Raw genomic sequence first — 144,179 nt, 5'->3', positions numbered from 1 at the left:
TAAAAAAAGTTAGTTGTAATCCTAAACTAATTCTAATGTTAATTAATATCAGAAAACGCAACCAATGTCACCGGCAACGGTGCCAAAAACTCATTCACAACCTCAAGTGCAGGGCCGCACTGTAGTAATAATCTCGATGAGACTGAGGTCAAATCCACATGGACTTACTAAATGTGTGCTTTCTAAAATAAACTATCAAAGATAATAGAAAACTAAAGTGCTAAGTATCCACTTGTAGCCATCTTAATGCTACTTTACTTGATTTAATAAAAACACAGCTAGAATCGAAGTCCTATCCTATTCAGTCAAATGATAGAGTGGTTAAAACATCATAAACATCTCAAAACAGATTCTGAACATTCATTGCATTGGTTCCCTCATAAAGCATTAATGTAATGATCACAAGGAATTCAAAGCATCTACCATGTTAGGAGTCAATGGTATATCAAGGAATTTTATAGATCACATAATTGCAAAATAGATAAAAACATATCAAAAGCTTCCTAAGCATCTATTGTGCCCAGAGTTGACAATAAATCAAAGTAAACTGAAAATATTTCTTCATTCAAACTAAAACCATGAATTATTCAACATATAAACCAATAAACTTGAATCAAAGTAAGATAAACATTAAAATAAATTACAAGCTTCACCTCTTAAATCTAGCTGAGAGATTAGCCAAACAAAGACATGATTGAACTAAAAATCTTAAAGAAAAACATGAAAAACTAACTAGAAGAGGAATATTAGAGAAGAAGGAAGAACTCCTTTAATCACCACCACTCCTTGCTCTACTCTTCCTACTCTAATTTGTGCTTAGAAGAACTCAGAAAACTCTTTTATATAGGCTTTGTTCGGACCGACTTCAAAACCGTCTTCAATTTACACAATTTATGCAGCTTCAATTAAAGCTTCTATGCGCTTCGATGGGATCAAAGTTCGATCATCAAGTTTGATTCAAATATGAAAACTGCTAACAAACATTTGCATAAGTCCATTGATGAGATCGCTTGACCTTCGATGGCATCGAACTGGCTTCGATGTCATCGAACATGTTTTCAATGGGATTAAAAACACCCAAAACTATCCAACGAGTTAATCCCAAAATTCATGATCTTTCTGATGTCATCAAACTGGTTTCGATGGCATCGAACTGGTCTTCGATGCGATTGAATAGGTCATCAATGGCATCGAGAATTGTACCTATATGTCCAACAACCAAACTTGATTTTTCTGATGGATCGAGCTTCCTTCGATGGCATTGAACACCTACTTCAATGACATCGAACTATTAAGTTCAGCAGTTCCAGATTTCTTTACTTTGCAACCTCAAATTTCTTCCTTTTTTCACTTGGTTTTCTTGGATCTTGGACTCTTAAATTCTTCAATCTTGACGCCTAAAGATCCAATCCTCACTTTGGTTATTCTTGAGCATCAAATCCATATTGTTAGCATCCTTTTCACCTTAAGCTCTCAAAATCACCTTACAAGAGAAAACATGTTTAAATATATTAATTAAACATTATCATGTTCATAAAACCAATGTATAACTAGGGGGAAATATGCAATATTTCACACTCAACAGTTCCACATGCTTGAAGGACATTGCCCCAAAGAGGGGGAGTGACATGTCACCGGCGGAAACCCGGCTGCCGTTGGTCCCCACTTGGACTCCCCGCTTTGATTGACATCATCCTCCATGCATGCGGAGGGTCTGCTGTGAACGTTTTTGCTTTGAGGTTTCACCTATTTCTTCAATTGGGCTTGGTTTCGAGCTTCAGGCTTGGTTTTGAACTTAAAGTAAGTTGACTGGGTTGTAAGTTTGGGTAGGCTGGCCGAGTGAGTCGACTTGGCGAGTTGACTGGGTGAGTTAGCTTGTCGAGCTGACTTAAGGCTCTAGGTATTTAGGTTCCTTGGGTTTAGGGTTTGGCTGACTGAGTTGATTGGGCTGAGTTTAGGGTTTATGACTGGGGTTCGTAGGGTTTAAAGTTAGGCTGACCGGGATGGATGGGATGAGTTTAGGGTTTATGACTAGGGTTCTTAAGGTTTAGGCTTCTAGGGTTAAGGTTTAGGATTAGGGTTTGGTTGTCCATCATTCAGTTCGAACTCAATCATCTTATCAGCCTAGGGTGGGGTGTCTGCAGATGCCCCTCTTTGGTAGAGGTTGTGTGCAACTGAATGCCAAAGCAAGTGGACACCCCGCCTTTGCCAATTAATCGTGAATTACGATCTGCATTCGTTGCCTACCTTTGTGTATGTGTCAGTTGGTTACCTGGAAATAGATAACTTGCACATATCGCGAGGGTTTGAGGAAAATGTTGTAATTGTCCCTGTGCAGGCCGCCAATCGCAACCCTTTCACTCCTGATTGGTACTAAAATCGAAAAGTTATAGTAGAGCCCATGTGCTTTCTGCAGTCTTACGAGAATATTGACCCAGTACTGGATTGTCTATTGCTTCCCAGATCACCCAGAAGTGCTTGTTTTGGTTGATCGTTAAAGTGGTTAGCTACCCTATGCTTTCTGCTACCTTATGGTGAACTCAATATGCTGACTTGGACTTGATCAAATTTCGCAAGCATCCACACCTAGGTATGTGTGGGTGACCTTTTATATGTAACCTTCTGGTTTTGACATTTAGGTTTGAAATGGCCAAGCTATATGTCCTAGAGGGGGGGTGAATATGACTATGCCAAATTTAAAAATAAATACAGTGGAATATGAAATAAAGAATAGATAACAATCACAGAATAGGAATGGAAAGCAACTTAAAATAGAGAAATAGAAACACAAATTGTTCTAAGGACAACCTTACGCCAAAAACCAAAGTTTATGGTAGGACAACCTTATTTATAGAACAAATAGAGAAACTGAAGCTCAACGTAATAATAAAGAAATAGCAAAAATATAATGCTAAAATGTAAATCTAAATTATTACAACATTCCCTATTGTGCTTGAAATGTAAAATTTACAACATTCACATCCACACATACATTCCACAATTCTGAATGATAAAAGATAGGAAATATAAATCACACATCCACAACACAAAGAATTATAGTGGTTCGCCTGTGTGTTCACCAACTATTAAACAACAGCCACACAGAATGCTACTCCACTCCTAATATCCTCACACAAGGGATATTAGCGTTCACGATTAAATAGGTTTTCACAGGTTCACCCAAAACCTTCACAATTGTGTCTTTTTCAAAGGGCTTACACAATTCAAAAACCCTCACTTCTGAGTTTTCTGGCTCTCCTTAGATAACCAACAACTTTGAGATTTTTCTGGCTTAACCTCAAACAAAACCAAACAATGTAAATTACACAAATTGTAAAATACCTGATTTTCTCCTTCATTGTAGCAGCCCAAAAAAACCAAGTCGGAGTAGAGATTTGAATGTCAAAGTTCAATGTCCAATACTCACTTTATAATGGTTCTAGGTTCTAATAGATTTTAAATAAAAACAGAAGGGTTAGCTCTAATTGATTTTGATTCCAGAAAAAGGAAAACAACAATTCCTCGTTTTCAGATTAGATTGGAATGCAAGAAACAAAATCAATTAAGAAAGCTAAAGAAAGAGAATATTAAATATGCACACTTAGCTTATATGGAGCACCGACTTATCTCTCGGAAGACCGAATTAATTTAGCTTAAAGTTCATATTTTATTCTGAGATTCGTGCTCTATTTATAGGTGAACAAATCACACATTCGACTGGTCTAAGGACCTCTACGACTGATCGTAGAACCAACAGATATGAAAAATTCGGGCGCGATAAGATTTGACAGTTTTACGACTGGTCTTATGTGGTTTACGACTGGTCGTGGTTCTCACGACTAGTCGTAGGTTCTCACGACTGGTCGAAGCAGATCGATTTTCAGCACTGTACATTGAGTCGTAGGTCTACGACTGGTCGAAGAGCAGTCGACACTATTCCTACGACTGGTCGAACAGTCCCCAAGACTAGTCGAAGCCTAACAGAAAATTTTCAATTTTTGTAACAAACTTACGACTGATCCAGGAATTTCTTAGACAGGTTGAAGCAGTGCTAGGACTAGTCGAACAAAGTCCAAGACTAGTCTTAGAACAGACCAAGCTCACTTATAGAAAACATATGAATTATTTATCCAAAATGACCTACTCTAAAGGTCAACCTAAGGTCAGTCATACCTCAGGAGTGAAGTAAGGACATTGAACATAGGAGACATGTGACCTTTGAAGTCTTGATGGAGCTCAAACTTGGCACCACAAATTTGACAACACAAAGGGATATAAACTATGGCACTTACAAGGTTACAATTTGTCCTTTTATTTATTTGGATGATACCTTCTAACCAGTCTTAGCCTATCATCTTTTCAGAGAATTAGCATTTGATACAATGGAGGTGACACTGGATTAAGTCCAATCGTATTTTGATGTCCATTTAGATCTAATAATCTCTGGGGAAACTGTAAGTATTAGATCTTATTTGATTTTGCACTGACTCCCACCCAGAGATATGGAAGATCTTTTAGTGCCTCGGAAGTCTGATGCTTTTATTTTGAAAATGTTTTGTGATTTTGAAAGTCGCCCCCCTCTGTGGGGTTTTTTATTGCAAGGTAATTTTGAAATGTGTCCAGCTACTAGTCATATCCATTGGGGATGCCTATGGGATTTCAAGTATGCTGGTGTTTATTGAAAACATGTGAAGGGTTAGTGCATATGCTGGTTGTGTTGGGGATTATGGATTTTTTTAGATTTTATACTTTATTGCTTGGATTTTGGTTGTCACAATCGAGACTGAGATCTATTGGGGACGATTCATTTGATGCTAGTTTGATTAGTGATCGTGATTAAGAATTTAATGATTGATTAGTTCTATCGTCTCACAAGGTAATCAGACTGGATTGTTGTTGGGCTAATCTAGATTGTTTGTTGTGATCAGCCCTGACTTTTATGAATGATACAGATCTATCCGTGGATGGCAGTTAAGATTTCGATTTGCAATCAATCTAGTCCGTTGTCCTATGGTCTGTGGTCAAGATTCCAGTCTATGATTGATCAAATTCGTCATCCCACAATTTTGTGGTCGAATCCATCATCCCACAGTTTTGTGGTCAAGATTCTTATCTATGATTAATCATATCTATCATCCCACAGTTTTGTGGTTAAGATTTTGATCTATGATTAATCAGATCTGCCGTCCCACAGGTTTCTGACTCTTTGGGAAAATGTTTTTGGGATTTTGAAAGGGATCCAGTCCATCGGATCGTGAGTTATCGATTGCGATCGATGCTGGTGTTTTTCGAGATTTTAAAAATGATTTAGTCCATTGGATTGCAAATCAACGATCACGATCGATGCTGGTTTTTATTGAAAGATATAGTCCATTAGATCGCGAGTTGGCAATCGTGATCGATGCTAGTGTTTTTGAGATTTTGAAAAGGATACAATTCATCAAATCATAAATCGACGGTCGCGATCGATGCTAGTTTTTATTGAAAGATCCAATCCATCGAATCATGATCGATGTTAGTTTTTTGAGAATTTTGAAAAGGATCCAATCCATCGGATCATGAATCGGTGGTCGCAATCGATGTTGGTTTTTTTAGATTTTGATAAGGATCCAATCCATCGGATCGCGAATTGACGGTTGCGATCAATTCTGGTTTTTATTGAATTTTGAAAAGGATCCAGTTCATCGGATCGTGAATCGATGGTCATGATTGATGCTGATGTTTATTGAAATTTTTTAAAATACATGGAAATTTTTCTCTCCTCCACATCATCCTTCCAATTTAAATAGAATAAGATTTATAATATGGTTGGTTTTATTCTCATGAATGGGTACCTTCATTACTGTGATTTGAAAAGAAAAAAAAAGTGCAATTATAAATTATCCATTCATTCATTTCACTAACACCCAGAATTCTCGGACACGAGTATGTACACGAGCCGTGAAAACTGCGGGTATTACAGTTGGTTTCAGAGCATGAGAATGAGATTAACCAAGCCTGAGGGAATGGACCATCATAAGCTGTACACGACTAGGATATGATCATGAATTAGATACGTATGTGAATTCCCAAAGAAACTAGGAAGTTAAGGAACTAGAAACCCATATTCATGTTCCTCATTCAAACTGTTGAGTTATGTGGATGGAACTTTAGCTTATAATGGAGTTACAAGCAAGAAAAACAAGTTCCCTAAATTGAAATTAGAGTTTTTCCATTTTTTCCATAATTTTTGTCATTTTGGTGAAAACTTGACACGTTAGGAAACTTCCGCAATTTTCAGTAGGTGAACTTGTTAGAAAGTTTTAAAACTTTTCTGATAACTTATTTAGGTCTCTAGAAACCTCCTTCTAAAATTTCATATCGATTAGATCTGTACAAAATTCTAGAAAAATCTAACAGTGGCAAAATTTTGGAAAAATTATTCTTGGACAGGAAGCCTTTTTGCATCTTATAGGGATGAAACACTTACCTAACTATCAAATATTACTTAGATATTTTTATGGAGTCTCAAAATAAGTCTGCAAGCTAAGTTTTAAATTTCAAATCATATAGATGAATGGTTTAAGAATTAAAATTCTAAGAGTGAAAGGATGTCAAGATTAAAATAAATTAATTAAAAAAACAAAAACAAAAAACAAAAACAAAAAACAAAAACAAAATGAGAATTTACAGCTTTTCACATAAATGATAACACTAAAGCTTGGGTTCAACAAGGGATGGACCATTTGGGCATATCCTTTATGAAACCTAGGTTAATTTTATAGTAGAATAAAAAAGTACATGATATTCCTCAAGGATCTACAACAATTGAGACCACGGACTTACAGAACCACATTCAAGCAAGGCATAAGCGATTTAATCCAAATATATACCAAATTCTAGGCATTTACCAATGAACTCAATGCCCTGATCAAGTAGAAGTTTGAGACTTTCTCAGAATGATGATAATACCAAAGAACTCACTACCCTTGACAAGTAAGAGTTCAATATATCAGGATTAACCCTACTATAACTGTTTTTTCGTGTTGCTCTGAACATTAAGGACATAAAAAAATTACTTTAGATAGTGGGGGAACTAATGTGTAAAATGTTAGAAAATTCAATATATAAATAAAATAAAATAAATATATGCATAAGATCCATAGCAGTAGCATTATAATTCTCCCTTATATGCTAATCATCACCTGAACAAATTCCACTATTTTAAATTGTAGACTAAACCGAAAATCTCGTAGAACTTACCCAAGGAAAAATTATGAGAAATTGAAAACTTAAGCCTCTGAGATCCTTCCTAGGTTTGGAAAGACGTTTTCGCCAAAAAGTAGCATGTGGAATAGCTGAAAATATAACTATCCAATTTATCCATGAGTTTTCATTGGTAGGGCTAAAAATCTAAGATAGATTAGTGTTAATGATTTAAACTGACAAAATAAAATTTTTAACAATTTTAAAATTTTTTTAAAGGTTACAAATATACACCTGGACAACTCCTTAAATTTTAAGAGAAATCCAATGTTGGACGGATATCGAAATAGATTTTCAAAGTAGGAAGTAGTCACTAATATAAACACGGAATTATAGCAACTTATGACAACTATTAATGATTTTTTGTGGGCTTCCAATCTTATTGGATTATTGAAACAACCCTTAGTCACATTGAAGCCCAAGTTTATATTCATATGGAGATCCTAAGTTTATTTATTGGATAGATTCATTGAAGAAAGAATACACCATTGAGATACATTTGACTGTGATATTGGTAATCGAGATACGCATATAAATCTTGGGGTCGAGATTTTCGTTTAAGGCGGGTAGATTGTAGCGTCCCGATTTCATGTAGCCAATTATACACACTTATACACACCTAGACGTATATATCTACCCCATAAGGAATACAGTGAAAAATTAAACATAATGAATCGATATACATAGTAAACGTAATTAAAATTTAGGGATGAAATTTTGTTTAAGGGGTTAGATTGTAACACCCCGAACTTATAAATACTCAAGTATTAAAAGTTCTCAAGTGTTACCATGAAATTTAATTTAGTATATACATATGTATGTCACTAATTTATCATATCCTAACCTTACATCAATTCTCTAATTTGAATATGTAACGCCCTGAATTTCGAGGGTCGAGCAAAGCTCTACTCCCAAGATCCAGAACATTACTTATGTAATATGGGTGATGATGTTCAAATTTCATCCATATTAATGAGTTAAGAATGAGTAGAATTATACAAAAACAATATATCATACTCCGGATAAAATTGAATTAAGCAAGCGAAAGTCTGAAACGTATATATTTAAACATGTGGGTGTTTCACAAACCTCCAGAGTATGAGTATGTAGCCGGGTGTAATATATACATGAATTGTTTCAAAATATACAAAATGTAGAAATGTAAGGTATATCCAACTAAGCCAAATATCCCTGTAGTCCCTGCGCATTGGTACAAGGTCTACATAAACCCGCCCGAGAGCTAAAAGTAGGAGAACTCTTCCTCCTCATCCATAAAGTCCTGCTCCGTCGCATAGACTTCATCAGCACCTGCATCTAAACTAGAGTCTGGTTGGTGTTTTAAAACACCGTCCCAGAGTGGGAGTAAGTGACCAACTTAGTGGTACTATAAGGCAAAAGTTAACATGTTATCAAGTCAATCAAGCAGTAATGATAAAGCAACATAACAATCACTTCCTAACTACTCTTATTAATGAGGAATGGTGTGCAAATAATGATGTATGCCCTCGCATCGAAGCTCCCTCACAAGTGACTTCGACAACCTATTTCAGATATGATATCACTGCTTCCGATGTAACTTCATCGCCTTTAAAGCACATCCTAACTAATGCAGTGCGATGCATGGTCATGTTAGCCAAGTAATTAATTAAGCTTATTCATACAGCAGATTTGGAAAGCTAGGATACCTCCCTTTATATCATTGACCCGAACCGAAGGATCTATCTAGGGTTGTCACTCCTATTTAAGCACATATGATAGGCAAGTTGTAGGGTTATCACTCCTAATGAAAAGTAGTCGATAGAAAAATTCAAGAGTTTATACTCATGGTCACTACGAGAGACTCGTCACCTTAGCGTAGGCCGACAGCACGAACACGGTGTCTCATACCACCATGCCCGGCTCACGAGTCTTGGTTGCTCACTGGTCACTACGAGGAGGCATGTCACCCCAGCGTAGGTCGATAGCTCGAACACGGTGTCCCATACCACTATGCCCGGCTCATGAGTCTTAGCAAATCGTGGTACCATGGTTAAAGTGGGCCTTTCTATTTGTGAGGGGTACCTTGGATTCAAGCAGTAGTGTCCATACATGGTAAACACATATTAGGCCAATCGATTTGTTAGGCAAGTTCGATTGGTATGGGCACACGTTGACTTAATCGACATGGAGCGCATAAGGACTCCTCGTGGCCTAACCACTGTCGACAATCGTCGTGCGACCCGGATTCATCGAGTATACCCAATGTGGCGAGACTAATTTGGCCACCCGAACAGGGACCGTTACCGATTGCCTGGGCCACGTTGTAGCCTCAATTTTACTCAGATGCAATAAATAAATGCATGTGATAATCATTTCAGCATTTAACAAATAATCCAAGTAAATTCCTCATTTGAGCATTTCATCAAATACATTGATAATTTTACCAAACACTTGCATTTTATCCATAAATTGCATAGAGGCAAATATGATTACATTAAAGACACTATACATATGAATAAGTTAATTAAGAATCTTATCTTAATACTCGTAATAAATACAAATCATCAACAATTTCTCGTTTAGGCAATACATCAAACACTTATACTATAATTCGCCAAATATATAGACTAGGTTAGTTATAACATGTATTATAGCAATTCCTTATACAGAGAGATCAACATGCATATGACAATGATTAATCCTAGATCAGTAATTATGGCAAGCACAAATCATATTCAAATGCTCATTCAAACATTTCAACAAACACATGGAATGCATCTTTTACTCATCACAGTTCATATGTACATTTCATACAAAAATTGGCATATCTAAGACAATACGACAACAATCAAGTCAAACATAAATCATTAGTTGACATGAAAGCATTGATAACCAAAACCTAAGCATTTATAGTCCGCACCTTTCGTTAGGATGCTCGACTCGGACTTAGTTCAAATTCTACGTTTCCGAAAATGGAATGTCGGGCACCTAAATGACGAAAGAAGTTAGCTAATTTGACGAACAATCAACCTGGATCTCTAAAACGACATTAGGGTTAGGTTTTTTTTACCCAAAATCATAACCAAAAGAAACTTGGTAGCACTACGGGGAGGCGATTTAGTGCGTGGAATCATGGGAGAGGATTACTGTAGCAATCTCCTAAAAATCCTTCTTCTCTCTTTCTTCTTTTCTCTCCTCTCTCCCTTAGGATTTGATGAAATTCGTATATGAGAGAGGCGGGGTGAAATAAGGGCTATTTATAAGCCCAAAAGTGATGCAAATGGCCCCAGGGCCACCATATACATGGTTTATACCATTTGGGCGACTGCTTTAACAAACAGGGCTAATAGGGAGGCCCACTACCCACCTACATCATAGGGTATGCTCCCTGATAATGGATCTATGCCATGACATGATTTCGGTGTGATCGGATAGGCCGATCGTCCGTGGAGGACCTGTGTCAGATCAACGGTCATACTTACTCGAATGGGGCCATAGTTATACGGATATGTGCATGGAAATTTTCTTTTCTCATGGGCGAAGTTTGGTAAAAAACTGACAGTCTGAAATCCTCAATTTCGCGTGAGAGTGAATGGCCCAATTCACTTAAGTTTCATTTCATTTTCTAAAGATATTCGCATTTCTCACGCACTTCACTCAATGTTCAAATTGGACGTTTCTGGACACTATCTGGGCTTAATTCCTACGATGGTTGTCAAGCCCAGCAAGACGGACATAGTCGTATAGTTTCACAGTCATCGGACCCTCGACGTGCGGTCTAGGTCTGATACGGGGTTTCAATGTACTCCCGAGAGCGACAAGCTCTTGGGATTTCTCCTAGGTCTTTAAGTGACGTTGAGCCCGCGGTATTAATGGTTTTAGGCCTTCTTATTTATGAAAGTGGTGGCCCGAGCTTAATCCACTGATTATTTAGTTTAGTACTTAACTAATTTTTGCATAAATTATTCGATAGGATGCGGTCCTTGGGCAGTCCTGCTTGAGGTGGTACTCAGATCTTTATACGGATTTTTTTGAGACGTTACAGAATATGACCAATTGTAACATACCAGATGTTACCATTTTATCCTAGCCAGTTTCATCATGTTGTTTGATATATGTATCTCTCTTTAATTAATGAGAATTTTAATTTATTTGGTGAATAACTCTTTATCTGTAATGATTTAGATATGAGTTATTTTTTAAAAACTGCTTAAAAGGTGCATATAACCATGTATAATCATTAGATTTCACAAAACTCTGGAATAAGCAATAATTATGAAAATGTCATTAACCAAGACCCTTAAATTCTAGATCATATGTTTCTCATGATCCGTTTAATGTAAAATTTTATACCATGCATATGTATCATAAATTAACCATACACATTGAATTTAAACCCTTGGATCATTGTAAAAGTGACCCAATTGACAAATCATCCCCTTAACCGTTGATTTTGGTGTCCATCGAGTGAGGAAAGCTCCTGGGTAGTTATAGTGGGGTATTTTCCTTCATATGAACAAATTGAATTTCCCATCATATGGACCGAGTATAAAATGTGAGAACCCCACCTTGATAGCCTTTTCCTTAGGTGTGATGTTAGCCGTTTTAGGCTTATTAATTCTTTGTAAATATAGACCTTCCAAATTACCTACTTTCCACCGTCAATTACAACTAACCACACTTTGGCCTCATATAGTTACGAGATCATACAAAATTTAGACCCCGATCTATGATCCTACATTATTGAATGATGACCGCTTTGAAGCTCATTCCTTCCTCTTGGTGCGATAGGTGAAATTTTGGATTTAAGACTTTTCCACCATAGATCGACCACTAAATTTTGTCCAATCAATTACCTATTTTGACTACACAGTTCCTATAAAATTGGGCCCTGATCATTAAGCGTGGACCGTTGATTGAGATTAAGTTTGTTTTGGCACTTACTAGAGAATTTTCAAGATAAGCCAATCTAAGTCTCGAATCACCAAGAGAATTATATACTCTAGATCTATTCGATGACCCTGACATTGGGAATGGATTAGATTGAAATAAAGATCGCTAGAAAAGATAAATTTGAGAAACTCAATTTAAGTGGGATGCGATACACCCCCTCTCACGCCCACTCCAGAAGGGGACGTGCGCCCCTTCTTCACTCACAAACCTACGCACGCCCACCTTCCCAAACATCTAATGAAGAGAGAGAAAGAGAGAAAGGAAGATATCAAAGCCTAGATGCTCATCCCTTCTTTGCCTTCTCCATACGTGTGGTATCTCCCTCTTTATAGAGCGACATCGTGGTTTATGTAGATGTTTTTTCTACATTGAGATCTACTTAGGGTTTACATCTAAGGATAAATTGAGGGATTCCTTTAAGTATACACTAATTTAAGTTGAATTTACAAATAATTCTCTTATTTTCGTGTTAAAGTTGTGTATAGTTTGATTTTTAATGTGATTTTCATGTTAATAAGTAGCTAGATAATTATGAATTCTTTATTCATGTTGTAATTATGTTTGATATATGATTTTAATTATGGTGGATATATTTTGTGGGTCGGATCACAAAACACTGGCTTAAATTTTGAAACTACATGCATTCGGGTCCCAAACGATGCATAGTTTGCACATCCAATGGACCAAATAGTTATTTTAGAAAATTATATGATGTTACTGACATTAATCTGACCTAAAATTTATATTTTAAACCTTAAGAAAGTGGAACTCACTTTTGGACTAATTTGGACTTATCAAGTGACCTGTCTGACCCGAAATCACACTGTTGTGCCTATGGATTCACTTTGAAGTGTATGGAATATTCTCTACCCTATTGGGGTTTATTTTATTGTAATTCCATATTTATTAGTACATGAAAATACCACTGGACTTTTTATCTTTTCATGAGAAGTGATGGATACAAATTTTGCCCTTCGCCGATTTTGAGAGTGACACGTGTTTTCACTCTTTATTGAGTTGAATTTTTCTTATTTTGTTGAGTTAGCCTATTTTATACTCTTCTATTTTATGGAGTTAGCTTATTTCTACTCTACTTCCCTTTATTGGGTTGACCTTGTGCTACTTTTCTTATGTTATGGCTTGGGCATGTGTCTTGGATGTCCAAAACTCTCATGGTTTGATTTAGCTATCTATTGATGTAAGTGATGTGTTGAGAGACTTAAAACTAGTGACTTGTATGTTTTATCGTGGACATAATGCACTCTAGGTAGTAACCCAATTGGTCTATGCGTAAATCATTGGATTTAGGTAGTGGTGCACACATCGATATAATTAATCCGCAATGCGTTTTACATTACCTTTATAGATGGGATGTTGCAATTAGTCGCTCTATGAATAAATTATGTTACATAATTCATCCAATTCACGTGTTGTACCTTCTCGAGGTGTATACATAAATTCACGGTAGTATTGAACACACCGACGAATCTTCATAATTATGAGATGTGGAACGAGCCGAATTTTTATGAATTATATTACACAATGTGGTGGTCACTATGTAGATGAGCCACACACACTATGTTAGGCATGCATCTATGTAGATTGATTGCGCATATCAATACCACTCGTAATGGTAGAACATGAGGTGTATCGGAACCCTTACGTTATAATTATGATGAATCACTTAAATTATTGTTAATATTAAAGGATAACCATCACTATGAGTAGGGAGTTGACCCTCTCCAACCATACAGATGATGCAGGTGATGTACAGGTTGAAGATATGGGTGATGCATGATCTTCCTATGAAAGACTACAAGTAACATTGGATTATGTTGTCGATGCTTTCATTTTAGTTTAGCTTTATTTATTTTTTATATTACAAATTTAAATATTTATAATAAGCTCCCACCTGAGTGAGCATTAAATGATTAGTTGAACTTTTATATTTAAATGAAATAAGATTTATAATATGGTTGGTTTTATTCTTATGAATAAGTACCTTCATTAATGTGATCTAAAAAGGTAAAAAATAAGGTACAATGATAAATTATTCATTCATTCATTTCACTAACACCCGAAATTCTCAAGCACAAGTATGTACTCAGGTCGCGAAAACTTAGGGTGTTACATCATGAGACTGCCTTCGTTGATGTCTTTTAGGCTTTCTTCAAGCCTTCTTATTCTTACTGTAAAACCGGCCCTACACTGGTTATCTTTTTGCATACCAATCATGAGATTTCTTCAATGGTACAGTGTGGAACCGGCCGAAAAGGAATAATGTCCCTCGGCAATTTATCAACCAGACGGATCACTTCCGTGATATCTTGCACAATGCTATCTGGATTCTTTTTTACAGATATTCCAGTCGGTTGGTCGTGCTTATTCCCTCCAGTGATGATGGCCCTACCTCTTCGCCATAGTAATAAGCTTCATTTACATTCGAAGTGGATAATAAGGGTTTATTATCAGTAAAAATTAATTCAAATTTATCATGGTTCCAAAAAATTATGAACTAGCGTAAAGATGATGGGATACATGTAAATAAATGGATCCAGTCCCTACCAAGTAGAGCATTATAGTTGGATAAGATATCGACCACAAAAAATGGGACTAACAATGTTTTATTCATACTAATCAAGTCAACTGGTAGAACCCCATCAATATTTGTAATGTGACTGGTGAAATTACTAATAGTGACCTCTGATGGGATCAAGTCGGTCATTGTCTTCCCCAATTTTGACAACATTCATAGTGGTGGAAGATTGACAACAACCCCATTGTCGATAAAATTCTGGTCACTAAGCAACCTTCAAGGGGAGCATATATATATATATATATCTTGAGATGTTGCATCATGTCGTGAGTGGGTCTTTCTATGACTACTCTTTTTTACGTAGCTCCTGATTCCACCGTGGCAGTGTTCACATGTGATATTTCATCCACTCCAGGTCTCCCTTTAATCGTCTCCTCTAATGGGAAAGAAGCATGTTGTATCACTACGGGAGGGCTAAACTCCTCTACATCGCTCGCCATCTCGACCGGGTTGGTTTAGCTTAAAAACTAGAAGGCAAAGTAAATACCATATTACAATGGAACATAACAGGTGGCAATTTCCCAAACTCAAACATTGCCCCCTAGTGTTTCTAAGCCATCTTGCGTATTGGGATATTTTTTTTTACTATGCTCAATGTTCTCATTGGTTACAACGTCAAATGATGCGGTCGTAGGTGAGAGCACTTATAATGCTTCAACGATCGCTACTAAGTCATTCACTAGCCACTCATCCCCCGGAAAGCATTCATCACTAAGATAATCGAATAGATTATCACATTCGTCTTTGTCCTTCAAACTACCCGATTCACATGGTTGGGCGAGAATGATAGCATCCTAGTCACACAACACAGGCAGTAGAACCACTTCAATTGTATTAACGACCAATTGTTCTTCGGACAAAGGGATTCTCCAGAATAGTCACAATTGCACTGCTTTCAGTCGGGGTATGTCCTCGGCCCTGCTAACTCTCTCTTCATGGCCATTCCACGCTTCTGCTAACGTCATTTATGAGTTTGAGTCATTACCTCTTATATTATTGGGAATTTAAGATGGATGACCCATTTCCAAACTCCCTTCTGGGTTAATGGAGGTTTAACCATCCTTTGATTTGACACCCTGAGAGCAACAATCAAGGGGTGAAGACACCCTCTGCAACTGATGCCGACTGCTTCCTTCAACCCTTTTTGAAGCGATGTATCAGCCTTATGACCTTGGTTGAGGAGGATCTCCCCATCTTGGAACAGTCCGTCTAGCACATTAGCCGCACAGTTGTGAGCCTCGACCATCTTGTTGAATCGTGTTTGGCTAGGTAGCGATCGAGTGGGGAGGTCAACGTCACCCTTACCATGACTGTTGCGGTGTACTTTCGTGGTTAGTTTGGCCAAGATCAACCCTTAATCATGGTCGATTAGCCTTTCTTAGATTTTTCGTAACCATATTGGCCTCGAGATTAAGTTGGAATGGATCTATATCGATCAACATCACCTTTTCACCCTTCTCAGGGAACTTCAACAACCCACGGTCAATATTATCCTGAACCATGTTCCTGAATACAACACATTTGTTAGTTGAATGGGAATTACTTCCGTGCCATTTATAATATTTAATTTTCTATAATTCGTGGACCGAAGGTATCTTATGATTTATGAGAATCTTGATAAACTTTCTAGCCAACATAATTTTGAATATCTCATCAGTCCATGTAATATCAAAAGTGTATACTTTTTGGGCCTTTTATGCGGTTGACACGGTCGATTCTTCCTTGACCAACTCTAATCATATGAGTGGCTTTTTAGCCACTACTTTTATAATTGCAACCTCGCAATTTGGGTCATGGTAATATATCCCAATTGATGAGTTCTTTTGCCTAGCACCCTCTTGTAAAAGTTCTTCATACATGAAGAGCTTCTTAGCAAAGTTGTACAAGACCATGAACTCTGTCCCAGTGAATTTCTTACGAAGTTTATATTTGAGCCTGTCTTGCACAACATACACAAATTCGGCTTTAGTCATAACAACCTTACACCAGCTTTTTGCCTTTTTAAACCGAGCAATATAACTCTCCCTGGTTTCTCTTGGTAGTTGTCGAAAATGGGCGAGATCGGCCGACATTATTTCCCTATTTTTAGAGAAAAATTGAGCATGTAATTTTTTTTAAATTTTTTGCCAAGTATAAATCGAATTTGGCAATAAGTTGGAATACCACATAAGAGTTGTTGTCATTAACAAATGGCCCAATAATTGCAGCTTGTGATAGTCATCATTTGCTAACTCCCCACACTGCATGGTGAATTGGCCAACGTGCTCGATGGTCGATTGGTCAGGATCACATGAAAATAGGGTAAAGTCTTGTTAATAATTCCATGGCAACAGATGTTACTGATCGATCCACTTAGGATAAGGCTTATGGTAAACCAAAATAGTATTTCTTGATTATAAGAGGTGCATTATAGGGGCTAGTTTTGTGAGTTTCATAGCCTAAGCCTTTCTTATCCCTAGAGTTTCTTCCCCTACTTAAGAGTTTTTCCAGTTTCTCATCACTTTGGGAAAACCTATGACTAAGTTCAGTTAAATGTTTGGATTTTTCAACATCTAGTTTCAGTTTTTCATTTTATGATTCTAGATGAATGATCTATTTGTTCAGGCATTTTATTTCAAAACCATGAGAAGCAGTTGTTCTTTCAAGTTTGTCATTGTCAACAAAGTATTGCTGTAAATCATCAACCAAACATGTATTTACAGCAAATGCTTCATCCAAATCTCTTTGCAACTGTTTGTTTTCATTATTGGCAATGCCGAGTTTTTTTTAGGACATTTATACTGTGAGTGTAAAGTTGGTCATATGCATCATGTATGCTTTCTCTTTCTTGTTTATTTTCTTCTTCACCTGAGGAGGGAGCCTTTTCAGTTTGATGCTCATCTATCTCCTCATTGTCTCCTAGATTTAGGATGACTGTAGTGGTGGAGGCCATGAGAATTTTCAATGACCTTTTAGTCTCCATCACTTTTAGACTCACTAGTTTCTGAATTGGAGTCTTCGGTGTCGTCCCATGTGGCTTCCATAGCCTTTCACTTTGATTTTTTTATGGGACATTCAGTAGATAGATGGCCATACTTCTAGCATTTGTAACATCGAGGCTCTTTAGACCTTCTAGATGGTTTGCCTATTTGGCATTTATGGTCTAGGAATCTCCCCTTTGTGTTAGAAGTTCTTCCACGGTTCTTGTTAAAGAATTTTTTGAACCGCTTGGCCAAAAGGGCCACCTCCTCATCTTCATCATCTTTATCATCCTCATCACTCTCTTTTTCAGATTCAACTTTGCTTTTAGAGGTCTTAAGGACATTATGTTTGGATTTTGATGGGGTTTTGAAATGCAATTTGAAGGTTTGTGGGGAACCTATTAATTCTTCTACTTTTAGTTCATTAGTGTTCCTACACTCTTCGATAGTGGCGACTTTTGGATTAAAGCACTCTGGTAGAAATCTCAAGATTTTTCTACAGATTTTAGGTACGGGAACCCTCTCTCCAAGTCCCCATATGGAGTTACATATGTCATTTAGCTTAGTGTAAAACTCCATGAAGGTCTCGTGTTCTTCCATCTTTATATTTTTGAATTTGACTGTTAAGAGGTGTAGCTTTGAGTATTTTATGGTGCTTATTCCTTCATGGGTGGTTTCCAATAAATCTCATGCTTGTTTAAATGTTTCACACACACACACACACACACATATATATATATATATACTCGATCAAATTCTTCTTGTGAAATAGCATAGTAAATCGCATTCATTGCCTTAGCATCACACATTTTCCTTTGTTTCTCATAATCAATCCAAAATTCTCTTAATTTTGGTCGAGAGGTGGTAGTGCCATTTTCATGCACAATTTGTTCCATTGGTGGTGTATAACCATTCTCAACAATGTTTCAAACATCCTTGCCCAAAGATTCCAAGAATATAGTTATCCTAGCTTTCCAATACGCATAGTTTGAACCATAAAAAATGGGTGGTCTAAAGACCGATGTTCCCCCTCCTTTGAAAATTTTCCAACTTTAGTTAGGATCTTCCTCTAAGTTGTTAAACCCTTCGAGAGGAACCCACTCTGATACCAATTGAAATTGCAGTTGTGACCTCTAATTGAAGTACGGAATTATGTCCAAGTGTCCTAGAGGGGGGTGAATAAGATTTTTCAAAAATATTTACTCATTAAAAGCAAACAATACCTAACTTAAAGCAATTTACCAATCGAGCTAAGTAAGGCAAAGTAACTCTAAGGCTTCTAAGCCAATAAAGGATCCAATCACCTAGGCTACAAATGATTTGTATATAGAACAACTAGCCTATTGACATAGTGTATATGAGTGTGTGTGGGATGTGTTTCATATCAATCTTAAACAATCATCTAATCATGCATCATTACTAAACATTCAAGGCATATTGGCATAATTTAATGAATGAACAAATGGCAATCCAAAACACGATCATATATAGTGGTTCAGTTATATGCCTATTCCACTCCTGGCGGAGGCACTCTCTCCTAGAGTGTACCGGATTTCACTATGGTATGGTTTTAAACCAGGTTAACCATAAACCTTTACAACTATACAAGGTTAAACTAAGGAGCCTACGCAAGGAAACCTTATATGCCTACACAAAGTAACATGTTCTATACAAGGACACTTTTAGGAGCCTACACAAGGCAACCTATGCTTACACAAGGGAATGCATATATAAGGTAATAGGTCCTACATAAGGACACTACATGTATTCTCCCATTGGAGGCCTATGAAAGGACTTAGCGAGTTTGTCAACTCAAACTCTGAATCCCAATCCTACACAAGGAAATGGCTTCAGACTCAATCATTCTTGATACTTACTTGAAAGTGAGTGAGCCCCGTTTTTAGCACATGTTGATGATGATTTTCCTTGTAGTGAAGAATCTTCAGCTCCCTTGATCTGCAACAATTATAGATGCTCCAATGCAATTATCTAGTGTTGGGTAAAGGTATTTTGGTGAATCTTATCTATTGAATGTTGGTCTTTAAGTGTGGATGAGATTCCCAAATATTATGCATTCATAGGATTCTATCTCAATGATTTACTAATAAATGAGTTGATGGAAGATCCTTGAAAGGTGGAGTTCATTCTTTAATACAATCTATTTGATTTTCAATGATTACATTTAAGATAGGGTTGAAGGATGAACTCCCATGAGAAAAGGAATTTAAGATGGTAAGTGGTATTCCTATAGCAATCACTCTCTTACATCTCACTATTTTTCTCACAAAGAACTAAGAAAACAAGCTCACAAATAAATAGGCAAAAATCCCAATGATAAAAAAATGAGCAAATTTTTGTCAGGATTCGATGCAATCGAAGGGTTTCGATGTCATCGAAGTTTCCTTTGATGTCATCGAATCTCCTTCGATGTTATCGAAATCCCTGCACTAAGATTTTTATATAAGTGCTGAACTAATCTGCTCGATGCCATCGAGTGACGTTAGATGCAATCGAAGGTGACCTTCGATGTCATTGAATTTTTTCTTTGAAAATGCTTAGAGCTTGCTAGACAATTTTGTTTGCTTTTTTGATGTCATCAAATTTTGAATTTTGATGTCATCGAAGAATTCAAGATTTTTCTTTAAAAAAACTCTCTGATAAGACTAGTCTATTTTCGATGTCATCGAACATACATTTGATATCAGCGAATTTTGAAATTTGATGTCATCGAACATAGTTCAATTCATTGATATTTTTACTGACTTTCTTTTTGAGCTTGCTAGACCTTTGAATGCTTATTTTTGACGTCATTGAGATAGGTTCGATGTCATCGAGAATTTCTCCAGAATATATGTTTGGTTGCTGGACAAAATGGGGCACTTTTTCGATGTCATCGAACAGTGTTTGATGTCATCAAAAGTTGCAGAAAACATGTACCTATTTAGATTTGCTTGCAACTTGATTTTTTTATTCTTCTAACCTTACCAAGATGTTTTCCTAGTTGATTTTGGGAAAGATTAGACCACTTTTAAGGGTATTATTACCAGGAGTGTTTTGTTCATGGGCTGTGAGGGTTAGTTTACCTTTGGAATGCCTTGAACATCTTCACCATGTTGAGTCTTCAAACTTATAGTCTTCCATGTGGGGCTCACTAAACTCTTTGACTCAACCATCATGTTAATTGAGAAATAAGGGCACTTTCATTTTTAACAATTGGGTCACATGAGAAATGTGAGCATGCCTGACTTGAATCTACGGCTCAATTTAAACTAAACAACTATGACCCCAAGCGCCGAGATAGATAGACACAATATATGACCGAGATCGAATGAGATCAAACGCCTATTCAGCCACTTGCTCAATTTGTAAATAAGATCAGGCGATATTCAGAGGGTAGGGTTCGTCCTCTGATGATGGGTTGCACATTTGCCTTCCATACGAAAGGATTTTTCAGTAAAAAGAAAAGAGAAACGAGAAAGGAATTCTTACAGTCGATTACAAAGAATGGCTACGAAGCACTTTCCTGGATGGAGAACTGAATCCAATGTATGAGCGTAAACCTAAATTATAGTTAAGATTACTAGCTACTTGATTAACTCTACGAATTAGACTATAAAATGTAAATAATAAGCAAAAAGTAAAGGATTACACTAAGAAATGTAATTGATTTGCAGAAATCAGAGTGATTACACTAAGAGATGTAAAACGATGGGTAATCGAAAAGATAATTGAAAGATAATATGGGGTTTGATTGGGTTGGTATGAGATAAATTTTTCCTACTAAATTCCTCTATTATTTATAGACTTATCCTAACCATCTAGATCCTTCCCACATTCTGACGGTTGTTATAACCATTTCACACTACATGGCCTTCTTTCCTTCTACTTCTTTCATCTATCCTGTAACTGCTTCTGCACGATCGTTCTTTAATCGTCCGCTTAAGCAATATTTTGGCGTCACTTGATGTGCTCCAATTGTACTATCGTAGGATCCACTTCGTATATCCCCACGCATCTCCAAATACACCACACAAATCCATCTAGATTGCACATAACTTACTCAAATTAGTTTCGCAGGAATTGGCGACAATGAGAATGAACACTAAGGAAATGAGATGGATGGCTAACAACGATTTAGACTCATCTTAGAAGGTTTCTAACGGATCAAATCATTATTGGTTTCAATCGTGGAGATTGTAACATTATCTTCTAGCTTCGACAAGTGTTTTCTCCCGATTCGTGCGATTGCCCTCTAATGGTTGGGATTGACATGCATGGACGGATATGATTCGGGGAGGGTTCTCCCCTATATTTGCATAAGAATTTAACTCCAACAATAAGAGGAAAAGTGGGCGGTTATGGTTTTGGCAATTCTCATTTATGTGCAGAAGAGACCTTCAGAGTTTCCTATTTTGGCAAGCCTTCGATCAATATGAGAATTGGATAGTCGGGATTAACAGTTTGATGGTTATAATCTCACTAGTAAATGATCCAAATCAACCAGATCTTGGGTTGAGGTTATTTTCGAAAGAAACTATTTCAAATATTATTTTGGCGTGTTGTTCTCATTATGGAACTCAGGTTTCAAACACATATGACGGCACATGTGAAATCGGATGGTTGGGATTCATTGCTTGATATTCGATAATAGGTAGTTGTCCATCCATGGCCAATTCCAATTGTTGCAACTCAATCCTACTTGCTTGACATAGTAGTTGTTGGAGTTCCATATTCCATTATTCAATGGTCTAATCAACTTAAAAATTGCAATTCAATTATCTTATGATGCTTCTAGGGACGTTTAAGTATTTAACTATAGATAATCTCCCAAACCAATGGTTGAATTATGTTTTCAAAGCAAGAGGGTGCATGGTGAATGGTGTGCGCAAGACTACTACACAAATTTCCTCCCTTGATGTCTTGGACTTTAGAAATACTCTAGACATGACCCAATGAGAGTTGTGAATCAATGGATTTGTCAAGAATTATTTGAAAGTCATAACGAGGGTTGTTACGTATGTTTTGGGTGGATTATCTAGCGGATATGATGTGAAAATAGATGGATGGATCTTATGACTCATGAGTTAAGTCTTGTAATTGAAGATGTGCGATCTAATCGAATTGATTTCGTGTTGTCTAAATTTTTATTGCGATGAGACTCTTTGAAATACAATTTATGTAGATGTGTGGCATGCATATGTACAAGGGCATTGATGTGCATGCATATGTATAAATTTTAAGAAATAACCCTACACGTGTGAAATTGCACTCATGCTCATACTTGTGCATGGAAATTTTTAACAGATTACACTACCTCAGCCGAGCTCATACATTGCACGACCAATTTGGCCAACAAGAAAATTGTCATGGCCAACCAACGGTTAACTCACAATAGACCTATGACCAACTTACAGCTAACTCGTGAGCAACCCATGCCTAATTGGTAGGGCTGTTCACAAGTCGAGCTAGCTTGAATAACTCGCTCGACTCGGCTCGAGTCAGCTCGGATTGACTCGGCTTGAATGGTTGACTCTGGCCGAGTCAAGCTTATATTTTGTAGCTCGAGTTGAGTTCGAGCCGAGTTCGACCAGGGGGCGTTTGAACTCGACTCGGCTCGATTAGTAATAATATTAAATATTATATATTATATATATTACAAATAATATATATATATATATATATATTATATTTATATATATATATATATATATTATATTATATAAGTTATAAGTTTTAACTTAATAAAAAGTGAAAAAACCCTATATACTCTACCCAACCGCACGCAATGTACCCCATTTCCCTTTCCCTTTCTTCTCTTTCTCTACCCGCTGCCAGCCGCACACCCACCTGGACCACCACCACCAGTCTTCTCCACTCTCTAGCAAGACCAGCATGCAGCACGCTGCCTGCACGCACCCCCTTTCCCTTTCTTCTCTTTCTCTACCCGCCGCACTCCCGCTCAGCGCCCGACCAGCAGCAATCCACCGGACTACCACCACCGGCACACGACCAACACGTTGCTTGCCTGCTGTGGCCTGCCCGTTGCCTACTCGATCGATCTCGCCGAGCAAAGAAGACCATTGATTTTCATTAATCTTGACTCAGTTTGCAATCGCCCCCTTTTTTTATCCATTGATTTTCGTCAATCCCGACTCGGTTAGCACGTAGCACAAATATCAATCCTCAATTCGACTATCCATATTCAAGATGTAGCCAATGGATGTACTTTTGGGCCCAATTGATGGAAAGATCTCAGCACAAATAAATGCCCAATCTAACCCAGGACATCTTACTGGCCCCACTTATTCTAAGATCACAAATAAATGCCCAATCTGAGTGTCCATTGTTGATTTTTTTTTACTTAATCAAATCCACGGTCATGATTTCATAACTAGGATTGTGAAACTTATACAATATTTTTCTTAAATATGAATTGAGGTACCATCAACAATGTTTTTCTCAGATCTAAATGAGGTAATGATATCATTAATATTTTACAAACTTAATTTTATGGAAAGATCAGTAATGATATCATTGATATTCTACTGACTAATTTTATGGAAAGATCACTAGCACAAACAACTAACATAATTGTCTTCTTTAAGAAGTGGCTACTGGATAGTCTATTAGCTTCTTTGATGAAAAGATCAAAAGCCCAAATGGTTAACATATGAAAAAGCTCGAGCTCGACTCAAGGTAAACTTGACTCAACTCGAACCACTAGCTTGACTCGAACTCGACTCGACAACTTTGGCAAACAAGCCAAGCTTCAATGTTGAGCTTGAGGCCTAGCTCGAGCTTGAGCTCGAACTCGAGTACATCATGGACGAGCCGAGCCGAGCCTGGCCCACCTCGACTCAACTCGGCTCGGCTCGATGCCCACCCCTACTGATTGGTCAAAATCTCCCTGATTGACCTTTAGGTCAAAATGGCCAATTGTATGACCAATATGGCCGACTAAACAGCTAATTTGACCAGAATGGCCAGATTAATAGTTGGATTATCTAATTTTACAACTAAAATGGCCTCCTTAATGTTGGATGGATGATGACAAAGAATGGCGGATGTCCAGATCATCAGAAAATGTAGCAAACTGAACCGCATGAGAATCCGTGCAAGGTCTCGATGTCGTACATGCCTAACTGAAGTTACCGTCCCAGAATGCAACTGCCCCTTTCCAGTTCCTGAATGCGCGGTGTATCATTCCACTATATCCTTCCACCTCCAACCTCGCGTCGTCCCAACACATGTATATTCCAGGCCTACGTCCCACCAAGACGACGTAAAACTTCTCCTTTCCCATCTGCAATGACATGCATGTAATTGGCACGTGATTCGTATCTTGGAATAAAAATTCGCAATCGAAGTTTACATGCAGTACTGTCCTATCGAGTAGTATTGTGTGTTACAAAGAGACTAGGAAATGAAAAAGCAATACAGTTGTCAGTACGTACCCTTCCAAGCTAGTGGATTGTATGGTCTTATCTGTCTTAAGAAAATAAACTTACCAATTTAGTTCATGTGAAAGCATATAAATGATGTTAACTATAGAAAAGTTGTCGCACCAGCACAAGTCATGTTTATATATACTACGGATATACCACCATGTTTGTTAGTCTAGAAAAATAAATCTTAAAAATAAAAAATCCAAACACCAGATCAAGTAAATCAAAGTTATTACATGCCAACACCTAACAAGCAAGAGAAGATAACCAAAGATATTAAATCCTCAGATGGATCCGACACCTTGATCCCCAAAGTGGTCATGGAGAGTTTTTTTCAACAATCAATGCGGCGCTCAGGTTGCAGACTCACAAAGAACGACGTCAGCTCCTTGTCTTTACTGAAGAGCTGACCAACCTCAAAAAACTCTGAGTTGGTCAAGCCCTGGACCTCTTCTAGTACATCAAGTACTTTGGAAGTGCGATTCACCAACTTCCCGAGGCCAAATTTCAGCATTGAATCGACGACGATCTGCAGAGACGCCCCTAGTACTTCACAGGGACGAGGATAGCGTGATCAATTCCTTCCTACACTCCCACTTTGAGTGGCATTAGAATCAGCTGTGTGAGTGGGAGTGCTACATGAGCCGTGTTGTCCCATCGAAGGACTGTCTGGCGAGAATGGGATGGTCCCTGTGGACTCTGTGCCAAAATCATTTGATAAGTCAATTGTATCGTCAATATCATCATCCACCTCTCTCCATGCATCATTGAGTTCTCGTTGAAGATGAGATGATGATACTGATGCAACTATACTTCTACTACCGCGGACATACCGTCCCGTTGCCTGGTCCGAACCGACGATCATTGCAAGATCATCCATTCTCTTAATCCATTTCCCACGCAGTCTTTCCGCACGCGGGTGAGACTGTAGCCATACAATCAGTAGTTGTAAGTACAGTATGTGAGTTAATAACACATCGGATGGCGGAAGCTATATATTTCAAAAATCATACCTTAAGATATTCCTCCCAGATTTCATCAGGGGCCGTCACCACTATCCGCTCACTGTCCCATCCAAAACCGCTAGCCGCCAATATATCCTTCACTACAATGTACTCCTTCTTGTAATACCTTAGTCGATTCGACACATTCTGCCACTTGAGGACTATATTGGTATGCTTTGTTACAGCTTTTGTGGTAATTTGGTACGCCTCATGTTTGAAACCATTATCACCCTTGCGTCCTAATGCCACTTGTTATAGAAATATGTCGATCATAACCTGATCCATGTCGGGGGTCTATTTTATTTTTGGGGCTCTGGACGCAGGCTCGGCCAAGGATTTCACCATCTTCGTGTGTGGGGAAGATCGTGTAGGCACCACTGGTGTCTTAACCGGTGAATGTGTTGGTGTCAATGGATCATCAAACACCTGGTCTGTCATATCACCTGAATATCAAGTACATATAATGATTTGCAACTATCAACCATAATCATAAGAATGACAACTATTTAGAAATCACGATTAGCAAAATCATCATTTGGTATCTCCATATAATGAATCTATGTAATCAGAAGTTGGAAGATCCCAATTCTATTATAAAGTACGCAACGTATTGTGAAAGTAAATAACAGCAAGTCACGGAATTAGTAACATATAATATACAATTTTATACTCCTATTATTTTACTGCGCATCTGCCCACATTCTGGTTGCGATATCATCGCGCATGCGGATCTAAGCATCCTTTTCACGCTGAGATGCTCGCAATAATCATTGTCGCTCATCGTTTGTTGATACATCATGAGGCATTAGGTTACTCTCCCCAGCAGCAACAGATATTCCAGCGTATTCCATCTCTTTGTCAATTTTTGGACTGGTACGTATGAAATTGTGTAATACACAGCATGCTATCACAATTTTGACCTGTGTGTGGAATTCACACTGCATGGTGGTCTTCAAGATGGAGAATCTGCTTTTCATAACACCAAAACAACGCTCAATTGCATTACACAATTATGTGTGTTGGTAATTAAACAGTTCCTTCATGTTGGCAGGTGTTCTCCCGGTTTGATACTCTTGTAAGTGGTATCGAACGCCCCAGTATGGAGCCAGAAAACTGGGTGAATGTGCATATCTGACATCGACAACATAATATTTTCCTACATATTTGAATCAAAGTCTCATTGAGTGAACAATCAAATAATTCGAGTAGATGAAATAGATTGGCAATCTCTGATTCGATAACTAATACCATGTGAGACAAGTAAGGGATCATCCGATCGAGTCAATGCGTTGTGTAGGACCCGCGCATCTGACGCAGAATCCTCCCAACCGACCAATATGTATATGAAATTCATATCAAATGAACACGCCGCTAATGCGTTTTGGGAGAGGACCCCTTCTAATTGTAGAAGCTCACATGGTCACCAGCAAGCACATGAGCTGGAATATGTGTACCATCAATTGCCCTAACACAATCCTATATGCATTAGATTAGGCTGTGAATGAAAGGAAGTTCAAAAATAGGTATATAGAAATCTGACCCATCATAAATAATACCTAAAAGTAAGCAGTCCAATTTACATTTGTCGATATCTCAGGCGGAGTTGCTGGTGCAGCCTGTTTAACGAAAAAGGGGTACAGAGCTACAATTGCATCTAGTACACAGTGAAAATGGCGACTCACTATTTCACCTGATCGAATGAATCTATGACCAATGACTTGATTCCAAATATTGTGCCCCAATGTGTGGAGAAAAGTAACTAACCGTTCTTCAAGACTCACACGTCAAGTATCACGAAGCATTGTCTTCTCGCGTAACTGGGTACATAGTTCAAAGAATGTTTCTCGATTCATCCTAAGTTGCATGATACAATTTCGGTCACTGGCCCTAATGATAGAATTGATGAAACTGGCTCACTCATCATCTCCAAGACGAGCCAGCTGTTTGAACATGTATTCACAACAATATTCCCCGATAGCTGCCACACATCATCGCCCGAGTAACTATGACACTATCTGTATCTTCGTCGGATTCTTCACTCTTCATCACCAACTGATAACCAACACTATCAGGTTCGTATACTACAATTAACAGTTGTTTACAGTATTTCTCCTATGATATGGTCAGTAAATCTAGTCTACAACCGGTGAAAATCATCATCAACTTAAACAGTCAATCGTTCCTTCAATTTGTCTCTGGTTATAAGTCGAGTTTTCTTGGATGGAAGGCTTTCCTGAACATCTGCAGTCCTTTCATCTCATTTTTGACAATAGATATACATTGTGGATAAAACAGATGCATTAAGGTGGGTGCCATAACACACGTTGGACAATGTGTGTAGGCCCTACTATCCACGTGTGGTCCACCTAGGCTATGGATCTGCCTTACTTTTTAGGTCCATGCTCTAAAATGAGCGGTCAGATTGAAGGATGGCATGAATATATATATACAACATATATTTTAAGGTGGCTCCATGGTGGCCTACGCGCTAAATGGTGTGGATAAGACACAACATGGCAAGACCCACTATAGGTCAGCTGAATAAACACATGCACCACTGTGGGGTCTATAGCCAGCCAGCGATTGGGTCAGATAACAAATAAAGAACAAAACTTTCCTTAGGGAGTTTCAGTAGTAGGTACTCAGTCACCCCTATTTTCTCAAGTGGTTGGCAGAAACATCATCTACTGGGCGACAATACATCGGATGTCCTGACAGCAACACATCAGATGATTGGCAGAAACATTGATATGGCAGATCCACGCTAACATGCATATGGTTGAATGATATCAACCAATTGTGGATCTTCTAGTATTCATCGGTAATCCTAGATTGTTAATCAAGTACATTTCATAGAGATATTGTCAATTAAAATGGAAGAAAGAGAAAAAATATTTGTTTTCCCATATGAAGAGAAAAGTAGAAACTTACCTCTTACACGTATCTGTAATGAACAACGACAGATGTGCTCAACACTGTTTCTTGTATAATGGAACAAAACATAATATTAACTATCAAATCATTTCATAGTTTGCAACTTCACCTTTTTTTTTCTCTGTTTGTATATCTACTATAAATTTGAATTTCCATTCAACAAAGGTATTCCGCATTAAGGAGGATACAACAACTATGAGAAGATTTCAGTACATTCAATGAATATCCTTTTCAATAAGGAGGAATACCTTTATTTGTTATGAATTCAGCACAATTCAGGAGTATGCCTCAGCCTTTGGGCTCCCTGTATGCAAAATTTTTTGCAGGGTAAGTTCCCTGTATGCAAAATACCCAAATTTATGCTACCCAAATTTTTGCAGGGTAAGTTCCTTGTATGTAAAATACCCGTTTAGGAAAACTAACACAAGGCCCTACACAATGGTGAGATAACAGATCGACACTAGAATTCTATAAAAAGATAATCACTGTCTACAAATCTTCCATCCACCAATCGGTAAACAAATCTTCCATTGGCTTAGGAATCATTTCCGATATCTCAAAGTGCAAAATAATTTCTAACCAGACACCCCAAGAATAAGGGCAATGTAAGAGCAAATGGGAAACTGTCCCTTTGAACTGCAGATGTACATTGAATGTGAACCATTGGCTGAGCCCCACATGTACATTGAATGTGAACCATTGGCTATCATTTATTGAAATTCTATTTTCACGTGAAGCACTGCATTCTTTGTGCCAATTCAGCAGGTGTTTGGAAAAGTAATGCTTGTATATGTTAGATGCCGGCCTAAAAGCTTTGCAATATAAATCTAGTGTATACACAGTAATATGTCCTGCATATGTTAGATGCTAGGTACAGCTTCCACTGTATCAGATCATATAGTTAGCTAGCTCAACATCTTCACAGACCTCCATTGTTGCTTTAGTCTTATACAGTAGGAATCTAATATGGCAAGAGCATATGTATACATGATCATGAACAGAGAATATCCAACAAAGGTCTGCAGAGACGCCTGTGCCCTATAATGAGGGAAGAACGAATAAGCAGTACATGTTAACAAGTGAACAAAAAAATTCATAAGCATCCATGCTCATAATGCTTTTTATTTCCAAACCAAATTTAATACAGAAAAACATGACACCTTTTAAAATGATTAGTTAAAAAAACTGTACCCACACATAAATCAGTTTTTAGCTGGAAATTTTAGAAAGAAATAGCCACATATCACAACCCTGAGATAAGTGTCCCAAAAACTAAGCAATTCTTCATTTAGTAAAATCTATGCACACAATAGGACTATGGAGGACTTTTAGCACATAAATAGAGAAATGTTGGTAAATTTAATCCAAAAGTTTCAATACGAATAGAGGTGTATACATAATCCAAAAGCCAAGAATGTGTCTTCATGCTGACAAGTCTAAATAAGAATCAAAAGAGGTATTATAGGGTCGTGATGCATAAGAACAAAAAGAGGTTGTCATGATATGAAGGAAAGTTGATGGATGAGTGACTCGTACATATGTGCAGATTAGACAATTATGAACCTATAATCATTCGCCTAAAACTAAATGGATAGAATAGCAACAGCCTGAATGACAGCCACATATCAGATGATCCAATTTCCCTTTATGAACTGCAGAAGCATACAGTTCTTACATTTTCTACCAAGAGGCATTTCTCCAGACCGACAGTCCTCCCAAAAAATAAATCCGTCTTAGACCCACTTTGCATTTAATATGGTTGTTGAAGCTTGATTATTCTAAGGATATGGCTTTCCAAATGGTAGAACCCTGTCTTTTGTCATATGCAACCCATTATTTGGATTGTATTTAGCTGCTAGTTCCATTTCAATACTGGAATTTCTCTACTCCATCCTGTTAGTATTGCGTGCATTGGAAAGCCAATGTTTCATCTTAGGCCTTAGTTATTTTAAAGGATTGCATATCTTTTGCCTAAGTTAATCATGTGTTTAGAAGTAATTATCAAAATATTTGGATATTTACGTGTTGAAGGAGATGGATATTTTGTGTTTTTTTTGTTTTTGTTTTTGAGTTGTTGAATTAAAAGTTGGATATACTTATATATGTATATCCAACGTTTAATTTATAAAGCTGTAAGACCGGAAAAGTCATAACTGCCCATTGCAGGCCCATTACTATTATTTGGTAAACCCAAACAGGCCTTTATTAAGGTCTTCCCAACCAACCAGTTAATCAGATCACATACATGTTTTCTCTGTGTGTGTGGATAATGTGATTGATACCTGAACTCTTGGCACTGGATCCTTTCCTATAACAAATAAAAACATAATAGAAGCAAACAGAAAAATAAGAAGATAACGAAGAAAAACACGACAAATAAAAATAAGACCCTACATGGCATTACAGAAGCAAACAGAATCGAAACTCGTATCACAGATAAAAACATAACCAATAAAAACAGAAATGAAAAGCAAACTGGCGGTCGATTGGTTTCCTTACTCATTTCTTTCTTTTTCATATCATTTCACAGTTGGTGAGAACAAAACTGAAGCCGACATTGAATTTGACATCGCCTACCAGTATATTATGGTTTTGATTTCATTCGATGCATAGAATACATATTGATTTTGAATATTTAGTTTAATGAAAAGGAAAAGACAAAACATAGTGATGGTTCCCAATATTATGAAAGAGAAAGTAGCCCTCGAATTGCAGTGGTGTTCCTTCCAAACCTAACTTCAAAGCAAAGCTATGGAAATCTGCAATGTTGACCCTCAAATGAATGCTAAGGGAACAACGATTTGGTCTCTTCCACTAATAGACTAATTGCAACTCAATTTTGTCGTGCATCCAAATACACCCTCAACATTGAAAAGTACTTGACAATATTTCTTTCTTAGAAACAGAGCTACTTCTGGGACATTTCAGATAGCAAAACTCACTTTTTAAGTCTTCGAACTAATGCAGCAGTAGAGGGGAAAGTAGGGAAATTAAATCAGCTTGTTTTTTTTTTTCATAACAAATAAAAATAAGAACCTATAACAAATAAAAATATAAAAAATAAAAATAAGAACATATAACAAATAAAGACATAAGAAATAAAAATAAAAACCTACATGGCATTACAAAAGCAAACAGAATCGAAACTCGTATCACAGATAAAAACATAACAAATAAAAACATAACAGAAGCAAACAAAATCGAACCTACTGGATCTTTTCCTATAACAAATAAAAACATAACAAATAAAAATAAGAACCTACATGGCATTACAGAAGCAAACAGAATCGAAACTCGTATCACAAACAATTATGACATAGATCGAAAAACGCATTAAAACAGAAAATAGTAACTATAAAACCCAAAATCATATGTAGTATGGAAAAAGTAGAACTAAGTAAGTAGGAAAGAAGCCCAACCAATGGTTAGGTCTCAATGGGGCAAAAGACCCAACTGGTGGGAAGATCATAAAACCATTCAAATTTCAGTGTATGGCCAAGCAATGGTGGGGCCCAACATATGAGCAATCTCAGATCAAATACATCTCTGCCATGTGTGGGCAGATACTGCTTGATAAGTAAACACTTTAGCATCTGATACTTTCCCCTAAAAACAGTGTAGAAAAACAAGAACCAACAACGTGACATTACAGAATAAAACAGAGCCGAAACTACAAAGAAAATCATGGCATAGATTTAAACAAACACCTCACATAAAACAGCAAACAATAAGGAGCTGTTTGTTTGCAAGGATTTTGGGGGAAATTGATCAAAATCTATTTCACTCCCTTTTAAGGAAGTTTGGTAGCTATGATTTTAGAGGATTTTGACTCAATAGAAAGGGCCATTTGGGAATCATCCAAAGTTGTTGCCATTTGGGATCTCATGCTGATCGTGAGTGGAAGAAGACCTACCTCAGGACGAGCAGACTCTCAGCTCGCGATGGCAGCCGATCGATGAAGACAGCCATCACAACCCTCAGGTAGTTGTTATAAACCCCATTTCGCGCCAAAACGGAAACCTACCACAACATCTCTCCCGCCAAATTCGAAGCATGGAAAATCCCATCCCGCAGTCCGTACGCTAGACTGCGAACGGGCTAGGGATGGGATCGAGCATGGGATAGGGATGAGGCGAGATTTCAAGTATGTGGGATTCGCAATCCACCGGATCCTCTCCCGAATCCAGAGACCACTCTCATCCGTCGTCAATATCGCGCTGCCCAAACAGAACTGCAGGAGGACGGGGTGGGATTTCAAAACCCTATCCCACCTACTCCACTCTACTCCCACCTAATCCGCGTGTCCAAACACACCCTTAGTGGACAAAATCGATGGATGAGGTGGATTTCTCACTCATCAAAGTGAATCCCACCTAGGGCGTGTTTGGGCAGTGGGATTAGAAGGGATTAGGCGGGATGGGATTCATCTGGTCCTGTTCCACTCCATGTTTAGGAAGAATGGAAAAGCTTGGAATTAGATTAGATGGAATTGCATTAGGTCTTGTGTTAATTTCACTCAATGTTAGCAAGTTGTGTAGGTCTCACAAGGATGTGTGGGCTATATCCACACCGTCCACCCATTTTTCAAGATTATTTTAGAGCATCGGCCAAAAAATCAGATAAATCTAAAGCTCAAGTGGACCCCACCATAGAAGCAACGGGGATTGAATACTTACCGTTGAAAATTTCTTTGGGGCCACATAAGTTTTGGATCTACCTCATTTTTAGGCCCATGCCATAAATTGAGGTTACAAAACAAATGAACGGCTTAGATATAACACACGTGTGTTATTCTCGATAATTTCAAATGATGGTGGGTATATCCATTCAATGTACCACCATATTACCAACAAAGCATGACATTAATCCTATCCCATGGCAAGGGGACAATCTCTCTCATGGGTAGTAATTATGTTTTTTGAATCCCATCCCACCTAATCCCACCGCCCAAACACGCCCCTAGATTCTGTCCGAATTTGTCGTCTTATGCTTTTGGATCTACCTCATTTTTCAGTCACATCTTAAAAGGTGATTACTTTTTGACCCGCATCTTTAAAGCATGCTGGCTGGGTACCTCGTCTCATTATCCTCAACCAGGAGCGGACAGTTGCTATGATGGGCCACCATGACATATGTATTTTATCTGTACTGTCAATCTATTTTGCCATTTTATTTTAGGCCACGAGCCAAAAACATATCAGTAAGACCCAAGGCTCAAGTGGACCACACCACGTGAAGGAGCAATGATAATAACACCCACAATTGAAACCTTCTTATGGCCCACTTGATGGTTAATTGCCATCCGACCTGTTAATAAGTTCACGTAGATATGGAGGAATGGAAAACACAGATATCATCTTGGCCCGAAAAAGTTTTTAGGGCAGTTGTTCCGAGCCTTACGCTAAAATGACAGAGCAAAATGGATGGACTGTGTGGATAAAACCCGTACATCACGGTGGTCCTGTCTGTTCCAATCCGAACCAAGATGAGCAGGTGAAACCGTCCATCTTTACTGGGACGGGCGACGGTAGTACCCAATCAGCGTCCATCGGTGCTGTATTTTCGACGACGCAGTCCGAGTCACGATGAGCGGGTGAAACCTGGCGACAAAGTAGATGTGACACAGCAGTGGCCCCACATAGGTTTGGGTTGCCATCGTGTAACGCGTGTGCGAGATCTTGCCCTTTCACTAAGTGGGCCCCCGCGTGAACACGCACAAACGGATTCCTGTACGTCTTGATGCGTCATCACAAGGGCGCGAGATCCGGACCATTCATCAATCGCACGCACCCATGAACGTGCCGGACCCGAAAAACCAAGCCGGCCCACACATCAGTCGGGCCACATACGTTATAAGAAAAATAATTTTAAAAAAAGGACGGTTTCCCGAAAAAGAATAATCCCATCCATTTGAACTCAGCCGTCGAAAGGGAAGCAAGGACATTCTCGTCATTTCGAAAAACCAGCCACCGTTAACTGGCCGTTTGTTTTGAAGCGAATCGATAGCTTTAAGACAAACGGCAAGAAAACGACGTTTCTGCTTTAGGGCTACGGTTGCGGCATCTTTCGCCCACATACTATCAGGCCACGTGGCAATGGCGTGATCTCGCGTATCACTCGGGATGCGATATAAACTCTCTAGCTTCGGGCTTTAGATTTTGTCCACGTCATACTATCTGTGTCCCATGGTTTCTCCACGTTGGACAGGCTTCAGCCTACGTGGCTGTCTTAAATCGCTGCAGACCTCCATTTGCTCCACGTCACCTCCTTTGGACAAATCTAATATCTCTCCCATGTCTGGATATCTCTCTCCCCTCAGGCTTTCCGACCAGTCAAGCTCTTCCTCTACCGAAAAAAAAAAAAAAAAACCAGGAAAACATCTCTTCCTTCTCCTTCTGCTTTCTCGATCTGCAAGTCAATCTCCCGAATCTCTCTTGTTTTAGATCCGATCCGACCGTTGATCTTTTTCCCCCTTGGGTTGATCTGCTGTCTGCTTTCGTCCGCCATCTGTCGGAGGTACTCATGTCGAATCTCATCTATTTTTATGGGGATTTTCATCAGTAGATTATGATTCTATTTTCTGTGATTTTTTGATGGAGTTAGGAAAGAGTAATTTCCATCTGTGAATTTTTTAATCATTTCTTCATCGAAGATCGGCTTTTCGTCTTCTTGACGGTCGTAGATCGATTGTTTTTTGTTTGTTTGTTTGTAAAGTCTTAGTGTTTTGATCTAGACTTTATTTATTTTACTTATTTTCTTTTTGAGATTTTTTTTTTTGTGGTCTCGTCTTGCAGGGTGAGATCGATTTCAAGGTTTTTAGTTCTCTTCTGTCCATTGGGGTCTGATCGGAGATGATCGGTATTTATTTTAGAAGACAAGACCTGTTTTCGATTTGAGCTCTGATCCAAAGTGTTTTTAGGGTGTGAGCATAATCCGGAATAGGTTAAAGGGTTTTTAGACCAAGTTGGGGTCCCTTGAAGACAACGGAATATGTGCGTGTTCTCTTGCCGACGGACGGAGGGTTTGTTACCGGTTCAATCAAGCGCCTTCCTCATCGTCGGTCTTTTTGAATCTGGCTGATGAGGAGTGTTCAATTGAGCACGGAAGGCACTGGGAACAAAGGGTCGTCGGAGCTGAACTTCCACCCCTCGCGAGATGGGCACAAGGAAGTTAGGAACGGTGTCGTGGGAGAGGGTCACGGCTTCTCAGAAGAAGATGAGTCGAGGGTTAACGGGGTGGCCGAAGACGTGAAAAATAACCGCGGAGTGATTGTGCGGGTCATCCAGGCTGATCTGCAGCAGCAGCATCCACAGCAGCAGCAGCCTCTGGGACCCATAGTTCGATGGGAGAGGTTTCTTCCCCTCCGGTCGCTCAAGGTTTTGCTAGTGGAGAATGATGATTCGACTCGACAAGTGGTCAGCGCCCTGCTTCGTAACTGCAGTTATGAAGGTGAGTGTATTCTTCTTTGTAACAAGAAATCATACTTATTTTAAGCATGACTACATAAACAGTCATATATATAATTTTTTATTAAATGTTGCACTCTCGTGTCCAGAGAGGTCTTGATCCTTTTATGGCACTAATGTTTTGTTACTTATTTATGCATATGTAATATATCTTGTCCGGCATGTGGTGAGATTTATTAACTTTTACACCTCTTGGATTTCCCTTCTATATGCATCTATGGACTCTTAGGGATCGTTTGGCAACACCGGTTTGGGTGTATTTGAGTGCATTCGGAATCCAAAAGTTGTTTGGTAGCGTGGATTCGGGGGTAAATGGTATCGGAGGAAATTGAAATACATAGTTTTGGTGTGAAATCTAACCCTTTTGCTTTGATTATAGTGTAATTAGAGTGAAATGCCTTTTTTGGCTCCTTTTTAAAGGCAAGAGAGTCGCGTGTAACAAAGGTATTACTAGGCTACTAATCCATTGTACACGTGGCACGCCGATGATACCTCAAAAAAATCTATGACTACATCACTAAAATCACATCAATAGAATGATCCAAACAATCCAAACATTGGCCATGTAAATCGATAGTTAAAAAACATCGGTGTGTTGCTTGTTTGTGATTCTTATGCTTGTGGCCCACTTGAGGCTTGGAATATCATCATTTTTGGCTAGAGTATATATTTCAATGGCCTTATTACACTCATTCTGTCAAATATCACATATGTACACTAATTTGGGACATTAAAGTTGATTTAGTAATTAAATTCAAATTTCTCTAAATATGCTATAGAGTTTCAAAGGATTCCTATTTTTGGATTCCAGTGCATTCCGGTTATAAGCTGCCAAACAAAATTGAGGATTTGGAATCAGGTGTAATTGTGATTTGGATTCCAATGCATTCCAAATACAAGTTCCCAAACGAGCCCTTAGGAATTTTCAAATCCTTCCTTGCTTTGTTTTTCATGCTTTATGTGATGATGTTTTGTTCTAAGTGTATTTGTAGTAGTTATCTGGTTTTTATTTATCATTGTAGTAGGTTCACTCAATGGTTGTCTGTAGAGAATAGAAAATGGAAAAGCGAGATGTGTAATTAACTAATTATTTCACACTAGTTTAGGAGGTCCCTTTTAACACCTGTACTTGATTTTACCAAGTACATCATATCATATGAAGTGAAATAATAACCACTCAAAAAAATAATAATTTTTGAAGTGAAATAATTGAAATAATTCAAGATAGAAAGAAATCAAATATTTAGTCTCTTTTAAGCTCCATTTAGTGAGTCCTTTATGAGTGACATGGATGGATGCCTGCCTCATTTTTACTGCTTTTTAACCTTCAACCTTTATTGCTAAAAAAATTAATAAAAAAAACCCCTTGGGAATTACTCTTATTTTTGTTGGTTCTTCAACAGACCTAGTGAATTTGGATGACTAAGTGTTTCTCATAATTGTAAGATGATTGTGTTTTAGTTCCTGACCTCCTTAAGGTAGAATGATATGAAAAAGATGAAATACCTTTTGTTGCATCGATGGTTCAAATCTTTATGAGACAAATGTATAACCTGATTCTTGGACAATGCTATACACTTGAAATATGTAAAATATATCGTTCGATAGAGACATGTATCTGACTCTATGGCTATATTGCAAGGATGTGATATGACTTGCAATGGGACACATGTTTCTTGCTACATTTAGGTCACTTAAAATGCAACCCGAATTTAAAAAAAAAAAAATCGTCTTTGAGCATTTTTCTAGTCGGTTTCTCAAATTTTTAGTGTAGACCTACCCTTTCTTGATACTCACTTATCATAATCACTGATCAAATGCCACTTTAAGGCCTCAGTGGATCTAAGAGGAATCAAGTTTTTAAGGGAACATTTTTAGGTATCTATTTCAGGAGAACTGAATGTTTGAGTGAAGTTTTACGAGTGGATTTTGACTGTACTAGCACCGTGGTATGGTCAAAATCTCAAAAAGGAATGGATGTTTCAAATATTCTGAGAATAGCCTGCTGACAGGTTTTGAAAACATTTTTGGTCCAAATTGCCCATGTCCTTGGATCAACAGCTGTATGGATTTTGAGTGAAGAAGAAACGTAGCATCCAATCTTAGGGAAGTGACGTGGATGGGATTGGTTATTAGGCCTACTGGAACCTAGATCCAATCCGTTCATTTTCTTTATAGTCCTCTATTTATATGAGAAGATGTTAACTTCTTGCTGACATGATCTTTGTGTGGCCCACAAAACTTGATAACTTATAATGGTGTCCGCTTGATACGAGCTATTTTCTTGTGATGTTGTCAATGTGACTGATGAATGTTGATCATGCTTCTAACCATGGCCTTCCATGAAACTCCAAGGTTAATAGATGAAGTAGATTCCACACATGCGATGGACCCCATAGATGGTGTACGAATGCCCTTAAAAAGGGTCAAACGTTACCTTTTTACACTTTCTATAAAGGTCCTTTATTGGAAAAGTGAAGATCGTGGGACTCACTTCCACTTTCCCTTTGTCGTTTCTTTCCAGCATTTCTCTCATTCGACATGCATTTGGCATTCTCCAGTGTTGATCCGGAAACTCCTCTTCTAGGAAGTCCTTCGTTTCTTATCGCCAATTATCTCCTTTGGCGTCTATCTAGCATTCTTCGACGTTCATCTCAAAACTCCTCTTCGTTGAAGCTTCGCCCACCACTCCCACCGCCACGATCATGCTGTTCTTCGGTGTCTCTACTGTCGTAGCTAGTTATTTATGAATGTAAATAAAGCCTTAAATCTTGGCATTGTTGATGTTGTCTTTTTTAAGGAACTAGGCTGTGATGTGTTTTGGCATTGTGTCAAGGAGGGTTGAAGTGGAGAAGTGGTAACAGTGTAGAATGTCATTTAATAAGGGTCATTGTTATCAACCAATAAGAGTCGAACTTGACAGTCAAAATGTGAAGGGTCGAGATTGGGTGGCGTGAAGGGTTGAGGTTGACAACTGGGAAAGTTGACAACCACGATGATGGGGAGATCACGCGCACACGCGCACTCACGCCGCCCCCCCTACGCACGTACGTATGCAGAAGGAGGACCCCACCATCGATCTGGCTCGATGACGACGTCCAGAGAGGGCCTCTTAGCTCGAAGACAAGTTTTGGTTCAGAAAAGTGGCCCGATAGTCAAGAAAAGCCCACCATGGGATCTCATGATCGTGACCCACTCATCGGATTGGTTTTATATTTTAGGTTTTGCTTATTGTTATTATTTAGAACATCGTGAACGCTTTAGATTTCCTCGTTTGATTTTTATTTTAGTTTACTTAATCGCCAAGTAATAGGTGTCGCACATGGTGCGAGTTTTTGGGTATAGAGTTCTCTCTATAAATAGGCATCCCTTGTAGTTCTTTTCATTCATTGAAGTTAATAAAAAATTCCTGCTTTATTTTTCTGCTCTCTTCGTGAGTTGTGGAAGAATTCAAAAGTGGGTGCGAAGCCCTCCCTTTTCGAAGGGCTAACTACCGTGGTGCGAAGCCACATCGATCCCAATTCACCCCCATCTTCCATCATCTTTTTTTTCCATCTTCCCCCACCATCCGTACTTTAAATTTGTCCTTTTGTTGCATCAGATTTCTTCATTGAAGCAGGTTTCCAGATTTCGGCCCGCAGGCGAGCTGAAACTTTGGCGAAGCACCACACACAAACCGTACATCGGATCGAGCTGAAATTTGGAGGTTTTGGAGTCCATCCCTGGCTGACCAGGGCCAAGGTGGCCTTTTTTCTGAATAGTGGGCCCCACACACGTGCGGCCAGGATCACACGCACGTCCGTTTGGGCCATTGATTTGCCCCTTTTTATCACCTTCGGGTTCCTTGAATTGAAATTAGGGAATCCCTTGGATTAGGGACTGATTTTTATGCATGAGTAGTTGATTTTATTTCCCTTTGACATTGTTTGGTTTATAATTTTATTGGTCCAGTCCTAGCTTGTGTCGGCTTGGACCCGCATAGATTCCCCTTTAATTGAATGTTTGGATTTTCATGTGGGATGTGGAATTTGTGTGATTGTTTCTGAATTGGTGTGATCTAAGCCTGCAATCTTGCATATCATATTTAATTTTCCATGTCTTGCATCACACGACCCTTAACATTTGACAACCATGACCTTTCACGTTGTTTTAACGACCTCGACCCTTAGTCGATGACAACCACAACCCTTAACATTTGACAACCATGACCCTTTACGTTGTTTTAACAACCTCGACCCCTAGTGGAAGACAACCACAACCCTTCACGTTGTTTTGTCAACCTTGACCTTTAACAGATGACAACCTAGACTCTTCACATTTGACAACCTTGACCCTTCACCTTTGAAAATCTGTACCTGTCCATTTTTATTGCGGGTTAACTCATATTAGAAGATTATGGCTCGTCGGCCCATCCTATACTATTATTATGGAGAAAGTATACGATAAATGGACTTTCTCGTTCGTGGGTGGGGACTTGAGAGGTGTTGTTGTGAGGGATGATATTACGTATCAGGAGCTCTACGATAAAATGCATCAAATTACGAAGACAACACATGATGAATTTGATTTGAGTATGAAGGTTGTGTATGGTGAGGCAGTACGTGGATTACTCCCTCCACATACAATCAAAGACAATGAAGATCTCAAGGCATATATGCTTTTCTGCGAACAGAGTCTACCTACGCAGATGTCACTGTATATAGAGAAAGTGAGGCATACACCTCGTGCAATAAAAGAGCACACACTCTACATTACATTCGAACATATGGTCCCCTGATATGCAGCCTTTAAGCAATGATCGACAACTCGACGATTGCGATATACTTGACCCTTGAAGGAATGATACATGTCATGATCAACGACTCGACAATTATGATATACCTAGCCCTTTAAGGAATGAAACATGTCGTGATTGATGACTTGACAATTGCGATATACCTGGCCCTTAAAGGAATGAAACATGTTGTGATCGACGACTCGACAATTGTGATATACCTGGCCCTTCAAGGAATGATACATGTCATGATCGACGACTCGACGATTGCGATATACCGTCGTTTCAAATTCTTGGTAGTGAGTACAATACATATATTTCTGATCCTTCGACCAATGATCAACGTTAAGATAGAAGAGTTGACAACTACATCTCATAACAAGCACACAGATGATGCGCATGGGCATGTATCATGAAGCTATACTAAGCATACTCGTACGATGATGTTGTATTTTCCTCATATCAAGGTTGGGCCTAGGTGGCCTACCTATATTCCTAAGGATCCGAAACGAGCTTCCTTCTCCATACTATCATATAGCCCGCTAAATTCCCTAAGGGGCCCAAATAAGTCCTAGATGGACTCCAAGATTAAAATAATCCTACTAGCAACCAATGGGGGCCCAACATTTTGGGTTAGCCCAATATGAATAGATGGATCATGCAAATATCAATGGGGCCCAATGATTTGGGTAAACCCATTTAGAGAAGGATGAGAATGGGCCTGACATTGGGCCTAAGGGAAGGTCACAATGTGGACATTTAACCATCATTGCCCATACAATGTGGACATTTAACCAACATTTCTCCCAAGGAGTGGCCCACATAGAGCCAAACATATAATGGGGCCCATGGCCTCACACAAGGGCCTCATATACAACATAATGGGTCTCACACAAGGGCCTGATATACATCTCGATGGGCCTCGCACAAGGGCCTAATGAAACAGCTCATAGCCCTCATAATAGCTGGAAAATAAATGGGCTTCACTCATATTATCTCATACATCAATATTGGGCCTCTTGGGTCAGCCCATAGCCCACATACATCAAGGTGGGCTACACGGGACAGTCCAAAGCCCTGAAAAATGTTGAGGTAGGCTATGTCTAGCACATCCAACATGGTGGGTCTCTTTGGGCAGCCCATAGGCTCCAAAAATATAGTTGGGCCTTGTGTACAATATACTCAGCATAGTGGTTCACAATTCAGCCCATGTAGTCCACCATAATGGACGAATAACACCTCACTTTAGGAATTCTAAGGTTGGATATTCAGCCCATATGGCCCCTTAAACATCCAAAAAAATCTGGGCAATCTGGCCCTTATACAATCAGATGAAAGGTGGGCCTAACAAGGCATCAAAGGGGCCCAAATTCTGTTCAACATGGTGGTGTATATCATACAAGGAGGTGGGCCTGCTGCTGGACTTTTGGGCCAGCAGCAGTCTAGTCAATCTGGATGTTCAAGGGCTGGACGGTTGAGGATAAAACATGCATATAATGGGTCCCACGTCCAGGGAGCCAGATGGCGTAGACAACACATCAAGGTGGGCCTCACGTCTAAGGGACAGACGGCATGGATACAACCCTTACATTATGGTAGGACCCCACCGTCCTGGGGTCTGGATAGTGATCCAGATGGGCCGCTGGCCCTGCTGGCTGGACGGGCGGTATGGAAGGCACATACATTAGGTGGGGTCCACACGTGCGTGGCCCACCATCCAATCAAGCTGATATTTATGTTTTCCCTGCCCAAAATCGACCGTCCAGGTAGGACAGCCCTGCTGGACGGTCAGCATGGTTGGGCCCACAGATGGATGGCCAGGATATAAGATACATAGATCAGGGGGGACCTGGTGCTGATGATCATCAAGGTGGGGTCCACATGCATCACCCAACACATAAATCCCAAGTAAGCTCATGGTAAAAGCCCTCTACAAACATCAAATGGTCTTGGAGAAAAATCTGGATAGCAACATGTTGCTGTCCAATTCCAGGCCAAAAGCTTGCTGGAAAAAAAAATAATAATAACACCATGCACATCAAGATTGGACCATCTAGATGGGCCCCACACACTCAGACCAAGGTCTACATGCATCAGACCTTTGCATGCAAGACAGGGCAGCAAGGTGGGCCGGCCTGCGTCCAGAAAATGGGACAGCAGGGGCCTCCTACCCTGTTGGACGGTTTGGATGTGCTGAGCACATCAGATGGGTCATGATCATCAAGAAAAATAGGAGATGTAGAGAGAGAGAGAGAGAGAGAGAGAGAGGAGGGACTCCGCCACTATGAGTCCCTCACATGATCTACACCATAAAATCACATATGGGTCCCATGCATGCATGGGCAAAAAAAAAAAATCTGAGGTGGGGATACCATCCCCACCGTGCAAATCGGGGGGTCTAGATGACCCTTAAAAGGTATGGATTGAAGTAAAAACTATCATGGTGGGGTCCATGGAGAATCGTCCCACCATGGCTCATGCATGCAACAAGATGGGCCAAAGGCCACATCTAGAGGATCATGGAGGATCTCCACCATGGATTGGTGGGTCCTTTAAATCCCCCATGCAAAGAAAAGAAAGGGATCAAGAGAGTAAGATCTAACTCTAGAGAGCACCCATCTTCAAATCTCAAGCTCCTTCTTCCACCAATGGGATCCTAGTGGGCCAAGGAAGATGTTTTAATGGTTGAGATTGTCTTTGGATGGTTGGATGAGGGGGTATAGGAGCATGCAAGGGGTTGGTTTTTAGGATAGCTTGGGACGTCCAAGCACTTGCAACAATGGAGGAAATGGGAGCATGAAATAGGGAAAGAGAGAGAGAGAGATAGTGGGGTAGGGGAGCTAGCCTCTCTCTCCTAGCTAGGTAGGATAGGGTGTAAGAGAAGCATGGGGCTAGCACTCATAGGGGTGTAAGAGGCATGGGGTCTATGGGGGTAGGATGATGTCATCCTAGCTAGGCTAGCTAGGGTGACATCACCCACATGATTGCCTAGGGAAATGGGCGTGGACACCATGGGTCCCACAATGTATGATCAATGGTCAGGATAATGCGAGGGCCGAATCTTACTATCTAGACATCGGATTGACGCACAAGACGCGGTGTTGGAACCGCGGCGACGAAGCGGTCGCAATGACACAGGTCATGCGTAGAGTCGACTTGGGTTTATAGGATGTGACTTAGGGTCACGCGCAAATGCTATCTACGGGTCGCGGGTTATTGAAATTTGACGGGGTGGATTGCGGGATCCTAAGAAATGGAATGAAATGGTCACTAGGACACAGGCCTGATAGCTCTCCCCTCCGAATAAAAATTGTCCTCGAAATTTACTATCATGCAAAACAAAACAAGAAGAAGAAGAGAAAACACGACATCATGATCATATATATCAAAATATAACACAAATACAAGGCACGATCAGTCTACAAAGAGATGAGGATAGCGCTCTCTAATATCAGCCTCGCGCTCCCAAGACGCCTCCTTAACAGAATGATGACCCCATTGAACCTTCACCAAAGGAATGACCTTGGTCCGGGGGACCTGCTCCTTTCGATCAAGGATACGAACTAGTTGTTCAATGTAGGAAGCATCCTCACGAACCTCAAGAGGCTGCCAATCAATCACGGGAATGGTGCCTGACCCACACTTCCGCAGCATCGAAGCAAGGCTGTCCCGCCTGAACGGTCGGTTTTGGGCAGGGAAAACATAAATATCGGCTTGATTGGATAGTGGGCCACGCACGTGTGGACCCCACCTGATGTATGTGCCTTCCATACCGCCCATCCAGCTAGCAGCCCATTTGGATCAACGTCCAGACCCCTGGACGGTGGGGCCCTAATATAATGTAAGCGTTGTATCCACGCCGTTCCTCCCTTGGATGTGAGGCCCACCTTGATGTGTTGTCTACGTCGTCCGGCCCCCTGGACGTGAGACTCATTTGATGCATGTTTTATCCTCAGTCGTCCAGCCCTTGAACGTCCAGATTGACTGGACTGCTACTGGCCCAAAAGTCCAGCAGCAGGCCCACCTCCTTGTATGATATATCACCACCATGTTGAAAAGAATTTGGGCCCCTTTGATGCCTTGTTAGGCCCACCTTTTATCAGATTTTTTTGGATGATTAAGGGGCCAAATTGCCCAAAATTTTTTGGATGATTAAGGGGCCAGATGGGCTGAATATCCAGCCTTAGAATTTCTATAGTGAGGTGCTATCCGTCCATATGGTGGACTACATGGGCTGAATTGTGAACCACTATGTTGAGTATATTGTACACTTGGCCCAGCTATATTTTTGGAGCCTATGGGCTGCCCAAAGAGACCCACCATGTTGGATGTGCTAGACATAACCTACCTCGGCATTTTTCGGGGCTTTGGGCTGCCCCATGTGTCCCACCTTGATGTATGTGGGCTATGGGCTGACCCAAGAGGCCCAATATTGATGTATGAGATAATATGAGTGAAGCCCATTTATTTTCTAACCATTATGAGGGCTATGGGCTGTTTCATTAGGCCCTTGTGCGAGGCCCATCGTGATGTTTATTAGGCCCTTGTGTGAGGCCATGAGCCCCACTATATGTTTGGCTCTATGTGGGCCACTCCTTGGGAGAAATGTTGGTTAAATGTCCACATTGTATGAGCAATGATGGTTAAATGTCCACATTGTGACCTTCCCTTAGGCCCATTGTTAGGCCCATTCTCATTCTTCTCTAAATGGGTTTACCCAAATCATTGGGCCCCATTGATATTCCATGATCCATCTATTCATATTGGGGTAACCCAAAATGTTGGGCCCCCTTTGGTTACTAGTAGGATTATTTTAATCTTGGAGTCCATTTAAGACTTATTTAGGCCCCCTAGGGGATCTAGCATGTTATATGATGGTATGGAGAAGGAAGCCCATTCCGGATCCTTAGGAATATAGGTAGGTCACCTAGGCCCAACCTTGATATGAGGAGAGTACAACATCATCGTACGAGTATGCTTAGTATAACTTCATGATACATGCCCATGCGCATCATCCATGTGCTTATTATGAGATGTGGTGATATTTTGGGTTATTGTTTGTGGGTTATGCTTATCACGAAACAAATTTATATTGAAAATCCTCCTTTTAGGACCCAAGATCGGAACATGGTATATGGGTGCTGGGAGCCGAGAATGGGGTATTACGGAGGCTGTCGGCACCGGATTCGGCGATCGGGAATTCTGTGAGCCCGGTTTCCGAGTTCGGAGCGTGACACTCTCCCTCTTCTTGTCAATCAAAATTGTCATCTTCAAACAAGATACACCGTGGGTTAAGTTTACAATAATTGGGAACTCACTCGTCTCTCTACTGGTGGTCCTCACCTTTGTTGTCACTCCCTCATACATATCCTTGATCATGTCAATATGTCCTTTTAAAACTCCTTTCTTTCTCAATGCCCACTAGATTAACTCTCTAGGGACCCTATCATATGCTTTCTCTAATGCAAGAAAGACCATGTGGGGATCCTTCTCCTCTCCTTATATTTCTCTATCAATTGTCTAACTTGGAAAATAACTTAAGAGTTAAACCTCCCAGGCATGAAATCAAGCTGGTTTTTTTATACATTCTTCTCATGCCTAGTCTTTGCTTAATCACTCTTCCGAAGTTTCACAATCTGGCTCATAAGTTTAACCCAAGATAGCTAGTGCAACTTTATATGTCTCTTTTGTTCTTATAAATAGGTACCATGGTACGTTTCCTCCATACATCTAGCATTTTCTTCGATCTTACAATCTTGTTAAGCAACTTTGTCAACCAAAATAACTATCTCCCACACACTTCCAAACCTTTATTGGTATACCCAATGTTTTAAATATCAATATCGGTTGATATATCCCGCGATATATCTTGTATCCCACCTGTGCGATATGAAACACGTAGGTAGTGCCGATATATCCCACATGTTCGATCTAGTGAGCATTTTCAATTTCCGATCCTTTTTTTTTTTTGTTGAAATTATGTTAAATCAATGTCAAATGGTTACAAATCCAATGGTTCTTCGTGTTTTGCATAAAAATCATGTAGTTGGAGCTTTGATTTTGATATCCATTGGTTCATCATGTTCTCCATGTTTTTTTTTTTCAAAATTTTCCTTCAACCAATTGTCCCTTGAGACTAATTTTGAAGTATTTAGGAGTATTTGATGAAAAAGCATCACATACACTCTATTTTCAACAAATTGAGTGTAGGTGGTCGGATATAGGGAAAATTCAAAATTTCCCCAAGTTCTCTTAGATTGCTTGCAATGCTGCACTCCAAACATGAAATCAAGCATGTATGAGGGTTAATCTATTAATTTGTTAAGTCCTTGTCAAATTTCGGAAAATAAGAATAAAAATCATTTTTAATTAAAAATTAATAAAAATTATTAAAATATTTTTTTTTTTTTGAGATTTCCCTTCAACCAGTTGTCAATTGAGACTAATTTCAAAGCATTTAGGAGTGTTTGATGAAATGATCAATGCGTACCCTCTACATGTTATGCATTCTATTTGAATATAGTTGCATTAGTTCAATTAGATAACGCATAACTTAGGACCCTATACAAGGGAAAGCTACCCCGTGCACTTGTTTTTTGAGATGCTATGATTTAAAAGAGTGTATTAATTTCCTCTTTAACAATCCCTGAAGTTTCATTAAAAAATTCAACTATTTTCCCAACGTTTCCCCATGTTTTCCAAAAAAGTGTGATAAATTACTCGATCAAAACGATATGTCCCATGCGATAACCGTTACATATCTGTATCCCAAGGATGCAATACGTAATACGATACTGATATTTCAAACACTGGTTGGGAGAGAGGCATACGAAGAGTGACATGAGGGGGGAGAGAGAGAGAGAGAGAGAGAGAGAGAGAGAGAGAGAGAGAGAGAGAGTCGTGGGGACATGTTCGAGTCTTCTTCAAGGTGAGTGGTTTCTCATAAGAATTTTCGATTCTTTTCTAGCACAATTCCTTTTATTTTTGTTCTAAAAAATTAAGGGTAATCTCCACCCTCTTTTCTATTTCTCTAATCGTAAGAAAACCATAAATCTAGGCCCTTTTACATGTAACCTTTCCCTTTTATTATAGACAATTTCCTTTCCTTTATCTTCAAATTATTTTCCTCTTTCCTCTAACATGCATTGCAAGAAATCCTTATGAGGGCATCCAAGCACCATACTAAATGAGGGCTGAGCCAGTCTCCTTATGGCTAGATAACCATTACATGGGGTCCACTTGGCCCAATTCACATTCCTAACCACATAAAAGACCCCACGTGCATATTCGTACATCTTTGAAGACCCCACACTAGGAAGATGCACATGGGCTGCATATAGGAGCTTGATGGACACATTAGACCATTGGTTCGGGTGGATACAATAATCTAACAATTGGATTATCATCATTAGACATCTTCATTGTGGACCCTCATGGACCACGAAATAGTTTGGTTGTTTAGATTGTTTACATGCTTCGTTATTTTTGGCATAGCTTATATTTGTGTTAAGACTAGGGAGTTAAGAACAACTTTTAATTTATTAAGTGCCTTTATGTTGAGGATCTTATTTAAGAGCGCCTTTTTGTAAAAGGTCTTTTCAGAGACTAAAAGAAAGGGGTGTGTGAAGCCCTAATGTCATTATTTTGAAGAAAAAAAAAAGTTTTGTTCTCTCTTCTTCATGTAATTTGACGAATACTCCATGTGATTTGAAGCTTGGGTGTGGCGTGATTCCATTCCCCATTCAACGGAAGTGTAAGGCTCTCATTTATCATCTTTCTTCTCTCTTCATTTCTATCCAAAAAGATGTATTTTCCCAAAAACTTCCTATCCAAAACCATCTAAATCATCTTTTTCTTCAACTTTTCACTAATCAACTTCAACCCAACCAAAATCAACCATTGATGACTCCAAAACCCTAGCCAACGACCCACATGTATGACCGTATGGTCACATGTGCAAGTCTCTATGCTGACCGTACGAACCCCTCAATCCCTTGATTTCCCCTTGCTTCCCCCATCAAAACCCTTTGATTCCCCACCCCTAACTCACCTATAAACCCTAACCTTAGATGAGTTCCCTAATTTTTCCCAAATTCCCAAACCCTAAATCTCTAATTTTCTTAATTGACCCAAAATCCATAACTTCTCTTCATCCAAAACCTTAATACCCCTCTCTACCTCTACCTAAATCTATCAATCCCCTTAGCCAATTCACCCAATTTGGCTCTAATTTCATCTTTTCCCCAAATTCTAAAAAACCCTAATTCTAAAATCTCTAATTCCCATGAACCCTAATTTTCCAAATTTCAGATTTTCCCTTCTTAACCTTAATCATAGAACCTACAAGTTAGTCCCTTAAGTGTGGAGGGTGCTTATGCTAAATTGGAAGTTCTATCCTTCCATCGGGCCTAGTTTTAATTGATTTATGTGATTTCTTAGCACGCGGGCATGTGATTTAGGTTAAATTAGATTTTATTTCCTATTGTTTACTCTTAATTACGTGCTGGGTTAGCATCTTTTGTTAATTGAATTACTTTATAGACGTTTTCATAATCTCCACGTTGCATGCTAGCATTAAATCATGTATCTTGCATCAAATCCCCCAAAGGTTTTATCCCCATCTTTCTTGGGTTTCTGCCCCTTTTTTTTAATTCTTGATAATCAAGATTTACTTTCTTGTTCTTTTCTTTACTTTCTGGAAAATCAAGATCCTTCAAAAGATCTTTGGGGTTTTTACCCAATTCTTCTGCAATTTCCATACTAGTAACATTACTAATGAAGAATTTTGGGTTCTAGTGTAATTTTTCAGAATTATGGCATGATCCTACACTATCCATGGAATTCCAGCACCATTGTGTAAAATTCCAAGGACCTCTTTGTAATTCTGCAAAGGGTTTTTTGTTTAGATTTTTCAATTATAGGATTTACTACATAGTTTTCTGCACTTTCCAAAAATTTCTAGGTTTCAGATGTAAGTTTTTAGATTTTTAGATTTAACTCTTTACATTATCTTTCTTGCATACATATGTTCCTTATGGAATTTGTTGATGATGGAAAAGTATTTGTGAACCTCACTTATGTTATTTAACTTTGTGGAAATTTGATTTTAAAAGAAAACCTTGCATTGTTTCGATTTCAAAAAAGTCATGCACTATTGCATCATGGAATATATGAGATTGGATTTCAAGCACTAGAAAATAGGTGGGACGATAAAGTCTCATGGGTTGAAAGTCCCTAAAGCGTAAATAGGTGGGGCAATTGAGACCCTAGGGTTGAAAGTCCCAGAAGCCCAATTAGTACCATTTGGAACCTTCATTGTCTAGGTTGGGTGGGTGAGCACATCGAGATTGCAAAACGTTCCCATTAATAGGTGCCAGATGGAGTAGAGGTTTGGCCATGAAATACAATTAGGTTACCCATTGTCTAGGCAAGGCGGGTGAGCATGTCAGGATTGCAAAAGATTCCCATCAATAGGTGCTGGATGGGGTTTGGGGAGAGTGTTGGCCAACTAGTGTAAAACAGCCCAAGTGTTCAAAGGATTTACCATACTAATTATTGTGGATTACTTCATACATATCTTACGTCTATTTATTCATGATTTTATCTCATATGAATTTGCATTGAAATTTTCGATTATTCAGCCTTTGTTTTTCAAGTATTGAATTGGAATTTACAACATTTTGATAAAGATGTTTTATTCGAACTAAATGTGTTGTCAAATTTATGTTGAGATTTACTCACTGGGCTGTTTAGCTCATCCTTTATTATTAATACTGAATTTCAGGAGCAGGGCATAATTAGGAAGCATGAGGAGCGGAGTCCTAGCCATTTTATTTCTATTTATTTAGATTTAGTTTCCGTTTTATGCTTCCGATTCAATTGTAAAAGAACTTGCAGTAGAAAGAGTGATTAAGATTTGGATTGTGGTGATGATGGTTTGGATATTTTATTTTTATTTTGGACAATGGTTATTTGATTTATCTTAGAAAGTGTATATTTTATGGGATGGTATTATGTAATGGTTTCTAGGATTACGGTTTGTGAATGTTTAATCTATTAGTCATGCCTTGGGCGACGGGATCGGGGTTGAGCATACCTGAGTGCCGGATTCGGGGCATGACACAAGGTGCCTCTAGGTTGATTGTGTTAGTTATATATGCGGATGTCAATGTATTCATAGGTAGGGACAGACTGACAGTAGAGGGATCAAGGACCTTAAGTAGTGTTTGCACATTCTGATTAAAGATTTGGGTCATCTTTTATATTACCTTGGGATAGAATTTGCAAGATGTAAATAAATCATTAATCTATCTCAAAGGAAATATGTCAGAGATTTGTTCATAGAAGCATGTCCCTTTAGTGCCACGTCTGCTGATCCAATCATGGATCTAAAGAATAAATTGGTTAGTGATCAAGGTGATGTCGTCGAAGACCCACGAAAGTATAGATTTGGTTAGTGATCAAGGTGATGTTGTCGAAGACCCACGAAAGTATAGATTTGAGAAGCTTATTGAGTTGACCCTCATGAGTCCAGATATATCATATATTGTAATTTGTAACTTTAGTTAGCTTGGCCATCATGTTGTAAGTTTGGTTAGCCAATTCACGAGTTCTTCCAAAGTCTGCATATGGATGTAGTGATCTAACTTTTGCGATAACTAAAAGAAGAACCAAGTGAAGGAATTCCATATAGGCAACATGGTCATCTTCAAGGGGTACACAAATGTGAATTGGGCGAGATCTCCTTCTCACAAGCATTCTAAACTAGACACTACACATTCCTGAGAGAAAATTTGTTACATGGAAGAGTAAGAAACAGTGTTGCAGCTCGATCTAATGCAAAAGTAGAGTATACAACTATGGCTCACACTACCTATGAGTTAGTGTGGTCGAAAAAGAAGTCATAGGAAATGGGTTTGATCTAGTTGTTCTATGATAATTAAGCAACCTCCTATATATAGTGAAGAATTGAGTTTTTCATGAAAGAATTAAGCATATTGAGGTCGATTGTCACTTCACACGTGAGAAATTTTCTAGGAGTGAAATTTCTATGTCGTATGTCAACTCTCTAAACCCACTTGGTGATTTGTTTACTAAAGCTCTTGGCCGCAGTCAATCAGAGCGCATGTATTCCAAGATGAGCATTGACAACATCTATGCGCTAGTTCAAGGGGTAGTGTTGAAGGTGATGAATGTGGGCTACACATATACTATAGCTTGAGTGGGAGTGTCGATAGTGATGAATGTGGGTAGTGTGACCATGCAACCCACCTACATGGATGTAATGTGGGTTGTACCACTGTATGGCATCTTCTTTGTTATGTTGCTCCTTTTTTTTAGTCTTATTTGGTACACTTAATGTGTATAAAGTTATTGTAATTAGTGGGGGCACTTTTTGTCATATTTGTAAAGTATATAAGAAAATGGGTTTTGGCACTAGCTACCAACCTGACGCAACCCTCTATCCGAGCAGAAATCAAAGAGTGAAAAAATCCCACAGGCACTGTGTAATATACTATTACATAGATTCATTATAGTCAAGTCCTATATAATGTCTATTACATAGGTCAATTACAATCAACAAGATGGTTACAACACCTGGTTGCTGTGAGAAGTGGGTTAGGTTGATTAGTGGGGGGCACTTTTTGTCATATTTGTAAAGTATATAAGAAAATGTGGTTTGGCACCGGCTGCCAACCTAACGCAACCCTCCTTTATCAAAGCCAAGGACCGGAAATCAAAGAGTGCAAAACTCCCATAGGCACTATCTAATATACTATTACATTGGTTCATTACGGTCAAGTCCTATATAATAGTCTATTACATAGGTCAATTACAATCAACAAGATGGTTACAACACCCGGTTGCTGTGAGAAGTAGGTAAAGGTCCCCTTGCCATTTTGGACGTGCACAAGTAAAGAAGCTAATTTAGAAGAATAGGATTCATCTTGCCACATGGAATATAAGAACATCAACAGGCAAGAGTATGGAGTTGGTAGATACGATAAAACAAAGAAAAGTTAACATAGCTTGCATTTGGGGGACCGAGTAGAAAGAGGCTAAAACTAGAGAAATTGATGTATATAAATTTGGGTATATAAGAAAGGATAGTAATAGAAATAGGGTACAGACAGTGGTACATAAAGATTTAAAGGATAAAGTTATAGGTGTTGGAAGAGTATATGATTGGATGTTATTAATAAAATGTGTTAGGAGAGAAGATCATCAGTGTTATTAGTGCATGTGTGCCGCAGGTAAGGCTAGAGGATAGAATCAAGAGACATTTCTAGAAGGACATGGATGGATTAATGCAAGGAATTCCCAAAGGGAAGAAAGGGGAGAGCATATTTGTAGGCTTAAATGGCCATATGGGAAAAGAAAATAGAGGATAGAGAGTGTAAATGGAAGATATGATTTGGGAGAAGAAATAAGATGGGGGATGCTATCCTTGATTTCACTATGGCATACAATCTAGCTCAAGCAAACATATAGTTTAAAAAGAGAGAAACATTTATTAAATTTAAAAAATGGATCATATAAAAGCCAAATAGATTTCTTTCTACTTGTGAAAATAAAATAATCAATATGTAAAGATTGCATTGTTATATGAGGAGAGTCTAACTACGCAACATGGGTTAATGTTTATGGATGTTTATATTAAGAGATGGAAGAAAGTGAATGAAATTAATAGGTGTCTGAAAACTAAGTGGTGGAATTTAAAAGATGAGAAAATAATGATAATCAGAAGTAAATTGATGGAAGAAGGAAAGTGGAATGTCAAGGAAGAAGTGAATTTATGTGGAATGAGATGGTTTCGTGCATTAGGAAAGTGGCAAAAGATGTTTTAAGAGTATCTTAAAAGGAAAAGCCAATCATATAAGGAACTTGGTGATAGAATGATGATGAACAAAAAGCTATTCATGGGAACCGTTCATGTTGCAAAGCTTAGCAAGGGATTATAAACGATGAAATTTTTTTGAACAACATAAAATGCCAAAAAGATTGATAAGAAATCAGTGAGGCTAAACTTAAGGCTCACGATATTCTTTACGATAGATTGGTAGCAAGAGAAGGTGAGAAGAACGTCTTCTGACTTGCAAAAATGAGAGAAAGGAAGGATAAGGACCTAGATCATGTTAGACATTAGGAGTGATAACTGGAGGGTACTAGTAAAGGACAACAAGATCAATAAAAGGTGAAGAGGTCATTTTCAAAACTTATTAAATGACAACCACTCTAAAGAGGATAAAGATAAAAGGAACCATAACATCAAATGACGTCGAAGACCATATATACTTTCATAGGATAAGATATCTAAAGTAAAAGAAGCTTTCAGAAAGACGAACACAAGAAAAGCCCTCAACCTAGATCGTATACCCAGTGTTTGAAATATCGGTATCGTATTACGCATCGCATCCTTGGGATACAAATATGTATCAGTTATCGCATGGGATATATCATCTATATCGGGTAATTTATTGCACTTTTTTGGGAAACATTGGAAAAATGGTTTAATTTTTTAATGAAACTTCAGGGATTGTTAAAAAAAAATACCTTGATACACTCTTTTAAATCATAACATCTCAAAAAAGAAGTGCACATGGGAGGTTTCCCTTGTATAGGGTCCCAAGCTATGCGTTAGTTGATTGAACTAATGCAACGATATTCAAATTGAATGCATAACATTTAGAGTATGCGTTGATCATTTCATCAAACACTCCTAAATACTTCAAAATTAGTCTCAGTTGATAGCTGGTTGAAGGGAAATGTTTTAAAAAATTAATATTTTAATGATTTTTATTCTTATTTTCTGAAAATTGACTAGGACTTAACAAATCAGTAGATCAACCCTCATACATGCTTGATTTCATGTTTGGAGTGCAACATTGCAAGCAATTTGAGAGAAATTGCGGAAATTTCGAATTTTCCCCAAATCCGACCACCTACAATCAAATTTCTAAATTAGAGTGTATATGATGATTATATTTCATCAAATACTCTTAAATACTTCGAAATTAGTCTCCATTAATAGTTGGTTGAAGGAAAATTTTGAAAAAAAAAACATGATGAACCAATGGATATCAAAATCAAAGCTCTCCATGATTTTTCATGCAAAACATGAAGAACCAATGGATTTATAACCATTTGACACTGATTTAACATAATTTCAACAACAACAAAAAAATGGATGCTCATGAGATCAAACATGTGGGATATATTGTCACTGCTTGTGCGTTTCGTATCGCAAAGGTGGGATACAAGATATATCATGGGATGTATTGGCCAATATCGTCGATATTTAAAACATTGCTCCCAACCACATTCTTTTAAATAGGTGAGGGGGCTGCCACCACCCAAACCTCACATGTGTGGTGTGTGCATGTGGGTCTAGCCCCCACATATGTGCACACATGTGAAGTACTCAACTCCATCCACGTTCTTACTACCTCTCTCTCCATAAGTGACATTATCACAATAGAGACATCTCTCTCTCCCTGATTGCCTAGGATATGTACAATGTGGAAATATATGTAATTTGTGTATGCATGTGTATGTTAATATGTACCCCAGCAAAGCACTGTAACTTTTCCTTCAAACTAATATATATATATATATATATATATATATATATATATATATATATATATATATATATATATATATCGACACGTTCAATTCGGGACCTAATCGTGACTTGTGGTAGTGGGGCCCGCTGTTGACGTTGTTCGTACGCATGGATGACGTCAACAACATACGACCAATAGTTCTTTTATAGAAGTTTGGGATCTAGTAGATCGGGATTTTAGAGGAATAATGATGATTTTTTTCGTATTTTTTGGAGGTGTTTTTCGTGGCGTTTCATAAAAAATGAAGAAAAAGTCGAAAAGATCCAGATTTTGGTCCTTCTGCTATGATGCGTTTTTGAAGGAGTTTTGAGTAGATGTTCTCTAAGGGGTAGGTGCGATTGATCAAGAGCAATCACCAGGAAGTTTCGTTGAGGTTTGGGGGTACCACGACGTCTTTTGCGAGAGATGGGTGTCGTAGGCTCTTATTTTGTGGGTTTTATTGCCGTATTTTATTTCTTCTTCATGATCTAATGTTGTGGGGCTATAAAATGTCATGTAAAATCGTGTTGATGGTGATTGCGATGTTGATGCTCTCGTCACGGTGCTTAGAAGGTTTGGCGCACACAAGGTGTTCGATGTTATGCTTCACCTAACTCTACATGGGAGTTTCTTTACAAGTGGTGGAATTTTTTTTTCCTTCTCAGTTCATCTTCTCTTATTTTATTGGGCCTGTTTTTGGTGTGAGTGTCCCTCTACTCCGTTGTTTGTTGTGAGTCTAGTTACACGTGATGCACCCTCACCTTGTGTTTGTTCTCTCGAGTATTGTACGTGATGCACACTCATATTTGTGAGAGAATGCTATTGACTCGATTGTTGTCAAGTTTTGTTATGGTCGTGTATTTGAAGAGAAGATTCTACGGATGAAGGAAGTGTAACCTTTAATCTATGTTCTATCATGTTGTGCTGGAGGGGGAGCTATGATCCATGCTCATTAGCTTCATTATCTTTGTATGTATTCCAAGCTGGGAATGATCAATATACATGCTCCAACTTGAGGGAGAGTGGAAATATATTTAATTTCTGTGCGTGTGTGTATGTTTTTATGTACTCCAACAGAGCACTGTAACTTTTCCTTCATACTAATATGTGTGTGTGTTAGTCTTTTGACCAAGTACAACACAACAAGTTGTTGCCCTAGCCGCTCCTCTCCCCCTTTTCTCTTCGTCTCTCCTTTCTTCTCTAGATTTCTTTTATTTTTATTTTTCTACTTATAGCACACATCATCTCTACTTCCTATGGTTATACTCATGTGAATTGCATGGATGAGTGGGTGGCTGGACAGAAGGATGAATGGCTGGATTTGGACAAGTGGATGTATGGATGGATGGTTGGAAAGATGGACAATTTGGATTAATGGGTGGTTGGTGTTGGATGACTGATCTAAATGGGTGGACAACTGGATTTTGATGATGCAAGGGACAATCACCACACCAAGTATCCTCCCAAAACCTGATCTTGGTCCCATCACCTAAAGAAAAGGAGTTTCCTTTCTAGAACTCCAATCTTATAGTTGCAATTGACTTCCATATGTTAGAACTTAGAAGCCATGTAAAGAGAGGGCTCCTTTACCTCCCATCCCGCTACTAGAGATTGTACTTGCTAGCGATGATCCCACAGTAGAAATACCCTTCCTCCGTTCCGAACCGCCATTACCATTTACCAAGACGAGCTGGATTCATACTACGCAATTCCCATAATCCTGCGCCACCCTAGATCATAGGCCTACACACCTCCTTCCATTTCAAGAGGTGAAACTTGTTACCATCTTTTGGCCCCTTGCCAGGAAGCCCCTCCTAAACTTGTCCAACTTATGCCGAATCGGTTGTGGACATTTAAACAAGGACATGAATAGCTACATGTTAGAAAAAGCTACTTTGATTAGGGTCAAGCAGCGGCCCAAGAGGAGGCAATGACTCTTTCACTTAGATTGCTTCCTTTCAATTCTCTCTATCACTTTGTCCTTGGAGGCTTGGCGAGCTTCCCTGTACACAATGGGAGCCCCAAGTATGTAGAGGGACGAGCCAACCTTGTGGCCAAAAGTTGAAGCCAAACTCTCACCTCCTATGTAGGTAGGTGAATGCACAACATCTCACTTTACCCAACATTGATCTTCAAGCCCAAAACCGCCTCTAAATGCATAAATACTTTGTGGAGGTGTCCTCCTTTGAAGAATCATCATCGCCAAATATAATTGTATTGTCAACAAACTGAAGATGCAAGATCTAATCCCCCAAATTAGCTACCCTGAAACCGTTAATGGGATCAGTCTCTTGACCTTTGGCTAGGAAGAGAATGAGTAGTGAGGGGCTTAAACCATACGATGTTAGGAAAAAAGAATTATAACCAGAATGGGTTCATATTATTCAAATACCATACAATGCAAGTAATCAAACATAACAAATACATTCACAAACTAAAGTGAATGAAAAACATTTTTATGCCTTAAACCCACATGGAGTTACAAGGTGGCTTAAAGTCATCATCTATGTCCCCACTGAGCCCACCATAGTACTACTGCTTCACGTGGTAACAATACTATCCCAAAGTAATGGACTGATTATACTGTACTAATGGAGGTACTCCTTAAGGTATCTGTGGTACTTATCCACCCCGAACTAGATGTGCACGCCCAGCTGTGGGTACTACTTAATGGTAACCAACTCTGGTTGAATAGGGTCTAAGGAATTACACTAACTTGAACTCCGACTCCTAGGTAGTACTACTACTCTCTATAGTCATATGAGTGGCCTGGATATCCACCTCGATACTCATAGCCACAAGTGCCCTCTCGTAGCTGCCCATGTTGATAGCTGGATGAGCGTGACAGAGTGTTGTAATTGTATGTACCGCAAAAGTTGGTCATCCCATATTCCCATAGTCATTGTTACCACCATGTTCGTAAGGTGGACAGAAATGGAGCTTCCCTGCTCTGAACTGAACTCCGACTCCTAGGTAGTACTACTACTCTCTATAGTCATATGAATGGCCTGGATATCCACCTCGATACTCATAGCCACAAGTGCTCTCTCGTAGCTGCCCATGTTGATAGCTGGATGAGCGTGACAGAGTGTTGTAATCGTATGTACTGCAAAAGTTGGTCATCCCATTTTCCCATAGTCGTTGTTACCACCATGTTCGTAAGGTGGACAGAAATGGAGCTTCCCTGCTCTGAACTGTCCATAGACGACATGCTCTATGCAAGGGACTCTTGGCCATGTGGGAGCTTCTTCTTACCCTTGCAATGCTGACTTGACTCTTTTGCTTTGTGTGAAGATGATGGGTAAGATCCATGGTCTCGATCCTATGTGGCATGGTCAAAGTTTGTCTCCTTGGTGAATTGGCTAATCAATCACTGACTTTGACTCGTTGTGTTCGCATCTCCACCATCTCCACCCCATTGTTGTCCTTGCCACCCTTGTCACTGTCATCACTTTCGTCACCTTCATCATCACCCTCGTTTCCTCTGTGAGATGGGAATAAGGTTCCTCATCATCGTCATCACTCAACATCACCTAACTTTGTGGAGTACACTGTGAATTTACCTCATGGCCTTCACACACCACCGCATTAAGGCCTCTATTAGCATTATCCAAGTCAGCTAACTTCACCCACTTGTAAACTGTGTCCTAAGTACAACCATCATCACCAAGATGGACCTCTTCTCCTATAGCCATCAGGTCCAACGGGTCATGCTCTACAGGCTACTCACATTAGCAACTAACATTCTTTTTACTTCATATTATAGTGATAAAATATGAGCTTCTGCAGCTTCTCATAACCGAGTATATTCCTATCGTTGCTTGTGCATGTCGAAGATGAAAGTCTGAGCTAGCTCATGGACCGCTAATGACTGCAGCATGGGAGCCTTGAGTCCGTACGGGGGCACCACTTTCCTACCAATTTATCGAATTTATGTTAGTTGAATGCAACAATATTTAACACGGGGGCAATACTTCCAACTTCTAAATTCGAACTAATTCATATTCATATACTCACTTGACATCATCTTAACCCTCGATGCTTTTGCAGATGCAGACGAGAATAGGCCTCAACATCTCTAAAATCCAGTAGCTGCCAATTACCATTTACAAGTATTAATTATCCATCCAATATTTGAACGATTATCCTATAATAAACTAAAAGACTAAATGTTTCATTACCTCATTCCTAAACTTTGCTTTCCCCTTTTACTTGGGGAATAGTTTCTCATAAACCTGATGGGCAACCATCTCCAAGTCACCATCCTCCTAGAATTGATGTGCATTTTGTACTTTGGGTGAAGGAAATATGCTGAAACTCAGAGATTTTTTTATATAATCTACGACTATTAGAAACAACCAATGTCAAATGTAACAAAAGTATGACCCTCGTGAAGTGGGTGGTCAAGGGTCTTGTACCATCTATCATCTATGGCTGGGCACCCATTTCTGTGAATGAAGGGATGCAACCTTTATAACTTCTTTCATCATGTGCACCAACTTGAATATGGACGCCATCAATGGCCATATCTCATTGTCTATTACTGTTAAGACCTTATAGGCTGAATGATGATAACTACATCATGAACTCTATCTCAGAATTGTAGTGCAACATTGTCCCTGCAATAATCTGGGTACTTTGACTGCGTTCCACTCCAAGTACCTCTCAACCATGAATAGGCTTCTAACTATGGCCTTGTGCCTATACAGGCTGTCTAATCTAATGAAGTTTATGGTGAATTACGTTGCCCTTCGCCAAACTATATCCTTTTTGCAGTATTGGCAGATCGCGTCCAACAACTAAGAGGGATCACATATGAAGTAGATCACTCTCATTGTATTTTCAATGGTGGATTTCAGTCCCTCCCCTTGCACTATCTACTCTAGCATGATGTTAATGCAATACGATGCATGAGGTCTAATAATACAAACTGTATTTCATTAGTTTCTCCCCCACCTTGATGAACTTGCTACCATTGTTCATCACAACTTGCACGACATTCTTTAGGCTGACTTCTTGTATCACTCTCTTTAAAAGATTATATATGTAGGAGTGGTCCTTGATATGAATGAAAGCATTAATCGACTTCTAAAATACTTTTTGCCCTCTAAAGTAGACAATGAATATCATAATGAACAAATTTGTGGGGCCTATTCACCCACCACCTGTCATAATCACCCTGTGAGTTTCCTAGTTCGACTTCAGGTTGCGTACATATAATTGCATCTCATATACTCTTGATCGAGGTAGGCCCCAAGAATTGCCTCCAACATTGGATGCTTCATGCCTTGGTCAACATGTTAAACCATATGAGTCATGTTTTGAAAGTGTGGATTGGATGCCATATGTGCTAGTACGTGGCTCAAAATGAACCACCTAGCGATTACACTTTGCATAGTCTCCCAATATCAGCCTCTTCATATATCTTTTAACCTCTTTTGCTTGGCACACACAATGGGTGTATCTTGCACCGAGTGCTCTAGCTAGATTGCAACTCCCAAAAACCAGAACCACTATCCCTCCTACTACCCTCACCCCCTACTACTGCACTCATCCCTACTGCTCACACCTCTCATGTCTTGATCCCTCACATGTTGGTTCAGTGTCCTGTCTTGATCCCAGTCTCAACCCACTTATAAAAAGAGTAAAACAATCATTTGCAAAAAAGAGTCATTTATAGCTTGTCTGCACTCCATTTTATCTCGTTCATTGATCAATCCTCAGGATATATGGCGCGCCCACATCATGATCGCTATCTGGGTCATCCTTCATAGTCCCTAGACCCTGTCTAGGAACTTGAAACTCATCCTTAATCTCCCTCTCCCATACATGTTATTGCTTCTTGTTTGCCTTATTGTCAACCATTGCCTTATCTCCATTTTCACTTCATTTGGAACACTTAGGCAATCCTTCACATTTTCATACCCTTCTGCTCCTCAAACATTGGCCTAGTCTCCTCAAGTCGTCACCTTTGTCCCTATCCTAACCCATATTTTACGAGTCATGCGTAGCTTGTTTGTAATCCATTCATTCTCACTGAATGATACAATCCCCTAGATATGCTACGCCCAAGCTATCATCATCACCATCATTATCTAGGTCATCGTCAATAGTCCCTAGATCTTGTCCAGGAACCCGTACTTTTTCCTAATCTCCCCCTCCCATATATGTTTCTACTACCCATGTGCCTTACCATCGCCTAATGCCATATCTCCATTTTCACGTCCTTTTGGACATTTGGGCACTTTGTCACATTCTTGTAAACCCCCTACCCCTCAAACATCGCCCCCTTGTCTCAACTCGTATGCAAAGAGTAACACGTAACTTGTCTGTATTCCATCCTCATTTGCTCAATGTTACAATCCTTGGTTTATGCGACAATCATGTGATCATCATCATCATTTGGGTCATCTTTAGTGGTCCTTAAATTGCATCCAGTAACCTGTAACTCGTCTATAACCTCCCTCCCCCATATATGTTGCTGCTGCCTATGTGCCTTACCATTGCCCAATACCTTCCTCATCTCCATTTTCACCTCATTTGGAATAATTGGGCTATCCTTTACATTCTTGTAAACCCTCCAACCACGTGCTCCTTCAAGCTCGAGACCACCACTCAAAGTATGTCCATGATAGTTACAAATCGACTTAAATCTATTCCCTTCAATTGATGTCCATGATTCCACCCAATATCCCTTGCTCATTTTCATGATTTTTTATGTTACATGTATAACAAGAGAACAAGGATCCATCCAAACATAGATACATTTATACATGCATGCATGGAAATCAATGATCCATCCATCCATATACATATACGTGATACACACATACATACATCTTGTATAACATAGATACATGCATACATGATACATCAATGAGTCATCCGTCCATACACATGTACATGATCCCATGCATACATACATCATCCATCCATCCATTCATACAATCATCAATGCATGCATCCATCCATCCATGTAGACATACATGCATACATCATCTATCAATGTATCCATCCATACATATATGATACATTCATTCATGTTTACATGATACATCTGTGTGGCATGCATACATCTATACATACATGCATTGATCCATCCATAGATACCAATGTTCAATGTTCATACATCATCCATACATAGATTCCATGTTTTTAGGATTACTCTTTTACCTTGCATTTACAATGTTTAAAAAAAAAGAAAAAGAAAAAGAAAAAAAAAAAGAACAGACCAACCCTTAGGGATACTAAAGTACTTCCTTGGCATTAAAGTCGCCGTCTTCCCTAGATGTTGATAGCTAGCTTGTTTGAAAATCTCTCAAGCTAAAACCGAGGAAGGGAAACAAGAAGAGTGGAAAATCTATAGGGCCTACCTGTATGTATGTGTTTAATCTTTGCCGTCCATCTATTTACTTACTCATTTTAGGGCTTGAGCCAAAAAATGAGGCAGATCCAAAGTGCAAGTGGACCACACCAAAGGAAAAGGGGGGCTTTAACGCCTTTCGTTGAAAACTTCTTAAGGGCCACATAAGTTTTGGATCAAGCTAATATTTGTGTTTTCCCTATGCCCATGTACGGTGGCCTTATGAACAGGCCACGAGCCATGTTTAAGCTTTCAACGGTCGATGTCATTATCCCTCCTGTTTCTTATGGTGCGGTTCACTTGATCTTATAATCTACCTCATTTTTTGGATCATGCCTTAAAATGAGCAAGTATAATGGATGGATGGCGTGGATCATACACCTACATCATGGTGCACCCCACAAAATTAACCAAACTCAATCCTAGACTGATTTCATGCATGCAATCATGGTTATCGAGGAGTAATTAAAAAGGTTATTTCCATATTTTTCAAACACTATTAAGAAGTGAGCATTGCTTGTTTAGCATCATTTACAGTGGGAAATGAAAAAACGAATAGGCCCCAAGTCCATCTCGAATGACAAGCGAGAAATTTCTAAACATTGTTTATTTCAGGTATGCTTCTGCCAATTAGAATGATATCGTCAACATATACGACAAGAATTGTCGTGTTGCCATCTATATGTTTTACAAACACAGTGATCTAAGGTGCTTCTCTTAAATCTGATGTTGGAAATCGTATTCCCAAGCTTTTCAAACCAGGCCCGAGGAGACTGTTTGAGGCCGTACAAAGCTTTCTAAAGATGATAAACTTTGTCAGTCTCCCCCTTGGGCTGAAAACTGAGAGGAAAGACCGTGTGTGTGTGTGTGTGTGTGTGTGTATTGCCAATGCTTAATCCTCATATACTGTCATTGCTTCTTCTCTGGGAATACACACACACACACACACACATGTATTTTGTTTGTCAAGGACAACCATATCTTCTTCCATGGCAGCTTTTCAATTAGGGTTGTTAAGGGCATCTACAATTTTGGTTGGTATAGGGACAAACAATATAGAGCTTTGTATGAGACATAATTACCAATGGGAAGTTGTGTGTATGACTGGATTCCTTCGTGGAGGGCAATCAGGAGATCCACTTGATTTGTTTCAATTGTTGAAGAGTGGTGGTGATCAAAAAGAGCAAGAATTTTCTTTGGCCGAGGGCTGACCTTGAGTTCTTTGGTTAGGGTGGGGCTTGGTTTATCTTCAACCTATGATTCATCTTTGACAAGAAGAGGAAAGGGTGCAAGATGCGTATTGTCTCATGAATTGAAATAATGCATATTTTAAAAGAATGTAACTTTCTTAAAAACGTACCCTTTGTGAGTTACGGAACAATAACATTTGTATCATTTCTAAGAGTTTGAGTACCCTTTGTAACCATTGTTTTAAATATCGACGATATTAGCCGATATATCCCACGATATATCTTGTATCCCACCCGTGCGATACGAAACGCACAAGTAGTGCAATATATCCCACGTGTTCAATCTAGTGAGTGTTTTCGAATTTCGATGCTGTTATTTTCTGTAATTCATGTTAAATTAGTGTCAAATTGTTACAAATTCATGATTTTTCATGCAGAACATGAAAAATCATGGATTGGGAGCTTCGATTTCGAGATTTAGAGGAGATGGGTCGAGTTGTGAAAAATTGAAAAAAAAAAATCAAAAATTTCCAATTTCTCACAAATTATATCCCACATGTTCGATTTAGTGAGCATTTTTGAATTTCGATGCTCGTAATTTCTGTAATTCATGTTAAATTAATGTCAAATTGTTACAAATTCACTTAAGTAGAGTTGCCCATCATCCAAAATAAGATAACTAAAACATATATTATCAATCTCAACCATCAAATAACTCCTAAAAATAACAAAAACTATAAAGAAAACAAGATCATAGTCCAATGGGCCCATATATAAAAGATTTGGTAGCCCGATGGCCTGATCGACAAGATCCAACAGTCGGATTGACAAGAAATAGAAATCCTATGACTAAAATGATCTCCGAAGCAGTCCACATGCCTCATCCCAAGGTGGGGTCTTCCTGATGCACGTCCAATGCATGTGGGGCTTTTGAAATGGCCCGGTGGGCCCCATCTGGAACTCGTCTCCCATCTACAAAGAAAACTGCGCTGATGTGGGTAATCGTCTCCGTCTCTGATACATCCGAGTAGGTCCTTCGATGTCCCCATCAATTCCATTCGGCTGAGGAGATTTCGCCTTTGGCGAAATAAAGCTGCAGTGATGCTCGAGGAGATTCGGGTCTCGTCACTGAAGCTTTACCTCTGTGATTCACATACTATCTGATTTTGGTTTGCCCTTCCACTTAACAAGGTACTCCTGGTAACCGTCATGTCGTGTGGAAACCGCTTCTTCATCTAAGATATCCTCCATCTCCTCTCTTCTCATAGGTATGGATGGTACGGATGGTAAAGTTTGAGAAGAGGGATCAAGTAATGGCCATGGGTTTTGAGACAGGTTAAGGGCATCATCATCAAAGTTCAGGTGAGGGTTAGGGAAATGTCCATAAAACGGTACAAGATCTTCCACGTTAAATGTGGAACTGATACCCATGTTAGGTGGATGATCTATCAAGTAAGCATTCAAACCCAATCTTTTCAAGATTTTATATGGTCCAGTGTTACGGGCTTGTAATTTTTTTATGGTTCTCTGTGAAAATCCTTTTGGATGTATTTTAATCATGACTTCATCACCCATAACAAATTCTTTAAACATATGGTGAGGGTCAGCAATCATTTTGTATGTTTCATTACTTGTATTGATTCTTTTTCTATCTCCACATGCAAGTCATGCATATGTTGTGTAGATGCGTGTGCAGACTCTAAAGGCCTATGGAACACAGACATGGGTATTCAATATATAGGGGTCCTAGGCTCATCTACTTGTCTTTCCAAATCCACTTCCTCCCCAGGACTCATTTGATCGTGATGAAGGTTTGGTAGAGTCAATGTGTCAATGTCTCGCACGGGTATAAGCTCATCCAGTATGTCCTCTGGAATAACAACCCTGGTCTCCTCCAATACCGGATTCACCTCAGATGGTAACTCTACATTAACCTTGGGTGTAACCTCAGGTGGCATTTCTATAATAATCTTAGGTGTGACCTCACTTGCCATGTGTGCATACAACGTCAAATCAGTTTTAGTCTCTCTTTCGGACTCTTTGGCATTAACTATAGGAAGAGACTCAAGCTGGAGTTTCGTCACATCTTCAGGACCACATGTCTTCACGTCCTCCTTTTTAAGGATGTTTTTGGGCGAGAGAGACTTCAAGACAAATCTTTTTGCCTCCATACAAAAATGAACACATATTCGAGTGACCAAATAGTATTGCATCCATGTCATAAAACCAAGGCCTACCCAAAATGATATAGCCTATATTCATAAGCAAAACACCACACCACAACATATTCGTATAGGAACAAAACTGGATGAGAATAGGACAACGCTGAGAAACCAAAATTGAAGATGCATCAACCCATGAGACTCGATAGGGTTGAGGGTGAGGAACGACTAGTATACCTAAGCGGTCCACGGTGCGAGCAGATACCACATTGATGCAACAACTACTATCAATGATCACCTTGCAGTTTTTGCCACCACACTTGGCATAAGTGTGGAAAATTGAATCCTTGCGCCAATCATCACTTTCTACAATTTGGCTTAAGGCGCGGCTAATAATTGCAGGTGGCACAGTCTCAATTTGATCCCCAACTTGTGATTGGACATCTTCCAGAGTGTTGGGGTTTGCCTGAAGGGTGGCTTCAAGCCGATTGACACGTGCATTAATCACAGTCAATTGAGTTGTGGTGCTCCTATTGTGCGCTTCAATAGCCATCAGATGGTTATTGATAGCGTTAAGGGCCTCGTCAATCTGCTCTAGATTCATAGTGGGATATAGACCAAAGCCACGTCCTAAACGTGTGGGCATACGCAAGGACACTCTAAAGGAAACCCTAGGTCCTAGGACAATGTGATGACAATGATAGTACTAAGCCAGAGATCAAGCTAGACACACTAACCAGAAAATTCAGCAAGTTACTATCCTCAAATCTTATGTTGAAAATTCAGCAAGATAGTAATCCAAGGGTGCCAAACTGAAAATTCAGCACATGTGTAATCCGAAAATTACAAGCTGAAAATTCAGCAATGTGACAACCAGAAATTACTATGCTGAAATTTCAGCAATGGTATAAGTGGGGTCGCGAACTGAAAATTCAGCAATAAGATAAACAAAAATTCAGCAATATGATCTTATATGCAATCCATACTCTACTAACCCTAGATGTGACTCTAACCTAGATGTAACACAAAAATCTTATGCTAAACCTATGCTTTGATACCAAATTTGATGCAAGACACATGATTTAATGCTAACATGCAATGTGGAGATTATGAAAGAGTCCATAAAGGAATTCAATTAACAAAAGATGCTAACCTACCAATATATTAAGAGTAGACAATAGGAAATAAAATATGATTTAACCTAAATCACATGCCTGCATGCTAAGAAATCACATAAATCAATTAAAACTAGGATCGATGGAAGGATAGAACTTCCAATTTAGCATAGGCACGTTCCACACTCAATGGATGGATTTCTAAGTTAGGGTTAGGGAAGGGGAAAATCTGGAATTAGGAAAATTAGGGTTCATGGGAATTGGAGATTTTGGAATTAGGTTTTTAAATAAATAAATAAAATAAAATAAAAATAGAGAAAATAAGAAATTGAAGATCTGGGGTTTAGAAGGTTGTAATAGAAGGGAAAAGAGGAAGACAAGAGAAGAACAATAATACCTTTCGAAGAAGAAAGAGGAAGGATGTAAGATGAAGAATACCTTGGGGAATCCACCACCAAACAAGCTTCCACCCTTACACAATTTAATTAGAAGGGAGGTTTTTTTTTAAAAAAAATAAATAAATAAATAACCCTAGAAAACAACAAGGAAAATTCCTTGACGCAAGAGAGCTTCTCTCTTCTTTTTTTCTTCTCAAATCTCCACTAGGCTTGGAACTCCACTCCCCTTGTGGTTTTATAATTAAAAAATTCGTTAAGTAGAGTGGCCCATTATCCAAAATAAGAAAACTAAAACTTATATTATCAATCTCAACCATCAAATAACTCCTAAAAATAAAAATAAAAAACCATAAAAAAGCAAGATCATAGTCCAAGGGGCCCAGATCTAAAAGATTTGGTGGCCCGATGGCTTGATTGACAAGATCCAACGGTCAGATCGACAAGAAATAGAAATTCTATGGCCAAAATGATCTCCTAAGCAGGCCCACATGCATCATCCCAAGGTGGGGTCTTCCTGATGCACGTCCAATGCATGTGGGTTCTTTAAAATGGCCCGATGAGCCCCGTCTGGAACTTGTCTCCCATCCACAGAAAGCTACGCTGATGTGGGTGGTTGTCTCCGTCTCTGGTACATCTGAGTAGGTCCTCCAATGTCCCCATCAAGGAAGTTGTGTGTATGACTGGATTCCTTTGTGGAGGGTAATTGGGAGATCCACTTGATTTGGTTCAATCGTTGAAGAGTGGTGATGATCAGAAAGAGTAGGAGTTTTCTTTCGCCGAGAGTAGACCTTGAGTTCTTTGGTTAGGGTGGTGCTTGGTTCATCTTCAACCCAAGATTCATCTTTGAAAAGAAGAGGAAAAGGTGCAAGATGCGAATTGTCTCATGAATTGCAATAATGCATATTTTCAAAGAATGTAACTTTCTTAAAAACGTACCTTTTGTGAGTTACAGAACAATAACATTTGTATCCTTTTTGAGAGTTTCGAGTACCCTAAGAGTATACATTTTATTGATTGTGGTCCGAGCTTGGTGTGAGTTGGTCAAAGAATGTAGACAAATTAGATGAACCATACACTTTCTGTCGTAGTGTGAATAGTGACGTATGAGGTTGCAAAACCTCTAATGGATATTTACCCGTAGAGGACATTGGTCGAAGTCCGATTGAAATACAGAGACTAGTGGAGCAAGTTCACAGACATTTGAATGAATAAGTTGAAATGGATGAAGTGTCTTTGTATTACTCAAGGGAAAAGTAGTTTGACAATGTTTGGATAACTGACAAGTTTCACATTGTTTTTATTTTTATTGAACTTTCTAGGAAATAAAAGACGGTGATTGGAAAGGTAAATGACCTAAATGGGTGTGCCAAAAGGGTCTCCTAATTTTTATTCTCAATGACAAAAGTAGAAACATAGCGGAACCGGATTGTTTTCAATTGAGAAGGTAAATCCCCCAATCTTCACGACCACCACTAATCGTCATCTTCATTACTAGATCCTAAATAACACAATGAGATGGATAAAAAGTGACACATCAATTCAGTCATTTGGTCAAGGAGTTTACATAAAGAAGATTAGATGGAAATGAGGGAGAACAACATGGACTACAAAACAAATAGATAGAGAATTAAAAAGGCAGAAGGTTCCCTTTCCAAGAGCTTTAAAGAGGGAACTATCAGCCATCTAATATTATGACGATAAGAGAGTAGGAAGTATATATCACTTTTTAGGAATATATTTCAAAAACCATTCTACTCTATTTTTGGGAATATAGCACTTTTTTTTGGAATTCGTCAGTGACAGACCCCTACCCTTGATTTTTTACGGGGCCCACCATGATGTGTATGTGACATCTACTCTGACCATTAGAGTGTAATCCCATGTTGGGCCTAGAGCTAGAACATTAGGCTAACTTGTGATTCAGATGGGCCATACCAATGGAAACAGTTGGGAGAGAGACGTCCACCCATGATTTTTACAAGGCCCACTATGATGAGTATGTGAAATCGACTCCAACCATTTGATGCCACACCAAAAGCTAGGCCCAGGGCCTTAAAAGGAAGCCCATACGTAATTCAAGTGGGCCACACAAAGGGAAATAGTTTGGAGGGTGGACTTTTTCCTATGCACTTTTTCCAATCGTATGGTCCACTTGATTCACAGATGGAGCTGATTTTCAGGCCCTGGGTCTAACATGGGGTGACACCTGATGGTCAGGGACGCGGGGTGGATTTAACATTAACACCACGGTGGGGCCCACCTAAGCGGCCACCTCTTTTTTAAAAGCAACATTGAATAACCCCTCTCGAAATATTTATTATTATTAAGTAATCCTTAAATTAAGGAGCTATACGCATATACATAGTATTTATCTTTTGGGCTAACACAATAGTTGTTGCCCCAAAATTCTTCTCCCCACACCCCCACCCCCACTGGATGGACCATGTCCTTTGCACCTTTGGTCAAACAGTGGTACATGTTTCCACTTCGTTGCCAACTTGGGTTGCTATGGTTATTAGAATGTGTGTGTGCGGCAATATATCTTGCATCTGCCCTCCATAACCTTCCTTGTTTGCTTGTCCTTTCAGAGTGTTTGTGCTAGCTGGGTTGTTAATTTGAATTGGGTTTTTGTTGGCATGCGAGTGTTGATGTCCGATAGGCAACAAATCCTAAAATTTCATCAATCTACTTGATGCAGGACAATTAACCACTTGCTCTAAAAGCTCGAACTGTTAGAGTATGGCGAATTAATCCGTTTATCTCATAGCCCAGGCCCCACATCTCATTGGTTAGGACCTCAGCCGAACCTCCTTCATGGGCCCCAAATCCCATGGGTCACCCACCTCAAGTGTGTCCCCGCATCCCACGGGCTACCCCATTCGAGCCCGGTGTGAAATGCGCATTAATCACCCCTAGTAAGGAGTCTCGAACACGAGACCTCCCCCGTGGGCCCCAAATCGCATGGGTCACCCACCCCGTGTGTGCCCCTGCATCCAACAAACGACCCCACTCGAGCCCAATGTGAAAATGTCCCTGCATTAATCACCCCCGGTGAGGAGGATCGAACACGAGACCTCCCGCTTTGATACCAATTTGATGCAGGACAAATAACCACTTGCTCTAAAAGCTCGAACTGTTAGAGTATGGCAAATTAATCCCTCTATCTCATAGCCCAGACCCCACATCTCATGGGTTAGGACCTCGGCCGAACCTCCTTCGTAGGCCCCAAATCACATGGGTCACCCACCTCAAGTGTGTCCCCACATCCCACGGGCTACCTCATTCAAGCCCGGTGTGAAATGCGCATTAATCACCCCTGGTAAGGAGTCTCGAACACGAGACCTCCCCAGTGCCCCAAATTGCATGGGTCACCCACCCCGTGTGTGCCCCTGCATCCAACAAGCGACCCCACTCGAGCCCAGTGTGAAAATGCCCCTACATTACTACTGGAGCCCAATTTGCTAATAAAAAGCTTAAGATGATGATGGTTGAATTTGGTGTTGCAAATACTATTTTTTAACTATTGGTATTACCTTATTGGAGCTGTTGTTTTCCCATGTATCTGTTATGATTCTTTTTTCTAAATCTATTATGATTTTCAATGGGCTGATGATGCAATTTGAGGAAAATATCAATAATATGCCTTATCTCTGCTTCTATTATTTAACACCTGGGTCATTTTCTTTGTGAATGCATGCACCAATTTGTGCTTTTATATGGCCATTTCTAATCATGATGTTAAATTGCCTTTGCAGTTACTACAGCGGCAAATGGTCTCCAAGCCTGGAAAATCTTAGGAGATCTAACCAATCATATTGACCTTATCTTGACTGAGGTAGTCATGCCTTGTTTATCTGGTATCGGTCTTCTAAGCAAGATTATGAGCCACAAAACTTGCAAGAATATCCCTGTGATTAGTGAGTATTTTTCTTATGCCCTCCTCATACTTGTAATTTATAGGTGTTCTGATCACTTTTTTTTCTTTTTCTTTTTTTTTTTCCTTGGGTGTCATTCAAATTTGATACTTTTAACTACTACACCTGATGAGCTTTGTGTGCAGTGATGTCATCTCATGACTCTATGGGTATAGTCTTTAAATGTTTGTCAAAGGGTGCAGTTGACTTTTTGGTGAAGCCTATTCGAAAGAATGAGCTTAAAAACCTTTGGCAACATGTTTGGAGGAGATGCCACAGTGTGAGTTGGGTATATCTTTCTGCTTCAGATTTGAGTTTCTATATCATGAATGAGTTGAGGACATTTGCCCTTGAATCACTATCAATATTTGCATATGATTTGAACAGTCATGCTTTGCGCCATATTCTGAACTACTGGTACAGTAGCCATCTTTCATAGCCGTACTTCAATTCGGGAAAGATACCTAATTTTTCCAAAATTTTCCATGTAGCTTTTCCATTCATTTTTCCAACTTCCAATATTCTCTCTTCTTTTTAAATCGATTTCTCCCTTTTCAGTCTAGTGGTAGTGGCAGTGAAAGTGGCATTCAAACACAAAAGTCTGCAAAGTCAAAGAGTGATGACGAATCTGACAACAATACTGGCAGCAATGATGAAGATGACAATGCAAGCATTGGTTTGAATGTCAGGGATGGAAGTGATAATGGAAGTGGCACTCAGGTATCATGTTTGAAATCTGTTTAAATTTTATTCTTGGACCTTATTCCCTGTCAGCTAAAATTTTCCATTGCACCTTTTTTCTTTGAACTTGTCAAAAGATAGCATTAGATTTTTATTTTTATTTAACCTCAATTGTTTGTTCACTTTTTCATTTCTTTATCTCAATATACTAGTTAATAAATTTTTTATTCAGTTAGAATTAAATTATGGCTTAACCTTGAGTAAAATCTAGGTATGTACTATGTATTCTTTAACATGAATCTTATTTGTCATTATTTTGCTTGATTTTTCATTGTCCCGTTGTATTCTATTCAGTTCTCAAGTCTACCACTCTAAAATCCATGAAGATTGTTATTATCCATAGTGCCCTACATACCTATTTTTTTTAGGACTTCTTCTTCTTCCTCCAATGCACTGCATTGCCATGAGTATAGATCGTCATGGTCATAGAGAAAATTGTGGTGCATATGCAAATTCCCATATGCATATCACATCGCATTTGCATATCTGCCAACCGTTGGCACATTATTATTTTTTTAGTTTTTGCAAAAAATTGAACATTAGTAAGTAGTTTAACTTATAACTGTAAGTTCCGTGACTATATTTGGCAAATTATTATTTTTTTATTTTTTGCAAAAAATTGAACATTAGTAAGTAGTTTAACTTATAACTGTAAGTTCCGTGACTATATTGTCGAATGCAACTTAGTGTTAGTGTAACTAAGTTGTAACTTAGTGTCAGTGTAACTAGGTTGTAACTTGTAGGTAATGTTAGTGTTATAATGTATAAATAATAAACATTTAGATGTAACTTCAAAATTGTATTTGTACAATAAATAGCTTATTGATTGTTTTATTATTTAACTATATTGTTGAATGTTGAATTTGATGTATTTCATTCATTTTTCTAACAAGTCACAAACTAATTTTATATATGTAAAATTACTATATTAGTTATCTATTAGCTTATGGAAGTTTCGCCTAAGTTCCTATATTTTTCTACATTTTTTTTTCAAAAATTCCCGTTATTTTTTCGCTTTTTTTTATTTATTTTAATTTTCAAAAAATTATATTTTAATATGCGGCCACATATGCGATTGCACAGAAACACATGCATTTTGACAACATTGATGAAATCCTTGGAAGACATTGTAGTTTCGAAGAGGGAGGGAGAGAGGGAAAACAATAACCCTAATTTGTAGCCTGCGATACTGGTCACACTTAATTCGAAAAGTTAAAACCTATGGCTTTAAAGAGTTGTGGCTTGACTTCTCTTGAGATTGTGAGGAGATAAGACTCCCTTTGAGAGGGAACATCTTAAAAGAAAGTGACTTCACATTGAAACAAATTGTTTGCCAGGAACACTTGGAGAGTAGCACTTGTATCCCCTTTCGGAACAATAGTAACCTTAGAGGATACACTTGATGGCTTTGGCATCTAATTTGTCTCGATGAATATTAGGGACGTGGCTAGATGGATTGATTTCTCAAGTGTACTTGCATTTGGCTCATTTAGTTAAGAGATTTTCAACACCAATGATGGGTATCCAAAATTGTTTAAGCAAGCTAGCTTTGTTGGTGCTACTAATGGGTACAATATTAAGGCCACATTCTACTGTTGGACCTGCAAATTTGCTCTTAACTAATGGAATGAAGTTTGGAGTTACCCAACAAGAAATTTCTTATTTTTGGCTCCAAGATAGCTACACGGTGGAAAGAATTTTTCCAGAATGTGTAAAGAGGAGAAGGTAGGCTTGATGATTTCAAGACGACCAGTGAAGTAAAGGAATGAAGAGTTCCATCCTCCAAGCCTTTTATTGAAGTTGTCAATCAGTACACTGCAATCTCTCGATCAAAAGCTGGTAGAATAGAGAGGCAACCCCAAGTATTGTTTAGGTAGTGAAGCTTCTTCCGTGCTAAGCACATCACAGATGAATGACTTACACGGTTGCACCACCATGAAAATATGATTGTGTTTTTACATAGCATTGTTAGCAATATCATTAATATCGGCTGATATTATCGGTATCGGTACTCGACGATACAAAACCCATATGGACTACTTCTGGAAATGTAACATTCTAAAGTATCAATGGTAATATCGCAAAATATCGCCAATATTGTCACTTTTTCCTTGAGAATTTTACTACGTATCAATGATACCTATCGATATATCATATATCGTCGATACATTATAGGAACTGCAAACTAACCTCCCAAAAAACTGCGAAATTCTTCAGATTTCTCTCTTCTAAGCTATTAGTGGGTGGATTTCAGTCCATTCTTTGCTTGGATTTGGATTTGGGAGAAAAACCCACATTCGAAATCAGAATAAAGATTTTTCTTGCATTTGGGTTGTTTCTCATTCGGTGAGTTATTGTGTTTTGATCCTTTTTTCTATCTAAATTATATGAAATCAATGTGAAATCATAAGAAATCTTTGATTCAATATGATATATAAAGTTTTTGCCATTTTTTTTTTTAAAAAAATTAGTTAATAATAACTTATTAAAATATAATTTTTTAAAAAAGAAATGTCATGATGAGGACATCAGACCATCATATAGGATCTACCAGAGGAGGAGGGCCTAGACAGCAGCCCCAGTTTTGTTGTGGTTGGACGACATCTATATGGGGTCCAACGGCCCACTTTGAAGACCCCACATGTATGGTCCGTGCATCTGGAAGACCCCATACTGGGAAGATGCATGTGGGCTGCTATCCGAGGAGTATGCAGCCATTGGATTGCGATTGTTAGCCCATCTGACCATCAGATCTTCATCTGCGGGCCATCAAACTGTTGGTCCACTCGGAATTTGGACCATATGGGTCCCTAGTTGTAGGCATTTTTAGTTTCACATTATTTTTGGATATGATTGATGGATTGGATTAGGGTTTGATGATTTAGATATCCTATTTTAGATTTTGCACATTTTTTTAAGAACTAATGTCATTATTGTACTTTTTCCCTTTTTTGAGAATAATAAATGTTTGGGGGGGGGGGGGGGGTTGTTCAATGTGCAAACTCTAAAATATAGGACCCAAGGGTTCAATGGGCCTATCAAAAGTTCCTGCCCAACCAAGGCTATAAGGCCCATACTTAACTAAGAGACTAGCCCAAGAAGAATCCCATTTGGGATGGGCCTTTAATCATGCACTAATTAATCATACTGTTTTGTTTGATTTTGGGGCGTGGAGGAGATAATTTATTGGACCTAGAGAAATGGTATCAACTCCTATCACGCCCCAGACTCGGCAAGCGGACTCACAAGGAACCCGATGGCCGGTCTAGCCACAACAGCCGCCGTAGTACCCCATTCTCGGCTCCTGAGGCAGGTTCCAATCCTAGGATCCTACAAGGAGGATTTTCATAACAGTATAATCATTTCTGATGCGAGCATACCCAAGATTTCAGCAAGTACATCTGAGAATAACAAAGGCACACATTGCAAAATCCACTATAAATTTGAACTTTTACAATCATCCATAAGGTCCAAAAGGACATACATGAGATAAAAAGGAAAAGAGAGAAAGGTTGGCAACACCGGAGTCCTCAAATGCTCAGCTCTACTCCACACTCTGCTGCTACGACGCCTGCCTAGAATCTCCTGCACGCATCAATCGTGCATAAGCTTGTAGAAGCTTAGAGGGTGGTGTTTATGTGTGATAATGATGCACAAAATAGTAGGAGATACAAGGAGAGAAACATGATCAATGAGAATATCACTAGCCTTACCCAGGCTTACCATGAATATGATGCAATGAGTACTGGACGCCATACCAAGGCAATGCATGAAGGGGCTTGTACAACCAATGTTAATGCGATGCAAGTAATGCCAGTGCTCATATCCAAACCACAAGTCAAGTACATTTCCAATTATAAGGAAATCACCGGGGTCCATTACACTGCTGAATGACTGCCGCTGTACAGACCCCACACAGTCAAACTAGCATAAGAGACCTCACTACCCGCCTGTGAATAGCCAATCACCAGCAAAGCCTGACGGTAGCGGATCCATTTACGAGCAGGTCAGACTCAGCCTAGCAATGCCTCCTCACTACAGGCAGGTAAGGCCACACCCCTATCTAACCGACTACACAACAGTAGGAGTCGCGGCCTAACGTTATAAGGCCCTCGTGCGCTCATAGTTTCCACTCGGTCACGACGTTGGAGCAAATCCTTGGTACCATGGAAGTTTTGGAAATTTCACCCATGGGCATCCTATGCACTCGGTATGCTCAACTAATATTTCCAGTGTCCACACATACGGCCATCCACGAATATCCCTGTGGAGGCAAGGCCCTGATGAAGCAAGGGCGAATATTCACATGCTATGCAAATGCTGGATGCATGAATCACACAATCACCCACGCATTAATCCCAAGCATCCATCGTGCTCCAGAGGGGAAAACTCCCCTCGGGGAGATACCAACATGTCCTACACAATGGCACAACCATGGCCAATCATACCTCAACCAATGCATATGATGCGTATGAGAGTGGGCCATGAAGATGATTAGGGGTGCTAATGAGGTGAAGATGAACTCTCTACCTAACTATGAAGGGTCTAGGTACTTAACCAATTCCTCATAAGGAATACAACCTCTAGTGGGGGCCCATTTACCTGGGGTAGCCCACGAGACTAAGGAGAACAATGGTATGGGCCTAAATAGATAAAACGGGCTTAGCAAGGGTCTATGGTGGGCCTTTAACCACTCATAGAAGCCCATGGACCTACCTTAGGGCCACCAATGTGGACATCCAACCACAATTGGTCCTCAAGAGGTAGCTCATCTCTAATTGATCACGGATCATGGCCTAAGGCCCATGCAACATTAGAAATAAGAAATGGGTAGCCATAATCATACCACATACACTCATGTTGGGCTTCAGAAAGGCGGCCTAAGGCCTACCCAAAATATGGGTCCAAGGGAAATACACATAACCCAACCCGGCCCATAGGGGAAAGGTTAGGGCCCAACATAAAGGCCACTAATCCCTTATATTGTGGTGGCCTAGTGGGTAGCCCATTGCTCAAACCACATAGGCAAATGTCATGCTCTTAGTCAAGTAATATTGGGCCTACAACCTGGCCCAAGTATAAAGTTGATTTGGTAGGCAACCAAGGGCCCATCTACATGTGTAATCTAGCCCACTAGCCCAACACAATAGCATGGTAAAAATGGCCCAAGAGTTCAATGGACCTATCCAGAAAGTTTCAGCTCAATTGGGCCTAAAAAGTTCAACAACTAGCTACATTCATGGACCCAATTGAATCCAATTGTGGTGGGCCTCAAAAGTGCATTTATTAAGCCCAACATTTAAGGGACTAAAGGTGTAAATTATTCCTTCTAAGATCCTCACAATGTGGTGGGATATACAATACATCTAGGTGGGCCCACAAGGCAAGCTGGAGGGCCAGCCAAAGCTGGACGCCCCAGCCTGGGAGTCCCTACCTAGTGGGCCACTCCCAGCCACACCACGGCCCAGCTCAAATGTCCGTTGGGTCTGAAATTTTATAAGGTGACACTTCCATGTGTGGGCCACACCCCCACAAAATTTCAAGATTTTGGATTTTCCTAAGTATTTTAATTAATTTTTTTAAAAAAAAAACAGTCTGTCCAGAAAAATCGGACAGACCTGGACGACCCAACGTGGTGGGCCAGTCCGGCCCTCGCCACGGTGTGCACAGTGATCCATTGGACCTAAAACTTGGTAGATGGGTCCTACCATGAGTGGACCACATCTCCACAAAATTTTAGAATTTTTGGACATCTATAAATATTTTAATTAATTTAAATAAAACAATCTGTCCAGTGTGAAGTATTGCTGGAATGTGACTGGCCTGAATTTGGGCCATCCAATGGGTGGGCTTTTGGGCCTCCAAAATTCCTGAAATTTGGACCCAGGGTCCCTCATCAGGTATACAACACGATGGAGTCCAGAAAAGTGGCCCACCATCATCAAAATAATTTATGAATTTCAATTTACAACAATCTACATTGCTGGACTGCACAGCAGAAAATCAGGCTGACCACCCCTCTTGGCCCACCCTTTTGGATAACCAAATGGAGTCAGATGGGGCTGAAATTTGGCATGCTTATAGGTGGGGTCCACACCTTCAAGAAACATATATTACATGAGACCAAACACCACTCCAAATGTCCAAAAAGCTGGCCTCAAGATGACCCAAACCTCTGTCCAGACAGTTCTGGACAGCAACATATAACTGAAAACAATAAATATAAACACTATTTAAAAGGGGATTTAATCCAAGAAAATCATGGTATGGACCACCCCAGTGGGCCCCACAAACATCCAGACCCTTCCATTACAAAATACCCCTTGCATGTGCCCCATATAGGTGGATTAGGGGGCTCTAACGTCCAAGGGTGGACTGTCATGGACGTCCACCCTCCATGGATGGTCTGGATATTTGTGGTCCACAAGGTGGGCCACACACTCATGATAAGAAGTTTATCAACAAAGGAAAAATAAGGATTCGGCCACTAGGGAAGGGAAGAACAAGTAAAAAAAAAATGGAAGAAATCTGAATTTGCAATTACATGCCCACCCACCTACAAAGTCTTCAAGCAAACACCTCCAAGATGGTCTTTAAGCTCCAAGGAAAGGTTTAATGGTCAAGATGCTAGACTAAGGGCAGGATTATGGGGTAGAAGGGAGGATGAAGGGCTGAAAAATGGGTGAGAAATTGCTGGAGAGAGAGAGAGAGAGAGAGAGAGAGAGAGAGAGAGAGAGAGGTAAAAAGAGAGAAAGGGGATTTCAAGGCAAGCAATCTTCTCTCTTGCCTTGGATAGAGAAGAACAATCATAGCAATAGGGAGTTAGAAACAATGTTGTAGGGTTAGTAGGCTTTTTAAGTTAGTGGGTGGTGTAGGGATAGGGCCTAGGTAGTGTGTGTTTGAGATAGTGGGCTGGATTACACATGTAGATGGCCCTTGGTTGCCACCAAATCAACTTTATACTTAGGCCAAGTTGTAGGCCCAATATTACTTGACTTAGAGCATGACATTTGCCTATGTGGTTTGAGCAATGGGCTGTCCACTAGGCCACCACAATATAAGGGATTAGTGGCCTTTATGTTGGGCCCTAACCTTTCCCCTATAGGCCTATAGTGGTATATATGGGTTGGGTTATGTGTATTTCCATTGGACCCATATTTTGGGTAGGCCTTAGGCCACCTTTCTGAAGCCCAACATGAGTGTATGTGGTATGATTATGGCTGCCCATTTTTTATTTCTAATGTTGCGTGGGCCTTGGGCCTTAATCTATGATCAATTAGAGATGAGCTACCTCTTGAGGACCAGTTTTGGTTGGATGTCTACATTGGTGGCCCCAAGGTAGGTCCATGGGCTTCTATGAGTGGTTAAAGGTCCACCATAGACCCTTGCTAGGCTCGTTTCATTTATTTAGGCCCATACCATTGTTCTCCTTAGTCTCGTGGGCTACCCTAGGTAAATGGGCCCCCACTAGAGGTTGTATTCCTTATGAGGAATTGGTTAAGTGCCTAGACCCTTCATAGTTAGGTAGAGAGTTTATCTTCACCTCATTAGCACCCCTAATCATCTTCATGGCCCACTCTCATACGCATTATATACATGCTTGGTTGGGGTATGATTGGCCATGGTTGTGCCATTGTGTAGGACATGTTGGTATCTCCTCGAGGGGTGGAGTTTTCCTCTCTGGAGCACGATGGATGCTTGGGATTAATGCATGGGTGATTGTGTGATTCATGCATCCAGCATTTGCATAGCATGTGGATATCCGCCCTTCATCAGGGCCTTGCCTCCACAGGGATATTAGTAGATGGCCGTATGTGTGGACACCGGAAATATTAGTTGAACATACCAGGTGCATAGGATGCCCATGGGTGAAATTCCCAAAACTTCCATGGTACCAAGGATCTGCTCCAACGCCGTGACCGAGTGGAAACTATGAGCGCACGAGGGCCTTATACCGTTAGGCCGCAACTCCCACTGTCGTGTAGTCGATTGGATAGGGGTGTGGCCTTACCTGCCTGGAGTGAGCAGGCATTGCTAGGCTGAGTCTGACCGGCTTGTAAATGGGTCCGCTACCGTCAGGCCTTACTGGTGATTGGCTGTCCACAGGCGGGTAGTGAGGTCTCTTACACTCGTTTGACTGTGCGGGGTCTTTAGAGCGGCAGTCATTCAGTTGTATAATGGACCCCGGTGATTTTCTTATGATTGAAAATTTACTTGACTTGTTGTTTGGATATGAGCACTGGCATTACTTGCATCGCATTTACATTGGCTGTACTAGCCCCTTCATGCATTGCCTTGGTATGGCGTCCAGTACTTATTGCATTATATTCATGGTAAGCCTGGGTAAGGCTAGTGATATTCTCATTGATCATGCTTCTCTTCTTGTATCTCCTACTACTCTTCTGTGCACCATTATCACACACCTACACTACCCTCTAAGCTTCTATAAGCTTATGCACGATTGATGCGTGCAGGAGATTCTAGGCAGGCGTCGTAGCAGCAGAGCGTGAAGTAGAGCTGAGCATTTGAGGACTCCAGTGTTGCCGACCTTTCTCTCTTTTCCTTTTTATCTCATGTATGTCCTTATAGATGATTGTAAAAGTTCAAATTTATAGTGGATTTTGCAATGTGTGCCTTTGTTATTCTTAGATGTACTAGCTGAAATCTTAGGTATGCTCACATCAGAAATAATTATACTATTATGAAAATCCTCCTTGTAGGATCGCAGGATCGGAACCTGCCTCGGGAGCCGAGAATAGGGTACTACGGAAGCTGTTTCGGCTAGAACCGACCATCGGGTTCCTTGTGAGTCCGATTACCGAGTCTGGGGCGTGACAGGAGTTGGTATCGTGTCGTATCTCATTATCTCTCTCTTCTCTTCTTCTCCAGCAATTTTTCAACAAAGTTGATTTGGTGGGTAACTAAGGGCCCATCTACATGTGTAATCCGGCCCACTAGCCCAACACGATAGTATGGTAAAAATGGCCCAAGAGTTCCCAGAAAGTTCCAGCCCAGTTAGGCCTAAAATGTTCAACAACTAGCTACATTCATGGACCCAATTGAATCCAATTGTGGTGGGCCTCAAAAGTGCATTTATTAAGCCCAACATTTAAGGGACTAAAGGTGTAAATTATTCCCTCTAAGATCCTCACAATTTGGTGGGATATACAACACATCTAGGTGGAGTATCTCATTATCACATTGCGAAGCTGGAGAAATGTGAGTTTTGCCAGGAGGAGATGAAGTTCCTCGGTCACGTGGTAACGAGGGAGGGTGTCGCTGTGGACCCCTCGAAGGTTGATGCAGTGCGTCAGTGGGGCCAGCCCACGAACGCGTCCGAGATTCGTAGCTTCCTTGGTCTAGTGTGATATTACTGGCGGTTTATTAAGGGTTTCTCCCGTATTGCAACACTGCTGACCCGGTTGACGCGGAAGGGCGTCGAGTTCGTCTGGAGTAATGCTTGCGAGAAGGTATTTACAGAGTTGAAGGACCGCCTCACGTCCGCTCCTGTCCTCACCCTTCCTGATGGGAGTGAGGGTTTTGTTGTTTTTACAAATGCCTCTAGAGTTGGCTTGGGTGCTGTGCTGATGTAGCACGGGAAGCCAGTGGCGGATGCCTCGCGCCAGCTCAAGGTCCATGAGCTGAACTACCCCACTCATGATTTGGAGTTTGCAGCAGTTGTCTTCGCACTGAAGGTGTGGAGGCATTATCTATATGGGGTCAGGTTCGACCTCTTCTCGGATTATAAGAGCTTGAAGTATCTATTTTCGCAGTCCGAGTTGAACCTGCGACAGAGGCGATGAATGGAGTTGCTAAAAGATTATGATTTTGACCTTCAGTACCACCTGGGTAAGGCAAATGTGGTGGAGGACGCGCTCAGCCGTCAGCCACGAGGCCTGGTGGCATAAATGATGGTGCAATAGTGGCAGATGCTAGAGGATGTTTCAGAGTATGACTTTGAGTTCAGCCTACAGTCTTCCATTGTTCAGCTTTCGAGCTTATCGATTCAACCCTCTTTGGTGGCTAAGTTGATCAAAGCTCAGCAGACGGACGAGTCACTTCAGGAGTACCGAGCAGAGGCCGCCTTCGTGGAGCAGTCAGACTGGCAGATTGGTATCGATGGTGGATTACGCTTTAGAGGCCGATTGTGTCCCGGACGTGCCAGAGTTGCGTTGTGATCTGATGACCGAGGCACATCGATCGAGACTTACTATCCACCTGGGCTCCACGAAGATGTATCGTGACATGAGGAGGCAGTACTTCTGGCAGGGGATGAAGCGCCAGATTGCGAGTTTTGTGGCCGAGTGTGACACATGCCAGCGTGTCAAGGCCGATCATCAGAGACCCCCTAGTCCCTTGAGCCGTTGAGCGTTCCAGAGTGGAAGTGGGAGCACGTATCGATGGACTTCATCGCAGGTTTGCCGAGGACTCAACGCGGTCACGATACCACCTGGGTTATCGTTGATCGTCTGACAAAGTCAGCTCATTTCATTCCAGTGCGTGCTTCCTGGTCGATGGATCGGCTTGCAAAGGTGTTCATTGAGGAGATTGTGAGATTGCGCGGCATCCCAGTTTTGATCTTTTCAGACCGAGACTCCAGGTTTGTCTCAGTTTTGGAGGAGTTTCCAGTAGGCGCTGGGGGTCACTTTGCATCTCAGCACCGCTTATCATCCGCAGATGGATGGGCAGACCGAAAGGGTCAACCAGATCCTTAAGGATATGCTCAGGGCTTGTGTGATCGACTTTGCGGGCAGTTGGGATGAGCATATGCGCCTCGCCGAGTTTGCGTACAACAACAGTTATCAGGCGACTATCGGCATGGCTCCTTTTGAGGCACTTTATAGCGGAACGTGCAAATCTCCTAGTGTTGGACCGAGGTTGGAGAGCGTCGTCTCTTAAGTCCCGAGCTTGTGCAGCAGACGTCCGAGGTTATTGATGTTATCAGGCAGAGGATGCGCACAACTCAGAGCCGGCAGAAGAGTTTTACTGATCATCGGCGTCGGCCCCTCGAGTTCGCAATCAGGGACACGGTATATCTTAAGGTCTCGCTTATGAAGGGCGTGGTTCACTTTGGTGTGAAGGGCAAGCTCGCCCCGAGATTTATTGGACCTTTTAAGATTACCGAGCGCGTGGGCGCTGTAACCTATAGGCTTGCCTTACCCTCTGAGTTATCCGCGATCCACTACGTGTTCCATGTTTCTTTGTTGCGGAAATGTGGGTCGGACACTATTTCCGTGATTGATTGGCAGCCACTTGAGGTCCGTGAGGATGCTTCCTACATTGAGCAGCCGATTCGTATTCTTGATCGGAAGGAGCAGGTCCTCAGGACCAAGGTCATTCCCTTAGTGAAGGTGCAATAGGGTCATCATTTGGAGGCCGAAGTGTCTTGGGAACATGAGGCCGAGATTAGAGAGCGTTATCCTTATTTGTTTGATGGTTGATTGTTTGTATTACCTTATATGATGATTGCTATATGGTGGTGGTGTTGTCTTTTATCTTGTCTTGGATTGGTGAATTTCGAGGACGAAATTTTTTTGTTGGTGGGGAGGATTATGAGACCCGACCCGAGTTCGCATGTGTCCATGTGTGTGTAAGTATGCATTCCGTCCACCTTGGTCTCGTGGTCCTACTGGTCGAGTCCTGGCGACCCATGACCCTTGAATAGTGTTTGCGGTCATCCGTAAGTCCAGTCATGAAGACCCGACTCGGATCGAGCTGAGACCTATGCCATTGCGACCGCTTCATCGTTGCGGTTTCGACGCCATGTCTTGTGCGTCCATCCGGCGTGTAGATCATAAGTTGTGTGCATTTCATTTTCTTAGCTCTTAATCATGATCATGTGGCCCACCTAGGGGTGGTGTGCACGAATTTCGAGGTAGGTCCCATCTCTTGGCACTATCTCCAACACACACTGCACACACACACTACCTAGGCCTTATCCCTACACCACTCATCCTCAAAACACCACCCACTAACTTAAAAAGCCTACTAACCCTACAACATTGTTTCTAACTCCCTATTGCTATGATTGCTCCTCTATCCAAGGCAAGAGAGATGATTGCTTGCCTTGAAATCCCCTTTCTCTCTTTCTACCTCTCATTTTCTCTCTCCCTCTCTCTCTCTCTCTACCTCTCTCTTCTCTTCTTCTCCAGCAATTTTTCACCCATTTTCCAGCCCTTCATCCTCCCTTTTACCCCATAATCCAGCCCTTAGTCTAGCATCTTGACCATTAAACCTCTTTCCTTAGAGCTTGAAGACCATCTTGGAGGTGTTTGCTTGAAGACTTTGTAGGTAGGTGTGCATGTTATTGCAAATTCAGATTTCTTCTATTTTTTTTACTTGTTCTTCCCTTTTTCTTTCATGTTGAAGCTTGTGGGGCCCATCAAATGATGGTGGTGGCCCCCAAGATTTCATGGATAGGGCTTATAGCCCATCTTACTTGCATGCATGTTCCATGCAAAGGGTCATTCTTCATGGACCCCTACATAGCTTTTTTTCTCTTTGATCAGGGATCTTTGGGTCATCTAGACCCTTGATCCTTGGTAGAGATTGCATCTCCACCATAGATCTCAGGTAGAAATCTTATGATCATGTAGATCTTGTATATCTTGTAATAGTGGAATGTGTGTGCATGAGTGATGAGGGGAAGGGCCTCAATGTGGCGGAGACCCTTCCCTTGTGGTCGAATCCTTATTTTTCCTTTGTTGATAAACTTCTTATCATGAGTGTGTGGCCCACCTTGTGGACCACAAATATCCAGACCATCCATGGAGGGTGGACGTCCATGACAGTCCACCCTTGGACGTTAGAGCCCCCTAATCCACCTATATGGGGCACATGCAAGGGGTATTTTGTAATGGGAAGGGTCTGGATGTTTGTGGGGCCCACTGGGGTGGTCCATACCATGATTTTCTTAGATTAAATCCCCTTTTAAATAGTGTTTATATTTATTGTTTTCAGTTATATGTTGCTGTCCAGAACTGTCTGGACAGATTTTTGGGTCATCTTGAGGCCAGATTTTTGGACATTTGGAGTGGTGTTTGGTCTCATGTAATATATGTTTCTTGAAGGTGTGGACCCCACCTATAAGCATGCCAAATTTCAGCCCCATCCGACTCCATTTGGTTATCCAAAAGGGTGGGCCAAGAGGGGTGGTCAGCCTGATTTTCTGCTGTGCAGTCCAGCAATGTAGACTGTTGTAAACTGAAATTCATAAATTATTTTGATGATGGTGGGCCACTTTTCTAGACTCCATCTTGTTGTATACCTGATGAGGGACCTTGGGTCCAAATTTCAGGAATTTTGGAGGCCCAAAAGCCCACCCATTGGATGGCCCAAATTCAGGCCAGTCACATTCCAGCAATACTTCACACTGGACAGATTGTTTTATTTAAATTAATTAAAATATTTATAGATGTCCAAAAATTCTGAAATTTTGTGGAGGTGTGGTCCACTCATGGTAGGACCCATCTACCAAATATCAGGTCCAATGGACCCCTGTGCACACCGTGGCGAGGGCCGGACTGGCCCACCACGTTGGGACGTCCAGGTCTATCCGATTTTTCTGGACAGACTGTTTTGTTTAAATAAAATACTTGGAAAAATCCAAAAATCCTAAAATTTTGTGGGGGTGTGGCCCACACATGGAAGTGTCACTCCACAAAATTTCAGACCCAACAGACATTTGAGCTGGCCGTGGTGTGGCCGGGAGTGGCCCACTAGGCAGGGACTCCCAGGCTGGGGCGTCCAGCCTTGGCTGGCCCTCCAGCCTGCCTTGTGGGCCCACCTAGATGTGTTGTATATCCCACCACATTGTGAGGATCTTAGAGGGAATAATTTACACCTTTAGTCCCTTAAATGTTGGGCTTAATAAATGCACTTTTGAGGCCCACCACAATTGGATTCAATTGGGTCCATGAATGTAGCTAGTTGTTGAACTTTTTAGGCCCAATTGGGCTGGAACTTTCTGGATAGGCCCATTGAACTCTTGGGCCATTTTTACCATACTATTGTGTTGGGCTAGTGGGCCGGATTACACATGTAGATGGGCCCTTGGTTGCCCACCAAATCAACTTTATACTTGGGCCAGGTTGTAGGCCCAATATTACTTGACTAAGAGCATGACATTTGCCTATGTGGTTTGAGCAATGGGCTGCCCACTAGGCCACCACAATATAAGGGATTAGTGGCCTTTATGTTGGGCCCTAACCTTTCCCCTATGGGCCCATAGTGGTATGTATGGGTTGGGTTATGTGTATTTCCCTTGGACCCATATTTTGGGTAGGCCTTGGGCCGCCTTTCTGATGCCCAACATGAGTGTATGTGGTATGATTATGGCTGCCCATTTCTTATTTATAATATTGCATGGGCCTTGGGTCATGATCCGTGATCAATTAGAGATGAGCTACCTCTTGAGGACCAATTGTGGTTGGATGTCCACATTGGTGGCCCTAAGGTAGGTCCATGGGCTTCTATGAATGGTTAAAGGCCCACCATAGACCCTTGCTAAGCCCGTTTCATCTATTTAGGCCCATACCATTGTTCTCCTTAGTCTCGTGGGCTAACCCAGGTAAATGGGCCCCCACTAGAGGTTGTATTCCTTATGAGGATTTGGTTAAGTGCCTAGACCCTTCATAGTTAAGTAGAGAGTTCATCTTCACCTCATTAACACCCTTAATCATCTTCATGGCCCACTCTCATACGCATCATATGCATGCTTGGTTGAGGTATGATTGGCCATGGTTGTGCCATTGTGTAGGACATGTTGGTATCTCCCCGACGGGTGGAGTTTTCCCCTCTGGAGCACGATGGATGCTTGGGATTAATACATGGGTGATTATGTGATTCATGCATCCAGCATTTGCATAACATGTGGATATCTGCCCTTGCTTCATCAGGGCCTTGCCTCCACGGATATTAGTGGATGGCCGTATGTGTGAACACCAGAAATATTAGTTGAGCATACCAACTGCATAGGATGCCCATGGGTGAAATTCCCAAAACTTCCATGGTACCAAGGATCTGCTCCAACGCCGTGACCGAGTGAAAACTATGAGCGCACGAGGGCCTTATATCGTTAGGCCACGACTCCCACTGTCGTGTAGTCGGTTGGATAGAGGTGTGGCCTTACCCGCCTGGAGTGAGAAGGCATTGCTAGGCTGAGTCTGACCGGCTCGTAAATGGGTCCGCTACCGTCAGGCCTTGCTGGTGATTGGCTGTCCACAGGCGGGTAGTGAGGTCTCTTACACTCGTTTGACTGTGCGGGGTCTATAGAGCGGCAGTCATTCAGCAGTGTAATGGACCCTGGTGACTTCCTTATGATTGGAAATGTACTTGACTTGTGGTTTGGATATGAGCACTGGCATTACTTGCATCGCATTTACATTGGTTGTACAAGCCCCTTCATACATTGCCTTGGTATGGCATCCAGTACTCATTGCATCATATTCATGGTAAGCCTGGTTAAGGCTAGTGATATTCTCATTGATCATGCTTCTCTCCTTGTATCTCCTAGTACTCTTCTATGCACCATTATCACACACCTACACTACCCTTTAAGCTTTTATAAGCTTATGCACAATTGATGTGTTGCTGGAGATTCTAGGCAGGCGTCGTAGCAGTAGAGCGTGGAGTAGAGCTGAGCATTTGAGGACTCCAGTGTTGCCGACCATTCTCTCTTTTCCTTTTTTCTCATGTATGTCCTTATGGATGATTGTAAAAGTTCAAATTTATAGTGGATTTTGCGATGTGTGCCTTTGTTATTCTCAGATGTACTTGCTGAAATCTTGGCTATGCTCGCATCAAAAATGATTATACTATTTTGAAAATCCTCCTTGTAGGATCGCAGGATCGGAACCTGCCTCAGGAGCTGAGAATGGAGTAGTACGGAGGCTGAAATTTGGCATGATTATAGGTGGGGTCCACACCTTCAAGAAACATATATTACATGGGACCAAACACCACTCCAAATGTCCAAAAATCTGGCCTCAAGATGACCCAAAAATCTGTCCAGACAATTCTGGACAGTAACATATAACTGAAAACAATAAATATAAACACTATTTAAAAGGGGATTTAATCCAAGAAAATCATGGTATGGACCACCCCAGTGGGCCCCACAAACATCCAAACCCTTCCCATTACAAAATACCCCTTGCATGTGCCCCATATAGGTGGATTAGGGGGCTCTAACGTCCAAGGGTGGACTGTCATGGATGTCCACCCTCCATGGATGGTCTGGATATTTGTGGTCCACAAGGTGGGCCACACACTCATGATAAGAAGTTTATCAACAAAGGAAAAATAAGGATTCGGCCACAAGGGAAGGGTCTCCGCCACATTGAGGCCCTTCCCCTCATCACTCATGCACATACATTCCACTATCACAAGATATACAAGATCTACATGATCATAGGATTTCTACTTGAGATCTATGGTGGAGATGTAATCTCCACCAAGGATCAAGGGTCTAGATGACTCAAAGATCCCTGATCATAGAGAAAAAAAGCTATGTAGGGGTCTATAAAGAATGGCCCCTTGCATGGAACATGCATGCAAGTAAAATGGGCTATGAGCCCCATCCATGAAATCTTGAGGGCCGCCACCATCATTTGATGGGCCCCACAAGCTTCAACATGAAAGAAAAAGGGAAGAACAAGTATAAAAAAAAAAAAAAAGGGAAGAAATCTGAATTTGCAATTACATGCACACCCACCTACAAGTCTTCAAGCAAACACCTCCAAGATGGTCTTCAAGCTCTAAGGAAAGAGGTTTAATGGTCAAGATGCTAGACTAAGGGCTGGATTATGGGGTAGAAGGGAGGATAAAGGGCTGGAAAATGGGTGAAAATTTGCTGGAGAAGAGAAGAGCAGAATCAAATCTTGCCAAAACTCACATTGCTGGAGAAGAAGACAAGAGAGAGATAATGTTGATTTGGCAAAAAAAAGAAAAGAGAGATACTCTTCTCCCCATTCCATGCGTGGGATGTGCAGGTGAAGATCCAAGCTCTCAGTAAGTTATTATGTTGTGATCCTTTTTTCCTATCTAAATTATATAAAATCATTGTGAAATCATAAGAAATCTTTAATTCATTATGATTTATAAAGTTTTTGCCAAATTTCAAAAAATATATATTTAATTAATAATAACAATAAATTATTAAAATATATTTTTAAAAAGAAATGTCATGATGAGGACATCAGACCATCATATAGGATCTACCAGAGGAGTGCCTAGACTGCGACCCCAGTTTCGTTATGGTTGGACGACATCTATATAGTACCTAACGGGCCACTTTGAAGACCCCACATGCATGGTCCATGCATCTAGAATACCCCATACTGGGAAGATGCATGTGGGCTGTTATCAAAGGAGTATTCAACCATTGGACTGCGACCATTGGCCCATCTGACCATCAGATCATCATCCACCACTCGGTTTTTGGATCTCATGGGTCCCTAGTTGTAGGCATTTTTTGTTTTACATTGTTTTTTGACATGATTGATGGATTGGATTAGGGTTTGATGATCTAGATATCTTATTTTAGAGTTTGCACATTTTTTAGAACTAATGGCATTATTATAATTTTTTCCTTTTTGAGAATATAAATTGGGTGGGGGGGACGTCCAGGCCCTAGCCCATATTTTGAGGGGGGGGGGGGGGAAGAGAGATACTCTTCTTCCTCTTCCAAGCATGGGATGTGCAAGTGAAGATCCAAGCTCTCCCGACATTGGAGAGAAGGTGTGAAGCCTAAAGGGTGATTCTCATTTATCTATCTTCAATCTTCAAAGGTATTCTTCATCCTTTTCCCTTTTAATCATTTTCCTCCCATCCAAACCTTAGATCTTTCTTTCCTTTTCTTCCTCCTATCTTCTCCCAAATCCAACCAAACACCAAACTCCTTCACAATCCAGCCTTAAAACCCATTACCGTGACCGTACACACATGCGCATGCACGCACGTACAAATGTGCTGGGCTGTCCACGTGGGCAGCCACTTTCCCCACTTTTTCCCCTTTGCTTCCCTCATGAAACCTTCTTAACAAACCCCTATTTCATTCCCCACAAAAACCCTAACCCTAATCTTCCCTAAAACGCTAACCCAAGGTTTCCTATTTTGAGCCCTTAGCCCTAAATTGAGTCCAAAATTGAAATCATAATTCTATTTGAGGGTTGGAACAATCCTCTGCTAGAACGGGATTTCCACATCTTGTAGGGACCATTCTTTCATAGTTTTATATTAAATATGCATTGTGGATTGATAACTTTGGTTAGAACCTAGTTAGTTAAATCTGATTTTCTTGATTCGTGGTAGAATACATGGTTTTTTTTTTTTTTTTTTAATTGTAGTTATCTGGAAGTTGATCTCCCTTATCACACTTGCTTAGAAAACCTTCATCCTACATCAAATTTGGTATCAGAGCCTAGGTCTAGCATAGGTTTAGTGTCCCATCTAGTTCCCTAGTTCGTAATAGAGCATATGGACCTTTGAAAAGTTGCTGAATTTTCTGACTTGGTACTTTACAATTCCCATATTGCTGGAATTTCCAGATTTTGGTGACTTTTTAAAGTTCATTGTTGCTGGTTTTCAGTTTTTGCATTTTTAGAACTTAGAAGTGTCCCAAGGCCGTCCATTAGGTTAGAGCATTTAAATTCATCATACATGGAGTGTAGGTGCATCGTATTGTAGCACCTAGACATGGGAGTTATTTCTTGTCATTACATAGTCTTCATCTTTGTCTAGTAGTCCTTAGGGTTATGTCCAATAGAGTTCTTGGTGTATGCACACCCGCACAAGTTGTGGTTTTGGTCTATCCCCCACAATGAACATGGAATAGCTTGCCGAGGCTGTTGAAAACTTCAACCGTCGCCTCACAAATATTGAGAACCACTGGTGGACCCCTGCCACCCAACTTAATGCAATTAGCAACGCGTAACTCAGTTGGAAGCGTCCCATCAAGATAACCTCAACATTAGGGAAGATCATCATTCTTAAGCTGAGGAACAAGTTGAAGGTGGGCATGATAGGGAAGAGCTTTTTAGAGGACATGTGAGGTACCAAGGTCAGGGAGTAGGCCGTTCAGGGGTGCATGCCCAACTACCTCGCAGATAGTTCCAAGACCACTTGAACCTGAGGAGAGGGTGATGAAGAGTGTGAAAGTTGACACTCCTAATTTTGATGGTCACCTAGACCCCAAAGGATACAACCACTTTGCGCACCATTGCCCAACAAAAGAGTGCAATAAGGCACTGGTTATCAGAGAGGCGGATGATGAAGAACATGGCAAGTATGAAGAGGAAGTGCAAGAGCTTGTCGGAGGTGCTAGTGATGGAGAAGTGGAGGAATTTGAGACCGTGCCACTGCAGTTGTCATATGTGCCCTAGCATAGGCCAAAGGGTAATGATGATTGGCGCATGAGTACAATTTTCTATACTTATGCCAAGCGTGAAGAGAAAAATTGCAAAGTGATCATAGATAGTGGAAGTTATTCAAATGTGATCTCCACTAACACCCTAGATTGCTTAGGGTTGAAAGCTAGTCCTCATCCCGAGCCCTATAGAGTTTCTTAGGTAGATAAGATGTCGCTTCCGGTTTCCTAGTAATGTCAGGTTCCTATCGAGTTTGGATCATATAACGACACGCTTTGGAGCGATGTGTTACCTATGGATGTAGGCCATATCATCTTGGGTAGGCCCTAGTTGTTTGATCATGACGTGACAATATTCGATCGTTCGAATACTTGTTCATTCATACATGAGGGCAAAAAGATCCCTCTTCCACCCAAGAGCACCCTAGAAAAGAAGGTGGACGTGCGGACTCGTGTGAACTTTTTAGGAACTCATCATACGTGATGTGAGTCCAAAATCTGAGCGGTCCACATGATGCACCCCATGAAACCCCCAGGGCCGAACTTTTACTTTGATCCAAAACTTTGGTGGGCCGTGGAAAAAGAAAACAGTTTCCTCCCTTGATTTACATCCCTCTTTTCTATGGCCCACCAAAGTTTTAGATCAAGGTGAAATTGGTCCCTTGGGGTTCATGGGATGCTGCATCACATGGACCGTTCGGATTAGACGCCCATGATACGTGTGCAAAGGTGTGCACATGAGCAGGTATATATATATATATATATATTGAAAATGAGATATAAAAAATTGCAGTCTACTTTTGGGGCCTAGTTTAATTTGACTTTCCACTTAATAGCATTTGTGAACATGTGGTGTGATCACGGCTGTACATTTGATATGACAGTTCAGCTGATTGGATTAATCTAGTAACTTTTTGTTCCAATGCGTATATATATGGTCTCTTGCTAGTTAGATGCGCTGGTCGAGACTGTGTAGTGTGTGTGTGTGATCAAGGGTTCAAGCCCTGGTAGTGTTGCCTTTCAACTCACACACACATGGTGCTCCAGTCTACATTTGAAGAATCATAAATACTTGCATTTCAAATGACCGTCGATTATGTTACTATGCAATGCAGTCCTTATTGGACATTCGTGCAGGGTGCATGGTTCTGACCCATTTCACCAGTCAAGTCATTGCCAGTAAACTATTTACACTTTCTACGTGTTTACATACAACATGTGGAGATATGCATGCATAGGAACAGAGCTCGAATTTACTTACGAAATACCCACCACAGAGGAATGGCCCAATTGAAAACTAACAACAATGGACTCGGATACACTCCCAGCTAGAAACATGAGCAGAATTGGACAACACCAAAATTCACCAAAATTGATTTCTCATCACACAATAGATACCGCAACAGGCTACGCTGGGGGGTCTGTATAGAGTTTGAGCGAACGTCACCTAATGTTAGCAAAAGTAAGGATATGCTCTATATAGATCGTAAGGCCAGTTAGGGAATTAAGGTTCACAACAATTACAATCACAGACAAACAAGTCCAACATGTGTCCAAATTTGTGAACGTTGTTACAGTCATTCGGGCGCGCATTCAAAACAACCTACCTACGGTGACCTAGTTCAAAACTTACAAATGTGTGCACATCGCCCTGGTAGACCTCCATGTCAATCGGTTGCAAAATGGTTGGGTTGGATGGACACTGCATAGAGGCATTCATCAGCAATGGTGTAAGGACACTTTGGGATTCATCAGAGGAATGTGCAGTTGAAAATTCGGGGATGGCATATTGGCTGTTGGAGGTGGACTCAAACAGTCCTAAATTTTATCTCGATGAAGACTATGGAGAAGCGGGACATCTTGCACAGCAATAATGATGGAAGTGAACAATCATTAGCATGTACAATGCTAATATGCGACCCTATTGTTAAATCAATGAAAGAGAGGAGTTAGATCTAAAATAATATATTTAAGTAGATTGAGATAGAAATAAAGCAGATGTGGTAATTACCGTTTGTACAAATACGACGACAAGACCGACTGGTCATTAAGTGAGGTAACTATTACTACTTTAAAGGTGTATGGATTCATTAGTGATAATACATACATCTGCACATTACTGAACCCAACTTGTGTCATCTTGGTTGAGTAATGAGAACCCCAAATAACAGTAAAGAGCTGCTGATTTCTAATTATAAAGGTCATGTCTCTTATTAGGGTTGGTATAACAGAACCACAACCATACACCCGCAACCTACTAGCTCGTAACATCATATTAGTATAACAGCAGTAACATGTAGAAGCATGAAAGATATATACACCCACAAAAACACATCATAAATGTCGAATGCATGTCAAGTAAGCAAGAAAAAATTACACATCATAAGGAGGTGTGATAAAGTAGCATGTGACAAGTACAAAAACAATCACCCCTTAAACATGACAAAGTTCAATACCATATGTTGCGAATCGGCCATGCAATTTCTGATTTTCTACGTGACATACGATGATAAAAATATGTATAAAAAGAAAAAGGGAAAGAAAAAACAACGAAGAAGGCAACGGTGTTCTTCAAGTCACAAAGTTACGACATTCACATGGAATCGGTCTGGTGGGCCCGTACCAACATCTCCAACCAATTGAGTTTCCTACTGTCAGCCAAATTTACGAGTGCTACATATTGCTCATCCTTAGAGAGGATGTTGTTGGCAATGTTCGAAATATCAGTATCGCGTTACGTATCGCATCCTTGGGATATATATATATATATATATATATATATATATATATATCGGTTATCTCACGGGATATATCGTTTATATCGGGTAATTTATCTCACTTTTTGGAAAACATGAGGAAACATTGGGGAAATGGTTGAATTTTTCAATGAAATTTCAAGGATTGTTGAAAACGACCTTAATGCACACTTTTAAATCATAACATCTAAAAAAAAGTGCACGTAATAGGTTTCCTTTGCATAGGGTCCTAAGCTATACGTTGTCTGACCAAACTAATGCAACTAAATTCAAATTGAATTCATAACATTTAGAGTGTATGTGGTGATCATTTCATTAAACACTTATAAATACTTTGAAATTAGTTTCAATTGACAGTTGGTTGAAGGAAATTTTAAAAAAAAAAATAGTATTTTAATAAATTTTAATTAAAAATGATTTTTATTTTTTGAAAATTGACAAGGACTTAACAAATCAGTAGATCAACCCTCATAGATACTTGATTTCATGTTTAGAGTGCAGCATTGCAAGCAATTTGGGAGTAATTGGGAAAAGTTTGAATTTTCCCCAGATCGAACCACCTACACTCAAATTTCGAAATTAGAGTGTATGTGATGATCATTTCATCAAATACTTCTAAGTACTTCAAAATTAGTCTTAATTGACAGTTGGGTGAAGGAAACATGGAGTTTTCATGCAAAACATGAAGAAGCAATGGATTTGTAACCATTTGGCATTGATTTAAAATAATTTTAACAAAAAAAGGATCGGAAATTAGAGTATATGTGATGATCATTTCATCAAATACTTCCAAGTACTTTGAAATTAGTCTTAATTGACAGTTGGGTGAAGGAAAAAATGGAGTTTTCATGCAAAACATGAAGAAGCAATGGATTGGTAACCATTCAACATTGATTTAAAATAGTTTTAACAAAAAAAGGATCGGAAATTAAAAATGATTGCCGGATCGAACGTGTGGGATATATCAGCACTTCCTGTGCATTTCATATCGCATGGGTGGGATACAAGATATATCGTGGGATATATCGGCCGATATCGTCGATATTTAAAACATTGGTTGCTAGCAGATAGGAAGTCATTGCTTAGGCCATTGACACGTTCCAAGGTGGCCATAACTTTGGACATTCTAGACATCTCCTTAACCTCAAACATCCTAAGTGCAAGGGTTTTAATTGCATCTGCTACCCTATCTATTGATGTGCCGAGATTGTCACATGGACGTCCCAATTTCCACTTCTTTTTTGAGCTAACGGTGCTACCTGTGTTTTCAGAGTTGTTTTGGTTCAGGCCAGACTCCTGTATAATTCATGCACTGCATTGCAGGTGTCATAAGACAATCGTATCTCAGGGCTGCTATCTACAACACTGTTCGAAAAAAGTTGCACCGTCTCCTCATAATATTGTGGCAAGTCTGACAACTGGTCGTCTGGATCCTGGGCTTCCTTGAGCCAGCAAGTGTTACTATGTTGCCGGTCTGTGCATATCGACCAGGGGCCTAGTCATTGCCTATTATGAAGGCCAAATCATTGTAATGTTTCGACTGTCTTGTGATGGATATGTTTAGCATATGGGCACAACTTTGAATACATGTCAAAGGAAAAGGAAAAAGTCAGATATTTGGTCATTCTACTAATACATAAAGTCAAAGTCGGTGGCATTTACCCATCATGGTTTGGGCGAATGGCTTGGGTTGTGGGTTTGCTCCCCAAAGACACAAGTTCTATTCCCCTCCCCGTGGTTCACCCAATGCATGTGGTTGGCGGGTGATTGCGTGCATCCACAGGGAATAGCTCGTGTCAAAAAAGGGGTGTGGACATCCTATCGTCATAATTTTAAAAAATAATAAATAAATAAAAATGCCGGCCACATTTACAAATGAATATATTTTTATGTAGGCTTCCCACACCTTGTCAGACGCAGTGACTGCCTTCAAAGAATTGTCCTAGCCAACACCACTAGCCGTCAGCATATCCCTCACAATCCCGTATATATTCGTTAGTGTGCGTAACTAGTTTTTCTAGGGCACTTCACATCACTCACGCATCCAATGCATACCCATCCTAGCCAGCTAGGACGTATAGGAATTTCATACCAAGAGAGCACGCAGTCGTTACATTTTGTGAGATGATTCTTTTCCTATTACAAAAGCTCGGCTTTTCCACTGTAGGGAGAAAAGCGAGTATGTGCAATTCCTTTCAACCATGTCATGGTGATGGTCTTAATTTATGTTCTGATCTTATATCCTACAGTCAGTGATTTCTCGCTTTCTTTTTAGATGCAAATAGCCAGGTCCTCACTATATGGATCATTTGTCATGAATCTCGTGATTAAGCATTATTGTGGGATTCATTGGTATAAAACTAATTATTACATTGTACTGGTGCAATGTGCATTTCGACAGAAGCTGGCAATAAGGGAAACTTTCCCCAAGAACAGAAGTGATATCTGAATACATGCTTTCATTTTGCAGAGTTCCTGGACAAAGCGGGCGATAGAAGTTGACAGCCCCCAACCAATGTCACCTTGGGATCAGTTAGCTGAACCCCATGATAGTACCTGTGCCCAGGTTATCCATCCAAAGCCTGAAACATTCTGCAACGAATGGGTGCCAATGACTGCAATTAGGAACTGCCAAGAATCAAAGGAACAACTACTTGGTATTCACAAAACTGGTATTTATTGATTAGCAACTAAATGCCATAATTACTGTATTTTTTGTAGCCATTGTAGCTTATCTCTATAATTGTAATTTGTTCTGCAGACAATGTTGAAATGGGCAAAGACTTGGAAATTGGAGTACCTAGAAATCCAGATTTGGAGCTTGAATCTTATCCAAAAGAAAAGGTCTCAACCAAGATTTCAGGCGGAAAGGATAAATTGCCCCAACAAGACCCCAAGAAAGACATGCAATCAAATGACAATCTGCTGGAGCTCAACAGCAACAGCCCATCGAGCAAACTCAGGGTCCAAGCCGCCGATCTGATTGGTGCAAGCAATCAGATCTCAGAAAATAGAGTTGCTGAGGCTCCAAACTACCTCTCCAAGACCTCGGAAATCAAAGATAAAGCAACTTCTTATCCTCAATTACCATCCCTTGAGCTGAGCTTAAAGCGGCTGAGATCAGTTGGAGATGACAGAATTGCCACTCAAGAAGACCGGAATGTTTTGAGACGTTCAGATCTGTCAGCCTTTTCAAGGTGTGAAGAAAAAACCTACAAATATGAAATGTTCTTATTAATTATGATGTAGCAACATTTTGGCAATGACATGAGAACTTTATTTTCATTCAGGTATACTACTGCAAATGCTTCTAGTCAGGCTACTGGATGTGGGGGAAGCTCTTCTCTTCCACTTGATAATAGCTCAGATGTGGTGAAGATAGAATCCGTATACAATTTACAATCTAATCCAAATGTTGCTCTTAACCAGAGCTCCAATGGCAGTAGCAACAACAATGACATGGGCTCCACAACTAAAAATGCCTTCACCAAGCCAGCAGCTCTAAAGGATAAGTCAATATCCGTGCCAACAGCTAAGAGTGTGCAGCCATCCTCTGCCTTCCAGCCTGTGCAGCAGTGCCACAGTTATCCACCTCAGAAAGTCATGCCAGAGAAGGTTGATGTTGTGGCTGCTGCTGCAGTAGGACAGCCGACAGGGGCTCAACGTCAGGTCCAGGTCCAACACCACCATCACCATTACCACCACCATCACCACCATGTTCATAGCATGCAACAGCAGCCATCGGCAGACCCTGATGACTTGTCCCTGAAGAACATGGCAGCGGCTGCCCCACAATGTGGGTCATCAAATGTGTTTGGTGAACCCATGGAAGGTAATGCTGGAAATTATAGCCTTAATGGCAGTGTCTCAGGCAGTAATCATGGGAGCAATCATGGGAGCAATGGGCAAAATGGAAGCAGCACCGCTGTGAATGCTGGAGGGTTAAACATAGAGAGTGATAATGGGGTGGTTGGTAAAAGCGTAGCTGCTGGTGTAAGTGGGAGTGGGAGTGGTGTGGATCAAAACCGGTTTGCACAAAGAGAGGCTGCCCTAACCAAATTCCGGCAGAAGAGAAAGGAAAGATGTTTCGAAAAGAAGGTAACTGGCTTTCGTTTATCTTTTCTACTGGGGAACATTTGATAGCTTATAGAACTTGGCAAACATAAGTGGATCACCTGAGATGCACCATGCCAAGAGGCTTACAGTATGATTTGCTTCGAACTGTTTTGTTAATCCCAAATGTGACCACATGTACCTACCAACCGGCACATGTGAAACATTAAAACAATGCATCAGGTGGGTGTCACCATTCAACCAGGCCCATCATCAGGTCAGTTTATACATATCAGGCAGGCCACACATGTTTGTTGAATGTGGAACATCAGCAATTTTTGAAATCTTTGTTTAGTACATGTGTTGCCACCTGATGAAGGACAGCCTAATTTTTGTGCCCATTATCTACAAGGTGGGACTGACCCGATGCATGGTTGGTGCAGAGGTATATGTTCCACGTGGTCTAGAGAATCACAGTAAAAATTAGACCATGTAGAAGCACAAATTTTAGAGATCCTAGACTGAAGAAGAAAAAAATTTCCTCCCCGGTTCTGAAAAACAGATGATGAGAATAACATACCTCCCTTTGTTTTACAAAAGGATGATAGACCCTTTAACTGTATCTGATGTTTGAAATGTGAGATGACTTTATCAAAGGTCATTTTGCAAGATACAGGGAGCTTTCATTTATTCTGTTTGCAACACGAGATTATATGATACTCACCAAGAATTTTCTATCCTTTTCATCTGTGGCAGTACTCACAGCATGCCATCTTATGGTAGGACTGCAAGACTGTTAAAAACAAATATGGTCGACAGTCCACATGCAGCAATGAGGGTGGGACGGCAGTGATTGTCGATGGGCCCACCTGCACTGGTTGCTTCATAGAAATGAAAATGCCAGTGATATATACAGAGCATTATATAATTCCTGTGGTTATTGTTATCATTGTTAGTTCAGTCATGCTTTACTTTTCAGTATATGGAAGTTGGATGGTTTTTTTTATCGCCTTTGCATTGGCAGGTGCGTTACCAAAGCAGGAAGAGACTGGCGGAGCAGCGGCCGCGCGTGCGTGGGCAGTTCGTGCGACAGATTGTTTATGAGCACACGAGCCGGGAAGTTGATAGCTAACCTTCGTTCATGTTGCCATGTGTTTTATGTACATGAGGTTAGCAGTAGGATTTAGATTCCATGGTTAGGAGGCAGTTGTTGGGTAGATAAAATAGAAAACAGGGAGAATCCTTATTGGAAGGACCCAGAAAAGGACTCTTTGAGTGTGTTCTAGTAGGAACTTAGTGACTACTATAGGGAAGGGTATCACCCTTTAAAAGGGTAGCCTTCCTCTGCCTCAAATAAAGTTGTAGTTGTTGCTGGTGTGGTAGTGGTTGTTGTTGTGTAAATCTGTTCTTACAAATGGTGTGATTGTTTGGAACTAGCAAGGGAGCTAAACCATCAATGGAGAAAGCTTCTTGTTGGTTTGCATCTGTAGTGAAAAATGTGTTGCATATAATCACCAAAAGGGAATTTATACGCTGGTGCAAGTTGGCTTACATTTTCGTCATTGCATTTGGCACCCGGAAGTCAGGCAATGATAGCCAAATGAAGGAACTTGCATGGGCTTTGGCTGACCAGTCCAATAAAAGATGACAATTGGGGGTTACAACAGATTGAAAGCATGGGCTTCGGCTGGCCAGTCCAAGATTGCAACAGAATAAAACGGAGTAATTGCTGGAGATAGCTTTCTTATCTTATCTTTTATGCAAAGCCCAATCATGCTATCAATAGGTTTGATAGCGCTTGTGCTGGTGCACAGCTTGCATTCCTATCGTCATTTTCTAGGGTTTCTTTGTTTGAGTTGTATACACATTTTTTATACTTTGGCTTACTTGCTTTGGGTTTCCTTATGGAGATTTATGTTTATGGCATCTGGGTTTCTTATGAAGTTTTGGTTTATATGTTTTGGATTTCCTTTTGATGTGGGATTTTACAAATTTTGGAACTGTTGTTTGGGTTGGATTTATAAATTTTTTTATAACACTCTACAAAGTGAACAAATGGTCCCCCACATTTAACAGAGGAATTGGATCTCTTGGTCCCAACACTTGAAATGGTAGCATTTGTTCCACAGACATCAGGGTGCACTTTTGGGTTGGGATACATGATGGGATATGCATCTGGATCAAGTAATGCAACTCCATAACGAGCATGGACTGAAAACTTGTAAACAACAGCCTGCTCAATCAAATACAGTAGCTTAGGCAGGACCATTCACTTCTCCAATTCGACAGTGACAATGGTTCAGCAACCAACGATTCAGTGCTACAGCCATAAACATTCTTTCTTGTGTACCCTCATGAGAGAAGTGAGGGAGATTCAGTGCTACCACCCGAACATTCTTTCTCGTGTACCCTTGTGAGAGAAGTGATCCCTACCAATGGTTGGCATGTAGCAACATCCCACACCTGTAGTAAGTAAAAATGTTCTCACCCAACTCTGACAAGATTGATGGAGATTGTATTTGATGAGCAAGGAGTGCTGAGTGACACCAACCTGGATTTCAAATTCTGTATTCTCTATATAATGGTGCCTATGTCAAAAGGCTAGGGCATTGCACAACCTTCTAAGCTCTTGAAAGGTTGACTCGGATCTATATGATCATACGATAAAGAAAGATGATTCCCTTCTCATGTTGCTCAAACCAGCCGAAGTCATTTAATCTTGCAAACGATTTATGAAGGCATCCAAATCTCATTAGGGTGCAGTTTGGGTGGGTCAACCTGAACTTAAGGATAGGTTGGGTTGTGGTTGCATTGCACAACCTTCTAAGCTCTTGAAAGGTTGACTCGGATCTATATGATCATACGATAAAGAAAGATGATTCCCTTCTCATGTTGCTCAAACCAGCCGAAGTCATTTAATCTTGCAAACGATTTATGAAGGCATCCAAATCTCATTAGGGTGCAGTTTGGGTGGGTCAACCTGAACTTAAGGATAGGTTGGGTTGTGGTTGCATTTGGCTTGATTGAGGTCGTGTTGGGTCGTGTTGGCTCATGTTGGAGCCTGACTTAATATAATAAATGTGTATGATCATGCACACTTAATGATTGTAACTATTTGTGATGTGAACTATGCTATCTAGTGTTCATGATCCAAATTATACATGCATGAAAAATAGGGGTCATCATTGGAACTGGCATGCGGCCAACGATCTGACGGCTTTTGAATAGCCTCTTTAAACATTAGAATTTATTTTGCTAGACGGATCCCTACATATGCACAATCGCCTGCAAACTGCATACATTGGGTAAAGCACAGGGAGGGGAATCAAACTCATTTACTCGCCCCCATATCCCACGTGGGTTTTAGTGATATTATATTCTGTTTAGATGTTTGATTTGTGTTAATTCACTTCTTGCATGTGTTGATTTGACTCGACCTTATGTAACCCAACCCAGACCGTATTTTGTTAGGGTTGGGGATTTAGTACCTCGTATTAGACTTGGGTTGGGCCTGGGGTTGAGGTTGGTTTGGACTTGGGTTAACCCTCAACCTGACTTGAAACCTGCCCGAGTTGCACCCAATTTGCAAAGGTAGGCATACAAGAGCACAAAAAGGAGCGGTCATTTGCACAATATTTATTGGCAATTCAAACTGTTGATAAGGTTACACAGCCGTGGATGAAGGGAAAAAACACAGAAGTTTGATCCAAAACTTTTATAGCCCCCAAAAAGTTTTTAATAGTGAGAATTCAATCCCTACTTGCATCTGCTTCATTTGTAGGACCATGGCGTAAGTTAAGCTGGCAAAACGGCATGGATATACAATGCAGGCATCAAGGTGGGCCCCAGTCAGGGTCACACCCACCTGGCTGGATCCATGATCACAGCTAATGCAGTTAATCCGCATCAGTTACATCCAGGCTCTGTAAGGCCCACCATGCTGAACATGCAAATCTCCATCCATCGAATGCTCTACTTAATGTTACGCCCCGGGGCCAAAAATCAGCCAGATCGACAACTCGGAAGGGCCACGACACAGGAAATAACATAGATGGTATGCAAGCCATAGTTTTGTGTCCTGCTACCATGGTGTGTATCTTTCATCAAACCGGTGTAAATCAGCCTAGTCCAAAAAACACAGGCAGGCTAAACTGCGTCAAGTTACAGGTTATAGGTGCAATATTTCAGCCTTCACATTGGTGGGTACGATTCTTTTATCGGGCTGATCTTTGGCATGTAAAGTGAACATACGAGGGTGATGGATAAAATTGGATTTTAAATATACAACATTGTGGGGTCCTACAGAGCCTAGGTGTTCTTTGCATGGCTGAATAATAAAAAATAAATTACTAAACAGAATTGCATTTGGTCCGTTGTGTTGGACATAGGCCGGTGGGGCCCACTGGTGAGCAATCACTAGTGGGTGGGTCCCATAAGTTTAGGCATCTTCCGGCCTTTCTCCTTTTCTGTTATATTCAAATTCAATTTTGAATTTGATTTATGACAGGAGATAGGGATAAGACCGGATGATATGGTCTCATCCAAACTCCCCTCATTTCCTTTAAAAAGGCATGCGCTCTCTCTCGCATTATAAAATACGATAAACCGAGAGTATACAGAGAGATACTGTGTGCACTATAATCTGTCCATCTTAGCTTGTTCTTGGGACGATTTGATCCATAGATCGTAATTCGGGGCCACTATATACCGTAGGATCAGAGGTGTGAATAGTTCCATCTGCTCCAGCAGTAGATGAGCGGGCCGTTGAAGCACCATTCTTCTGCTTTGTGAAGGTTCCAAACTTCGTGTAGACCTTCAGATCTTGAGGGTCACCTTCCGCGCTTCCCTTCAGTGGTATCAGAGCCATTCAACGGCGGATCTCCGATTTATCATCTAAAAAGGTAAGTGACCCATCCTTTCTTTTAGGATAGGAATCCATGGCCTGTCAATTAGAATGATCTTGATACCATACATGTAAAATCATGTGTACGGTGGATTAGATTTTGGTTTTGTATACACGTACTTCATACCATTTTAATGGTTTATGGAACGGTACACATGTTGTACCCCATGCCTGTACATCATATCCACCAATAGTTGTTATATTGAACTATACCACATGTTATTACACACATGTATACTATCAGATCCATGGATTCTCTGCACATATATCTCATGTACGTATCGCACATAAAGTGATGTGTTGTACTATAACTAGATAACAAGCCATATGCTACACGTGTTATAGTGCATAATAGGCAACACGTCAACCAACGTGTTATAGTGTATGTAGGCCACTGTGTAATGATCTATAATGTGAACTAATACACGTGTTGATGTACACGTGTTGGATGTACACACGGTGGCTGTTAATGGCTTTATATCAATAGTTGTTGTATTGCTGCTGGTAATATAACACACGCTGACTGTTGATGGCAGTATATCAATAGTTGTGTTGATGTATGTATTATATTACAACACAAATACCACTTGTACACGTGTTGGATGCACTACATATCTGTTGTTTGCACATGCACATGTGCGATGTACATATATCTGAGATATACATCTCAACGTATCATATATGAGCTATGAAACGTTTGAGATATCGTTGCCAATATGAAACGTATCCAGCTATGCCAATATGTGTACAGCTATATATGCCAATATGCAATACGTGATTTGTTCACGTGTTGAGATATAGCTGAGATAAGCATACATGAAACATATTGGCATCTCAGCTGCTATACATGTGCAACATTGGTTGGATTTTAACATGTTGGCTGAAGTATTATACTATAACACATGTGGGTATATACATCAGTCGTACATGTGGATCTGATCCATGTATTACACAGATCTCTTCACATGATATATGTTGAATCCGAACCGTCCAGATCAAACATGCATGCCAGGACTCTATATAGGTGTATAGCCCACGCACTACATGTGTTATATAAATGAGCTATATATATAGTTCAACACGTTACTGTACTACAATGTATTTGCATGTCCAGCAATAGATGTGTTATATTTACATGTGTCATAGTAGCTTTCTATGCTATACTATTTACGTGTTTTAATATAACAAGTTGCCGAACCATAACGTATTGGCTAATGTATTGTGCTATAACATCTTGCTGTACAATAACATGTTACTGAACTATAATACGGAACTATACTATAACATGTTGAATGATGTACATGTGTACATCTGACGTGAGACTTCTATACACGTGGGATAATGAACGGAAGATGTACAACAGCTTATAGCTTATAACTATTTTTTAGTAACGTGTTGGAGATGGGCTGATGTACATCACACGTGTTGTCTGACATATTGTATTGTAAAATAAATTCAAAAATTAGCCGCACATAGGCTGATGTACATCTCACGGAATTGACTGATGTACACGTGTTGGCTGATGTACACGTACAACAATTATGTTTTAGTTTTATTAATTCCACATGTATAGATCTGTTGAAGGATGAAGGACACATATCAAAAATGTAGTTTCCTTTATAATATCTTCTTCACTGTTAATCAATTGCTTATTAGTGAACGAAACGATCATCGACCATGATGATCAATGTTGATGAAAGGATCCATCATCAATAATGATCATTAACGGTAATGATCGGATCTATCACTAATGATCATGATCAAAGGTGAAGATAGAATTTTTTTAATATCTTAGCACTTTATTTTTCTGATGATGATGATGTTTATATATGTGATATAATTAGGCTTGATGTGCTTAGATCTAAGCCCCTTTATTTTTCATTGGAACATATAGAAAAACTTAGTACTTAAATACTCCCTATACACAAACAAAAATAGGTTGTGCATAACCTGAGTGGGAGTTTATTTTCCTCCACCAAATGATGCATGCAACTAAGTAATGGTAAGTTGCACGTTATATAAATTTATTTTTATAAAAGTATTAAACCCATCTTAATAAGAGAACTTGATTGTTCTACACCGCCCATTCGGGTATGTGGACTTTCAGATCTCATTAAGATGTGTTAACTACTTTTATACTTTGAAAATTTATATAACACGTAGAAATGTTGATGATTAGTGTCAATACCTTACATCATAGCTAAGTAGTAATACTCATGCAATGTAGAGATGGCCACTAAAGCGTTAATCGCTGAACAGCTGAAAGGACAACATTTCGACGGCAACAACTACGAAGACTGGTCCCGCGCGGTGCGATGCCTTCTGGACGAAAACGACATATCTCACACACTCGATGTAGTTCAAGAGGAACCCATCCTGGTTGAAAACGGGAATTTACAAGAACATAGGATTGCGATGACTCGCTATAATAAGTGGCGAAAACAAAATCGTTCAGCCCGTAATGTCCTTCTTAGCACTATACACAAAGAACTCATACCTACTTATGAAGTGCATGAAACCGCTAAGGGAATCTGGGAAGCACTGACAAATGCCTATGCGCAGAAGTCAGATGCGAGAGTCAGGGCAATGGAATTGGAATTCCAGGAGTACAGGATGCCTGTCGGCTGCCCCATCAAAGATCATATTCGTAAGATGGAGCAAATAATAGGTGCCCTTAGGAATGTTGGGTGCAAATTGACTGAAAATCAGAAGATTATAGACATGCACCATTCCTTGCCTGAATCTTGGTCCCAAATCAAAAGAATTCTGAACCATACTAATTCTATCACTACGTTCAGAGACTTTTGTGGCCACTTGGTACGTGAGGTTGAAATGAATGCAATTCAGCCAGGTTCGGCCAAGGCCTTTGTAGCAGAGACCCATAAGCGAAAAGCTAACAATAAATGATTCAAAGCTCGCAAGAAGGCGAAGAAGAATAATCAAGAACAGAAGACCACAGCACCTGCTCCAAATCTCAAGAAGGGGAATGGAAAGAAGAAGTAGAAAAAGATGAAATTAATCTGCTTTGTCTATGGAAACTCCGGCCATTATGCTCGACAGTGTGTCCACAAAAAGAAGGTAATTTCTCAGTCACAAGATACTTTGTATGTAGGCGTTTGTTCTGAAATCCTTTCCGTTGATACTATATCTAACGAATAGATTTTAGATTCAGGCGCAACAAAGCACGTGACACAGAGTCGTCGAGGATTCGAGGAATTCCAGCCTGTAGTCAAAGGAAGTTACAAGCTGTACATGGGCAATAACGCTGTTGAAGACGTACTAGGGATTAGCGTTCTCCATCTCCGTACGCGCATAAGGCAAACAATAATCCTTCATGATACTCTTTTTGCACCGGGGATGCGTCGGAATTTAATTTCTGTTTCTAGGTTATTATTTGATAGTTTTGATATTCGATTTTCCAAGACAAGAGTTTCTTTGAGACTGAATAACCTCATCTTTGCATGGGAAAATTTAATTTCAGATTTATTTATTCTAGACGTAGATTATGATAATGCCCATCTTGCTTTATCTGATATGTCGAATAAAAATGTAGTATCTGAATCTCAAAAATGGCATGCGAGGTTAGGTCACATCGGAAAGGATCTTATGACAAGACTATTACGTTCTGGTATGTTAGAGTCCTTATCCAAACTTGATTTGCTATTTTGTAAACATTGTGTGTCCGGGAAGACATCGAAGAAACCATTTCCCAAAGCAGCTAGGTCCAAGGGCACACTAGAGATAATCCATTTAGATATCTGTAGACCCTTTAATGTACATGCCAGAAACGGATGTCAATACTTTGTCATTTTCATTGACGATTACTCGCGCTATGGATATGTGTATCTCATCTCATACAAATCTGAGGCTTTTGATTGTTTTCTTAAATATAAAGCTGAGGTGGAAAATCAGCTTAAGAAAAAGATTAAAATCCTTCGATCTGATAGAGGTGGCGAGTATACATCTACAACGTTTAAATCATATTGTGAAAACATTGGAATTCTTTAACAGTACACAATGGCTTACACTCCACAACAAAACGGTGTTGCAGAGAGAAGGAATAAGACACTATTGGACATGGTTAGATCGATGATGGCACAAGCCAATCTCTCTACCACATTCTGGGGAGACGCACTGTTAACAGTCGTCTACGTCCTTAATAGAGTCTCATCCAAAACCATTCCTAAGACTCCATACGAGATGTGGTTTGGGAGGACGCCTTCTTTAGCCAACCTACGCCCTTGGGGATCTTTGAGATATGTTTTGCTACCTACTCAACATAGAGGTAAACTTGATAGTAAAACCATTGAATGCGTGTTCATTAGGTACCTTATGCATTCAAAGGGATACGTTTTAGTTTATGAGGACCATGGACGATGGATTGAGATAGAATCCCGAGACGTGACCTTCGTTGAAGATAGATACCCAAGTCGAATGAAGCAAAAGATTCCAATAGAACTTTTTGAAATACCCGATATATCTCAGGAGAGTGAGAGTTCTGCTCCTCAAGATGAAGATGCTCCTATAGTTCACCAGGACAGTGGGAGGACATCTCAGCAGGCTCTTGAGTTACGTCGAAGCGAAAGAGGATTGATTCCCCGAATATACTTCGATATTGAGGGGCAAACATTCTCTTGCGTTGCAGTTGATGATGATGAACCTGATTCGTATCAGGATGCATTATTATCTTCTAACTCGACTTGGGTAAATGCTATAGACGAAGAGATCGCTTCCATGGAGAAGAATAAAGTCTGGGAACTTGTTGATCCGCCTTCCAATCGCAAAGCGATAGGTAATATATGGGTACTTAAGATCAAAAGAAAGGCAGATGGTATAGTGGACAAGTATAAAGCACGATTAGTTGCTAAAGGTTTTACACAACAAAAAGGCATTGATTACGAGGAGACCTTTTCACCTGTTGCAAAGTTCTCCTCAATCCGCATGATCTTGTCCATTGTCGCAAATTTAAACTTAGAGTTATATCAGATGGATGTAAAGACTGCATTCTTAAATGGTGACTTGGATGAAGAGATATACATGTAACAGCCCATGGGTTTTGTGGACAAAAAGTATCCAAAGAAAGTCTGCAAGTTGTTAAAATCTATTTATGGGCTGAAGCAATCTTTAAGACAGTGGTACGTAAGGTTCCACTTGACCATCACCACTTTTGGATTCACGATGAGTGAAGAAGATCATTGTGTATACATGAAACGGTCTGGAAGATCTTTTCTGATACTATCTCTATATGTAGACGATATCCTGCTAGCTGGTAATGACATGCAATTGTTGATATTGACTAAAGATTGGCTATTCTCGAACTTTGAGAAGAAAGACCTCGGTGAAGCCAACTTTATTCTTGGGGTAAAAATCATCAGGGATCGCCCTAAGAAATTTTTAGGCTTGTCTCAAGCAACCTATATGCAAAAGATCTTAGAGCGGTTCAGGATGAAAAATTCAAAAGCTGTTGAAACCCCTATGGATAAAGCTACCAAGCTAGATAGGAAATCGTGTCCCCAGACTGAAGCCGAGAAATTGGCTATGTCCTCAGTACCTTATGCAAGCGCAGTAGGGAGCTTAATGTATGTTATGCTTTGCACCAGACTGGATATTAGCTATGCAGTTGGCATAGTCAGCCGTTATCAGAGTAATCCGGGACAGTCTCATTAGCAAGCCATCAAACGTATATTCCGTTATCTCAGAGGAACAAAAGACCTAATGTTGTGTTATGAAGGCACAAGCCTCGAGCTCAAAGGATATTCAGATACTGCTTGGGGTAATGACGCCGACGAGGGAAAGTCTACTTCAGGATATGTATTCTTACTCGGAGGAGGAGCTATCTCATGGTCGAGTAAGAAACAGACATCCACAACTCTTTCATCTATGGAGGCCGAGTACATTGCATGTTGTGCTGCAGTTCAGGAGTGTGTATGGGTTCGCAAATTTCTATTGAGTCTGGGTGTTGTACCGAGTGTTCGTTAGCCTATATCGCTGAAGATAGACAATACTTCTGCCATTGACTTGGCAAAGGACCCTAAACACCACCAGAAATCTAAGCACATTGAGATCAAGTATCATTACGTCCGTGATCAAGTGAGAGATAAGAAGGTCGCTCTCAGCTACATTCCTACTAAGGAGATGATGGCTGATCCCATGATGAAACCTATAGCTAAAGATCTATTTCAGGTTCACGTCAGGCAGATGGGATTGAGGAGAGCTTGATTGATGTACTTGTTTTGTGGTACATTTGATCTTTCATTAATGAATATTATATTCCTTTTATTCAGTATTGAACACTAATATAACTAGGTATGAAGATCATCAGCATTTACCTTGAAATCATCTACGATTTCTATTTTTGCCGGCAGGCCGGTCACCCACTCGCACGAGTTGACCAACCTTGAATGTACAAGAGAGGTATATTTGGGGCTATGTTTATACATTGAGGTATGAACTTCCCTTTATTGTGAATAATAAAGGATGAGGATATGAGTGAGTCGTATCCGCCTACAATCTTATAAAGATTGAAGATGAGACTGATAAAGTCGAATAACATAATCACACCATTCCGTTACATGCGATTAATGTTATGGCCTGAAATTAAAGCTAAGTTATGAGGTTATGAGATGAGTCGTACATTATGTAGAATGACCTGCGTATTATAGACCCGACATTCACTTAGTATTGTCTACTTTACGACGTGGATTGTAACCACGTGCTGGGACCTATTACCTACAGATTGCTTTGATTCGATCTAATCATTACAACGTGCGAGTAGCCAGTCCCGTAGGTGACTCTTTGTGTCCTTAGCTACCCTCCTCTTGTGTATATGAGGATGAGATTGAGTGTCGCTACTTTAATGTACTATAACGAAAGGTCCTTGATTGGCCAGACTCAATTACGCTAGGAAAGCGGCTTAATTAATTCTAAATTACACATCTGTGTGGGGAAGATCCCGTGATAGCTACACTAAGTTTCTAGAACTATAAATACGCACTTACAGACTTATCCGCCGGCAGTATCGAGTTGTTTTTATTAGACTTTTGCAAACAATAGTTTTCTTTAAAAGCATATATACATAAGTATTGCTTTAAATTGGTTTCAATCGAAGTTTGTGAAAAATCAAGTTTTTAGAATAACTCGATAAGTTGGATAAGTGCGTATGTTGGCCGAGTACTCCAAGTCGGGAGTTAACTCCATCCAGTGTGGTCATGCGGACTAGGACAGGCATTGCAAAGCTTGGGTTATTGAGTACTAGTCAGGTGGTCACTTAGTACTTAAGCACCTGTGAGAAGATTATGGTGATCCAGCTGGTCCCACGCCTCTGATTCTTTTGATCGCGATGTTTGATTTTTGATTGTTATTAGGCAAGTTAGATGGACAAATCTTTTATGCCTATCCCACAATGTGATTGAGTGGGAGATGTTGGACGTAGGCCGATGGGGCCCCCTGGTGAGCAATCACTAGTGGGTGGGTCCCATAAGTTTAGGCATCTTCCGGCCTTTCTCCTTTTCTGTTATATTTCAAATTCAATTTTGAATTTGATTTATGATAGGAGATAGGGATAAGACCGGATGATATGGTCTCATCCAAACTCCTCTCATTTCCTATAAAAAGGCATGCGCTCTTTCTCGCATTATAAATTACGATAAACCGAAAGTATACAAAGAGATACTGTGTGCACTATAATTTGTCCATCTTAGCTTGTTCTTGGGACGATCTGATCCATAGATCGTAATCCGGGGCCACTATATACCGTAGGAGCAGAGGTGTGAATAGTTCCATCTGCTCCAGTAGTAGATAGGCGGGCCGTTGAAGCACCATTCTTCTGCTTTGTGAGGGTTCTAAACTTCGTGTAGACCGTCAGATCTTGAGGGCTCACCTTCCTTGCTTCCCTACACGTTGGACCATCATTACCAAGGGACCTGGCCCTTTTCTTTGGCCAGCCGGTCGAATTGGATTTTTGCAAACAGTGCCTCTAGTAACCCAGCTTTTAAAGAAGAGAAATTACAGCCTGCAAAGTGGAAAATCGAAAGTTGTGGGGCCCACATGGTATGTCTCACATCCAACCCATCCAACAGATGCACAACAACATTATTATTAGACAAACCAAAAACATCATGGATCCAATCGTAAGGTGTGCCTACCCATAAAAAATAATGTACACCATTGCAAATATCCCAATTCACGTGTAGCCCATCTGATGATCTGTTTAACCTGATGTTTTGTTCGTGTTATGACCATGCGTTTAACAGGTTGGATGTTATATAGATACCACACGGGCTCCACAATTCTTGAGCTTCACTACTTTTTGAAAATAATAATAATAATTTACAGGTATTTTTTCGTTTCGAATTAAGTATTTTATAATTTCATCCCTCAAGAAAGCACCCGAGCATTATTTGGTAAAAATCCCAAACCTGAGACACTAAATGTTTGGCCGATGCTCACTATCATGGTCAAATCCTCACATTTTGTACATCCTCTTATCACCTGTTTGATTTTGATGGGGTTTGCATATGCACATTCACAAGCCAGACAGCTGTTTTATATGATTGACCGAATCAAATGGGCCCCACCCTTCCAACTGTCCTCGTAATACGTTAGAACGCTGATATATTTTATTAGCAAAAGAAAAACTGTGATGATATGGTAGTGTGATGGATGATATGCAGCCACTTGAAATTACTTAGAGATTGCATACATGGCACACAAGTCAAATAAAACCACCCAACTTACGGCAATCAGTTTAATGCATCGTGAAGCAAAAAATTTAGCTCATTTGATCATCTCACACTCGGATTGGTGGCCATCTGTTGGACGGTTAAAAATGGATGTTTATTGGACAGTTAATAACGAAAAACATCCAATGGTCCTATTCCAACAAACGTTCACAGACCAGACGTTTCAGACGTTTCAATCTGGTTTTAGTATTGTGACTCACACGACAGTGGGTTCCATGATTCAGTCAGTTTAATTTGAGTTGAAAGTATGCCACATGTAGAATCCAACTGCCTGTGCATCAAGCATCATAATCTGCCAGAGTATCAAATAACCTCCCCAATTAAAATAAATAAAATAAAATAAAATAACTAGAAAGGTACTGATATCAATCTGGGTGGGTGTTGATATCATTTCCCAATCAAACTATACATATGCGTATCTGAGCGGATGAGGAATTACAGGATCCTAAACCCACGGATACATGTATACTCAGGTTTTCAGTTTGAACAAATGGATGAAGGATTATAGGATCCTCAAATGAAGGATATCCAATGCAAGCTCAGATATTCAGTTTGAACAAGCAGGGCCTCAAGTTAAGTGATCCAGACCATTGGGCTGGAAGGACTGCTCATGGATGGACCATGCCACAAGAATCTACTCAACAGGACAATTTGAATCTTTCAATTCATGGCAAATAGACTGCCAAGAAGAGAAGTACAGCAACTATCTGCATTCAACAGCACAGGACAAGATTGGTGACTAGGATCTTTGAATCCAGGACATTTGTGGGGCACAGTTGATCCACAGCAGGGCCCTACAGACCAACAATTAGCGTGAAATGGAAACCTTCGAGTACTGTGCATGTGTTTTCTCAGGTCGAGAATCCTATATTTTGTATGCATGTGCGTACATGTGCTTTCTCATAGTAGCGGTTTCGGAGGCCTCTTCAAGTCCGAGTCCCAGGATAGAAGTACTCAACGCTGTTTTCCTTGACTTTGAAGTGGAAATTACGGATCCGACTGCCCAAATAACCATGCTCATTGAACACTCCCTTGTTCACAACTGTCAACTGTAACCAGGACATGAAAGATATCAGAAATCTAATCAAACAATGACGGAAAAATCAAATAGATTATGAGAATTTTCATACAAAGGTGCATATCCAAGATCGATGCAGCAAAAATATAGAAAAGCAGGACAAATCCCAGTATCAGATGCAAACATGTCGTCCATTCCAAAGCTGACCATTTGGTTAAGATGGCCAGACTAAAGCTATTTGTTCTATATGATCAAGTAGCTTTGTTGCCTGAAGACGTGCTCAAGCCATTTGGGTAAGAGATTGAAGGGGCGATTCAGTGGCATATGTGAACAAGGTCCCAGCCACTCACCAGGTGTGGCCCACTAATCAAGCAGGCCAAACAAGCATATAAAAAATGTGACTTGGGGAGAAGATGACCAATGATCCATACTTGTGATGTATATGTGGCCTGCCTGATAATAGGACCACTCTGATTATTTTTTTTGTCAGAGATGTTCACAGCAGTACAACTGATGAATGGCTTGGATCTAAGACGTATACCACATTACATTTTGCAAACGACCTCTTCAACCTCTTCTAATCGGAATCACCTTAGCAGTGGACGTTTATTTGACCATCTAACTGGAAAGCTACTTAATCCAATCAAGACTGTTGTAATCAATGTTGTTAAAATCGTTATCATATCGCAAATCATAGTAAGGGTTGAATAGTATTGAATCGTAAATTGTAAGGATTTTTTTTTTTACAATTTTCTTAAACATTTGAAAAAAAAAATGAAAAATATAAATAAATCAGATTTTTTTTATTTTTTTTAACTCATCAATCTTCCTTTTGCTATCAATGTGCACCAAGTAATACCATGTCATGATAGTGTTAAAGGATTCTTATTCCTTTACTCTTTTTTTTGTCTTTCAAGAAATTTCCATTAGAAAAACATACAAGGATCCTTTAATAATTTATATTCTTGTTACCTTTCTTGAATATAGAAGAAAAGTGGCCTTTGATACTGTAGACCAATGAAAAAAGATATTTTGATTTCCAAACATCACTCCATAATACATATAAGTCAGAATGATCGTAACCATCCATAACAATATTACAGGTAAGTCATACATAAATTTGGTGTTTCAACCAATTAAGAAGTAAGAAATCACCAAAAAGTCGGATGATTTAATGTTGAAGAGAATATATGCCATTTAATCTCTTATAAAAAAAAAAAAAAAAAAAAAAACAAATACAATAATTTACCTTGTATAAACAATTCTTAAAGCCCCCACCAATTTAATAACATCAAATGAAAGCCAGGTGAAGTTTAAAATAGAAGAGAACAAGTATAATTTGAATCGTAAATTGGGATTTGAATCATAAATCGTAGGATTCGAGTCATAGACTCATAGGATTCATATAAAAAGGGATTCAAGGTTGGGATTCAAATCGTTTTGCTTAAGATTCAACTAAAATCACATATCGTAAATCATAGGATTTTTTACAACACTAATTGTAATAAGTTTTGTCTTGAAACTTAGCAGCCAATTGGCCTATCATATGGAGAAGCTAGCACAAGAACATGCACATGCACACACATAGATATCCAGAATACATGGACCCCACTGGAAGATCCAGACCATTGATTCTTTTTCTCACTTAATTGGAGAGTTGTTATAATTTTCCATAACTAAAGATTTGGAGGCCACCAACCAGTGTTAGGACTGCCCCGACAGGGAGATATTTGTGGCATCGCCAATCACTCATGAGCTTATGATCTGACACACTGAAACAATGAACGATTTCTCTAACTTCAGGGTCTTGTCACATAGATTTTAATCTATCAAAGCAATACAATGCAAGACATCATATTACTAAACAAGGACAGGAGAAACTTAGGTAACTTTATACATCATCAACCTTTGTGCTTTTGGATTTTGAATGAGAGAATATAAGATTTGTATACGTGTTGATTGATATCAAAGTTGCCTTCCAAAGTTTCACTATTACAAAACTAAATTTGTAATTTGGTGAAGAGAAAATGCTTTTGGATTTTGAATGAGAGAATATAAGATTTTTATACGTGTTGATTGATATCAAAGTTGCCTTCCAAAGTTTCACAATTACAAAACTAAATTTGTAATTTGGTGAAGAGAAAATGCTTTTCTATTTTTCCGCCACATGATGCAGTCCATGTTGGTTTTCTTAGACTCATACCTAGGTTGGTTTCGCAAGAAAACAACATTATGTTGCTTAGATCTTCGGACGATGAAGCGTTAATGATGGGGACATCAGAGGACCTACTCGGGTGTACTAGATACAGAGACAACCACCCACATCAGCGCATCTTTCTTTGTAGATGGGAGACGAGTTCCAGATGGGGCCCGCGGCCCGCTGGGCCATTTTGAAGATCCCACATGCATTGGACGTGCATCAGGAAGACCTCACTTTGAGATGATGCATGTGAGTTGTTTTTTTAGTAACAAGATTTCTATTTCGTGTCGATTTGACCGTTGGATCTTGTCGATCAGGCCATCGGGCCACCAAATCTTCCTGATCTAGGCCCCTTGAACTCTGATCTTGCTTTCTTTATGTTTTTTATTTTTTAGGATTTATTTGATGGTTGACATTGATAATAAATGTTTATTTTTCTTATTTTGAATGATTGGTCGCTTCACTTAAGTGAGTGGCATAGTTGTAATTATGCTGAATTTTTAATTCCGAATTTTTAATTATAAAACCACAGGGGGAGTGGAGTTCCAACCCTAATAGTGTTATTGAGAAGAAAGAAAAAAAGAGAAGCTCTCTTGTGTGAAGGAATTTTATGTTTTAGGGTTTGTGAGAAACCCTCTCTTCCAATTGAATTGTGGAAGGGTAGAAGCTTGTTTGGTGGTGGATTCTCTAAGATACATCATTCCTCTTCCTATTCTTCAAAATGTATTCTTCTTCTTACATCCTTCCCCTCTATTCTTCAAAAGGTATTCTTCTTCTTCTTCTCTTGTCTTCCTCTTTTCCTTTCCATTACAACTTTCTAAACCTTCGATCCTTTGAATCCCTAAAAACCCCATTCTTAAATTTCCATCCATGAATCCAAAACCCTAATCAAAATCTAAATTTTTTCTATTTTTATTTTTGTGAAACTTTCCCATAACCAAAATTTTGCTTGCATCATTATCGATCCACGTGGTTGTTTGACCACCCACGTTAGATTGGAAGTCCTTACTTCCAAGTGCACCACTCTTGAACTATTTATATTTTCGTGCACCGTGTATGTGAAAACCTAGAATCTTCATGTTAGAAATCTGAAGTTCCGAATCTATTATAAGGATATGCTTGATTTTACATGATTGATTGCTGAAATTAATGTGTAATTGATCTCTCATCTTGCATCCTAAGTTTCCATCATCCTGCATCAGTTAAGGTTGTGAAAAGCACTCCTAAAAGAAACAGCCTGCATCCTGATGGATTTTCCCGAAGATTTTTTCAGTCTTGCTGGAACATGGTGGATAGGGATGTTACGCCAGTAGTGTGGGATTTCTATTCTGGAAGTTGCCTCCAAATCATATATTTCCTCCTCTATTGTTCTAATTCTGAAGACCAACTCCTGTCTTCATTTAGTGATTTCCATCAGATTAGCCTTTGTAATTTCATGTATAAAATCAATTCTAAGGTGGTCCCTTTGCGCCTTTGCGGCTTTCCACTATTTTACCACAGCTCTTATCTAGTTAGCAGGGAACCTTCATTTGGGGAGAAGCATTTCTAAGAATAATCGAGAGTTTTCCATGAGCAGGAAGGTTGGTTTGGGGATCAAACGTTATCCTCATGTTGGATATGATGAAAGGCTATGACCAAAATGGAATGGAGGTTTGTTTAGGAGGTCCTTTGCTAATTTGATTTTTCTTATGCTTGGATTGGTCTTGTGGAGTGGTTAATATCTAAGGGCTGGTTCTCGATTTGTTAGAACAGGAGTGCTTTGGTTTTCTTTGAAGCATCAATAGGCCTCCTGCAAGGGGATACCATATCCCCTCTCATGCAAAGCAGAGACATTTGCAGCTAATTTGAAAGGGATGCCCGTATTCATTATGTTGCTTCCAATGGATACCCTATAATCTCCCATCGATCATCTGCGGATGATGTCACCTTATTTACTAATGGTTCCATGAGGTTGCTTCAAAAGGTCCTGCACCTTGTGGAGTCTTTCGAATCAGTATCTGGTTAGATGGTTAATAAATCTAAAAGCAGTTTTCTTGTCTCGGCTGGATGCTCTCATCAAACAGTGGATGTGATTACTCAAATAACAGGATGCAGTCATGGTAGTTTTCCGGTTCGTTATTTGGGTGTTCCGCTTTATGAAGGTAGATGAAAACATGCTAATGTTCAACCAATGATTCAGCGGATGAAACAGGTGGGTGGATGGCGAAGGAAAACTTCTTTCTTTGGTGGGAGGATGACTTTAATCAATATTTTAAATAGCGTGTAGCGTGTAGCGTAGCGTTTGGTCCTCTATAGCGTGTAGCATAAGCTACATAAAGTATATCATAAGTTACACAATACTTAATATTTTCTAATTAAAATAATATAAAAATATGACAAATTTTACAAAATGCATAATTCCTATTGAGCTCTAGACTGAATCTGGATCATCAACCACATATTTACATGAAAAATCTCTCTTTGCCTTCAGACATCTCTAAGTGTGACCTCTTTTTTTAATTTATTGAAACATCGCAAATTCACAATATTGAACACAAGTGTTCTATCCACGATATGGACCACAATTTGGATGGTCCAGATTGATCTAATGTAGTGCCACGTGTGATGGGGATGAATCACCACCATTTTAAAATAGGTGTTGAACTAGCATAGAAGAAAAACAAATTTTTTTTAGAAAAAAAAAAAAAGGAGATTTCAACTAGCATCGCTACCTGCTCTACACAATACGCTACGCTACATGCCCCATAGCTTACGTTACTAAGGAGCTACACTACGAGTGCTACTGAAAACACTGCTTTAATCTGCCATGTGCTGCAGCCTATGCTGATTTCCTTATTCGCACACTAATTTCCTTCCAACTCCACAATGAAGGAGGTGCAAAGGATTTATGTGAATTTCTTATGGGGGCAGTGGCGATTTTGGAGACAAGCATCATTAGGTCAAGTGGTCGAATGACTGTTATCATTTTAGAGGAGGTGTCTGTTATCCTTTTCAAGGAGGTGGCTTGGGGTTCCGTCAGGTTAGGGATATTGTCGCGGCGTTTCACATGAAGTTGACATGGAAACACAGTCAGGTTGGATTCTACATAGGCTTGATTTATGATAGCCAAGTACTTGTGATGACAGTCACTAATTGAAAATCTAGCTAAGGGCGAGAGCCTCAAGGTGTTGCAGAGCTGCACAAGATCCTCCCAGATTTTCTTTGTTCAGTGCATCAGATAGTGGGTAAAGGCCAGACTTGGTTCTGGAAGGACATCTGGTGGGGAAATCATCCATTATTGCTCCAAGCTAGTTCTCCTGTTCTGGATGATAATATCCAGTTGAATCATGTCACGGAAGCTGGGGGTTGCATGGAATGAATCCTTTCTTCATCAGAGCTTACCCGAGAATGTGGTCCAAGATATTTGTCAGTCCCTCATCCGTTTAGCCGAAGCCCTAGATAAGATGGTTTGGTCAGTTTCTCTTCATGCCCTCTTTTCGGTTAGATCGGTATGGCCATCAATTCACCACTGCATGGATCATTTCCCTTGGTAGAAATGGCTAAGGAGGACGCAAATTCCAATTAAAATGGGATTCTTCGTGTGAGGGCTTTGAGAAACAAGGTTCCAACCAATGATCAAGTTTAGCAGCTGGGGATATCATTAGCCCTGCGATGCTTTTGTTGAATCCCCTCCTTTTATTGCAACATCTTATTTACTTTTTCATAAATTTCAGGTGGTGTGCTCCCACTGTTTGTTAAAAAAATAATAAAGAGAAATGCTCCAGTGCTCTCAAAGCACTGTAAGTGAGACTGCTCCTAGTTGCAGTGGGACACTTAGTCCAACCCATTGATCTACATTGTTCATTAAGTCCAACATATATTTCATGCGCTACCATGTAAACACCACACCAATCTGACAAATATGAACCATTTGATTGGCAGTCAAGATTGTTGACAAAATATATGCCCAATCAACAATTTGATCCATCTATATTGTTAGGTCCTTTCATGGATTGCTTCTAATTAAAAAGAATCACTTTTGTTAGGAAACTGTAACCACCCCATCCATGGCTAGAAAATTGATGGCTGTGAAAAATAAGCCCAAATCAGGAATGGTTTGGATCATCCAATCAGTGTGATTTTTGCATGGTAGTCTATGAAATGTGCTTTGGACTTGGGTGGATAGTTCAGATCAATTGATTAAACTGTCCATGTGAACACATGGAACCAGGAGCAGTATTGCATTTAGTGCTCTGGGAGCACTAGGGCATCCCTCTTTAGCAAAATAGAGAAGGAACCAACAAGAGTACCTGTCCATGCACATCTGTAGCCAAACCTGTTGCCAGAGGTTCTGCTTTTATGACTATGTCCGAAAGGTATTCCATTGACAAAATGAGTCTAGGGGCCACCCTGCTTGAATAAATATCTTCATGATTCAGCATAACTAGTGAGCAATCCTGATAAAAGAAAAGAGGTAAATGATTTATTTATTTATTTTAATTATGAGGCGTAGCAAAAGAGCAGCATGCAATGACCGCATGGCCTGTAGCAAAGTAGACAAGACTGGTCAAAGTTGAGGCAGACTGACCAATTCAGAGGTCAAGGTATGACAGTAATGCACAAAGTCTAAGACGTGATCCACAGAACCATGAGCAGCTATCTCCAATTGGGATACATCATCGATCATGACGGTTATGCTGCCCCCATTGTATTCTTGTGAAGCGCTAACTTCAACAGCCTTCTGAATTTTCCCATACAAGTCCACCAATCCGCCTTCAGTGATGTTTCTTCCATCCCCACCTAATATTTAAGCATTTCAAATAAGAAATATCGTAATGTATTTAATCAAAACACAGAAGATTCATTCTGGATACTCATTTTGTAATCAGTTAACAAAATAAACTGCCGGTAGGATTTTACTGCTAGTATTAAATTTAAAAAAGAAAAAAGAAAAAGAAACAAAAAGGGAGAAGTTGAAATCTATAACACCACACATCATTGGGGTCCTGCAACCCAATCACCATGCACATGGCATCCACAAAGCCAATCCAGACTTCAAATCACTAAGTTGAATAAAGGACACCAAATGCAATAGAAATTTAGCAGTATAGAATTGAGAAATAACTATGATAAACAGATCATCCAGAGTTGCAGACCAATTGAGGAACCACTGTTCTTCAAATTCAAAAATTAAATTACAGCGTGACTGGGAGCATGAATAAGAAAACAAGGATAATAACTTTATATTTGTTCTATTTCCTTCTCAAAATCTCCCACTCGAACTCTACCAATATGACCCAATCTTCGAGAGAATGTTAAACTGTAACAACATTCCTAATTAAACATGAATAATTGTTTAAGAAAAGACTCATTAACTAAGAATACCTTGTTCTAGAATCTTCTATAAACTTCTAGGAAATGAAAAGCTCAGATTAATAAGAACTTTGACCAATCCAACCACCCCAGTGATGGCATCAAACTCAATTCCCATCAGAATCCTATACCCTTCCGTTCCGGAGGCATAAATGCAAAACTTCCCCAATTCTAGCCATGCACTCTTCAGCTTATTGGAATGGCAATTCTGTAGGCCTATAGTGGTACCAATTTCCCCATGTTTTGACACCATCTCACCTCCAAAAAACAATCATCTAATTGAATGGCAAATATTTGCATGGCCCCTGCATAGATGTAAAGATCTTGGACCCTTTACCCTGCATCCACTCATCATGGCTTCAGTTTGGAAGAACCCAAACTGAACCCTCACTCAGGAATGCATCATTAACAATTCAATTGTTGATCCATCAAATAGATGGTCAAAAAACAGAAGGTCAGCAATCCAAACTAAATCAGTAAACTCAGCCGGTTACAATTGCCTAGTCAGCACGATTTGGGTGGCTTGGTTGGTAAGCACATATGGTGGACGAGTTTCCTAGCATGCAAGGGGTTTCCAATTCCAACAGTCAAGGCTTTCACCCAGAAACATAAAAGAAAGGATATTAGATGGTGTAAGAGCCTTCTTTACCTGAACTTCTCACCTGGATATTCCAACTTAAGCATGTCAAAAAAGAAGAATCTATTATTGTCCCTCTGTGTGATTAAGTTGCAACCCTGTTTTAACAACAAAGAAATATTGTAAACGCTCTTCATCTATGAAAATTTGACAGAAAATATAAACATTTAGATATGGAAAACAGAGTAGGAAGATTCAATATATGTGACACAAAGATGTTAAAATAGAAAACAGAAGAGAAACCTTGTACCAATGAATTCCACATAAACCACCAAACCAAATAAGAGCAAGCTGCATGTCTTCTTCCAACAAAATCATGATTTTCCTCACACAATCCCTCCAGCAACTGAGAATGTTTTTGTGTGTGTGTGTGGGTGGGTGGGGGGGGCGGGGATGAAAATGGTTACGGTGTTTTTCAGGGGCTGTTACACAAAAATAAGTCCCCTTCAGGGGCTGTTTTTCAGTTTTCCGGCATTTTTCATTTTTGCTTCTTGAGACTATTTTTAAATGATTTTCAACTAAATTTGTGCAATATTTGAAGATTAAGACACAAGATTTAGCCATTTTCGAATAATCGAATATCTAAGACAAAATTTGGAAATTTTTGAAATAGGCAAATTTTCTTTTTTTTTATTATTGCAAATTTATTGATTCGACATCATATTACCCAATCAACCAAATCTTGCAAGATTTGTGATCAATTTGGTCATGTTTGTATAATTTTACAATTTTTTATATTTTTGCTGTTTTTTATACAATTTTCAAATTGATTTTTTTATAAAATATTTGGAGTATAGGTTGTTCAAATACATGTATAGAATTTAGATCTACACATGCATGCATGAAATCAGTGTTTTTCATCTCTTTTCTTATTTTTCTGATATTTTTTATAATCTCAGGTCATTTTTTAGATGAATAGTAACAGATTTTCTTTTTAACTTTTTTCTCAAATTTTCTTGAGAATTATGTCAAATGCTTCGGAATATGCATTAGTAAGATAAATCCCATGAATTAAATGAAATTCAGCCCATTTTGAGAGCAATTGAGTGCGTGCAAATTGGACCAACACTATTCATCCAGACTTGCATTTAATTTTTATTTTTTTCCTCAAATTTCTTGAGGGAAATGGTGTCAAATGGTTAGGGATGCACATTAGTAGGACGAGTTTCAAAATTTGTGTGAATTTCATACTGTTTTGGGGCCATTTGAGTGGTCCCAAATCAGCCCGACACTATTCATTCAAATTTAATTTTTATTTTTTTCCTCAAATTTATCAAGGGAAATGGTGTCAATTGGTTAGGAACATGCACTAGTGGGATTCAACAAATTGCATGAGTTTTGACCCTATTTGGGGGCACGCGATTGATACTAAATCGGCCCAACACCATTCATCCAAATTAAAATTTTATTCTTTTTTCCTCAAATTCCGAGGAAAATGGTATCAAATACTAAGGGATAAGGATTAGCAGGATGAATCCCACAACTTACATGAATTTCGGCTTGATTTGGGGCATCCGAGGGCTCCCAAATCAGCCTGACATTATCAAATTTCAATTTCAATTCCTAGTTTGTGTTTGTTTAAGATAATGTAGGAAAAAATGGAGGGCTTGGATTCAAGTGTGTCTGGTAGGCCAAATATTCGATGTTGGTGAATGAGGCACCAAAAGGGTATTTCTCTTCTTCTAAAGATTTGCAACAAGGCAATTCATCATCTCCTTATTTGTTCATGGTGATTATGGAGGCTTTTGGGAGAATGCTAAAAGGGGTGGTGGCGGCGGTGGGTTTGGTGAAAGGATTTCGTGTGGACAGTTTAGATTACCAAATCTCTCATCTCCATTGTGCAGATGACACCTTCCTTTTATGCAAAGTGGTTGATTCTTACGTCGAAAATCTTTAGACGATAATTACATGCTTCAAGGCAGTTTCAGGATTAAAGGTCAATATCAGAAAAAAGTGAATTGTTGGGAGTTGGTCTTTCTAGGGAGGAGATCGAGGCTTTTGCATAATGTTTTGGATACAAGGCGGGCTCTTTTCCAGCTTCATATCTTGGTCTTTCTCCTTGCATAGGTAAACTGACCAAGCATTAATGGGATAAAGTGATCAAGCTGATTGAAAGAAAATTGTCATCTTGGAAGGGAAGACATCTTTCGTTGGGAGGCAGGTTAACATTAATTAAATCAGCTATGTCAAATTTTCCGATCTACTTTATGTCTACTTTCAAATGTCCAAAAGTAGTTGTGGGCCTGTGGCTAATCTAGAAAAGACTAGGCGGGATTTTTTGTGGCAAGGGATGGCTGCGAATAATAAATTTCATCTTCTAAAATGGGAAAGATGTGTGTAAACCATTGTCTCAAGGGGGTGCAAATTTGAGAAGTTTGAAGGTAATGAATTTGGCGTTGTTGGGAAAGTGGATTTGGAGGTTTGGGGTTGAAGATGGTAGTTATTGTTGAGAGGTTAGGTAGAACATATGGGTTGGAAGAAGGGAAATCTTACTCTTTGTATAGGGCATCATCGATATGGAGACCAATAAGTCACTAAGACTCAAGGTTTGCAAGGGGGTAGGCTTTTCTATCGGAGATGTGAAAAAGGCTCACTTTTAGGAGGGCTGGTGGATGGGGAATCAAAAGTTAAAAGGATATGTTTCCTCAATTAGCACGAAGAGCATCCGAGCCTAATCCTCTAGTCGTTCGTTGCATCCAAGGTATTCTGTAATGGTAACGGCGGCCGTAACAGCCAACACTCTTACCTTTATGATATGGGCTGTAACGGTCATACAGTCTCTCTTCTTTTATTTTATTTTTTAAAAATGAAAAACCTGTATCTGGCCCGTAATGATCCGTTACAGCCTTTACGGGGGAGAGGGCGTAATGGACCATTACATGGGCTATAACAACCATTACAGGTCTCTCTCTTTTTCTTCTTCTTCTTTTTTTTTTATTTTTTATTTTTGCAATGGCCATTATGACCCCATAATGTGTAACAGATGCCACCGTTACATTTATGAAATGGCTAACCATCGTTGCTTCTCTATTCATGGAGGTGAAATCATTTGGGTGCCTCTATGTAGGAGGCATTTGAATGATGATGAGGTGGATGAGTTGATAATATTGTTAGAATTGCTAACTATCATCATTGTCGTCAAATAGCATAAGCAATTATATGCAACCCAAGAGGGTTGTGCGCATATGCGATCGCATAATCACATATGCCATCACACAGCCTTCCAAAAAAATTTCCAGTTTTTCAGCGCAAAGTGATGGCATAATGGCATAATCACTAAGAGATCAGATAATTGCATAAATTATCGCATATGCCATCGCATAATCACATATGCCATGGCATAATGCCCACTGGTCATAAAACCGATCTATGCTCCCAAAATCGCATAAGCGATTATGCGATTGCATATGACAACATCGACTGTCATCCAATCATTTCGGAATCAGATTCTATGGTATGGTCAAAGGAAAGTCCAGCTCCTTTTCGATTAAATCCTTTTATTTGATGATTCAAGAGGATCTTCATGAGCAAGTCGAGTGTCAGACATCACATGTTTGGAGGTATGGTGCTCCCTCAAAGATGGCCACTTTTGCTTGGTTAGTGGGCAGAAATAAAGTCCGTACAATGGATAACTTGCATAAGTGGCAAACGATTCTTCTGAATGTGTGTTTACTATGTGTACAGGATGAGGAATCGGTGAACCATCTTTTTATTCATTGCCCGTTTGCTTCAAAGGTTCAGGTTGGTTTCTTTCTTCTGTTTGGATTCGCATGGGTTGCTCCAAGTTCAATTGATTAGTTCTTCATTTATTGGCATGGAAGGGGAAAAGGGCAAAGTGGGGAAGCGGATTTGGCATTTTTGTTTGCTAGCATGATTATGGAACATTTGGTTGGAAAGAAACAATTGTTGCTTCAGAAACCATAGGGGGCGCACATCGGATGTCTTCAATAGGACAAAACTGGATGTGATGGATTGGGCTCTAGCAGTTAAAGTATTAGCATCTGATCATTTTCCTATTTGTTGGTCAGAGTTGTAGAGGGTTTTTGTTTGTATTTTGCTTTTCTTTTTGTATATTCTTCGACTTTGACCTTTTCTAATAAAATCATCATCGCTTAATATAAAAAATGTTGTTTTAACATTATATGTTTATATTTTGGCAGAAGCTTGGGACTTTGGGACTAGCTTGAGGCTGACGTCTTGAATCACTTGACGAACACAACCCACACGTTGATTTGATACATGGAGAGTTTGTTGGTAGTCTGATACTTGGAGTTGTGACTTGTCAGTAAAAAATGGAGAAAATTTCAGAGAATGAAGATATTGGATGCCAACATCATGAGAGAGGAGGTGGGAATAGGCATGTTATAAAATGCAATTACAATGGCATATTAATAACTGGAGATATTACATGTAAAAACATTTCGCTCATTAAAAGAGACAAGTCATGGGGTGCCCAAGCGTCCCAAAAGAGATGAAGGAGATAATGTGGAAGAATTTGGAAGATATCAAAGGGGGAAGCTATTGTACGGAAGAAGTTGGATGCCCTTGATACAGCCTGAACAGAGGTTTTTTAGCCTGATTACATGGGTGTGGGTGACAATGATAATGTTAAGTCTGGTGATGAATCTGATAGGGAGGTGGCAAGGAGAAAAAGCCTGAGTACCGCTCCTGAAAATGAAGAACATCAACAAATGTTTGGAGAAAAGGGATCACTTCGTGACATAAAGGGGGCAATGGGACTTGGACTAGGAGTGTCGGTGTTAGCAAGGAGAAAAGTAGGGGTATGAGTCCTGGTATATTTACTGTTTTACGACGTGCCTTCAGCTGGCAACAGCCTTTAAATGCTCCTCTAGCTAACGGAAGAGGTAGAGCTCGTGCTGGGGACTTATATGATACGGATGTAGAACCAGGAAGACCTTCATGTGATCCCATTTATTTAGAAAAGAGATAACAAGACAGATGAGGTTGAAATAAATGTGGGAAAAACTACAGTTTGAGAAGCTAGGAAGGGCAACAACTAAGCTATTGCAAACACTCTCGATTGGCAAGTGATAGCGGATGCAACAGTAGAGGCAGGTGGAGGAGCACGTGCACCCACAGTTCATGAGATTAGGGAGAAATGGACAAATGTAGCGCAGAGTACATAGATGTTTGTGGCTGCTTTTAGGTTGATTTTTTTTTTTTGAAAGATAACTTGAATTAAAAGGGAGAAAAAACAAGATAAAAGGCGCTGCTGAGGTAGCAGAACCAATTAAGCCTCTAGAAAGGCGAGATCTACATTAAACCCATCCATATGGGAAACCCATTCAGCAATCAAACATTTAACAAAGGAAGACACTAAGTGGGAGGGCTTTGATTCGTTCCGAAAACAGCGGTTGTTTCTTTCTATCCAAACAGCCCACCAAGTCGCCAAAATCGCCATCCGCCAAACCCGAGCTTTTGGTTTGTCTAGTCTGACACCATGCCAAGCCTTGAGAAGCGTGTCCACATCTCTAGGGAAGCACCAATTGATCTTGAAATAGGAGAGAATGACAATCCAAATAGAGTAGGCAAACGAACAGTGGATCAACAAATGGTCCACAGTTTCTTCAGAAGACAGGCAGCATATGCAGACATTAGGAAGAATCATTCCTTTTTTTCTAAGGTTATCCATAGTGAGGATTCTACTGTTCCCAGCCAGCCACCCGAACACGTGTAACTTAGGAGGAACAGCATACTTCCAAATGAAGTGAGGGCACTGAGGAGAGGTGCCACCGTTGGAGGTCGATAGTTGCTTGAAGAAAGACCTGACCATGAAAAGAGACGATTTGTCTGCTTTCCAGATGATGTTGTCCTTACACTCCTGATTAGGGAGAGCATGCTGAATGCAGTCCATCAGCTCCACAAATTCACTAATTTCCCAATCCTCCAAGTTTCTTCTGCATTGAATGTTCCAGGCCACCTTGTCTACTTCTATAAAGTAGTTTTCAGCTATCGAACTGTTTTGCTTTGCCGCCGACCGAAAAATGGTGGGAAATCTGTCTTTCAACAGAATTTCTCCTTACGTTCCTGTTTTGCTTTTAGGTTGATATGGCAGAGTTGAGAATGAACTATTATGAGCAATGGTTGGATTGACCTAATCAGATGGAGCATGATAAACTTTATGGTATATTGCCACTTGGGAATGGTGTTCCAAACTACCGTTGATACGTCCAAAAAAACAAAAGATGCAAAGATCTAACCTATTGATAAGGTCACAAAGATCTAAATGAAAAGACCACACAAATATCAGATTGATCTAAAAATTTTGTGGCTCATGAGAAGTTTTTAATGGTCGATTACCACTGTTTCCTGTATTATGGTCCACTTGGGATTTGGATCTGCTTCTTTTTTGAATCATTCCCTAAAATGAGCTTTCAATACGTATGGATGGTGTGGATGTAGTCACATACATCACAGTGGCCCCCACAATCAGGGGTCCCACCCACCTCGATGGATCCTGGGTCTCACCTAATCCGCTCTCCTGAGAGTGGATTCGATGCAAGTTGGCTACACCTAAGACGGTGCGGCACTTATGGTGGGGCCTACATTGATGTGTATGTTGTATACTCATTCCGTCCATCCATTTGGAGAGATTATTTTAGGTCATGAGACAGAATGAGTCAAATCCAAAGCTCAAGTGGACCCCAAAAATGGTTCCAAGTTTCAACGGTGGGTGTCACTGTCCCTGCTATTTTCTACGCAAAAGTCCAATTGAACTTTGGATTGGCCCCATTCTTTGGTTCCTATGGGGCTCATGGTGGGGCTCATAGTGGGGCCCACCATGATGTTTGTAAGACATTCACTCTGTCCATCCTTTTTTTTTTCGGGGCATATTAGGTCATGAGCCCAAAAATCAGGCATATCCAAAGCTCAAGTGGGCCGCACAACATGAAGCATGGAGGATTAAACGTCCATCATGCCCCACTGTTTCTTGTGGTGTGGTCCACGTGAGAATTGGATATGCTTCATTTTTGGGCCCATGCCCTAAAATGAGTTGGCAAGAAGGATGGACAACATAGATTTACAACACATACATCAAAGTGGGGTCCACATGACAATAGTAATTGTCTAATGGTCTTACTTTAACAACTATCTACTAATCAGAGGTTAGAATTTTTTTCAACCAATCAAAGTTTTTAATTGTAATTAATTGTAGTGGTTAACACAATTTCGTTAGTTTAATTTGAGTTCATATATGCCACATGTACCATTCTAAGTATGTGCGTATCAAGGATTATATAGTCCAGAGTATCAAATAACTCCCAAGAAAATGGCTACTTGCATAATGGGCCAAACCAGATGAACAATTTGCAGCCACTCACGAATTCAGTATGGGTGGGGGCCGTTGATGATGATTCGGACTACTGATCTGATGGCAACCGTAGAAAATGGAGGATGACTTGGAAATTTTCCGTAGTGGGAAGTTTCTTACAACTTAGAATAATAGCTACATCATAAAGCTTCTTAATTTCCTAATTCTTTATACATACTGATGCATGAGACTATCCAATTTTGGTGTCTTATTATCTATTGCATATGTTTTGTCATGAATTGCTTACTGCTTATTGAACGGTGCTCTATGGCCCCACCATGATGTATGTGTTTTATCCATGCCATCCAAAACTTTTGTGGGCCCCAAGAAGTTTCTAATGGTGAAAATCCCTACTATGTGGTCCACCTGAGATTTAGATAATTCTCATTTTTAGGACAATTCCGTAAAATAATCTGGCAAAATAGATGGGCAACATAGATGTACAACACATGCATCAATGTGGGGTCCTAACAAATTTTAAGATAATATTCTTTTACAGATAAAATATGTCTAAAGAAAAAGGAGAGAGACAACTTGATATAGGGTGGCGACACGGCCAGCCCACTCCCGATAATCGATTCGGGTAGGAAGCATATAATTTATGTGGTCATGTATTGCGGAGTGGGGGGTAACCTGTTTAAAGGAGCAATTAGCGAGAGGCTATCGCAATGTTATGGACTGCGCTAAGTGCCCACTAGATGTACGAGAAGAGATAAGGGTCGTATTAAAGGAAAAAAAAATGTGAAGACAAAAGATGAACAACAAGCATGGAAGAGGGAGATTAGGGAGGAGCTGGGGCAGCCACCACAGGTGACGAGTGTGTAGTGGATCTCGATGACAATGATCCTAAATTTGAGGGTCTATCCATGAGCATGGTGGAGGGAGTGTGGCAGGGGGTAGTGGAGTGGGGGGGAGTTCTAAGTGTAGGGGAGGGTAGTAGGCGAGGAGGATTATAGAGTATGGGCAGGAGCAGTAACATGCAGATGCCAGATATACCTTCAGATCCGAGAATGTACAAAGAGGCAAGAGGGACACAAGAAATTAAAGGACATGTTTAATAGATGGGATGTGAGGAAGAAGGTTGGAAAGTTTATAGCGAAGTTTTTTATCTACAATCAAATCCCCGCGAATGCCGCAGCAAGCCCACACTTGAAGAATATAATAAGTGATGTGCGGCGTGGGGGTGAGGGTGTGCAGCCGCCCACGCCCTTTAAGATCATGGGGATGTATTTAGATGATGAATATATAGATATGAAAAAATGCGTGAATTCATATAAGTAGTCATGGGTGATGTCGGGCTGCACCGTCATATGTGACGATTAGACCGGACCGACGAAGATGTCGGTCATAAATTTTATGGTCTACTGCAAGGGACGGGAAGTGTTCCTAAAGTCTGAAAATGCAAGTAATAGGATTAAATATGTGAACTACATTTACAAACTAATGCGCAATGTCATGCGCGATGTTGGGAGGAGAAATATCGTGCAGTTTCTTACGGACAATGGGAGTACATTTGTCAAGGCGGTGAAGGATATTCAGGACAAGTATCATATGCATTGGACCCCCTGCACAGCCCATTACATCAATCTTATGCTGGAGGCGATCGGGGATAGGTCATCGATGAAGACCGTTATTACTGACGCACGGCTCATCACAAACTTCATATAGAACCACATATGGTTATTAGCCACAATGCGCGAAAGGTGTGGTGGGGATATAATACGCCCCGGGGCGACGTAATTTGCCACAAATTATTTATATCGCCTTAAGTAGCCTCCTTAAACACAAACAGGAGTTACGAGAGTTTTTCGCCTCTCACGACTATGAAGAATGGAAAAGGAGGGTGAAGAAAGCAACTTGGAGAATCAAGGAGCTAGTGTTGACAAATACGTTATAGGATCGCGTGCGTAGTGTAGTGGATATTCTATAGCCCATTTATGTGGTGCTGAGGATACTGGACAATGAGACAAATCCATCGATAGGGTCGTTGTATCCGTCCATACAGTTAATGAAAGAGGCCATCAAGGCTAAAGCTCCCAACGCATATAAGTGGGTGCATGCAATAATAGACGACCGTTGGGAAAGGACACTTTCTCACCCACTACATTAGGCTGGTAAGTATTTCTATGATTTTTTCATGTGCAATAATAAACAACGGCTGTACTGATGTGTAAATGTTGATTTTCGACGTTTTTCCTGAATCTCAAATACCACTATGGCCAGAATCTCTACGAAGACAATTCATTAAAGAGGGTTGTACATAAGGTGTACAATCACTTATTCCCTGATCGTATGGGGAAAGGCACCTTCGGTAGTGAGATAAATATGTTCAGCCTTACATTCTCCTTATCTTCATCTCAACCATTCGATACTTAGCCTTGTTGCCATATGCCATCAACAGATTATTAGATTCCGCGACATAATTGGAATGTTTGAGTGCCCCCTGCGATGAAGTCAAGAAACACCATGATGGCATGTGAGTTACTGCGGTAGACTTAAATTTCATATTATTTTGGAAAATCTAAAACTAATTAAATAAATTTATGATACACGGGTGAATGGTGGTCCATATACGGGACTGACTACGAGGTTTTATAACAACTGACTGTCTATGTGCTTGCGCATATGGTGTCGTCGTCACCCTATGAAAGGAATTAGAGTACATTCTCCCTCAGCCACACAAATAAGCGCAATATAGACTAGGGTATAAGAGGCTTCAAAAGCTAGTATATTGTCACTACAATATGAAGCTACAAGGGAGGTTACTCTGCGCCAAAGGAAGAAGAAAAGCGCAGAAAGACCTACTAGACCTGATGGCGGTCGAACAGCATGCATATGTTGAGGATGAGGAGGACCCAGTTTACCAGCGGGTTAGGTTAGATGACTTGGATACTTCGGATAGGCAACCAAAGCCATATATTGAGGTGGAGGCAATGAAACAGGGGATTAATGTTGACGCACATGTGAAGCAGCAGAGGTCTCCTAATGAGGCATTTAACCCATTAACGAGGAGTCCAAATGGCAGCCCACGGCAGCGGGACACATGGCGGGGAGACATTGTCTGACATTGAGACTAAATCGGAGAGTGATGCGAGGGGTGGGTCCGATGATGGTGATGACAACGATGAGGGTGATGATGACTCTGATGATAGTAGCGATGATGGTGATGATGGCGACGGAAATGGTGGCGGCAAAGGTGGGAGTCAGTCTCAGAGGCCTCAGCCCTTTCACTGAGGAGGAGGATTTCGATCATGCCATGCAGGACCTTGAGCATGGTTCTTGTCCAAAAGAACAACGACCTCGTCTTATATACAATAAGACATTCGAGTGTCAAAAGCTATAAAAGAAAAGGCATATTCAAAAGCTTTCGGATTTTAAAGAGCTACTACCAAAATGCATGAGGGACAGGCGTTTGTGACAAGCGAGGTGGCTTTAGATTTGGATCACGAATGAGGGAGAGGAGCTCGAGTGACAGGCCACAAAATGGATATGGATTACGTACACAGGAGAGTAGCTTGAGTTTTGTGCCACAATATGGGTATGGATATGGACCTAGTGGATATGCGGCGAGCGACTCCAGCAGTTGCGGCACATCGTTTTTCAACTATAGTTAAGAGTTCACTTCTGCATATGGGCAGGGATATGAGCAACAGTATGGTTATGGCCAGCACTATGGATACGTAAAAGCTTCATATGTGTCCTTCCAAGATCCATATCAATCACAAACTGTGACAAGTACACAGTACCCACGGATGGGTGTATTGGTTCAGTTCGGAGAGAATGAGTACCAACATTATGTCAGGAGCATCTTACTTGGTACCACTCTACTATGACCTGGGACAGTACTGTCAATTTATGAAGGAGCAGTACTATTCCCAATCCCGTCGAGATGGAGACGATGATTACGAGACACCATGCTACTCTATGTGAGTCTAAGCCACAGCCAGTCCACATCATTGATCTGTATATTTCTCGATTTTTACTTCTTTTGTTTTTCAATGAATTAGTTGTGTTTTCATACATGTCTTTGATACATTTATAAATGTCATGCATTCAAGTTAAATATAGTTGTGTTTTCATACATGTCTTTGATACATTTATAAATCTCATGCATTCAATTTAAATATAGTTGCATTAGTTCAGTCAAACATCGCATAGCTTAGGACCCTATACAAAGGAAACTTACTATGTGCACCTATTTGTTGAGATATTATGATTTAAAAGTGTGTATTAAGGTCTTTTTTAACAATCCTTGAAATTTCATTAAAAAATTCAACCATTTTCCCAATGTTTCCCCATGTTTCCCAAAAAGTGCAATATATTACCTAATACAAACAATGCATCTCATGCAATAACCGATACGTATCTGTATCCCAAGGGTGTGATACATAGAGCAATATCGATATTTCAACACTGGTCCCAACATGGATGGATCATGCCCAAAAATCTCATCCATTTGGATGATTTTAACTGCTGAATTAAGGGCTTGCAAATGAGGATGTTAGCCACCGGTCTACATTCAACAGGATCTGCTGAACAGTTTTCCTTCTCCTCTATGTAAAACCAAGAAAAGCAACCGCGACACACAAGACAGGGATTTCAAATCCAATTTGCCCACAAGTGCCAATCTAGCACATCTACGAGACATCCAGACCGTTCATCTGGAGCTCCCCAACGTGTGCGTAGAACAGCCAGAAGTAGGCCAGTTGGGTCAAGAGGGCATTAGTCCACACAAGATGTACGCGCACTGCCCCACCGGAAAACAAGACCGGCTTTATCTTTAGAGGGCGGCACGTATGACAGATGAACGGCCAGGATCGCGCCTGTGGGGAAGTTAGGGTTCAAGATCCTACTCGTGCGAGTAGCCATAGCAGGAAGAAGAAGAAAGAAGATAAAGAAAAGAGGGTATTCTTACGAGTTTTCTGAGAATGCGGTCGTAATGGGAGAAGGGATGGGAGAGAGATACGAAGACGAGGACGCCGCCCGAGGACGAGAGGACGCGTTTCATGAGGTGGTGGAGGACGAAAGCTCCGCTGGTCTCTACGCAGTCCTCGACCAGAAGTACTGTCCTCGGGCAGAGAGGGGACAGGGCTTCGTCCAGCAGCACGTTGGAGTTTGGTGAGGAGGCAGTCATCTCTCCTCCGACTTTCACTGATGATGCAGTGGGGTTTTGGGAGAAAAGAGGTTAGTCCTCTGTACTTCGTACTCCAGCAGAGTGGCATCCATGAACTCAAATTAAACGGGCGGGCGCAGCTTCGGATACCCGGATCCACCGAAGTTTGTAGACCCCTAACAGGGGGCCCACCGTGTACGAGCCTTACATCCACGCCGTCCATCCGTTTTGAAAGAACATTTTAATGAATAATCCAATAAACGAAGAAGTGGTGAATGAATGGCTATTAAAAACTTTTTGTCGGCTAGAAACTTTTTAGATTAAGCTGATATTTGTATGGTCTCTGCCTTCTTCATTTCTTTTTTACCTTATCAACAAGTTCGATAGAGAAATAAACATTCCATTAGCGCCCAAAAATTTTTAATGGGGTTTCCATCACTTGATCTACCTAAGATTTGTATTTACTTTATTTTTGGGATCATGCACTAAAATGAGCTTTTAAAATAGTTAGACGGTTTATGTTTAAGCAACATACATAGATTTGTCATGGGTTTCTTGTGAGCTACCTTGAAGCAAATGTTGGACTTCCACGCTGTCCATCCATTTTACCAGCTCATTTTTAAACATGGCCTTAAAAAATTAAAGCATATCCAAATCTTAGGTGGACCACACCACGCCATCATAAACAATGGTAATTGATCGTTAAAAAATTTTAGTTGACTAAAAAGTTGTAGATCAAATTAATATTTATATTTTTGTTCATCCATGTTTGTTTGACATTATAAATTTATTGAATGTCAAGTGAACATTACAGTGGACCACTAAAGTGAGCTGCCAATATAGATGGATGGCACTTATGACAGGTACATTACAGGTAAGCCCAACAGAAAGGACATGATGGACCTCCCAACCTAACTGAACCCAAATTCAACCCACTGTATTGTGCAAACCACCAATGCTATGTTACCATCCTAAAAGCGGACGATGTGAAAAACCTGGATCTCTGATCTATGGAAACTTGTTTGTTGAAAGCCGTTTAATAGCTTGTATTTAAAATGCATTGAATTCTGAATCATAAATCAAGGTGATGTGAATCCTCAACTGTGTTTGGCAGCTTGTACTTGAATGCACTTGAATTGCAAAACAGAGTTGCATTGAAATTGTGTAATATGTTTAAAAGAATTTGAATTTAATCACTACATCAATTTTAATATTCCAAAGTAGTTTACATATGTCATATTTGATAGAATGATTGTAATAGGCCCACTGAAATATATAATTTCGCTAAAAAATAATGAAATTTCAAACCTTGAGGGAGCCACAAGTATGGAATCACAAACGAGTGAATCGCCAATGTTTTTCAATCGTTTGCTTACATTGTCAATGTTTGGACTGTCCAAATCATTCTATTAATGCAACTTTAGTAATGCAGCCGGTAATTTGATTGTTTTGAATATCATCGGTATGCCATGTATATAATGGATTAATAGGCCAGCATCACCTTTGTTACACCATCAACTCTCATGCTGTTGAAACGGAGTTGAAAAAGATAATTTATACCAAATCGCAGTTAAAAGGGAGAGATTTTAAAGCACAACGAAAATACGTATTTCAAATACCTCTAAAACCATGTTGCCAAACAACTTTTGGATTTCGAATGCACTCATGTCCACCTTGCCAAGAGACCCTAAAGACATTTTTCAATTTTAATCATCCAATAAATGTCCAACAATCCAATGGGTAAATTGTTAAAATCTGAATTTGAATGTCTTGATTTCTTCTTTGAATTTCATTGGGATGAAAATTGTTACGCTCCTAATTTTGTAATTCGAGTTTAGTGCTTGTTTTTCGAAATCTCAAAACCTTCAAGGATAGCCAACATTTCACAATATATTGTTTTTTTTGTGAGCATCACAACGAAAGAAAGACTAACCACGCATAAAGGGAATGTGTAAAATATATATTTCAACATATATAAATAGCTGCCCATAAGGCTTATAGAAACCAATGACTCAAATACACAAATTCAACAAAATATGCTAAGACAAATATGAAAGAAACTTAAAAAGTAATAAATTTAAATTGCAAGATCGGATAGCTCTCGGTGCTCCGCATGAGCAACAACCAGCACACCATCTACATTTCCTGCATCAACTGAATATGGTTTGATAGCATCAATGGCTATCGCAATAAGGTATACCCCCAAGATTAACAAGGCATCATGTGGATGCTAGGATCCCGGGCTAGAATCGACTTGAGGGTCGTTTTCTCCACTGGTTGAGCTTTGTGCTGTGATTGATTCAATATACTTAACCAGAGTTGCCACTATCTAATTTATTCATCTTTACAGTTGGTTAGACCCTATAGAAACATTAGGATGGGGATCCGAAAATTTCATACTTTAAGATGACTCTTTGGTTTTGCAATCAAAGATTATGAGTAAGGGACCGCTGTTACAGAGTGAGAAGGTGTTAGGCACCCACTCTGCCCCGTATAGATGTACGGTCTCTACTTCATAGGATCTGATTGTTCTCAAGGGTGAGGATTCAGTTCTCATATATGAATGTATGCAATGCTTATGACAAAATGTGAAGTAATTGGTAGGTTTTCTATTGGGCATGATCCGATTAAATTGACAAGCCTCAGAACATACTTCTGAGCCAATTCAGTGCGAAGTATGTTGAGTGATGAGATGAATATTGCGATATACAAATGCTATGGCTAGATTAAGCTTGATTGGAAACAACTAGTTGAATGGACAATAGTGTCGCAGGGGTTGGGAGGGTTGGATTGAGACCTGGATGACTCCGGTGGGTTCGGATTTGGCTAAACTTAACTGGACCCAAACTCTTTCTTATAACTCTTTCCTTTCTCATTGGAGGGGTGGAGTGACTAGGCTAAGGCTTAAGAGGACTTCTTAAGGATTTGTGAGTGAGAGGGGATGCTTGAAATGAGAGTGGATTATTGAAATATGAAGGGAATTAGGATATTTATAGCCCTCCAGCCCGGTTTTCTAGTAATTCCTGTAAAGCTTGAGGTTAAAAAAGGTTTGGATTGTCGAGATTTGAGATTATCATGTGGCAAGATCTCATCTGTTAGTTTAGATGGCATAAGGTATAATTTTAACTCAAGGGAGGGGCATCAGAGTAGTTACCGAGATTTACACATGCACGAAATAGGCAGGGAGGACAGCAGTACGCAAGTAAGCAGCTGGCTTAAGTACGACCAGTGCCACATGGCAAGCGGCACCCCAGGTGTCGCTCGCCATTCAGTTTTGCTCTAGCTCCGGAGGAAGGCTCCTCCTATATATGTGGACAAGTCTGGTCCTCCGAAGCTGCCTTACTATCTCACATTTCCTTCGATTTGGGCTTTGGAATGGGTTATGGACTTGGTGTGACAAGGTAAGTTAATTGGGTAGGCTATATGAGTTAATTAGGTGGGTTGACTCGAGAGTTGACTCTATAGGATAGGTTTTTCTTAAAGTTGGGTTTCAAGACCAATTTTAGGGTTCTGTTGGATTGTTGTGATCGGGTTAACTGGTTTTTAGGGCTTGGATTTAGAGTTTGGATCAGGGTTAAGGGTATGAATCGGGGTTTGGTTTAGGGTTAAGGGTATTGATTAGGGTTTGGCTTCGGGGTAAGGGTATGGATTAGGGTTTGGTTTATTGTCAAGGGTTTGGATTAGGGTTTGGATCAGGGTTTGGGCTTTGGGTTGGGATTTGGTTTGGGGTTAAGGGTATGGATTGGTTTGGCTTAAGGTTTAGGGTTTGGATCAAGGTTCTTTTTCAATCAAGCTTATCAGCCTGAGGTGGGGTGTCTACAGATGCCCCTCTTTGGCAGAGGTTATGTGCAACTGAATGCCAGAGCGAGTGGACATTTCCATAGTCATGTTAAGATGCGGTATAAACTCATTGTCAGCCTTTGTATTTCAGTCAGTTGATTGTTTTAAATGTATCACGAGGGGTTGGGGAAAACATTGTAATTGTCATGCGCTTTATGCAGCTTTACAGGCAACCAGTTGCAACTATTCACTCTTGATCAGTATTGACATCGGAAGAATCGAGTACAATAGAGCCTTTGCGCTTTTTGTAGTCTTACGAGGATACTGTCTGAAACTGGAAATTCGTTACTTTCCAGATCACCCCAGGAGTACTTGTTTCATTTTATTGTCAAAATGGTTAGCTTACCCTATACATTCTTTGGCCTTACGGGGATATCATTACGCCAACTTAGACTCTATCAAGGTACGCAAATATCTAAGACTAGGTATGTACAGCTAATCCTTTTTTCATGCAGTCTACTGGTTTTGAAACTTAGGTTACAATTTGCATTTTCCATCTTTTCGAATAGTTTCTTTTGACTAGGGCTTGGCCCATCGTCTATCCATAACATTAACATTTAGTATAATCGTTTTGTCACTCTGAGTTTAGACTGACCATACTTTGTGCTCATGAGGATCCAACAGTTCCAAGGAAACTAAGAGTCGTCAAATCTTATTTGCTTTTACACTAGCCCCCACCTAGAGATATAGAAGATCTCTTAGTACCTTGGAAAACTGACGCTCTTTTTTGAAGTTTTTAGATAAAATTCACCCCACACTGTGGAATGGTACTCCGTGAGGGTTTTTAATGCAAATGATTTTAGTAAATGTGATTCAGCCAGCATGATTACCGCCAATGGAGATGCTTATGGGATTTTCACTGAATTGGTTTTTTTTGAAAACATAAAAAGGACTGATCCATCTTCCCATGGTCGGGTGGCTAAGTTTGGAATTCATATATGTTGGGGATGATAATTAACAATTCAATTTGTTTTCCTGTCCCGACCATGATTAAGATCGGTTTGACAACCATTATCAAGATTTTGATCTGTGGTCAATCAGTTCCATCATCTCATCGGTAATCTGCCTTGCTTGTTTTGGGCTAATCTGGGTCATTGATTGTGATCGACTCCAGCTTTTATTATGGATGGTGCAAGTCTATCCGTCATTGGCGATCAGGATTCCGATTTATGACTAATTGGGTTTGTCGTCCCTCTATAGTTGTGACTCTCTAAGTATTAGAAGGTATTTTTTATATTTTCACGAGATGATCCGGTCCATCGAATTGCGAGTTGACAGTCGCAATCGATGCCAATTTTTATTGGAATATTTTTGTGATTTTTAATAAATGATCCAGTCCATCATATCACAAAATTGATGGTCGCGATCAATGTTAGTTTTTATTAAAATATTTTTATGATTTTTTTAAGAATGATCTAGTCCATCGGATCGTGAAATTGACAGTCGTGATTGATGTTGGTTTTTATTGAAATATTTTTGTGATTTTTGAAGAATGATCCAGTCTATCGGATCTCGAAATCGACGATCGCGATCGATGCTAGTTTTTATAAAAATAAATTTGTGATTTTTAAAGAATGATCCAGTCCATCAGATCGCGAAATCGATGGTCGCAATCGATGTTGGTATTTATTGAAATATTTTTGTAATTTTTGAAGAATGATCTAATCATCAGATCATGAAATTAACTGTCACAATCGATGCTGGTTTTTATTGAAATATTTTTGTGATTTTTGAAGAATGATCTAGTCCATCGGATCGCAAAATCGACGGTTGTGGTTGATGTTGGTTTTTATTGAAATATTTTTTATGATTTTTGAAAAATGATCCAATTCATCGGATCGTAAAATCGACGATCGCAATCGATGTTAGTTTTTATTAAAATATTTTTTGTGATTTTTGAAGAATGATCCATTCCATTAGATCGTTAAATCGATGGTTGCAATCGATGTTGGTATTTATTTAAATATTTTTGTGATTTTTGAAGAATGATCCAATCCATTGGATCGCGAAATCAACTTTCACTATTGATGTTGGTTTTTATTGAAATATTTTTGTGATTTTTAAAGAATGATGCAGTCCATCGGATCGTGAAATCGATGGTCGCGATCGATGCTGGTTTTATTAATTTAAAAAAAAATAATTTTTTTTAAAAAAAGACTTTTTCTCTCCCACATAATTTCTCCTCAATTTATTGTTCAAATTCTCATAAGAAAATTATGATTTGAATTCGTTTTAAAGTTTCCCTCCTTTTTTCAATATATTCTCTCATTTCTCTTCCATTACTTCACTCTTTCATTCGTGTAAGATTCTCTTACAAAAACTCTTCTCAAAGTCCTTCTCTTCTCAAGGGGAGAGGGATGTGCCCAATCCCATCACCTCAAAGGTGGCGAGCGGCCCACTAGGCATCGCTCATCCCCTCTTTGTCCAGCGGTTTTTTTCCATGTGTTGGTTAATGGAGTGTAGGCAGTTTTTCTATATAAGGTGGCCCAAAGGGTGGACATCCTAGCATCTAGGGCAGAAAGTCAGGCGGGTTCAACCCGACCGACCCGACATTGGGTTGGGCTCGAGTAGGATATATCAGGTTCTATCTTGGACTTGGGCTATACAAACACCAATCTAATAAAACTTGGGTCAGGCTCGGGTTGAGGTCTTGGGTTGCCCGACCCAACCCGAACCCAATCGATATATAAGTTATAAATTATAACTGAGTACAAATTCATCTGTGTTGAAGGCATAAGAAATTGCAGTGTCATTGGGTCTCATTGGTCCATGTCATTTTCGATGACTAAAGCTAATAAGATACATTGGATTTCTCTTCTAAATAGATTGCGTACAACACAACATGACTTTTAAAGGAGTAATTGTTCTATATTTTAGCTTGTTTGTTTAGAAAAAAATGAAGTTTTTTTACAATAAATAACTACATATATAATTAACAAAATCATAGGTATACAAAATAAGACATGTATTGAAATATAATAGACTAATGTAATAACAAAAATATTAGCATGTATGCACCCTACTAACCCCACTAAGCCTGCTTGGGTTGGCCTGGGTTGAGAATTCTCAACCTGAGGTTGGCTTGGGTTAGGATTGAGGTATAAGAACCTTGGGTTTGGCTAGGGTTGAGCACCAACTCGACCCAACCTGCCCAACTTTCAGCCCTACTAGCATATGTTTCAAGCTCCTCTCCTTTTCTTATTTTCTCTCCTCCTTTTCCATTCTTCTCCCTTTCTTCCTTAGCCTTTTTTCTTTGGTGGTGGCTCTTTTGGAGGTTTTAGGACTGCAAAGTGGGTGTGGGTAAGCTTCCTTCCTCATCACCCCTCTCATTCATTTTCTTCTTTTTCTTCCCTTTTGATTTTCCTTTCATTCTCCTCATTTTTTCTTCTTGTCTCCATAGCTTGTGTTCGGATTGGCCAAAGGAGGTCAAGTATGTAGCAGGTGCAAGTGCTTTTCAAGACACGAAGGTGGTGCACGGACATGAAGTCGGAATTTTTTCTTCCATCCTTCTTTCATTTCATTTTTATTTTTCTCTCCCACTTTGTGCAAATGTTATTTTTCCCATGTATATCACTTGTACATGGGGAGGATTTCATTTTTGGGAGGAGGTTTTAGTATGTAAGAAATGGTTCCAAAGTGAACCTTTAGGACCCGTGTGTATTTGGGTGGGCCCAAGGTTCATTTTGTTCCCTCTTTCTCTTTCTTTTCATGTACTTCTTCTTTCCTTCTCCTCTTCCTTTTCTTTTTTTTTTCCTTGAAGATGGTTGGGCCCACATGAAGTTTAAGAGGCCCACGTCAGATTTTTGCGTGCCAAGACTTTGTGAAAGGGTCTGAATTTACCCATGTGCATGAGGGATTAACCTGTGAACCATTGGATCATATTTTGTCTCAAATGGCCCTTGGAATTTCGTCAAACCCGTGTGGATATGGATATATATGCAATCCCTTTTATGGACTTTTCTTTGAACTATTTTTTAGACTCTTGTGGTCTGGTTGAGAACAACCCTATCATGTTCTCTCGATTTGAGACTTAAGTGGGCCTTGAATTGCTTTTGGGGCCATGTGAATGAACGGACTAGGTTTTTCTAAATCTTATGTGACTCCTCACAAGAGTCGATGAAGAGCTTGCCAATTTGTACATTTTTATGGGTGGAGACATGAGAAGGCCACCTCTATGAAGTTTAAGTGCCTTGTAGGTGACTTTTAAGCCCTTTGAATTTTTTTATTCAAATGTAGGTTATGAGTCACTCCCCTTAGCCCATATGGACGCATGTTCGGACTCTTTTCACATCCAAGCGGGCCATGGGATGGGACGATCTTTCATGGCCCACCCAAATGCAACATCTTCTTCTTATCTTTTTAAGGGTATGAGGTTCAACTCTTACCTCATTCCTGCTTTTATGTAGTCATGTATGGTGGGAGACAGAGTTGCTCCATTCCTTCTGATGGGCTGGAGACAGACCCCGCATGCATTCTTCGATCTAACCACCATTTGTCTTCCCATGCTCATGAGGGTGCTTCATTGCCTGACATGAAGGGCCGCAAGATTCGTGATCGATGGGATGAATGGTTTTCGGGCTCTTAGCCCCTTCTTGATGTTATCCTTGCTAACTCGCCCTTCTCGAGTTTTCTCTTCCTAAAATTCTATAAGAATGCCGCCAACCAATTTCTAATGGCAACCCTTTGCGAACGATGAAGGGATGAAACCCATACCTTCCAGTTACCCCGTGGGGAGTGGGGGATCACTCCTCTGGATGTATTCATGCATACTGAGCTTCCTTTTCATGGCCCTCCTATGTCATCGATTCAGAGTTTGCCTCCTGTCACTGATGTTGTTGGGGAAGTTTTCTTGGTGCAGTTCCTCCCGAGCATGAATTTCACTATAACCAATTGAAGATTCGTTGGTTAACTAACACTTTTGCCCCCATGATCCCTACCACCCTTCATATGGTTGTTTATAAATCCATAGCCTTGATTCTTTTTTGCTTCAGGGGTTGTTATCTTTATCCGCAGGCATGTGCGTATGAATCGTCAACTAATTCATCTTCTTGAGGATCTCTCCCTTCCCTACAACTAGAATGCCGCACTCTTGGCTCGCTTGTACCATGGTTTGGATAAACCCTTGTGCGAGTGCAAGTCAATCTTGGGTTTCTAGTCGTTAGTTATGGTAAGCTTCATCCCTTAGCTCCAATTTTGGCAACAATCTCCCTTTTTATTACCTTTCCTTTAGTATCATTTAGGCTTGCTTCTACGACCACTTCCCCCATCTGGCGTTGTCTTTGAAGAATAATGACCTGCCACCCTTCTGATTCATGCTTTGACATCAGCAAAATCATCATTGAAGCTCTCGTATTGTAATGCCCTGAAAATCAAGAGTCGAGTAGAAGTCCAACTCCCGAGTTCCAATGCATCACTTATGCAACATAGAAAATGATGATTAATGTTGTCCATATTTATGCATTAAACATAAGTGGGATCATACCAAAACAGCATATCATACTCCAGAGACAGTTATATTATGCAAGCGGAAGACTGTAATGGATGGATATAAAACATATAAGTCGTGGTACATCTCTAGAGTATAAAACACCTCCCAGGTGAAATATTACAAATACTATTTTAAGTTACAAAATGTCAAAAATGTGAGAGTCCTCTACAAGTGTAACCCTGAAACCCCGTCGATCAGAACGGCCTATATGAACCCACCTGAATACTGCATATATGAGAAAGCATCCTCATCGTCTGCGAAGTCCGCCTCTGCCTCATCAGTCGGGTCTCCATCTGCAACTGAGACAGAGTCTGGTTGGTGTTTAAAACACCGTCCCGTAATGTGGGAGTGAGTGATCAACTTAGTAGAACAATAAAGCAAAGGTTAACATGTTCTCAATTCAGTCAAGCAGTAATGATAAAACAATACAATCAAACATCCCTAGATACTCTGATTAATGCAAGAATAGTATGTATAAATGATGCATGCCCTCGCCTGCACTCCCTCTGCGATCTTCATCTAACGGTCACGCAT

At 40.0% G+C, this 144,179-nt stretch overlaps 2 protein-coding genes across 6 annotated transcripts; one reads left to right on the top strand and one right to left on the bottom strand.

Moving 5' to 3' along the window:
- Window positions 1-35,416: 35,416 nt before the first annotated feature.
- On the top strand, window positions 35,417-100,503 carry LOC131253143 (two-component response regulator-like PRR37). 5 transcript variants are annotated; one of them, XM_058253989.1, is made up of 9 exons: window positions 35,417-35,632; window positions 36,036-36,565; window positions 71,946-72,107; window positions 72,251-72,393; window positions 72,663-72,824; window positions 97,438-97,639; window positions 97,729-98,164; window positions 98,258-99,065; window positions 100,045-100,503. In XM_058253989.1, exons 2-9 carry the CDS (start codon window positions 36,196-36,198, stop codon window positions 100,150-100,152), a joined length of 2,391 nt encoding a protein of 796 aa, XP_058109972.1. In that variant the 5' UTR covers window positions 35,417-35,632; window positions 36,036-36,195; the 3' UTR covers window positions 100,153-100,503. The 5 variants fall into 5 exon arrangements, with proteins under 5 accessions (XP_058109972.1, XP_058109971.1, XP_058109973.1 ...); XM_058253988.1 differs by having other exon boundaries at window positions 35,911-36,565; XM_058253990.1 differs by having other exon boundaries at window positions 35,418-35,632; window positions 35,911-36,565; window positions 72,251-72,384.
- Window positions 100,504-113,024: 12,521 nt separating this feature from the next.
- On the bottom strand, window positions 113,025-134,450 carry LOC131253142 (elongator complex protein 6). The gene is made up of 5 exons (XM_058253986.1): window positions 134,120-134,450; window positions 121,897-121,969; window positions 120,450-120,661; window positions 120,172-120,318; window positions 113,025-113,713 (listed from the first exon to the last, which is right to left on the bottom strand). Exons 1-5 carry the CDS (start codon window positions 134,336-134,338, stop codon window positions 113,591-113,593), a joined length of 774 nt encoding a protein of 257 aa, XP_058109969.1. The 5' UTR covers window positions 134,339-134,450; the 3' UTR covers window positions 113,025-113,590.
- Between the last annotated feature and the right edge of the window lie 9,729 nt (window positions 134,451-144,179).

The sequence above is a fragment of the Magnolia sinica genome, chromosome 8 (assembly GCF_029962835.1).
Source record: "Magnolia sinica isolate HGM2019 chromosome 8, MsV1, whole genome shotgun sequence".
NCBI lineage: Eukaryota > Viridiplantae > Streptophyta > Magnoliopsida > Magnoliales > Magnoliaceae > Magnolia > Magnolia sinica.
Note: the sequence above shows the minus strand (reverse complement) of the source record. Positions and strands in the feature narration are given on the sequence as shown.

What these genes read in the sequence shown, in the direction of transcription:
- LOC131253143 (XM_058253989.1), top strand. Translation starts at nt 36,196, where the DNA reads ATGAGGAGTGTTCAATTGAGCACGGAAGGCACTGGGAACAAAGGGTCG. An exon ending in ATAATGGAAGTGGCACTCAG is followed by an intron (nt 72,825 to 97,437) that starts GTATCATGTTTG and finishes TTCATTTTGCAG; the next exon opens with AGTTCCTGGACAAAGCGGGC. An exon ending in ACTTGGTATTCACAAAACTG is followed by an intron (nt 97,640 to 97,728) that starts GTATTTATTGAT and finishes TTTGTTCTGCAG; the next exon opens with ACAATGTTGAAATGGGCAAA.
- LOC131253142 (XM_058253986.1), bottom strand. Translation starts at nt 134,338, where the DNA reads ATGACTGCCTCCTCACCAAACTCCAACGTGCTGCTGGACGAAGCCCTG. An exon ending in GCTTAAGTTGGAATATCCAG is followed by an intron (nt 120,662 to 121,896) that starts GTGAGAAGTTCA and finishes CTTAAATATTAG; the next exon opens with GTGGGGATGGAAGAAACATC. An exon ending in ATACCTTGACCTCTGAATTG is followed by an intron (nt 120,319 to 120,449) that starts GTCAGTCTGCCT and finishes TTCTTTTATCAG; the next exon opens with GATTGCTCACTAGTTATGCT.